This window comes from Pezoporus occidentalis, unplaced genomic scaffold (genome assembly GCF_034315485.1).
Source record: "Pezoporus occidentalis ecotype Australia unplaced genomic scaffold, CSIRO_AGI_Poc_V1 ctg59, whole genome shotgun sequence".
NCBI lineage: Eukaryota > Metazoa > Chordata > Aves > Psittaciformes > Psittacidae > Pezoporus > Pezoporus occidentalis.
Window position 1 is genome coordinate 2,345,258 of NW_026915932.1, and position 142,825 is coordinate 2,488,082.

Below are 142,825 nucleotides of genomic sequence, written 5' to 3' on the forward strand. Positions count from 1 at the left end.
GGTTGGGCAAACCTCAGATGATATAAGATTGCAGAGAAGAGAAATGAATCACACGAAACAATTAAATGAGATATATGGAGTCTGCCCTGGAGTCTGTATGGGAGTGAAAAGAAAATGAGAAAGCCAACCATATGCTGGGCTGCATCAGAAGTGTGACCAGCAGGTCAGCGGAGGGGATTCTATCCCTCTACACTGCTCTCGCGAGACCTCACCTGCAGTACTGCATCCAGCTCTGGAGCCCCCAACACAAGAGGGACATGGATCTGCTTGAGCAAGTCCAGAGGAGACCATGAAAATGATCAGAGGGCTGGAAGACAGAGTCTGCTGTAAGACAGAGTCTGCTGTGAAGACAGACTGAGAGAGTTGTGGTTGTTCAGCCTGGAGAAGAGAGGGCTACAGGGAGACCTTAAAACAGTCTTGCAATACCTAAAGGGGTCCTACAAGAAATATGGAGAGGGACTTTTTACGAGAGTATGTAGGGACAGGAAAAGGAGGAATGGCTTTAAACTGAAAGAGAATAGATTTAGATTAGATATTAGGAAGAAGTTCTTTACTGTGAGGGTGGCAAGGCACTGGAACAGGTTAGCCAGAGAAGCTGTGGCTGCACCATCCCTGGAAATGTTCAAGGCCACGTTGGGCTTAGAGCAACCTGGTCCAGTGGAAGGTGTCCGTGGGCAGGGGGTTGGAACTAGCTCTTTAAGGTCCTTTCCAACCCAAACCATTCTATGATATGATTCTATGAGTGAAGAAGATCCATCCTTGCAGATCCTCACAGAGGCTACAGAGCTGGTCCAGGCTGGGCTCTGGATAGGTGATGAGATGACCCTGCCATCGCGAGAGTGTCTGAGTAAGCATCTCCTGCAGTCAGACCAAGCAACAGCATGGGGACATGGAACTTGGCTTTGGTTTTCAAGGGCTCTGGAAAGAAAAGCTTTGATGCAATCCTGGATAATTTGGATTATTTGAGAGGGAAAAAATGTAACAAATTTGCAATGAGCCTACATTAAGCAAATGATGATTCTGCAATCCTTGCACAAAATATATTCCTGAGGGTAGAACTGGGCTGTTCTAAAAAACCCAAATGCACCAATAAAACTAAGGTCCTTAATGTTTCAAGAGCAGGAATCAGTAATCACCATCTGTGGCAAATTTCACAGCCCAAGGAGCTTGAGGGGTATCTTCCAAGTGAAAACGTCGCTCTTCTTTGGGAAAGTCCATGGCTGTGTTTAAGAGAGATGCATGCATATCCATACTTGCATATGTGTACAAGACATACATATACATACTCAAGAGAAAAAATAAATGCTGACTCTAAGATGGGACAAACTGAAACCGGGGGCAGCCCAGGAAACACCTTACATCGGAGAGGGAGCTGATGGGAGAAAAGACCGAACAGCCCTTCCACCCAGTGGAGTGGTGACGAACGGCAGCCCTGGGAGGGGAAGAGGCTCCCCGCTGCAGCCTCCTTGCCTGCCTGTTCTTTCTTTGAGAGTTTTCCAAGGGTTCCTGGTGAGGTCCAGGGCAGTTTATCTTTACGTTAAGAAGCCAGTGGCGTTTATCTCAAGGCAGATTACATCCAGCTTTTTACCAGGGTAGCAAACCGACAAAACCAGGTGGAACGGCTGAATTTCTCGGGGCGGTGGGGACCGCCGCGCTCCTCACACTCTCCCGCGGGGCTGGGGGCTGCCGCGGCCCGGCCGGCAGGGGGCGCTCCCGGGCGGGGCACCGCACCTGCTGGACGGGGCGGGGCGGGGCGCGGCGCGGCGCACCTGCGGCGGCCCCGCGGGGCGCAGCGCGGTCCGGGTCGTGGCTGCGGCAGGATGGCCCGCCTGCTGCGCGCTTTGCGCAGCTCACAGCCCGTGGCGCGCTTCCAGCGCTGCTGCGGGCTCTTCTCCGCCGCCGAGGAGGGCGGCAGCGGCGGCGACCCCGCGGAGGGGGCACGGGAACGCGGCGTCTGTAACGGCGCGGGCGCGCCGAGCCGCCGGGCAGCCGCTGGCCGCGGCCCTCCCAGCGGGGTGCGGAGCGGCCCGCAGGTGAGTGCCGCGGGGAGCGGCCGGGCTCGGCCGTGACTCAGCAGAGCCGCCTCCAGCGGATGTGCGCGCCGGGTCTCCCAGGGGGGGTCCCAAGCATACCGGCGTCTGCCCGGGCGGGAGCCGGGACGGAGGGGCCGGGTTGCGAGTGACAGCGCTCTGCGGTGCCGCACGCCGGCTTCATCTCGACCCCGCTGAGGAGGCAATTCCGAGGTTGTCGGTTTGCTCCCCCGGCACGAGATAACCGGTGCGAGTGGGTCTGCCTGCGGAGGTAGCCGGGGCAGCTCAGCAGCAGCGCAGCCTCACCCCGGGTGCAAGTTTTCCCGCGGGCACGGCTGCGGAGCCGGTTCCGTTCACCGCGGATCTCCCAGCAGTGGGGTGCACCTGCTGTGTGCTTCCCCGGGCCACGGCTCTGCCCCGCACTGCAAGGGGCTCGGCGCAGGAGAGGAGCGCAGCAGGCATCCGTGCCCGCGCCTGCGGTGGGTCATGTCTGCGCCTTCACTGCAACTGAGTCCCGCTGGAGACGGGCTGAGCTCCCCCCGCTTCCCTGTGTCCGGGCAGGGCACGGCGCTCCCCACGGTGTGTAGTGCGGTTGTGTAACGGAAGGGAGCAGGGAAGAGCGTGACGCAACCGATGCGTGCAGGTTGGATGACCTGCTTTTTCTCTTACTGTAATGACATGAATTCGTTAGCAGGTCACATTGTGCTGTCTTTTGGAAAAGAAGTGCGATAGTGGTCGTCCAAACAACCCGCAAAATAAACACGGGCCAGGCTCAGACACTGCAACTCTACCAGTACAACCCTTTGTACTGTTTTACCCTTCTGTGTTCTACATCTCTGGACTCCCGTTTCAAGCATCTAAAATTCTTCATCAGCCACTTGACTCTTTCTCAATTAGAAGATAAGGGAAATTGGGGTAGTCCTTCAGTGTGGTTACTTATGAGCTACAGTAAACTCTAGTTTTGGTAAACTGTGCAGGTAATTCGCTTAAAAGACTTATTTTTATGATTTGCTTTTGGACAGTGATGCAGTTAATGTAACAGGGTTGATACTAAAATACTGTCCAAGCTAATGCTCCATGAACAGAGCTGTTCACCTTGAGCAATTGTTTTGTGATTCACAAAATAAGGCATGACTACCTTCATGTGAAGGGTGAGTATGTCCTGGGTGAGGCTCCCTGAGACCTGGAGGTAAAAGCAGAAGAGTTTGTTTTCACATGATAGGGATGCTCACTTCTGAAACATGTGAAAGTTAGGTTTAAACCCAAAGAAGATGGAGATGGGAGTAACAGCTTGAATGGTGTTTCAATGGTGTGCTGGAATTGTAAAGGCAAACTCTCTCTGCTCCTGTTAAAAATCCGTTTTTACAAAGAGGCTTTTCTGTAACCTGCAGGAGGTGCAAAAAGTGCATAAGGATCATCCTTATGCCAAAAACCACACTTGCTCCTCTGTTGTTGAATGAACCAGGTTGCCCTGATGTATCTGCAGAGAAGTGGGGTTAGGAGTCTGATATGAATAGCAGAGTCCTCAGCCATAAACTTTCTATGTACAGTGGAATATCCTTTTGCTCTTAGCTACAGGTGTTTGCAGAAAGGGGCCTAAGCATTGCCCCTGCATCTCAGTCCTGGTGACCTTGGGCAGCTCTGTGCTCAGCTTAAACATCCCCTCCTGAAGCTTGGGAGTTTCAAGGCCTGTGTTATCAGGACAGAATCTTTCTATGAGGTAGTAACTTTAACAATACTTTGTCTTTATTGCCACAATGCAGTAGTCTTCAAGGGTTTTGGGTTCTCCTATGTAAGTTCTTGGACAATCAGTAGGTTATACCTGTGAAAACAGTATATTGCATGCTTGAGTGAAGAAGCTGTGAATGTCTGGCCAGATGCTGGGGCTGCCACAGCTCCATCTCTCCAGGGTATTATCCCTTTTCTTCTGTACCAGCTCTTGGGCCCCTGCATCTGACATTGCTAGATTGTGTGCCAAGGTGAAGGGTCTCTGAGGAAAGGGCTGTGAGGGCTGGCAGCTGATGGTGGTTTGGGAGGGGATGAACACACCTAGTAGGATGGATGCCATACTGCACGGAGAGGGGGGAGATCCTTGATGAGACAAGACAGCTCTTTCTCTGAGAGAAGGAACACTTTTAATTACCTGCATATATTTGTTTTGCGGTTGTCAGCAGTACTGCTTGTGATGCATCAGTGTTGTTTTTCACATATAACCTGCAGATTATATGTGTTTAAACAAAAATAAACATCAAGACCTCATTTTTACAGTGATCAGCAATGCAATGAGTGGCTGTATTCCTGAATCTTTGTAATTCAGTCCTGTCTTCCCAACAGGAACTGCCCCAACATGACAAGGCAAGGAGCGAAATGCTTAGATGTGACAGCAAGGGCTGCATGTGTTTCTTAAGTATTGAATCAATTGCCTAGCCTATGTTCTTGCTGTTTATTTGGTTATTACATCAGTTAGGAACACTTTATAATACCTCAAGTGAAAACTTGGGTATCTGAGGATTTTACAGAATGATGCTAGTTCAATATGCTGACTGGGTTTATGCCCTGGCTTGGACTGAGTATTGAACCCATGAGCCTTTAGAGAAGGAACTGCTGGATTTTACTACCACAGAAGGCAAGACAGTAACTTTTTGCAATTATCCTGTCTCTAGCTGATACTTGTTTTCTGTACTCCTTTCTGGTATTGGTTTGATTTGCAGGGAATTTATTTCTGAAACTGATTGAAAGATGTCTTTTCCTGAAGCTCTGTATGAAGTCCTCAAGTTGCACACCTAGATACTGCCTGACTTTCTGAAGACTTTTCTGGTGATCTGGTGAGTGGCCAGATAAGCATTACATATATTTAAAAAGTGGAGCTCTGCTTATCTCTAACCTCCCAATGGACTTTTGCTCCTGAAATCGATAGCCTGAATTAAAAAGAGCAAAGATAAAAGAAAATAATCTCTTATTCAGAGTTCTGCATAGGGATTTGTTTTTCTCCACTTCCTTTTCCCAGATGCTTTATCATCTCTGGAGATCTCTCTTACTACCTTTGAGGGTGTACAGTTCATATTTACTTTGTAGTTATACCTTAACTGTCAGAACTGCTCCGAACTGGTGCAATATTTACAAACATTTAGTAATTGTATAGTTCTTGCTCATGCCTTAGGTGGGGAAGCTAATAACCGGGATAACAGCAAGGTGATGGTAACAAAAATGAATGAAAAAGGTAAAAACTGCACATCCATCTCAGATGTTGCAATCCCCCAGAATATAGTTGATTACTGGCAAGACATAGAAGACAGCACTACTTTTGCTGTGATGGGATGTCTGGAAATCTGAAGTAGACTTGCTTTGGAGCTTGAGTCAAGGTCTCTTTTCTGTGGCTCTTTCTTGCAACAGATTCTTTCATCAGCCCCACAGTCTTGCTTTTCCTTTTTCAGTCATACTGCTGGCTTACTCAGTTTCATGGTGTTTCCCTTTCCATGCAGCACTAAGTTGGTAGTAGCTGACATAGGTTCAGCAGGCAAGGCAAACTCTTGTGAGGAAAGCCCTTGGGCACCATTAGGATAGCTGGCAGCAAGGCATTTCTGCTTCAAGTGCTACTGCTTTGTCCTCCTAGAGAATATACTTGAACTTTTGGAAGTTCCTTGGTTTGGGCTGCAGCTGGAGAGATGTGAAATCTAGTTTCTTATTTTGATGGGCTGAGCACAAGGCTCGCATCCCTCAGCATCACTTCTGCTGCTGTGGTACTTAGTGTTCATTTCTCCTGTACCAAGTGTGGCTGCTGAGGGAGCTTGCTTGCCTTGCACATGCCTGAGTTTTGGTTTAAGGTTCCCATAGAAAGTAACTGGTAAAGGATATATGAATGAGACTTCTGTCAGATGGATTTGGCCAGCCATATGAGCGATAGTCCTTTGGTTTTCCAAAGGAAAGCATAGTTGCATCCAATATTCAAGCAGTGTGTGGCAACCCTATGTAGATCTGTTAGCAGTGGATTTGCTGCTCCTCAACAAGAAGACCAGTGTCCTCTCAGGACAACAGGCAGCAGCAAAGCTAGGTATGTGCTGCTTGTTAGCAGTGACTAGTCATCTTCTAGATCTTGCTGCAGAAACACCTGATGCTAACAGAGGTTTGTGAAACTTCTCTCACTGATTGTAAGGGGTGTCCTGCTTGGCTGTGTGGTGGGTGGTGGTGTGGGGAGCATGTGAGGGGCTGTGCTGGGAGCCCAAGTTGGGATGTGCTGATGACGATGTGCTTTGTGACTCAGCACTTCCTGGCTCATCTTTTGGATCTGCTGGACCTCAGAATGAGGGGCCATCAGAATCCTAGGATTAATTCCACTGCTTGGAGGGGAGCCACTTACTGTTTTATAATTCTGCTGAATGTCTTATGCCATTAGTTCAGATATCAACCAGAAGAATAAAAGCTTGTCTGTGGTCATTTTTCTCCTTACTGTCTCTGGAGAACCGGAGTAGGTTTAATGGGTGAGAGCCAGAGAACATCTGTTCTTCCTGGAAAATTTCCTTAAACAGCCAGTTCTTTTATTTTACTTTGTGTGTATGCTCTGCAGGGAGTATTTATGGGTCATCTGGGCAATGTAAGGTGACTATTGACTGCTATGGCAAGTGAATCTACTGTCTAGAATGTACAGGTAGCGTTGTCTAAACCATGAGATTTTAATTTAAAATGGCTAGTCAAGTTCCTGCTTTATAGGGCTTCAGATCAGCTCAGTAGAGTTATCACTTGTAACTTATTTTTTTTCCAAGGTAAACTGCTGTTGGTCTAGATTTAGAGGTGTGTGAATAATATATAGTTACATTGCCGATTTATTACTATTTTATAGTATTGCTGTATTTGTGAATATTTATTACTAGGTGTAAAAATAGAAAATATGTTTAGTTCTTCCTTTTGGAGACAATTGGTTGTTGCAAGCTACTGCTAATAGAGTTCCCTGAGCCTGCTGGATCTGGTATGCACACAGCTGAGTGGTCATTCTGTCACATCAGACCAGGTCAGTGTTATTCCCTTTGCAGCCAGACTGACTTCACGTAATTATAGCTGCTTACTTATGCTAACCAGTTTAATCAGGTGTATTGCCTTCAGTGTTCCCCATTGCCATTTCTCTTTGCAAAGGGAGAGTGTTGAGGTAGTTCATTTTGCAGGAGAAGATGGTGTCAGACACCTCAGCCATGCCACAAGAGCAAAGACCAAATGTTTGCATGGGAAAGGGCTCAGAGGTGTTAGTAGCGAGAAACCTGTCCCTTGACCAGTATAAGGCCCATAGATGTTAGGGGACAGAATAAGCAAAAGGCTGTAGCAGGGGTTTAGGGAGGAGAAGGGGGTATGTATGGCAGGGTGGCATGCACTAATTGCAACTACTAGTGAGGCAGTAGGTGAATTGAGAGCATCTTGTCTATGGCTCTTGTCCCCAGGGGCAGGCTGACTGCTGAGGCGTTCTCCAGCATGCCTCTCTACAGTCATGGCTGCAATTTAAACATCGGGTCCTTTCTTGTTTGCAGTGGTCTTTGCATGACTGTCTGGACTTGCATATTTACAATAATACTTATGCAGCACTACCTTGGAAACCTGCTGTTTGATTTGAATCCTGGAACTCTCTGCTAAGGAAACAGTCACTTTCCCCCTGTGCTAGTGCCTGATTAGAACAGATTAATAATTAAGTTGTCTGAAAATGGTGTGGTGTTACTCTGCCCACTTATCTTCCAGAAGCCTTGCTGTTCTGTACCTCTCAGAATAGACCTCCACTGTGGAACTCATCTTTGTGCAAAAGCAAACTGACTGAATTCATGATGCTGCTACTGGATAGAAATATGTGACTAATCTGTGGTGCAGATTTTCAGGCTATAGTTAATTTCTAAAACCAAGTCTTAAGATGAGAGCAAGCTTTTTGCTCTGAAAAGAAACAAAACAGTGAAGTTCTGGTTCTCCATAGTCATTTGGCCATTCCCACATGCTTCTGTTGAGAAGCTCCCAACAGCTGGGAGCTACTCCAGCTTGGTGCACTGGAGAAAAAATGAGTTGAGGGCTTCCCACTCCTCCTCCTCTGGACCTCTGGAGAGCAGCCTGGGTATCTATCAGCCATGCAGGTCCTAGTAATGCTCTGACTCATGTGTTTTGGCAGGAAGTCAAGATTAAGAGGTGGTGGTGCTTGCAGGGAGCTGCTGTGTGGGCAGGGTGGCTGCCTAATGCTGTGCAGTTTGAAAACTGTTATTGTGTGACGCATCCTTCTTCTATCAAAAAACACTTTCAGTAACACTCAACCTTTGGGGACATGTTGAGTTTCAGATAAATTTGATCTCTATTTCTAAGCTGGAGTTCCTGTCCCTCTGAATGGGCTGTAATTTATGTTTTCTGGTTCTTAACTCACATATTTTCTTCCCTCTGTCCACAGACATTGCAGCTACCTAACTCTTAACATGACTTCCTCGGACACTTTCAGGTGTAGGCTCCATGGTGCACCTTGCAAAATTGCAATCTAATTATCTCAAATTAAAATGCAATTAAACCTGTTCTTCCTGTGTAAAACTGGAAGAGCCCTTCCCTCTCCTCCCTCTCTCTTGCCCTGTTGTTTCCTTATTGTAATAATTGGCCGGTCCTTCCTGGAATGTAGGAGGATGCTGAAGCACACAGGAAGCTCACCCGTCGCTTCTGTCAGGGGACCTGAAACAGCAGTATCCAACCTACCTATCCTCTGGCTGGCAAAACAGGGCTGAGAGGATGAAGGAGGTGAACTGCCTTCACAGTGCTCATCAAGAAGGAGATGCACGCAGCCCTACTTATCATAGAATCGTAGAACAGTTAGGGTTGGAAAGGACCTCAAGATTATCTAGTTCCAACCCCCCTGCCATAGACAGCGACACCTCACACTAAACCATGTCACCCAAGGCTCTGTCCAACCTGGCCTTGAATACTGCCAGGGACGAAGCATTCACAACTTCCTTGGGCAGCCCATTCCAGTGCCTCTCCACCAAGAACTTCCTCCTTATATCCAATCTAAACTTCTCTTGTTTAAGATTTAGCCCGTTACCCCTTGTCCTTTCACAACAGTCCCTAATGAAGAGTCCCTCCCCAGCATCTCTATAGGCCCCCTTCAGATACTGGAAGGCTGCTATGAGGTCTCCACGCAGCCTTCTCTTCTCCAGGCTGAACAGCCCCAACTTTCTCAGCCTGTCTTCATACAGGAGGTGCTCCAGTCCCCTGATCATTCTCGTGGCCCTTCTCTGGACTTGTTCCAACAGTTCCATGTCCTTTTTATGTTGAGGACACCAGAACTGCACACAATACTCCAGGTGAGGTCTCACAAGAGCAGAGTAGAGGGGCAGGATCACCTCCTTCAACCTGCTGGTCACGCTCCTTTTGATGCAGCCCAGGATACGGTTGCTTTCTGGGCTGTGAGTGCACACTGAAGCCAGCTCATGTTCATTTTCTCATCAACCAGCACCCCCAAGTCCTTCTCTGCAGGGCTGCTCTGAATCTCTTCTCTGCCCAACCTGTAGCTGTGCCTGGGATTGCTCCGACCCAGGTGCAGGACCTTGCACTTGGCATGGTTAAACTTCATTGAGGCTGGCGTCAGCCCACCTCACAAGCGTGTCAAGGTCCCTCTGGATGGCATTCCTTCCCCCCAGGGTATCAACCGAACCACACAGCTTGGTGTCATTGGCAAACTTGCTGAGGGCGCACTCAATCCCACTGTCCATGTCAGTGATGAAGATGTTGAACAAGACCGGTCCCAACACCGATCCCTGAGGGACACCACTCGTTACTGGTCTCCAGCTGGTCATTGAGCCATTGACCACAACTCTTTGTGTGTGGCCATGCAGCCAGTTCTTTATCCACCGAGTGGTCCATCCATCAAATTGATGTCTCTCCAATTTAGAGACAAGGACGTCGTGTGGGACAGTGTCGAACGCTTTGCACAAGTCCAGGTAGATGACATCAACTGGTCTACCCCTGTCCATCAGTTCTGTAGCCCCATCATAGAAGGCCACCACATTGGTCAGGCAGGATTTCCCCTTAGTGAAGCCATGCTGGCTGTCACCAAGCACCTTGTTGTTTTTCATGTGCTTTAGCATGCCTTCCAGGAGAATCTGCTCCAAGATTTTGCCAGATTAGCAAGATTTTGCTACAAGATTTTGCAGGTTTTGTGTGGCTTTCCTGGTGGGAAAATGCTGTTGACACACATCAGTGGTTTAAAAACAAAAGTGTAAGAAATGGATGTGTGAGGAGTTACTTGGGCAATTGGAATGGCCATGAGAGGGGCAACTTTCCATAAAGAGCATGCAAGAAAATAAAGATGAGGACATTACCTTCTGTCAGGGATGTGTGTATAGATTTTTTGCTTGCAAGTCTGAAGACCATGGTGGCAGGTAAATCTCTTTGTTCCTCCAAATTATATTGGAGAAAAAGGGCTGAAAGATAATTCTGATACCATGAGACCACTTTGTGGAGATGATCAGACAGTCTTGCCTCTTTACTGGCAACTTGCAAAAGCTCCAAAGTGTGTGAGCTGATAGGTTGGGGGGTTGGAATAGAAGACCTGTAAAGGTCCTTTCCAACTGTTGTGGTTTAAACCCAGTCAGGTAACTCGTTCACTCACTCCCCCCCTTTCTTGCCCTCCCCCTGCTCCTGGAGGGACGGAGAGGAGAATCAAAAAGAATGCAACTCCCATGGGTTGAGATAAGAACAGTTTAGTAACTAAGGTATAACACAAATCACTACTGCTACCACCAATGATAATAATGATAAAGGAAATAACAAGGGAAGAGAATACAACACCTCAGCACCAGCCGACTGATAACTCGCCCCCCCCCAGCCCGACCAAGCACTGACCCATACCTCCTCCAACCCTGCCGTCTCCCAGCCCTTCTGGCTAACTCCCAGTTGCATCCTGGGCATGATGTGCTGTGGTATGGAATACCTCTTTGGTCAGTTTGGGTCAGGTGTCCTGTCTCTGCTTCCTCCCGCCTTCCCCTCCTCCCTGGCAGAGCATGAGGCTCACAAAGTCCTTGGCCAAACCAAAACATCCTTGTTATCAGCTCTGTTCCCGAGCTGAAAGTCAAAACACTGCACTACACCAGCTACCAAGGAGGAGAAAAATGACTGCTACTGCTGAACCCAGGACACCCACCCAGACTATTCTGATTGTCTGAATCATGGATAGATTCCAGGCATCTGCTAAGAAAGGAGTATACGAAATTGAGTGATGTGCAAGCTTGAGTGCCATGAAGAACACCTTCTGATGGGAAGCAATGAGTACAGAGGTTCTTCAGAATAGGTTTCATAGCCATGTGGAAGTAACAAGCTGTAAATGCAGGTGAGATGAATTTAGGAGGAGCTGCAGGTAGCCTGGAGGATGAGAACAGAAATCAAAGAGTCTTGTCAAGCTGAAGGTGTGGTTGAAAATTGACTTCTACAGAGTAGGTACAGATACCTATTGGACAAGCAGGTGTAATAAATACTGAACTGCAGAATGAGAAACAATAGACTTGGTAGTGCTACCATGGAGGTTAGAAGAGATTGCAGGTTGTGCATGGTTCACCGGTGGCATAGTATTCTAAAACCAGCCTGCAAAACAAATGAAATTGTGCAGGACTATTCCTTCAGCATTACTGTGTTGTGTCTGATCTTTGGGCACTGTTATTCAAGACAGGCATGTTGAGTGCTGTGTCTGGAAAATGCTAAATATTTCTGTAACAAATAGCAGGTGATTAAGCACGGGAAGAGAGGACAGTTATGTCCTTTCGGAATGCTTGTAACAAGCTTCTCCTGTGTCAGCCTTCAGAGGAAGGAAACAATTTGTCCCTCTGGAGTAGGTAAGAAAATAGTCATAAATTCCACTAAGAAAGTTCCAGGCTAGGTGGCAGGAAAGCAAAGCACTTGGAGATAGCCAGGAGCAAGCAGCGGAGCCTCCACCATTGATGTTGGCAATGACAAGTTAGACAAACTTCTGTCAGAGTGATGGGACTGTAAAGTGTCTGCCCTTGGTGGACAAGCTGGACTAGGGGACTAGGCTTTGGTTAGGCTGTCTTTCAGGAAAAACTAAGCTGTCCTTCCAACTGACTGCAGGCATAGTTCTTAAGAAGCAATCGCAGTCACTTTAGCAACCATTTGCTATGTCTCTGAGATACATGTATGGCCTTTTCTTTTTTCAATTAAGATGACTTTATTTAGAAAGATGACATAATCAATTTTTTCTTCATTGATTCTTCTTATTAATTGCCTGAACAAGTGTTCTGTCTACTCTAGTCTTATTTTACCCCACTTTTATCCCATTTTATATTTAAACAACTTGACAGGTTCTGTTACATCTACCTGTGTTCTTCAACAGAAGGAAGGAGGGCTAATTATGTTACTTTCAGAGCAATATACAGAAACGCAACCTATAATTTAGCCTACTTCCCAAGTGCTAATCAGAGTGGAAGTGAAAATAATCTGAACATTAAAAAATGAAATCTTAAGGAACAAACTGAGGTGTCTTACCTGCATCCTGGACTTGTCTTAGCTGTGGCTTGCCAGGTGTGTGATGGTTGTGCAGGTGTGTGTATCTGCCTTGGCTGACCATCTTTTACAGCCTGAAGGGGAAAGTTTGAATAAAGACATGATGAATGGTGTGAGAGAGGTTAACTGGGTGAGTATTGCACCCAGTTTGGCACTGCTGGTGGGAGTTCTGGGCACACTTTTGTTTTCTACTTGAATGGTCTCAGGCTTTGGTACTGCAAAGGTTGGACCCCTTTCAGCCACCAGCCATCCGTGGTGCCTCTGGCTGTGTGGCACTGCTTTGCTGGAGTACCTTGCTGAAAGCTTTACATGATGGCCTTTTTTGGTGCTTTGGATGAACTGAGAAACTGCTGAAATGCTACTAGAAGTCTGCCTGGTTTCTAGACTCCCCACTTATTCTTTGCCTGAGACAATTGAAAATACTATGGTTGTCTGGTTTGAAGCTCACATATTGTTACTTTTCATGCAGTGATTGTCTTGCTGCTTCATCAAGTGATGATTCAAGGCCATGTCCCTACTCGTTATGCCATTAGTGCAAGCCACTGTAAATACTTGTACAACAGCTGTGAGTTGCTGATTTGTATGTGAGTCAACAAGCACTTTCTGCTAATAGCAGAGCTGGCCAGAACTTTATGGTGTTTCAGGAGAGCTTTCTTGTGATGTGTTTGTCTCCATCCCCATGTTTCTCAGGTTTCAGTTAGCTCAAGGTGTCTGCAACAACAAAGACATTATGTAAACATGGACAACCCTTGTTAAGTGGCTGCATCACACTCTGGGGAGAGTGAAAAAGAATAAATTGATATTAAAAGTGCTTGAACAGAGTGGAAAAGCTGCACACATATATGAGCTTGGTTCTCCATGATTTCTCCATGCCTTGGGGTTCCTTGTGTGCCTTTTGTGGGCTCCATGTGCTGCTGCCCTCCTCTCTGCTGTCTTAGGTATCTCTGGAATTTCTCCTATGTGTGTGTATCCCTCCTTTTCCTCCTCCTCCTCCCTCACCTCATCACCAGCCCTGTACCCTCCACCCCTCCCTGTGAGCAGTTCATGACCACACCAGTATCCGTCACTGGGGCACCCTCTTCTTTCCTCTTGGAGTGATGAGTTTCCAGTGTTGCTTCTTTCTGGAAAGGTGAACTCATAGGGGCTGGAGATGTTCCTGGCTGCTCTCAGCTGCCTGTTGGATCTTCAGAAACCTCTGTAATTGTCTGACATTCCACTGTGCAGATGGATGGAAGAGCTGAAGCCTTTGATATTGTGGTTTTTGCTTTTTTTTTTTTTTTTTGTTTTCCAAAATCTGATTACCTATCTCTAATTTTTTGTTGTGACCTGATGGGTTCTTTTGTTGACTGGATACAGTTAATAAGCATAGAAGGTGGCATAAAACTGGTTGCTTATTCAGAATACTGCAGTACAGAAGGCTTTTTTCCCCCACTGGTAATACTACACACAGCACTGCCCTGCAGGAGTCAGTTGTCTGATTTATATTGTCTCTGTGCACAGCAGCATCTAGACGTGAATTTTTGGCTTTTTTCCGTGTGCCTGGTCCTTGGTGGCTTCTCTAAATGTTGTGCCTTTTTTTTAGTGTTAAAATTCTTTACAGGAGTATTGCAGTGCATTAACCAGCAGCTTTGGGAGGGAAATGCCTGATCTTCTGCAAGGCAATTCTGTTGGTAGGGAAGCAAGGGACTTAAAGAACTTTAATTAAACATTCACGTCTTCCGTAAGATCTGAAGTAATTGAGAGCTGAGAACAAAAAGTTGGTTAATGTTATCTCTGGGTCAGGCGCTGAGCCTTAGAAGTCTGATGCTGCAAAGCTTGCCTCAAGAGACGAGGCAGGGAAAGCCGGTCCCTGTTTAGCTCTCTGACAAGAGAGATCCTACAGGAATTGGAAGGAGTGGTATCTTTACACAGCTTCTCGCCCACCCCTGTCTTTTAGGGGGTATACCTCTGCCTAAAGATGCATTTTTAAATCCATTATATTAGTGGTTCAGCTGCTGTTCCTTTACTTCAGCTACAGAATATTCCTCATGTAGGTACTTTCTAAGATTATGGATTGCTGCTGTGCTGTGTCATCGTGTGTTAGTGTGTCCCAAGAGTCACCATGGTGGTGGTTTGATCTGCTCTGCTTGCCCTGTCATTACTGCTCCATAGGGAGGTTTTGGGGATGCTCTTGCAGCACCTGCTGTGTGTGATCCATGCAGGACCAGTGTGCAGAGACTGTGAAATTAGGATGACCTGCACTGGCCATTTTCTGTGCCAGTACTTCAGGGGAGGAGTTAATTTATGGAGACTCACACATTCATATGAATCTCTTGTAACTGGAGTAGCTAAGGTTTTTCAAAAGAACTATTTTACAGTTGATGAGGAGGGCTGTTTTTGTGAAATTACCTCTCTTCTGTGTCTGCGAATGACGTGGGTCATTGCACCTTGCTTCTGAAATGTTCTGCAAATTCTCATTTTCTCTACAGCCCTAATTACTGACCATTAAAACCTCTCTGATCCAGACTGAGTAGTAATGGAGATGGATGGAGGGGCTAACTCTCACTGGAAGTGCTTCAGAGACTGTGGAAGGCATCAGGTTGCTTCAGTACATTAAGACTAACCAAGAATGAAGATCAGAGTTGTTTAAAAGAAAAGATTGAATAAACTTCTGAGTGTTAGAAAGAGCTAGACATAAACATAAGCAGAGGGGGCTTTCTGTGTTACAATGCTTTAGTATTGCAGTGATTGAAAACATTGGATTTTTATTACTGGACACTACCTAAAATCAAGTGGACAGATTCTGTGACACCTTGAGTGCCTAGCATGTGGCTGTCATCATCGTGTGTCACAGGTATGATCACTGCGTCCCCTGCCTCACATGCTGGGCTGTCCACAACTGCTGGTGTAGTGCTAAAAAAAAGTTTTGAAACCAAAACAATCAACTAAAAAAAACCCCAAAACCGAACAAGTGAGGGGTGATTTCTGACACAAAGACAAAGAAAGGTTTTGAGAATGGTGTGGAAGGACTTGGCTCTGCCTTCCGCTGGCAGAATATTTGTGAACTCCAGGGTTTTTTAAAATCCTGAAAAATTATTTTTTTCCCCCACTGAAGAGATTACTGGAATTAGAAAGTTTTATCCCTCATCCCATGAGGTTCTAAGTATAAAAGCGTTACCTTAGGGATACGTGTGACCATCTGTGATCAAAAGCACCAGAGCACATAATTCCTAATACATTGGAGACTGATGCTTAATTGAGGAATTAGCGATGCTAGAAGAGGGCTTTCTCTGGGGCCATGTTAAGTGTGACCAAATACAGTTTCAGGATCTCAGACAGAAGCATCAGAGTTGCTAATTGCACTTAGGCTGATTGCTCTGTCATTCAGCCAGCCATAGCAAACTTCTGCATTATTTTAGAGGGATGCCAGTAACTCACTGGTGACCTCTATTATTAATACATGGGGGAACACTCCTATGACTCATCTTTTCTGTTTGTTGATGCAAAAGTCAATTTAAGTTGTGGTGTTTTTCCTACAACAGGTGAATGGATGCAGCTTCTTTCCATCTTGCTTTTGTTGTCTTCATGCAGTTTGCCTCATCTCCATATTGAAAGCGGATTAAGAGACTGGAACTTCTAATGGCTTTTACAATGAGTCATAATTGCATGTCTAGACTCCTTAGACAGTTTTTACATTTTCTCACTAGCATGTAGGATGAGTTTCTCTCTGGTATACTAGTCAATCCAAGCATAATATTTTTTCTCTCTAGAAGAGTTTTAGAAGCTTGTGGTAAAGCTACATCTTAACTTAATGTGTCTGTACTGAAACCTTCATGATCCTTTCTCAGGTCCCATCTTTAGAAAGCTCTTTCATCGCATATTTACATAGCCAACTTCAATATTTATTTTTTTACTTTATTTTGGGGGGGGGATGGAGAGAGACTAGATTATCTCCCTTGCCTCTGCCCCCCAAATAAAAAGTCTTATTCATATGTATATCAATATCTCCTTTTTCTTCTGAAGTGTACAGATATTTATATAAAATGTGATTGACTTGCATGTTGCTCTTGCTAACAGGCAGAAGGCTTCTTAGTGGTGTACTAGTGGCTACAAACCCTTCCACAAGTAACCAGCATCATGGACTTACTAATATAAACTGCTGTGTGGCTTCCCATCTCTGGTGGGCTGGCTACAGCTTTTTAGAAAAGAGAAAATGAGTGTGTTAGGTGGGGTACATCTAGTGAAATCATCTAGCTGCCAGATACAGAGAAAAGTGAAATCTCTAGCTTGATAAAGTCCTGAACAGTGCCCCCTGATGCCACTTGCAATATATCTGCTGGTAATGTGTAGAGGCACAACCTGGTGGTGGTTACTTCAAGTGCAGATTTGGTGGTGATGGGGGCAGCATTTCTCTCTGCCCACTCACAGCCTTGTTTACCCCCAGATCTGCTCATGAGCTGCAATTGCTCAGCCACCTCCCATGTAGCTTGCAGCTAAGGTATCTCTCTGCAGGGTGACCCTGTGAGCATCCCGCTGTGGGGAAGCATGAGGTCAGGACCGTGTTGAAGAGGCCTGTGTTGACAGCAGTGCAGGGGATGCTGTTGCAACAGCACCTGACAGTGGATTTTGGGGACTATCAGGGTAAATTTGCCTGCTATAATGAGGCAAATTTTAAATGAAATGGTTCAGTAACTGCAGTTTATTATTTTTCATCTCAGAACTAATTTCCAGTGAATGCAATGGTAGCTCCCTTTAACTGCAGTTGTAGAAAAATCAAAATTGGTGCATTGTTGCCCTTTAGTGAAATATACTTGATTTCCCTGGAGGAAAAACTGATCCAGTCTCTTGAAAAATCTTTGTCAGTGTGACTGCTCCCCTTATTAGTTTGAGTAAATTTCTGATCTGCAGCAAATGTAGTTGAGCTATCATTATAGCTTTCACCTTAGTAAAAAAGTTAAACTTCATTTCTTGATACTTGTTCCAACAAATTGTTTGGTTTAAGGGCTGGGTACTGTAACAGTTAAAAAGTCTGAAATATTTGCTATGATTTGCTAATTCACAAAGACTTTCTAAAATCTTCTCATTTCCAGGCTTGCGGACAGAAGTATGTTGTGAAGAACTACTTCTACTACTACCTGTTCAAGTTTTCAGCTGCTTTGGGTGAAGAGATTTTTTATATCACTTTCCTTCCATTTACTTACTGGAACATAGATCACTCTGTGTCTAGAAGGATGATAATTATTTGGTCGGTAAGTATTTATATGGCTTATTTAAATGTACAGTTGTTAGTTCTGTTAACAGTAGCCAGTGACTGTGTAAGAATAACAGCTCTTTAAACAACAAAAAACACAGCCCAACACTATTTATATGTGTAACTTGCATGTCCAGGAAGTGGAGGCATTGCAACACAGAGAGGAGGTGAGAGGCATTAGCTAGTAGAGGGTGTCTGTTTATCTCTGTTACATCTCAAACTGACTTATTTTTTCAGCCCAGCAACCGATTGAGATGCTTTTGCTAGGGCTTGCACAGAACACTTGAGAAAACACCTCCTTCCCAATGTGTCATGGTGTTTTAAAAAACATGTTTCATCACTTCAGGGAATCTTTCTTTTACACCAGTTCCTTCTGCATAACCTTTTCATATAGTTCTGGCTTTATTGAAATTAGTATACAACTAATAGGAAGGCTGCAGTGGAATAAGGGGATGCATAGGCTGCAGTCACTAGAGGGGAAGAAAAGTATCAGATTCTCTGTTGAAGGCTAAGACTTAAAAGCATTGATTTTAGTTACTGTGAGAACATTCTCAAATTAACTGGCTTCAGCAGTGCTTCAGCCTTCAGAGATGTGGTTTGGGGTATCAGGAATAATGTATTTCCATTCTGCCACTGAAAACTGGTAGATAATCAGGCATTTCAGCCTGGGAATGGGTGTTGTTTTGCCACTGCCATTGCTCATCTTGGTATTGATCAGATCTTTGCTGCCCAAGTAAGGCAGTTTTGGAACAAAGACGGATGTATGGAGCATTTCTGGCAGATGGCAGACCCTGGAGGTTTAGCTGTCAATCTGCATTGATTTAAGAAATTGAAGCTTGGTAAAAACTTGGATGTGAGACATAGCTTTGTTTCTTTACAGTGAAGCTTCTCCTTGACTTAGTCAATTCTGGTTAATAATATACTGTCTTTTGTCCAAATAATATGATGAGAAATAATAAAAGCAATTTGGTTTGGGTCATACATTTCAAATGCACCGGGTCTTGGACAGGAGGCGTCAGTTGTTCTGTGCCAGTAACCCTAGTCAATACATTTTATAAAGAGAACATGAAAAATAACTTGCAGTTGAAATTCTGAAGTGGGTGGACACTGTATAATTAGAGCTGGGTTTTGGCCAGGAATACACCTACTGCTTCTGGAAATGTGCCACAGAAGATGATAATTGGTAGTCACTGCCTTCTGGATTTGCATATTGCTCAGATCCTGACTCTTTAGAGCTCCTTGCCATGCCTTTCTTCAGACTTGTCTTGCCTTTGCCTTGCAAGGAGTCCATCCGAGTACTGGTTAGATCTAGTCTGATTTAATTAGAGTATTCAACCATGTGATATGACGATTATTAATTTTCCAGTTACTGAGGGAGTTGTGGAGTTGCATTTTATACTGAAAAGGAGGGAAAGGAGACGCTGGTTTGAATACACAGACTTGTCACAATCTGTAGTTTTAAAAATGTTTTAATCATACGTAATTGCAAAATGGCTAAAAATGTCTATGCAGGCTATGTGTTAATGTTATGGCAAGCTCAGCTGGGTGGCTTATTTGCTGGCAAGAAGGCTGTGAACAGGAATCAGCCTTCATGGTGCTGTGAGTGGTGTCGGTCTGTCTTAGACACCTTGGTCATGTATGCAACAGCAGAATCGGCTTAGCTGCATGGGAAATGCCAGCAATTCAATGTGCAAGGTTGTGCTTTTATCTAACTGGAAGGTATTTGGCAGTAGGACTGTAAAGATGCCTGTCTGGTGACATGGCGGTGAGCAGAGGTGCAGATCTGCAGGCGGTCTGCCATTCGGAGAAGAAATGCTGCTGCTTCTGAATGGAAGATGCTGTGGGGCTGTGTTAGCTAAAAGTAAAAATCCAGGTAGCCTGATAGTCTCCAAGAAAAAGCTGCCAGTAGAAGGCTGGAAAGAGCATGAAGGAGCAAGTGCAGTACCTAGGACTGGTCTGCAGAAGGCCCTTACCCAGCTGGGGAAAGGAGTTGGTATCAAGTGGAGGACCTTAAGGAGAAGGTAGTAGTACTTCCCTTTTAGCACTGTTTGGGCTGAGGAGAGGTTGTTAGTGAAGCTTTTCAGGGAGAGAGATGGTGGCCCAGCAATGGCCTTTTTGTGAGCCTGGCGCAAAGCACATGGGTACATCAGGAACATGTGCTGGTAAAACGCAGTTGGCAGGGATGGTTGTGACAAAGGGGGTTAGACCATGGGAGAAATGGGATTAGCCTTGAGCAGTGGAGAAACAGAAGCGGTACTGAGTGTGGTACTTCGTGCCACTGGGGATTTAAACCTGTGAGTTTCTGCTGCAAGTTGGGAATGAAAGAGTCAGTGTTCCAGGATGAATCAGGAGAGTTTCTTCCCTTAAAAATTAAAGCAGTATTAATGCTGTTTACATCCTGCCATCTTATCTGTAATAGTTTATGCAGAGCCAGTCACCCACATTTGAGAAAGATAAATTTGAACTGGAGCAGGGCCAGGAATGATTAGGGAACAGGTTATTTTCTGAGCAGAGACTGAAAGCTTAAGTAAGTCCCTGGCAAAATGAAGTTGGAGAGAGAATGGGGCTGGCTGTAAACACCACGAGAAGGAAGGAGCTTCTTAAAATAAAAACACAGTCACAAGAAGAAACATGCAAGGCAGTCATAAATAAGCTAAGTTAAACCCAAAGGTTGTGAAATAGCTCCATCATGGTGAAAGGCAGCAAGAAAGATTATGAAGAGAGTTTATTTCAGTGGCAGCAACAGGAGGGTGGACTTGGTGTCCTGGGATGTCTTGTCCAGTCCCAGGTTTCCAAAATCAGCTGCTCATGCATTTCTGTTTAGCTGCCTGGCTCTGGCAAATGCTGGCTGCAGTCACATCCAGGTGCTTTGGAAGTTTAAAGCACCATGCTGTGATTCCACAGCACCTTTCCTCTGAGGATTCACAGTTTATATGTAGGCTTTACCTTTCCCTTTGTGGGTAGATGAGGGAAATAACTGCCTGAAACCTCTGAGCAAGATGCTGGGTCAGTGCTGAAGGTACCCTGCTGTCTTTGCTTCCCTTCTCCAGCAATTTGAGGTAAGCACTTGTGAATCTGTTCTGGTGAGGCTTTGATGCCTCTGACTCTTGTTGCTTCAACCAGGAAGTGCAGAGATGGAAATCATTTCACATGAACCAGCCCCCCGATATACTTTAAATGTGCTTCACATCTCTGCTTGAGAGGTGAAAGCTCAGTTTGTTTTTGATTCCTTAGGGTTGAAAGCTTTATTTTGGTGTGTAATTTCAGAGGTAGTGCAGAGACCTGGAAAAAAACAGTTACAGTTTCTGCTTGCTTTTCAGCATGCTTGGAAATGTTTTTTCTGGTTGTATTTTTCAGGGTATGTGGATGTAAAATGTATCCACACCTCTTTTGACTATAAAACTTTAATTTACACAACATAAGTAAGAGCTGGCCAGCACGGACTTTGTCAAGGCAGGTGTGGAAGCTGTCAGTGTTTGACTACAGTAAGCTGCTGACTGGGCTGAAGGAGGCGTCTCTGAAGGGAAACAGAGATTTGGTTGCTGGTGGTGCCAGGCAGGTACCCACTGGGCTGTGTGTGCCCCTGTGGGCACCTCAAGTGGCTCTGGATGCAGACATCTTCAAGTCCTGGGTCTAAATCCACAGTTATGATTCCCCTTCCTGCCTTTCAGAGGAATGGTTTTCCAAATGCTGTTGGCATTTAATTATTTGGGAATGATGAGCTCTGAACTCTTGCTTTCAGAATAACTGGGAGTTTACCAGCACAAATATATCTGTAATCATGATGCCACTGACAGTAGTGTGTGGTGATTGGATCCCTGGGTGCTGCTTTGAAAAGCACAAATCTACAGCAAACTTTCGGTTTAGTGATTCTTCAGAGTTTGTTAATTCTCATCTTTGTGTTAGTTTTTTGTGCTTTTGCAACATTTTACCAATGTGTTTTTGTGCTTTTCTTGGCAACGTTTCACCAAAACAGGCTTGGAACAGCTGATAAACACAGTCACTCAAAAGCCCAGCTCTTTAAAGTGCCATATATTGCACTGTGTAAGAACAGGTAAGACTATATTCAGGCATGTAAGTAAGTATAAAATTGTCAGAATAGAAGAATAATTGGTCCATAAGAGAAAATGCTGATAAAGTGTTGATTGAAAGAGGATCTTGTATGTGCTGGTGGCTGTATTCTGCCCTTGAAGAAAAAGTGCCAGTGGGGCTTTCATAACTGAGTGGGGTTATTATTTGTAAACCTTTGTGTTTCACTAGAACCACCAGGTGCAACAGTTTCCCGTTTTTAGGTGTTAAATGCGTAGGCTGGATGTGAGTCTGAGCAACCTGATCTAGCTGAAGATGTCCCTGCTCATTGCAGAGGGCTTGGACTAGATGAGCTTTGAAGGTCTCTCCCAACCCAAACTATTCTATGATAAATGAGACCAATGTGATGCTAGTTTTTCCTGCTACCAGGAGACTGGGCCCAACTTTCTCTTATTTAAAGACACATTTAAATACAGTTTTTGTTTGAAGTCTTCCTTTAAAGACAGAGTGAATATCCTAGGACATTGGTTGGCTGTATTTCTAGATGTTCTTTTGATCTTGTTATAGTTTTGTGTTTCTGAAGTCTGACTTGAGAGAACCGAAGTCCTCTGTGCTGGTTTTGGTTGAGATAGACTTTACTTTCTCCATAGTAGTTAGTATAGGAGTATGGTCTGGATCTGTGCTGGAAACTGTGTTGATAATACAGGGATGTTTTAGTTATTGCTGAGCAGCACTTACACGAAGCAAAGGCCTTTTCTGCTGCTCAAACCACCCCTCCAGTAAGAAGGCTGGGGGTGCACAAGGAGTTGAGAGGGGACACAACCAGGACAGCTGACCCCAGCTGACCAAAGGGATATTCCATACCATATGATGTCTTAGTGTATAAAGCTGGAGGAAGAAGAAGGAAGGGGGATGCTGGGAGTGATGGTGTTTGTCCTCCCAAGTCACTATTATGTGTGATGGAGCCCTGTTTTCCTGGAGATGGCTGAACAGCTTGCACAAGATTGATGTATTTTCTGGAAAACAACAACTGCACTGCAGATGGCAGATCCCTGAGCCCTCCTAGCCAGCCACCCTCTCCCATAAGGCCTGTGCGCCTCAAGGAGGTGCCCAGCCTCATGGCTGCCATTGGCATCTCTCCATGCAGGAAGGCAATGGGGAGCAGCTGGGGCTCTGCTGCTCTGCAGGGCTTGACTCTACTGCTGCTGGAGTGAAAGGCCTGCAGTGCTGCTCAGTGGCTTTCATGGTGTTTTTTCCTGAGACCAAACCTTAGTTCTTGGCATTGACTTGGGAGTGAGGTGTATCTCCATGAGAACATTCTCTTCCTTGTCCTGGTACTTTTTGTGAATCAGCTGATGCTCGAGGGACACAGTCACAGCTACTATCTGTTGCAGTGTGTATCTACTCATTTAAGACTTAGCTGGGGAATGCTGAGAATAGAAACTCTGAACAGTGCTGGCTGGATGCTTGGCTTAATTTCTGTATGGTGAATTAGTCACACCTGCCTTGGTAACCACGAATAGTCTTTGCTTCTTCTGGCCTAATTTCCTGCAAATGCCAGTTTATTAATAGTGTGTCTTTACTTTTTTCCCCTCTTGCCAGTGTTCCCGATATTCTCTGTCACTCCTGTCAGCACACAGTGGTTATGATAAAAACAAAAGCGGCATCATTTTCAAACTGTAAATTTCCTCTCTGGGAAGATGACAAATGCAATTGCAGGTCAGGATTTCTAGAGACAGGTTATAGAATTTCTATTTGGGAGCCAAACCAACAGAGTCAAAGTCAGGCTGCCACACCGTGTCTCAGGGAAGATGTCACCAATGCTGTTTGACCCCGTGTCTTCTCTAAAATTTCATCTTGTCCTTTTAATGGATCAATAGCACAAACGGGAGAGCTGTGAAATCAGAAGTTGAAAATAAATACATTCTGGTTCACCTTTGTTAACCAAAATATTACAAAGTACAAAAAGAATTGCTTCTCCTGACCTTTGCATGCCTGTGGGATGGTCCAGTGTGTCCCTCCCTGTGTGGAGACTGTAGCAGAGAAGGACTTACGTGCGATGTGCCACACAGCACATTTGCAGCACTGGTCCTGTTTCCTAAATCCTGCCAGATGTGGGGTCCAGGCAGCTGTCATGGAAATGTTCCATGGGGAAAATTGTGCTTTGATGCACGGGTCCTGTGCCTCTGCATATGAAACTGGCTTGGCTGTGTTTATCTGTCCGCCTTCGTACATGCCCACACCATGGTGGTACATCTGCATGCAGTGCTCTCGCTTCCTGCTGCAGAAGTGCTGCCCACAGTGACTGCAAGAGTGGTGAGGGGAAGCCACTGAAAAATGCTAGGCAACACCTGCAGGTGAGCAAACCCAGTTCTTAGGTTGTTGAAGCAATACCAGAGTTATACAAGTGTCAAGGAGCCAGGTCACTTGATGGGACTCTGATGCTCACAGGGAGGGGAAGAGCCGCTCACCCCACAACACTTCCATGGATGGGGCAGCCACACCTTGTCCAGGCAACCTGTTGGATGGGGCTTGGAGAAGCCTGGTCTAGTGGAAGGTGTCCCTGCCCATGGCAGGGGGTTTGGAAGAGCTTTAAGGTCCCTTCCAACCCAAACCATCCTATATGATTTCCCACATCTCCAGCTGGTGCTGCCATGTCACTGTCAAGTGACACTACAAATACTATGGAGCTGACATAACTTCCTGAGGGTACCCCTCGGGCAGCAGTATGTGAGCAACTTTTCCCTGTGTGTGCATGCACACATGTCAGTACAGAAGGGAAAGCAGTATTCCCCTGCGTTATGCATGTGCATGGTTGTTGCCAGTGACCCCTACACCACACTCTGCTCCAATACCGTGATCCACCTTACCTTTGCTATCATTTATTTAGTAAGGGCTCACACTGTGGCATTTATCCCAACTGTAGCTTGTAGGACTTGCTAATACAGAGGTAGAGCAGAGCCCTTTAACCTCCCCTAGGAGGAGAAAGAGTGGTGGGGGTCTTGGGACAGAGGCTCCCTGTATGGTCCTCTGTGATGCCAAAGAGCATCGCTTTGCTTCTACCCAGGTTTGGACCCCACTTGTGGGTGCCCAGTCATCTGAGATGGCTGCAGTGCTGGGCTGTGGCGCTTTTCCCTTTCCCATCCTTGAACCCCAGCTCCCCTCCCTCCCTGCCAGCCCAAGCAGCACCCCTTGTTCCCTGGCACATCTTCATAATTCAGGTGTGAAATGGTAAAGTCTCATTTTGGAAAGTTTGAACAGTCTGAGCTACAGGGTAGTTAGAGCTGCTGCTGTCAGCTTCCAGGGGAAAGGGAAATACCCATGCCCATCCCATCCACTTTTGTGGAATCTGAACTAAATTCCCATGCATTTCTGTGTAGTTATCTTTTCCAGCTAATTGTGTTCTGCGCAGTCCATCACAGCTTCAACTTTGTTGCTTCAGTAATGGAAACAGGTTCAGAGAAATTTCCCCATGCAGAGACAGGTACTTATTAATGTGCAAGTTGAAATTACTTACGCTGAAGATGCTTGCAAACCGTTTTCTACCAAACTGCAGAAAAGTTGGTTGATCTGCAGAGAGGAAGAGTTTCATTTGGAGTGGAGCACAGCCTTTGCTAGAAATAAATACAGGAGAAAACACTGAGAGCTGTAATACAGCACTCTAGGTAGGCAAAAGAAGTTTGCAACGTAGGGAAGAAACAATGAATTGATTTGCTCAAAGTTTCTCTTCTTTGCTGTGCCTTCCAGACAGCAAGTATTGTCTGCTCACTCAGTGTTCGAGGGCCTGTTCCTTCTTCTCTCCAATGTTCAACTTTGGGCTTGGAAGACCCCCTGGGAGGAAATGTACATGGGCTTCTAAAGACTTTTGAAATGGGTTTAATTCAGATCTTAAGTAAGCCTGGTTTGAACCTAACTCCTCTTTCCATAAATCCTCTAGTCCTAGTGAAGAAAGGGGAGCTGGGTGAAGCCTTGTACTGCAAGCTTGAAGGATCACCCTGCTTTAGACTTCAAAGCACATAAAACTTGCTGCCAATCAGCTGCTACAAGGTGACATGATCCTGGGTCAGGCCTTACCCTCCCACCCCTGATTGTCCAAATCCATTGGGAATGCACTGTTCGGCTCATCTAGGGTAAGTTGGAAATAGCAGCAAAACTACCCAGTCCTCTGGACCTAAGCAATGCCAAGTTACCTGCTGGTCTGGACTTGGGGTAATTTCTGCCTGTGCTAAATTAAATCCATGGCCATCAAGGATTTTTGGCAGTGCACAAACAGATAATTCAAGTCAAGCATCTGTGTTGATCTTTAGTCTGTCATCCATGCTCAACTCTCCATCACCTTTCTCCCCTGCCAGTGCTTCAATGGTTACAGTTCACAATGTTTATTACAGGGTTTTTCTCATCTACTTGGTTGAAAAAAGCTGGTAACAGGCTAAAACTTTGAGGCAGCTTGCTTTCTTTCCCGTGCTGGTTAGAGGGTAAATCCAAAATGACAGAGAAATAAGGTCAGGAAATAATGAAATGTGGCTTAAGAGAGAATATGCCACTTAACCAAGGCAGTTACCTACATCTTCATAAGATGAAAAGATGAAAGCCACAGTAGAGTGCAATTCAGATCTATCCTACAATGAAATATAATGGTATAAGTGTGTTTCTGCAGAACACTTGTCATGTAATGAGTGTATCATTGGTGGCCTCCTGCTTCTTTTAGTTTTGTTGTTGTTGTTTCCACTGTTTGTGGCTGAGCTCTGGATGTTTGGGCCTGGTACACTCACAGGGTTATTGCCTTCAGTTGCCAGCTGTTTGATGGTACCCAGCAGGACTGGCTGATGCTCTGGGCTGGGCACAGGTGTGTAGATTACAGCTGGTGCTCTGCCTGGCCTGCTCCATGCCATGGGGCCATCCCTCTGGCCACCACTGGCAGATGTGCCGGGGGCTTTGCACTGTTTGCTTTGTTGTCCTGTGAGCCACAGGACATGGGCAGCCCTGTGCTCCTCCAGCCACCTGTGAGCAGCACCTTTGCTGGGTGGCTTTTAGCAATGGTGCACTTGCCATCCTTTGCCTTCTCGGGCAGCCTGCCAGTTCAGCTGATGGGGGATGTTCTACCACACCCACAACTGCTGCTCCTGCCAAATAACCCAGGACATTGTGTGTAAAAACATGTGCACAGCACCCAGAGGAGCTAAAGGCAAAGGTCTGGTGCTTCAGAGATCAGTGCTTAGTCTGAACGTGTTCTGGACTCCTCTTCATATTTTACGGAGCTTATCTCGCCTCCCATAACACTATGTGTCTATACAATATGTGGTTTGTGTGTTTGTTTTTTAATAGAAGGGTCAGAATTTAATCTGGAATGCCGTAAGAAAGGTGTTGTGGGGATAGCTGGTACTCTTGCTTATCCATACCTCCTCCAGCATCCAGCCTGTTTTTCAGCATTAGAGAAGTCCCAGCATAGCCTTCATTTCAAAGATGACTCATTTCCGTTTCTGTAACACTCTTACGTATTAGTGCTAATAATACTACTACAGGTGGAAGTAATTGTTACAAAGGACTGCTGATAAACTTGCTCATCCTACTTTGCCTCTCAGATGGAATCACAAATGGTAGCCTCCATGTTTTATGTTCTGTTGGAGAGAGTAATTTTGTTTTCAACCCTGGAATTTATGTAACGTCCAAAGATGTGCTTGCATCCATTTGGAAACCAGTGGCATTAACCACATAAGCCCCCAAAGGTGTTTCTTTTAAGATGCTTGTGCTTGAGCCCTTGTTGACTGTGAGCAGTCTGGGGCAGGGTATTTGCTGACTGCCCTGTGCCCCATGTATCAAGGTGAGGTAGGACCTGCTAGGTGTGTCACTGGTGCTGCTGATAATAAGGTGGTAATGTGATTCACGTGATGAGGGATAAAGGATGCAAAGGCACCAGCAGTCGCTTCTCCAGGCTCTGCTGCTGGCTGTAAGCCTAGCACTTCCTGTGGCATGTGCTTTGCTGCAGAGAGGGGGGTGCAGGAACGTGATGTTTTGGCTTTTTGCTGATCCTGATTTGTGAATCCTGACGTCTTTATTTTAATTTGAAGCCATTTTTTTTAAATGGCTGGTGGGAGAGCCAGGGATGCCATGTGGCTGGTGACAAATGTGGCAACGGATGATCATGTTGCTGTTTTGGCATATGGCTAACACCAGCATAGGAAGGATGTTATTTTAAGACCCCCTCCTTTGCTAGCAGAAGCGTGAGAAGCAGAACAGCGAGCCGTCTCACACAGCAGCAGCTGAGCTCTCATGGCAGACATTATGGCAGACATCTAACCTGATTTTTGTATTAAAAAAAGAAAGTTTACTTTGTTTTGTAGAGCCTGTTTTGCATATGTCTGGCTGCACCATCCAAAGGGAGGGAGGGACAAATACATCCTCCGGAAACAGCCTGCGTGACTTTTGTTCACGTCTTTCTCACTGAGAAATGCTGAGACTCCATTGCCTTTGGGAAGAAGGTGCTGAGGAGCAGAGGATTTCAACCTGGGTACTTCTGAATAGGCTGCATCTCTCGGGCATGCTGCCCAGTTTTGCATCTTGCCTTTGCTTCCCATTGTTACTGCTTGCAGTGACCTGAAAATGCAGCATTTCCCCCCAAAATCACTACGTTGCAGTGCTTGTTGAGTTATTAACTAGTTAGCTATTAATTGGTAGCTAATTAAGTCCTTGCTTAAACCTCTGGTGTCCCAAGCAGTGCACAAAAGCTCTTTGTTGTTGGAGAGTTAGTCAGGAGAACTGGTACTTTCATGTTGCCCGTCCAGTTTTCTCTCTGCTGCCTCCCCGAGGACGCGAAGGCTGTTATTTAATACCCACAGTGGTGGCGCATCCCGGCTGGATTCCCGCAGCATCTGGTGCGGTGGGTGGAGTGGGAGCTGCCGGGACCAGGAGAGCTGGTGCTGCCCTCGAAGACCTGCTGCGTGGAGCTGGGCAAGGCAGTGATTTGAACGTGGTGGCGGAAAAACTTCTCTTATTTGCAAGAGAGGGGTTGTAAGGGAGGGGGGGGTTGTGACCCAGCTGTCCATCTCATGCCCGTACTGCTGCATCTGGTCAGTGAACCCTCCTTTGGTCCCACTTCTGATCAGGCTACAGCGTGGTGCAGTTGTACTGCTTCCTTCACTGACTGGCATAATGGAAACCCCTTTAATAATTCAGAGGATGAATTCTGCACTTGGGGTGGTGGATTTTGCAGGAAAAAGTGCATAAATAGAGGTGGGCTGAGTGGGCATTGCCCATGCTGACTGACAGCCATGTGGCCTTTCCTCTCCCCAGATAGTGATGTACATAGGCCAAGTCTCCAAGGACATCCTGAAGTGGCCTCGGCCCCTCTCACCACCTGTTGTCAAGCTGGAAATGAGGACGGACGCGGAGTATGGGATGCCTTCCACCCATGCCATGGCAGCCACCGCCATCTCCTTCTCCTTTCTTATTGCAACCATGAACCAGTACAAGGTAAGGGGTACAAAAGAAAAAAAGAGAGGAAAAAAGAGTTAGAAAAGCATGTGTCTGCTTCCAGCAAGCTACAGAAAGCCAGCCAAACCAAAGCTGTTGCTGCTTCCAGAGGAGCTATGTATTTATTCTCACAGACATGTTTTTCGCTGTGGTTATCCATAGCTGGCTGATAATAGACACAAGAAGAGATTCAGCGGAAATCTCCTTTCTTTAGCATGAATCCCGTCACCGCTGTGGGTGGGCTGCGCTGCACTGCCCTGCCCTGCCCTGCCCTGCTGAGGTTTGGGAGTTCACTGCATTTTGTACACAAGATGACCATGAAGGGAGCCATGGTTCTGCTGTGAAAGATGCCCAGTGTCAACATTTTGTGCTCACCGTGTGCCCACCAAGCCAATGCTGTACGTTGGGAAATGCTGGCTCCTAGGGAAATCAAAGTAGCTTTAGGTAGCCTGGATCTTATATGGTGCAGAAAAAGTATCCTTGAAAATTCTCTGGCTCTAACTTGTTTTAGACTAATAGCATATGACATCATTGAAAGCTTGTTTGTCAAAGAATTAACAGCAGTTTCACTGCGCTGGCAGTACACTGCTTGAGGAGAGATCTCAATTATTTTCCCCAGACCTTCAGCCTTTAATCCTTCTAAAAGATTTATTTCCCTTTTCTCCCCAATGATTATTTTTGTTTTATTTTGTGAATCCAAACATGTATTTCCTGTACTCTAGCAATAATAACTTCCAGGCTGCATCATATTTAAGCATGTTTCTCAGTCCTCTGAGGGGTATTTCAAAGATAGACCAGTGGAACTAAGAGGGCTCACAATATGGCCAGGGGTCTTGCTGTCACAGTGTCCCTGGGTTTCATTCCTTCAGTGCCAGCGTGTACGCAGGGACAAAAGTTGGCCACCATTTTAGTGCAAGGTGCTGTGTCCTGGGACTGTAGCTCGTAGGAATGGAGATTTCTGAATTGCACCAATATCTCTGAATCAATTTAACTTGGAGACTCCTCTGGTCCCAGCCATGAAGCAGTGGGCTTTGCTTCTGCCCACAGTGCAAGCATGAGTGAGCAGGTCAGTGGTGCCTAAAGCTGCACTTCCAGCCCTCTGTTCCCTGGTAATTGTATGGTAACTGGTCAGAGTAGCTTGACAGTGGGATGAGGATAGGCAGGAGGAGCCATAAGATGGGATATTTGTCAGCCCTGGAAAGCCAGATGCATCCCATGTGTAGAGCTGCCTGAAAGACCTGGTCAGCAGCCCTTCCTCCTCCTCCTCTATTGATAAGTTCTAGTGGGACACGCAGCTCTTCACAGGCTGTCTTGTACTTCTTGGAACCTGCCGTGAAACAACAAAGCTGCTGTAAAATAATTAAATGATTTGATTGCCTCTGTTAAGAAAGAAAAATCTAGGAGTCCATTATGCGGCTAGCCTCTGAAGCTGCCCAGGTCATCAATTGCCATGTGGAGCAGCTCCCATGTGGCCTGCTGAGGGGGAAATAAAGTGGGTGTAAACCCTCCAAAGGCTTAGAGAATTGAGCAAAAAATAGTGTTTTATGAACCAGGAGTGACATCTTCAGCCAGGTCTGAGCTCTCTGTCCCAAAGGCTGGAGTACCCCAGGGAGGAAAGGGTCAAAGTGAGTTGTTATGCTTAGAATTTCCACAGACACATTTTTTCACTGACCTGTGGCCACCCGTGTCAGTCATCAGCCTCTCAGCTGGCTGTACAGGCCCGATGTCAAATCGCGTGAATTGATTTCATTTATTTGTATTTTGGGTTGGTTTATTTTTTTTTTTTTTCATAAAACTCTCCTTTATAGACTGAAAGGAGCCCACCAGGGATACTCAGTTGCAGAATTTGAATGAGTGGATTAAGGGCTAATATGTTAAGCTTATTCTTTACCAAATGTGTTTTGGTTTGAGGTTTTTTTTTCCTTTTTTTTTTTTTTTTTCCCCATTTGAATGTTGATTTATTTCAACACTTCTTCCCATGGTCATAGGTAATTCAGAGAGGGAGTTAAGCAAAGCTAGCTGTATAAGATGAAATAACCTTAAGTATCACAAGGAAGAGCAGTTCTGACTGCACTAATAGCTGAATTAGTTTCAGCCCAGTCATTGATTTTTTTTCCCCTCCAAGCCCGCTGCTTGAGGGCTATTGATCACACACCTTCTTGTCAGTCCCTGAAGCTATAATGTTCCCTTTGGGTGATTCAAGGTTGCAGTTCAACCTCAGGCATTGCTTGTACAACATGCTGCACCTTTTTTGCTTAAGGCTTTTAGCACTAACATGGATTTTGCAGGTAGCTATTGTGGGGAAAAAACCTCTGCAAATTTCCCAGGCTTTCCCACACTAACACCTTCACAAAAGCAGGTACCACAGAAAGTGAAATGGCCTTCCAGCAGGATTGCATGTTGGCCAATAGGAGGTCTCCTCTAGGGTCATGTTAATCTCATTGGGGAAGTAGATCCCAGGAGATGCTTCCCAATTGAAATCCTTATGTTAGTCTGGCTGTTTGGATGTTTTATTTCAGGTATATACTGATGTTAAAGTGAATAACGGTGTAATCGGGTGTATTTATTTTTCCTTTTTTACAGTATCCATTCGAACTAGGTCTGGTAGCAGCGTTTGTGTTCTCGACGCTGGTGTGTCTCAGCAGGCTCTACACAGGGATGCACACAGTCCTGGTAAGGATGCCCTGCGCTGCCCTGTGCCGGTCGTGCCTCCAGCTCTGCTTACCTTTAGTGATTCCCATCTCCCACTCTTCAATTGATGTTCATCCTGCCTAGTCCATGTCACTGACGAATACAGGAGTCATGCCACTAAAGTTCAGGCTGCCTGTTCAAAAGCAGCTGTGAGGAAACCCTCAGGCTATTGCTATTTGTGTCTCCAGGGGTACTATTTATCCCATGAGGGAAGCAGCGGTGTGTGTGGGTTGAGGAGCCGGGTGAGTTTGATGTGGCATCTGAATTGTACTTTTCTATTTTGAAATTGTAATTGTATGGAATGCACTTGGGCAACTGGTGCTGCTCTTGAGCTAAGCCTTTTGTGCAGTAGTATCACTTCTTGTCAGCAAGAAGTATTCCAGGATGGTTTAGCCTGGGAGTGTCAGGGAAGGAATAGCATGTTGGTGAGTCACGCTGGTGACCAGTGGGGAGCAGAGGAGAGGCTAACACATGACAAGTAAGTTGCCCTCGGGGGACTGCGGGACAGCATGTCTCCTGTTAACATATAAGGCTATGGCACATAATATTATGTCAAGCTTCTCATTTTTAGTGGGAAGGAAATTCATTCTTAAAGGACTGAGATGCACAAATACTTCATCCAAAGAAAAAAAATCATAAAATATCTATGACTTTATATGACAGCCTTGATGGGCACAGTTGTTTAGAGATGTCAGTCCTACTTTAAGAACAGATTTCAGTGCAATTTTGATTATGCAGTAGCTGCTTTGTTTCTCATAAGAGGAAACATTATTGATCTGTTATATGCAGTGGTCAGAGGGGTTGTCCAGCTTTCTAAGTATAGATAAAAAATCCCAGCTACTTCCCTGCAGGAATTTGATACGCATTGTTGGTTGTTTGCATATGCATAAATAATTGCATTTCTTTACCAAGTATGTTTGTAATAAGGAGACTCAATGACTGTAAGAATGGGAGCCCTTGTGAGATTAAGGTTATCTATAAAATAGAGCTTGACCTTCTCTTCCAGGCCCAGTGGATCAAAACTATATATAAAATCAAAGCTGGAGACACCCTTTCTTAGCTAGTGACCTTAAGTCAATCAGTTAAAAATTCTTGGCATACTTCCCTTGCTGGTCCATCATAATGAGGCTTCTCTAAATTTAGATGGATTTTAGGGTAAAGAAGAAAAAGTTCTTTGTGCCTTTGACATGATAAAAAAGGGCTTTAAAAGAAAAAGCAGCTCCTTACTTGAAGTGTGAGCGCTGCTGCCTTTCAAAAGGGTGAATGTACTTTGCTTTGCATGCCATGGTGGGGACAGAGCTGGGGAAATGCCTGGTGATGACAGCTGCCCAAATACAATCCCCCTCTCTGTGGCCACATTCCACCTGCAATGACAGGTTCCTTTGGGAAAGAAGTGCAGTTCAGAGATGTTTTCCACACTTGGAGGGATGGCTCCCACCCTGTGCTGCCCAACGTGCAATGGAGCCAATGCGCAGGAGCTGCTCAGCCAAGCCAGCAGCTGAAACAACCTCTGTCTAATGGACTCTTAACTGAGTTAATAATAGAAAATGAATGCTGACAGGATATAATTATGTATTAAGTGATCATAATATTTTAGGAGAACAAATGAACGGGTAACATATTCACTGACTTAGTGTAACTGAATTTTTCCTGTTTGAGGAACCAGAGGAGTGGCAAGGAGGTTGCATCATGCTTTGCTGTAGCTGAAGGTCCACTGTGCAGGCTCATCTTCTGCAGTCTTGGCTCTACAAATCGGTCTGTGTTTCAGCATTGCTGGTGTTGTTTCTGGATCAAGAGCAGCCTCAAAAAAACCAGTCATGTCAGTAAAAGAGATGTTACCACTAAAGACCTTCTGGAGAGGCATTAAGCTGGTATGCGGGCTATCTGCACCATTATAACCATATTGAAAGGAATACTATGTGTAGGGAAAAGGGAATAAACACCCGTTTTGTGGGCTGTTACCAGGAGAGCATCACCCAGCTAGAGGGTGGGGTAGAAGCGATGCAGATAATTACAACAACCCACCTGCACCATCTCAATGTGGGAATATCCCACGTGCGTGGAGAAGCAGAGGAAAGGCAGGGTCCTTCTTTTTAGGTCTTAAATGAGGGAGTTGGAGAAGCTGACAGAAGAGGAATCTGGAATTACCTGGGAAGGGAAAAGTAAGAATTTGGATGCATTTTGAAACAACAAATCTGTAACTTTTTAGAGGTTATTTTTAAGGAACAAAAAGCAATTTGAGACAATTGGACTGTTTTGATGGTGTTTTTTTTTTCTCCCAGAGAATCATATTTTAGAAAATACCCATTTATTGTCCATCTTAAAACTTTGGCCCAATTTATGGTTTGTGCCTCAGGGAGGTGAACAAGTTTTTCTGTCTCACCACTGCTGGAGCATGTTTGAGTCATCTTGTATTTGAAATGATAGGTGATGATGCTCATGTTAGTGCACAGTGTTTCAAGCTCATAGAATAGTTTGGGTTGGAAAGGACCTTTTAAAGATCATCTAGTTCCACCCCCCCTGCCAGGGCTGATTTGAGCAAGATCACTGCAAATCCTATCAGGCAGAACTTTGAGGGCAGCCCCCAAAGGAGGGGGAGGAAGGGAGGCTTTTAGCCACCATTTAACCCTTCAGGGTCAGAAGTAGATGTTTCTTAATGCACCAAGGATTTGGGTTTAGTGTTTGCTGTAGCGGCAGAGCTAGGTCTCCTCCTGGCTGCCATGCATGCTGCCCTGTCTCCAGCCAGCAGCAGGGGCTTGGGGAGGCAGCCGCTCACTCCAGAGCCACAGCTGATGTTGTGACAACCTGAGTGGTACTGCAGCTTCCCCTCTCGCAGCCCTGAGTTAAAAGCAATAATGTCCTGTACTGGCCAGTGTGGGCAGGTTATGGGGAGAAGTGAAAAGGTCACTTTTTATGACCAAAAAGAAACCTGGAAGTTGTTTCTCTAAACAAAGTAAATTGTTTCTTTTTCCCCCGAGGTGCACTGACTCAGTGTTGGTGCACGTATTGGTGATCACACCCCTGGGAGAGGGTTCGCTGCAGCCCCCACGCTTAGCTCCTTTGTTGTATCTGTTTTATTCTTTTTTTTTTAACACTACCATTAATCCTGAAATTAACTTAAATATTTTAAAGCTGACAAACAAACAATGAACTGGCATCACTTTACACTCTGTGACAGTACAGTCCTTGTGAGATGAAACAGTAACCTCTAGGAGCGGAAAACGTGAGATTTTTGTTTGGGAGAGTGAGTAGCATCTCGCACTAAATGAAAGCATGAAGAGGGTTCAGGCCATGAGTGACCATATACATGACAATAGAAAAAGTGTTACTTTTTCTTTGACTGGCAAAATCGTGGAAGATGCTTGGGTACCACCATGTTCGGTGTGGTGGTTGGATATTTTGGGAGCATTTTGCAAGTGTTTGCAATTCCAACCTTAGTTGCAATGGGAAGAGCATAGAAGGGTCTTGCCTTCAGAAAGCTTTTGCAGTCCTAAACCAAACTGTGCTGGGGCCTTGTGAAACAAAAACCCCGCCCGGTGCAGGAAGGGCAGCAGTGGTGCTGGTACCCATGGATCACGCTGCTACCATGCTCCCTCAGTGATGGGCAGTTTTGCTTCCCAGGCATCACATGCAACTGGATGTTTACCTCATTTTTATTATTTATATATTTTTTAATGTACCTGTAGCACAGGAAAATATCTTGAATGACTTGCAGTGTGAGAAACCCAATAGTGGCCTGTTCTTTAGGCAGCAAACCAAAACGACAGGTCTAGTTAAAATCGATAGGAGTGAGGGCGGCCCTTATGTCAAACCCAGGCAGATGCTTGTCACTGCAGAGGAGGCAGGAGGTGCTTTATGGGAGCAGGGCAGAGATGCATGGCAGAGGGGGAGCTTTCTGGGAGGGATGGAGCCTGTGGACGACTTGTCTGTGCTTTTGAAGCTGGACCATCCCAGCAGGGAAACTGGAGGGTTTAAGCTTTGCTGGTAGTGCAGCACCTTGAGCAAAATTTGTGCCTGCCCTCATTTAAAAATGCCTTTATAATTGTGGGTTTGGAAAGAGGCTAATGTGTTTACACAGGCAGACAGGCAAGAAAGGGCTTCCTGGGAGTGCTGACAGCAGCTGGGAAAAGCTAAGGTCCTGCTCCTGGGTGTACAGTAGGGAGAGTCCAGAAAAGCATTTTTTCTCACAGAAATCAGATCCATCCCTCCTCTTCCCACCTTCTCCATAGTTTAATGGGTAAGGGGGGGTTAATCATTAATTCTGCACTGCTAATTCTGCACTGTTGACCTCGCATGCTTCTTCTGGGTGTTCAGAAAATCAAACTTCTGCCCATGTGTATCAGAACTAAAGAGAGTCACTACTGGTGTCTCTGTCTGGGTATATCTCGCACTCTCCAGAAGCTTCTAGTAAGGAATCTCCAAAATGAGAACCCCGTATATTAGTGGATGAGAGAGCAGGGAACAGAATAAACCACCAGTCTCGCAACTTTTTTGATCGGTAAAAAATTTTGAGCATGCACCCTTAATATATGTCTATTTATTTATGAATTACATACCTGTACTGATACATACAAAATATAAATTAAAAAGGATGAAATAAGCACTACTTTTGAAATATTTTTCATTTTTTGTTACTCAGTAGTGGTGCAAAAGGTATTTTCTTCCCACAGCATGACGAGTTTCCTTATGCACGCAGTTTCGAGACTGCTGGTTAGGAGCAGAACTGGTTATCTGAGTCCTTCTTGAAAACTAGAGGAGCTGTGTTACCGTATGGTGACACACTGTATGGACTGGGCTGACCAGGAGGGTAATGAAATTCAGGCAACTTTAATCAGGTCTGTAAATAGAGGCTGTCTGTGTCCTGGCTGGGAACTGTTGGAGTCAGCTGCCTAAATCTCAGCAAAGCCTTTGTTAGGGGAATATTAATGTTTGGTTAAATGTCTTCAATTGGAACTGAAAAGCACGTGAACAGCTTTTCAGTTTCACTCCTTGATTGCACATAGAGGGGGCATTGAGATGTCAGGACTTTCTCTTCTAATATGAGGTGGACAAATAGTGGGGTGGGAAATGGAAGTACAGGGTGGTGATGGGATTTCTGAGCATCAGTGCTGGGACCAACCCCTGGCTGTTTTGTGTTGATGCAGTTACTTGGTGTTGGGCCAAATACATGCCTTCTGGTGTATTAAAAGATGGTATTAAAAGATGGATTATCATGAAATATTGACACCTAACGGTATTTTATATATCAGGCATCTGTGAACAACTTTGTGAATTTACGTGGCTATCCCCATATCATAGATGAGGGAATACATGTAAGTGGAAATCTCTATTAAGAATATGCAAAATGGCTCTGGAAGTTGCTTAAAACCCAATGTACTGTGACTCTATTGCCTGGAAGTTATAAAGAGCTAAATTTCAGCCATACTGGTGTATTGCATTTAACAAAAAGTCATTAAATATTTCTGTTGTGGAAAAGTCCCCTCATTCCTGCCTAACTGTAAGTGAAGTTCTTATAAATAATTCATTTTAGCCTGTGACCAAGCATGGTAGGAGTCAGCTGTTATGACTCAGTGAAAAAGATAGAATCTTGAGAAGAGTATGTTTCTGTCCATGACTTTGCAGTGCATTTCATGGTCAGAGTACAAACTGCTGCCTCCTGAGTGATGCAAGGAGAGCAGCAGAGGGAAATTTATAATATTGCTTTTTGTCTGGCTGCTCTCATACAGAGGGATTTTGTTAGGGGTTACCTGCTTGTCTCCTTTCCCAGCCATGCAGTTGAAAACAGTGAAGTTCTCAAAACACCTTATTTGCCTCTGTTAATAAATCAGGTTTTAACTATGCACTTGCCTCAGGCACTTTACTGTAAACTAGGTTTCAGAGGCTTGGGCAACCAATTTCTTCCTGATGAATTCCTACCCGGTGGTGCTTACCTCTCGCCATGGCTGGCAGAAATCATGGCACATTGCACAGCTCTGCACTTTTCTCCCCTGCAGCCTGTGTTCCCAGACTGAATGCTTGTCTCTGACAAAAGACAGCATCTTCCTATTTATGCAAAGCAAGCGATAATCTTACCGTTATGATGAAATTACCTGTAGAATTATGGGAGGGGTTTGTATGAAGGCAGCTTACCTGAGATGGAGCTGTGCATGTGCCTTTTCCATTGAGGCAGAGTTGGAGAGTGCCCTTAAAGCATGAAGGCAGATGAGGGGGATAATCTCACTTATTTAGAGGAAAAGTATGGGTCAACAGATACATTCATGTGGGCAGGGCTAAGGCTGGGTTTATGGATTGTTGCATTTTGCTTAGTATAGGCTTCAGGTTGTCACTGTGTGTGGACAGTGCCATTGCTGTGAATTCAGTGCATTCCTCCACTGCTACCCACCCATGAATGAGGATAGTGGTCTTTTATGATGACCCGAGAATATCTGTTTTACCTCCCAGGTCTCACAAAGCTTTTAAATGTGATCTCTTTGCAGGACGTGATTGGTGGAGCACTGATTTCGGCTGTGCTGCTTGTGCTTTTGTATCCTGCGTGGGACATGATAGATCACTTGCTATTAACTAGTCCCTTCTGTCCACTGCTTTGCGTAGTTGTGCCTTTTGTCTTATGTTACAACTACCCCAAACTAGACTATTACAGCCCTACCAGGGGAGACACCACTACTATTTTAGGAGCCGGAGCTGGAGCAACAGTGGGATTTTGGTTAAACAACCAGTATGCTGCACCAGCCTACACCACCAGGAATTTTCAGCTTGGATTTCCTCTGATCACCGGTAAAATAGTGATGGTCATGCTAGCCAGGTTCTTCGTAGGGATCTTTGTTGTTCTATTGACACGACAGCTCATGAAGAGCGTGGTTCTTGGCATGCTGGGTTATCGATACAAGTTTCCCATTGGCGACCTGGAAGCACGGAGGCGACTGGAAGTCGAAGTCCCCTATAAATTTATAACGTACTCCTCAGTTGGCTTCAGTGCGACTGTGATTGTGCCACTGCTGCACAAGCAGTTAGGATTGATGTGAGTGCAGCACCTTCCTTACCAAGTAATGTATGGCACCACCATTTCAGAGATGCGATGAGTCTGTTGAGGCTGGTAACTTGACCAAAAAGTGTTTTATTCCTTTCTGCACTGGTGTGGTGGTTGACCCTGGCCCACCAGAGCTGCAATATCACCCCCCTCCTCAGCTCAACAGGGGAGAGAAAACATAATGAAAGGCTTGTGGGCCAAAATAAGGACAGGGAGAGATCACTCAGCAGTTACCATCATGGGCAAAACAGACTCAACTTGAGAAAAAAAATTAATTTATTACCAATCAAATCAGAGTAGGATAAGGAAAAATAAAACCAAGTCTTAAAAACGCCTTTCTCCAACCCCTCCCTTCTTCCTGGCTTGGCTTTACTCCCAGATTATCTACCTCCTCCCTCCTAGCAGTGCAGGAGGACAGGGAATGGGGTTGTGTTCAGTTCATCACATGTTGTTTTTGCTGCTCCCTCCTCCTCAGGGGAGGACTCCTCACACTCTTACCCTGCTCTAGCCTGCGGTCCCACCCATGGGAAACAGTTCTCTACCCTTTTCTCCAATGAAAGTCCTCCCACAAACTGCAGCTCTTCACCAACTGCTCCATTGTAGGTCCCTTCCATGGGGTGCAGTCCTTCAGGAATAAACTGCTCCAGCGTGGGTCCCTGATTGGTCTCAAGTCCTGCAGCCAACCTGCTCCAGCATGGGCTCCTCTCTGCATGGGGTCACAGACTCCTTTGAATACCCACATGCTCTGATGTGGGGTCCTCTGTGGGCTGTAGGGGAAGCTCTGCTCCAGTGCACGGGGCACCTCCTTTCTCTTCTTCCTCACTGATCTTGGTGTCTGCAGAGCTGTTTCTCACACATTGTCTCACATCTCTCTTCTATATCTGCAATTGTTGCACAGGGTTTTTTTTCCCCTTCTTAAATACGTTATCCCAGAGGTGCTATCGGCATTGCTGATGGGCTTGGGCTTGGCCAGCAGCAGGTCCATATTGGAGCTGGATGGCATTGGCTTTATGGGACACAGGGGAAGCTTCTCACAGAAGTCACCCTTGTGGTCCCCACTGCTACCAAAACCTTGCCATGCGAACCCAAGGTCATGGGAACCACTGTACATAATTAACTTCAGGTTAGAAATAGCTGACCCCACTGTGTCCCATAGTTAGAGAACAGTGGCCTAGATGATGAAAGATGACAAGAATCTTTGGTTATAAAGCCAAAATCCCTGCTGAAATGCATCAGTGGCTGGTTTCCTGTAGGGTTGGGGGTACTGGCAGTATGGCTGTGCTTATGGGACACTGGCCCTGTGGGTCTGTGGGGTGTGGGGTTGCTCCTGCTGAAACAGGAGAGCAAGCCAAGGAAGAGCTCAAATTTGAGGCGGGGGGAGTGAGCAGCTGGTGGGGTGGGGGAAGAGGCAACCAGCCAAGAGCAAAGCACTGTCCTTGGGGCATGCGAAGCTCTGTCAGTGCCACGCTATCCCTTGGGGCCTAGGGATGAAGGAAGAATGGCTGAAGATGAGAAGGTGATGTGGAGATGGAGGCTTTTCAAGTGCTGACACTTTCTTGATGTTGGGCTTTGGAGCTTCCTGCTGGCCAGGATGGCAGGTTTTGTCAGCAAGCATCATTGGCACAGATTGGAGACATCCACATTTGGGTATGGCTGAGCATTTCACTAGAGAAATCTGGTGATTATTGTACTTGTCACAGTGTTGTCTGACACCACTGCCAGGCCTGGCTAGTTCCATGTGTATGGTTTTACTCACTACAATCCCGAATTGTGAAAAGGCCCCAGAAAGTAAAACAGAAGAAAGAAAACTCCAACACAAAACATTGTGATTTGTAACAGATTTATCTTGGATATTAATAAGAAAACCTCCACTAAAAGGTCCTTTCACTACATAGAACCAAGCAGAGTTGTTACGACAATGTTGAGGCTTGTGTTCAAACTGTTTAATTTAACTCCTCTGTCTAGGGGACGGGACAGAGTCCTTCCTATCATGCAGAGGGGTAGAAGCAATGTCCTTAAACTGTGTTGTGGAAGGAGCTGAGTGGTGACTGGTGACTACAACATGTGGTGATGATATGATGCCATCATTTTCTGGTGCTGCACAGCATTGTGGTTGGTCTTCCATGCATCTTGCAATACTGTGTATACTTGTAGAGTAGCAGTTGACTGTTTGTAGAATGGTTGCCACTATAACTCAGGCTGCTTATTTAATATATATATATATATATCAGCTCTTGGACCAATGAGCTGCTGAGAAATACAGCAGTGAATGTGGTCTGCTTGGCTACTAAGATGTAACATGCTCTGATCGTGGAGCTTCAAGCATGGCCCCAGTGCCTTTCCAGTAGAATGTACAGTGAAAACCAGCTTTTTAACCACATACACAAGCCAAGTGTCTTCCTGGCTGCAAGAAAAATTAACCTGAAGAATGTAAAGGAGGTGCTTTGCCATCAGTTGACCCTATAAAAGAATCAAGTTCCAAAACATAGCTGCGAGTTTCGTTGAGAAGCAGGAGGCATGCACATGAAAGAACTCTGTGAGTTTAAAACCAGGTCAGTGGTCTCCAGAAGAAACACAGGCGGCACCTTCAACCATTTTAGGTTTGCCCACGCTGCGAATAACCTGTTTTAAGTCAGGCTGTGTGGACTTTACATGTGCATGCAAACAGCTTCAATGAGTCTTTCAGCAGGGCATGTGCCTTTGCTGAGTGCTGGACTTGAGGTCCCATCCTCAGTCTCCCTCCCTCCCTCCCTCCCACACACCACAGAAGCACTGCTCACAGGCTTTAAGACACCTTCTGTCAGGAGTGCTTTACAGTGTGCAGCTGCATGGCAGAACAGAAGCACTGGGTAGGTGCCACATTGCAGTGGATGGGTCCAGAACTGGGAAAAACCTTGACAGCAAACTGAGTGTTTAACTGTGGGGTGGAATCAGTCCCAGGAAAGGCACGGATTGATGGGGACATTCATCCAGTTTTATGTGTAAAATTTCTGTTCTTAATCATATCTATTTTCTGCGATGATGATTTTATAAATTATATATAAATGCTTGGATTTATAAAATATGTGCATAGGTATTTTTATCTTTTATAGTATTCACCTGCATGTGATTCATGCAATACATGCAAACGGTATTTGGTTCAGATTTTAAAATACACTTATTTTGCAAAATCTGATGTTTCTCTTTTCATTTTGTACCTTCTATTGCTACTTGTAAATGATTCATGTAAAGGGAACGTCACAGTTTAAAAAGCTTCCCAAATGCAGTCACCCTCCCCTCTTCCAAAGCTGGCCCCTTGTCCCCTGCTCAGCCTAGCTGTGAACTTTGGCTCTTCAGGCTCAGGAGGAACATCCTGCTTTTTCTTAAATATAAAAAAACCCCTACTCATCTACTTACTACTGTTTGTTATATCCTTTGCAAATGGAAATGTGAGTTGCCATGTTGTTAGTGATGTGGGATGGGTGCTTGGGCACTGGGAATCTCCTTCACCTGCACTATCTCTAATAGACTAAAGAGTTAATTGGAAGCCAAATCTGATTTGAAATTGATTTATGCCATTATGGCATGATATCCCATAAACTGCAGAATATTTCATGTTCACTGGGGAGTCAAAAAGGTTAGGTTATCAAGTATGTGTATTTGAAACCAGGTGGGGCCATATATTCCCCTCAGCACATGTCCTGCCTGGAAGAGGCAGGCCCATGGGCCTCCAAGTGCCTACAGTTGACTGGGGTGAACCCTGATTGCTGCAGCATCACTGGGCTGCCAGGAGCAGGTGGGGCTTTCAGCTGGGTTTTGTACTGAGGCTGTGCTTGTGGGATGCTCACAGGACTGTAGCCCTTCCTGCAAGGTCTGGCCTTAAGAGGCAAGTCCTCTTACAAGGTAAGACATGTCACCCTTTCTGTATTTTATCAACCTGAAGCTCCAGGTCCTCGCTGCAAAATCGTGTGTCTTCACTGTCCCTACCTCTTCATACCTGCAATTTGGGTGCCTCTGCATCTCCAGTGATGGTAGAAAATGAGGGTTTGTGGCTGGTTTTCTTGTCATGGTCTGTACTTGGTAACACAAAGGCATCAGCTGAATCCTCTTGTGTAGGCATGCTTGGTTTCTAGAGTAAAATGCTGCCTTTGATGGGAATGGGAGATAACCTCTAGATATGGAGCATCAGCCTTGGAGCCTGGGCTGTTGATTTCTCATCAGTATTGTCCTGTATGTTCTGATCCAGCACTGCAGTTCTCTATCCCATGGCCTTCCTCAGCTGGAGTGTGGTGCCATGACATTATTTTTCTTGATTTCGTTTGCTGTGCTGTCGAGAGGGATGTAGCAGGCATCTCACCTTTAGCTTAGTGCGCTTTGTCCTGCCTTGAGGCTGCCTCCTTCATACATGCTTGCTCTGCAAACCACTTTCTGGGTACATGGTGCCCATCCAGGCTTTCTCCTGTCAGAGGTATCTCTGTGTGCTGGTCCCTCAGCGCAGAACGAGCTGCTCTGGCAGCAGCCAAATGTTATTGCAGCCCTTGGCAGGGATTAAAAACCAAACCAGCAGGCACTGAATTTGCCTGGTTCAATTTTCCAACAGTAACTTTGCATAACCCCTGCCTCTTAATCCATCCAAGCTTCTATGTGAAACTGCAAGTAAGCTTACACCTTGCTTTCCTGGATACGGGTGATCTAATTTAGCGGATGGAAGAAAATTATCTCTGTTTCAGTTTTAACCCTTCTAATACATGCTGCAAGTTAGGAAACGTGTGTACATCAATGAACAGGGTGGAAGCATGGCCCAGCAGCAGGTGGGATGTTGCACATTTGCTAAAACATGTGTAAAGCATGACCCTGTTTCCTGCTATAGAGGTGTCAGAGCGCATCACTTCCCCACTGTCTGTGCAGGACCGTGCTTGCTGTTGGACTGGCAGCGATGGCCATCAGTCTGCTGCCCTGCTTGTCTTCCCTCATGCCAGCTCAGTTTCAAGGTCACCGGGAGGTCAGAGGTGTCGCGTGTGCGTGAGGCCATGATCCCGGGGACAGCCTCCTGGCAGCAGCGCTGCTTTTGCTTCATCTGTTCCACGCTCACCTGCCAAACCAAGAATGATTTAAATTGCAAGCAAGCTAGCCTGGAGATGGAAACGGTCCCAGGATTTACCTTTACATAAATACTCTGGTACAGTAGCAACAGGGAGACCAGTGGCTGTGAGCTGGACATGGGCTGTTTGGAAAAGGACCTTTGCAGCACAGCAAGGACAAACCCAGAACTCAGTACTCATGTCCAGCTGAGTGGAGCTCAGCAGTTACCCTGACAGCACGTTAAAACAGGCTTTTACCTCTCTATCACCACCTCTTAAGCTTCTGCGCTTGTGTCCAGATCCCAAACAATGATCTATACCTGGAGCCAGCAGGAGCAGGCCAAAAGTAATTCATAATTGGGAATCAGTAGTGAAAAATCCAGCTTCCAACTCTACCTCAGAACAAAAATAAATCAAAGTTCAAAAATCACTCCAAAGTCATCACCATGACCAGACAATGCTTCCTTTGTCAGAGACCATAGCTACAGCAAAGAGCAAATGCAAAATTGAAGTGCTCACAGTGGCCCTCTGTAGCACAAAGCTGTGTGTTAACATACCTTGATGAGCTACGAGCAAGCTGCAAGCATCAGATAATTGGTTTTGGGCTACAAAAGACAGTGCCCTGCAATAAACATGCTAGATTTGTATGAAATGTCCCACTTACTAGGATTCATAGCTAATCCTGGGCACAGCACTACAGTAAAGCTTGAACTGGAGAGCTACAGCAGGGTCTGCAAGGCTGCTGGCACTGCATCTAGCTGTGAGGGGTTGATGGCTCTGAAGACTCTTTTCAGCCTTCCTCTTGATTCTTTTCCTCTACTTTTAGCAAGTAACTTCCCTGGGACACAGCTAATGTCCCACTTGTGGAGCATTTAGCTACCAGAACACAGGCAAATGGTATGAAAAAGGAGACGTGATAACTAAAAGCCTTGCAACACATGCCATGGCAGCTCAAGCCCTTAGTCCCAGCCTAATCTGGACTTCACACTCAAAAGACAGTAAATTCACAGGAGAATTGGGACACCCAGAGAGCCAGAAAATCTTGTGTAGAGAAATATATTTAGTGCACGTAAATATGCCTGTACTCTGCTGAAATGCAAATCTGCCATATTGTCTCCTAATCCCCATGCATGACACACTAATAAACGGGGGGGTTTAATACTTACCATCTGCGTTACAGATTGCTTCCCACACTGTGAGCTTGCTTGGTTACAGTTGTGTAGGCATCATGGAGAGATATATCCTGCAATCGACAAGCTGGCTAATCCCTCAGGGGACGTTAAAATGTGCGCTGCAGTTTTCTCACTCCGTGGGCACTGGAGTCAGTTGTGCAACTTACGGCCATAGCTATATTCTCATTTCATGTCTGTCATGCAGAGATAATTAAAATCTACACATCCACCTGAGGGGAATGGTAGGGTCTCCAGATGGGTAACTATAGTGCATTTTTCATACTGGATTAAGACTTGCGCCAAAAAGCCTTGCCTGTTGCCCTCCCACCTGTTAAGATTACCAACAGGGCCGTCACTGAAAAGCCACGGTGGGTCCAGTGACAGGGGATCTGTGCTGACTTGCAGCTCAAATGTATGAGCTTACCTCTCCTTTATCATTGCACGTCTCTTCTCAACGAGATAGTAACACCTTTCTCCAGCATCACCCAGATGTCCACTCTTGGACAGTTCTCTCCCGGGATCAGGGCTATCTGGCTCTTGCAATGGAAACAAGCCACAGCATACTGGCCTAATGCAAAATACATACTATCATTAGCCTGCAACATTAGCAATGGTTATAGTATTGCAAATGAGGGATAGCCAGCTTCATTAGCAAGCCAGGAAAGAGCCTGCTTCAGCATACTGAGCTGACCACCCACTCAGTGACCTTACACCAGAAAGGATGTATCTGGCATTGCTGTGCTGCATGGAGCTTCTCAATTTTCCAAATAGCAGAGGCACAATGAGCCAGGCTGTAGCATAACTGTTGCCAGAAAGCCACCTAGAAGGAAAAGGCTGACCTGTGAGAGGTTCGCATATATTACTAGGGGCAGAACTGCAAGAAAGTAACTGTCTGAAAGCTGCGTGCTGTGCAGCTGGAATCCAGAAAGCCGCTGGTGGGGTGGTGTGAGTGCTGTGGGACCATGCCAAATTCTGCAGACCAGTATGCCAGCCTCAGTCTGATAGAGGCTTTGATATTTTTCAGCTTCTCATGCAAAAGGCCACTGGCATATGCTCTTAAATGCATTTTCCCAGTTTGGTTTGGAGCTTCAAAAACCACCAGGCTTATATCAACCATGGAAAAATTTAATTCCACACCATCCCTTTTCTGAATTTAGAATGATAAAGGATCAACAGTTATGTCTGGACCAGGGCAGCAGATATTACACACATCTTGCTTGCAAAATAGCTCTGGTTTTCATGAAATAAGTTTGTTTTCCTCCTCCAGCCACTGATGACCACATGACAACCGTACAGAATAAAAGCTCAACTCCTTAGTTCTGCTCACATTCACTCAACATTTGCTCTAATCAATTATCTTATTTCATGCAATAAGAAAAGAATGAAATTCCTGTTATGCAGCCATAATCAGTTACAGTATAAAGCTGTGTCTGTGGAACATTTCTGATTTTGAAAACTAATCATGTGCTCTGCCATTACATTTCTCTTGTAATACACTGGGCTTTTACCCAACTTGTTTCTCCCTCCTCCCCCTCCTTGCCCTTTAAAAACAGTGAGGGCACGGTCTAGTCTGAGATGCCACATTCTTCCCCTGCAGAAGCCAGCCAAATTGCACTGTAAGGAACATATTTACCCAGGGAGCCAGACTCTGTTTTTCTAGTTTATTGGAACATAAAAGCACAAGCGGATGTCCCCCGCAGAGGAAGACAAAAGAGCAGAGGGTACTGCATGTGACAGTGGATGGCTGTAGGAGGATAAAAGTCCTGTCTTCACACGAAGGGCTCAATATTGATCTCTACGGCAGAGCAAGGCATGGTGAGCTCAAACTTGGTGATAACATCGGGGTGTAGGACTCCAAGTTTCCCAATGCTTTGACCTTTGGCAAAGACCTCAGCACAGCGACCAGGAAAGAAAGCAGAGCCTGTGAAGAAAGTGAGAGAAAAATCAATATTTCTCTGCTCCAAAGAAGACAATAGGCATTTAACACAGAGAACAAAGCTCTCAGTATTAAACTGTTCTCTGTGCTGAGATGCTAAGAAGGAGCAATCACTTTCTTGCATTAACAGTTGTCATGATTGATAGAGAATGAGGAAACACTTTGAATTAAAAATAAAATGTGCAGCCCAAAGCGTGGGCCTTTTTCACACTCCACTTGTTTTGACTAAGTTACTCTTGTAACAGAAATTAGCACGGATAAGTCGAGTCACAGGGCTACTGAAATGAAGAACTTTAGCAGGCTTCAGGGTATGTAACACCTGAATGTTTCCCACATTAGTCTGTTTAAAGAAATAAAGCTCACTGCCATCTAAAGGGTAAGTACGCAAGTCACGCTTGATTACATGTCACATAATTAGAAACAACCTACATTCCTCATCTGGAGAAGAGCTTTTAAGCAGTTTCATATATGCTGTAAAACTGTGGAACAATGAACAACTCAAAGGGAGTCAAAGATCGTCTTCCTTTTACCTCAAACCAAGCCCCAGGTTTTAAATGTTATTTGGGAGGGTTTTGTTTTGTTGGGTTTTCTTTAAATAAATATTGAATTTGCCATGAAGAACCTGGAAGAGCTATACAGACTTTTCCATGGAAAGTCTTTCCCAGCTGGGAACTTACCTGTGTGTGGTGGCTATCCCAGCAATACACTCATGCTGCCTCCACCATGCTTTTAATGCTACTGCCCTTGCAGACAGGGAACAGCTTTTTAACTTCTGGACAAGCTGGCAGGGACAACATCAGGGGCCAGTCAGCTTCCCTGCCCTCAACTCTTACTCTGCATCTTTATCTAAATAAGCCAATATCCAAAAAACCATCTTCTACAGGAAAAAATAGTTATTGGGTATGTGTGCAGTTGCATTGCTGTGGAGGAGAAACATCCCTGCTCTACTTGCGTCTGTGCCATAATGAAAACAACAGCTGAGGAGATGCTTGCAGTCCTGCTCACTGCCTGCTCACAACTGTCATGGTACTCAGCCCTCCAGCATCCACTGCATCCTGCAAAAGGACCGTAAGCATTTCCTAATGCAACTTACTCTATGGTTGTTCCAGATGCTATTTAAGGTTCAGGATCTGCCGGGACATTCTACTGCATTTACAAAGAGCTATTTAAAAAGGCAATAAAGGACAAAATTAACCTCAAACCTCAGGAAGATTTGCATAACACTGATCACTAGTGGTCAAGCCCAGAGATACATTCTTTGTTAGCTTCCCAGTGGAAATAATTCACTTAAGAAGTGTCTCCTATGAAGTCTGTAGTTGTAACTTGGAGCTAAAAAAATAAGAACAGCAATTAGGTCTTTTTCTTGTCCGATTTGCTGCAAGTGCAAATTAACTTAAATGTGTACTTCAATTTTGGCTGCCTTGTGAAACCTGACGGCAGTAGTAAATGATGATGGCAACATTACCTAAAGGCTGTTTTAAAAAATATCCAGAACCAGTATCTTTTAAACCATCCAGTTCCAGTCTCAACTACAAGCGCAAACCAGCTACTTACACTGGACGTACAAAAGTGACATTATCTAGCCCCTCGATGTTCCTGGCATGTGACTTTAGCCAAACAGACACTTGCCACTGCCAAGCCGCTCTATTCAAAACAAGTGTTAAAATAAAGCTTGACGAAACAAATTTAGACAGGAAACAAATGCCACACACAGAGATCACTCTTCAGATTGTGGGTGAAAACATAACCTAAAAATAAAGTACCCTTGTAGTTAGTGGTAAAGACTTTCCTATTTGTGAATAAAGCTGGTATTGTACCAAGGATGTGAGCAACACACAGTGACGTTCTTTTAGAAACTTGACTGTAAGCTTAAGCTGGCACAAGAGCAAAAACCAAGCAGAAGTACTGGCCTGGTACTCCGCTATGAGATTATAGGGAAAAAGAGCTCTGACAATATGGTTAGTTATAAAGCTGTGATTCTGACTTATCTTTCTTCTGAGCTGTCTTATATGTAGCCTTGGGAAAGTTACTTTATCTTCTTGCACATCTAGAACCAATTAGATCATGAGACTTAACTGTTTTTAAACTTCTTGTAGACATCCATGGACGGGGTCTAAAATAATACTGCACTATTAGGCAGTTTCCAAGATCTGTGCTGCTTCCCATTGTGTGAAACAACTTTATGTTTTGAGGCCCAAGAAATACTCTGCTACCCGAGCACCACTAGTTGTCGGTCTCCCAGTCAGAAGTTAGGTAGAAAATGGACAGGCAGCAGGGGACTTAAAAGCCTCACCTGACCCTCACATACACCACTACTGACCTTCCCTAGGAGGTTAACTTCAGTAGAAGTTCCCTTGCATTTAACTAAATAATACGCATTCATGAAAATTTTTGAAAACTGATGGAAATTTGTGACATTATATTGGAAACTATGAAATGGCTTAATGATTATGGCATAAAGTGAAGGGTTACATTACCTAGAATCTTAACACCCATAAAATGAATCCCTTCTTACTATGAGCCTACAGCCCAGCTTCATTAACACAAGTGAACTGAATCAGTGAATCACCACTGCCAAAAGGGAGGTGGTGGCTCTCCACCTGGAGAGGGGAGGAGAGTGGAAAGAAACCATACATTTAGTGTGCTCTGAATATACTGCCCCCAGCTACGCGTTAGGCATTGAGCCATATTTCTGTCTCATATGCAGCAACTGATGCTGGGCTGTGATGTTATTTTACTTTACACTTCCTTGCAGTGAAGAGGTTGATACATAATTAATATCAAGGGGGCACATTTACCTCCCCAAAGTGCAGAAAGTAGGACCTTCAAATCACCCCTCCGTTTCTACTTAATCTAACTCTGAAATGCTGGTTACTTCACAGTGTGGTCATTAGTGTGCCTGGTGCATTGCAGGCATGGCGCTTGCAGGGTATAAGTCTGTGACTGGAAGAGACCAGCCAATATGGAAATAAAAATGAAAGAACCTGCTAAAAACTTTAGGGTCCCTGTATGTCCAGTTAACATTTGGTTCTTGCACCAAAGAAACATGAGATAAGGTTTACAGACAGTTTATGAACTCTGGTTAATAATGAAACTATTATTATTATTACATGAATTACAGAATGCTTTAAAGCATATTCCTGCCTGCCAAAAGGGCCTCAAGACTACATCCAGCAGATAGGGATCTAAGGTTGTCTTTGTCTTAGTAACTTCTCTTTGACCATGCATGTAAGAGAAGGAGGTTGGCTCTCACCTGAGAATGGGTGTTGTTGACTCATGTACTCCTGGCCAGGGCACCGGAATTTGAATCAAATAAAATTTTCAGATCAAAAAATTCAGACATTGAAAGGGAAACATATAAAGGAAGAAAAAGTGCAGAAGAAATATGAAAAATCTGAGGGGAAAGTGGGAAAAAGAGAAACAAGCATTTGCAGCTGTGGGGAGTGTTCTGACTGAGGGACCAACCATGACTAGAAAGAGAAGTCTGAGCTAGAAGAAACTCCTTGTGCTGAGGACAACCTGCAGGCTGAGGAGGACCTGAGCAACCAACAGAGCAGGACAGAAAAAGAGGATTTGACAAAATAACCAGGAAACAAAGGTAAGGATTTTTTTTTTCCCCTTGATTTGTGTGTTTCTTGTATTACAAGTAAAAGAAATGGTGGTTTAGACTTCTAGCAAGGCTTGGGTTATGGACTGGACTGTCATGTCAACTCTTGAAGTAATGTATAAAACCTTAGAGTCAAGGTTGTTTGAAAGATATGTAGTTATGCTACTTGCACATATGGAAATAAGTGAAAAATGCACACACTATTTTATTGCTTGAATAAATCACACCATAAGTTGAGGCCCAGTGTTCTTAAGCTTCAATTAAGTCTTTATGCCAGGAGGAGTCCGAAGGGTGCTTTCCCAGAAAAGTTAGCAGCTGTGCCCAGCAGCTTTTGAGCAGGAGTTCAAAGCTGACAATAGAATTTGTTGTATCTGTGTATGTAATATCATCAAGAACAGTATGGTTGTGAACACCATTGTCTTCCTGAAGAAAGCAGTGGCCAAAGCAGTCCTGGAAGCACCATTATCAGCAGGTGTGCTAGGAAGGGGCTGTGTTTGCTGCTGGTGTAATTGTATTGAAAGGCTGCTCCTGCAGGTCTGGTTAGTTGCACCATCAAGTATGTCAAGAACCAAAATTCATTTAAATATTGTAACTTACTATATCATCCATTTTAAGGACAATGGATTTATCACTCTTGATATAGTTAATCCTTTCTGCTCTGCACAAAAACAGTACTTCATAAACTTCACCTTGAAGTGACCAGTGAGAATTCAAGGTCCTTCCTGATACAGACCTATGCAATGCCAGAGGAAGCAAGAAGGTCTAACAATGGAAATCCATCTCTTAATATGTCAACATTATAAATGGTAGTTATGAGAAAGGGTGGGGTGAAATATGCATTCCTAAAGAAGAGATGCCAAAGCCAGCCATGTCCTATGACATACTACAGGCAAGTGAAAGAAAAAAGCTACTTCTTGTGGCTGCAAGTAAGAATTTAATTTCCAGTGTTCAGTGATGTAGAAATAATACCTTTAATTAAAGCTTCTGTAGCATGTCCTCAAAATCTGTAATTGCCTCTCTGTATTCAGGCAACAGGGCCACTTTGATTGCTTTGGGGTAATTCTTTGGCCACTAATCCAATAGAGCATGTAGTCTTTAGCACATTTTCTGGCTAATTGACCCTCAAAGAGCTCTGAGTTCCTTGCACTCTTTGTTGTCAAACACCTTGCACAGTTTCTTCTCTCCACCTTACTCTCCCTCCTTTTCAAAAAGAAATAGATTAAAGTAGTATTATAAGCCTACAGTTGCACTAAGCCTTCAAACCCACTTGCTTATTCCTGTAATTTGAAGGAACATCGGAAGCTGAAGCTTAAGAAGGTAATAAGCCCTCCTCTATCGGGCCTCCAAAGTCTTTCATCTTAATTCTCCATCCCCTTAGTCACTCCAGCTGCCCTTTCACTACCTTATCCTGACTCACCTGGTGAAGTATTTACCTGTGCTACATTGGATCAAATTTAGTTTTCCAAGGCTAGATGTTGGTTTTCTCTTTAGGATCAGGTTCTTCACATTTTCAGCTAATTCTTTCTTTTGGCAGATAGGCTCAAATGCAAAGTCACAGGACACTACCAGATCAGTCAGTATTTTCAAAGGTAACTACCTTTTCCTGCCCATGTATGCAGTGAAGTCAGGCTCTCAGAAGCTCATACAAAGCAACAGCAACCTCAAAATCAGATCTTGTTATGAAGTGATTTACATTCACCTTATTTTTAAAATCACAGACATCTCAAATCTTGCATGATTTTTGAACATGCTGAGAGACCAACTGTTCTTTTAAGTTGCACGTCAGCAGCAGTTCTTCTCTATATACCCTCATGCACAGACAACAAGACTTTGGGATCAGCAGGATATTTATTAGCTTTAGCATCCTGGTTTGTAATCCTGATTAAAGCTGTGCCAGAACAACCTCCACTCTCTTGATCACACCTAACTGTAATGAAACATCGAGAAATTCAAATCAGTACAATCAAGTTGAAGGTAAGCATCTCAGTTACTCCTTTTTTTTTTTAATTTCCCAAAGAAAATAATGAACACTTGATAAGCTGACAGAGGAAGTATCTGTATGATGTGAATGAATATGTCCTCTATTTAAAGGACATCTTTCCATCCGTTTATTTTCCTATGTTTTTTTTTTTAAAAGCCTCCACACCTAAGTCACAGCAGAAGAGGGTAAAGGGACAACCAATTATTTACCTGGATTGGTACACTGGATATCCAAAAATAGAGTTGAATATTAGAGTCCTTGTACACACAATGAGGCTAGGGAACATGGAGAACCATCCACAAATTTGTAGTGGTCAGAAGGAATCATCTTCTTGTGTTACAAGTGAGTTGATGGTTCTTATTAATATGTATCTCAGGGAGGTTGTGAGAAAACCTAATTCTTCTATCTCATAAAAACTGTCATGCAACTCTACAATTGGACATTTTTCTATTCTGTAGTTGACAGTATTTAAAATTAGTAGGGATCAATGATACTGTTCTACAAATACACTGTGGAAATAATCCTAACACTGCTTGGGTCCAACAAGCAACTAACAACAGTTGTTTGTTGTGTGTTAAAGTGTCAGTGATGAATTGGGGACTGGTGTAGCTACAAACCTCTTTCCTTCATTTGCCTTGAGAAAAAGAGACCAACACAGGCTTTTAGACTAGATGTATTTTTCATTCTTGCTGTAGAATACCCCAGGAGCTTTAACAGAGGATGTCTGGTGTTGCTGGATGTCAGGTTCAAGGGTTTAATAGGTTTGGAGCTCCTCTTTATTTGCTCAGGGATTATACCACTGTCAGATACTTAAGATTACTTGGGTAAAATCACTGTGTTCCTGCTTTCCTAACAAAAGGTAATATTTGGGTGGCAGACTTTTTGGGTCACTGATCTTGGTAACAGGTTTTCATGTATTCAGTGCTGGAGTACCAGGGTGGCTGCTTAAACAATGCATACAGAAAAGCGTAAGTAGGAAACCTAGAAAGAAATCTATCAAATTCCATGTATTTTTAGAGAAAACAGTATTTGTTTATAAAACTCAATAAATTTTGATTTGTGTGGCAGTTGTGAGAAACAGCCATTCTACACTGGAGGTTAGTGCTGTAATGGTACCTCTACAGTACAGCTAATCTTTGCTTTTAGGCCAGTTTTATCTGATTTATTCAGAGTTAGCTGAAATGTTATACTTTATGCTCTCTAAAAGTCACAAATCTAAGTGGATATTGTGTCAAGGCTATCTATAAAACTACATAATTCCTAATCCCGAACAGAGTGCTCTTTTTTTTCTTTAAGATATCTTGCTATTTCACTTGAGTTAGAGAACATAGAGCGTTGAATATTAGAAAACTTAATTTCTTTCTGTTGCATGACTGTTTTTACCCCTCTTTAAATACCTAAAGAAATAATTCCTTCTTGCAAATATCAGAATCTGTCAGAAACTGGGAAACAGTAAACCCCATTCTTTATGATAAGGGGTATAAGATTATGTATGCACAGTATGGTAGCAGATTTTAGCTTTTAGAATCTGCTTTCATACAAGTACTAGAGAATATCAAGAACCAGCACTAAGTCACTCTAAAAGTCTACTTCAGTATGTCATGTTTCATTTCCACAGTTTGTACACTTCATGTCCTAGACCAAACTGTCCTCCCCTCCCAATGACTTGACATTACTTGCTGAGATAAATAACAGCCACCTGATGTTAATGCTCTCACAGCTACCACATTTCATGCCTTTCAGAAAATGACTTGACAAACTAGCATGGAATAACACATAATTAAACAATTAATCTCAGCAGTCACTGGAACTGTTAATCATTTTGTTTCAGCAACTAAGATTTCTGTTGCAAACCAGCACCTTGTGGCTGAAGCACAAAGATGCACCACTAGGAACAGAAATGCTTGAACTGGTTAAGTGTGAGCCAGCCCAGGGCCAAAAGTAGTGCTGAGTCTACAACAAATCTTGTTCTGTTTCTGGACCCAAACAAGGAAGGTCTTTACCCAGCACATATACATGAGTCTACACTACCTCAGCATTTCTTTGGTTATCTACTGTTTTCTAATACATACACCACAAGCAAAGGTAAAATCAATTCCTCCACCATGGTCAACAGAAACTAATCTTAGGATCTTGCATTCATGTTGATTCTAAAAGTTTGAGCAAAAATCTTGCAATTTTCTGTTTAAAATTTTATTGCATAAATGTTAGAAAAGACAAGTGAGATTAAATTTGAAGTGCTGCTCCTCTGTCTCCATATCACAGTTCAAAAATTGAACCAGATCAGAGAACTGCTTAACTATTTCTTTAAATTTGGCATGATTGCTAGCATTAGCATCACTATTGTAGTGACAACTGATACTCAGCCTATAGCCATAGCAGGCTGTGCAGGAGGTGAAAATGGAATTGAAGGATGAAGCTGTGGCACTGGTCAAGTGTAGCACTTTACACTAGAGAAGCTAATGCAACCAGGCCTGTGCCCTGACCATCAGCACTTAAGATGCCTGCCCCTGTTCACTGAGAAAGGAGATGTGCAACGATGCTATTTCTGCTACTCACTTGGATGAGCAAGTTTGTTTTTAGAGAAGGCTTTGCAACACTGAAAATACAGTAAGAAGTAATTTTCTATTTCAAAATATAAGGAAAAAGAAAAAAAATGGTAATTACCCAATTCTGTATTATATAATGTAAACTCTGCCAGACACTTAAAACTCTTGATGCAAACAAGATTTTTATCTGTTTATTTGTTATCTTTTTTTAGTCATACATCATAGCTACCTTTGGGGGCGGGAGGGGAAGAATTAAGCTCTGAAGAGGCCTCTCCATAAAGGAATAGCAGAAGAGCAAAGACTTAATGTCAAGGAGAAGAAATTAACATCTTGAGCTCAGGAAAACAAATGCCAGTGATTTAGATGGTTCTGGAAGTTGATGAAAACTGGTAGAAAATGAAAAGCCTAACTGTCAGGAGAAATGCTGCTATTTCTTGGAGCATCCTTAACTGTCAGAATAAAACACAATGGGAAGAGAAACACTGCAATCTTTATTAGTTAGTACGTGTAGAAAGATAGCTTGTGTCACTTTACAGGTTGACTTGACACTCCTCCCAGAATATTTCTGCAGTTCCCACAGATTTTTTTTCTCCCACTAATATACTGCAGGAAGCATACTTCTAAATGAGTCAATTCAAAGGAGTTTCTGTTCTGAAATTTTCCAAGTTTGAGGAAAAAAAAATTCTTTGTTCTCTTGTTCAACTTCTTTATTTCCTATGTGGGGAAAAAGTGTGTCAAATATGATTTGGTGATGAATGTGTAAAAGACAAAGAAGCCTAAGCCTGTCACACCTTTTATTATCCCATGCTATGCTAAATAAGTACACTTTTCCTTTAACTGATGTACCTTTTTTTATGGATAAGGCTTGTGCAAGCAGATTATACTTGAAGGGTATCAGGAAGGAACATCCAAAAACTTCCAGAAGAGGAGCTGAAATTAGCATAGAAATTGAAAAGCCCTCCTCGAACTTGCTTTTGATAGGGTTTTTTTCCATAATAAAAATCAACTGTATAACACAAAGCTAATGAAATTAGACTTATTTCCAGAACCATACTAAGGGTTTTGCAACAAACTTTGTGTTGTTTGGCCTAGCTGCATCACTTGCAACAGCAAAGACACCTCTGAGATGTCAAGTGCTATAGTGTCCTGTCAGTTTTATAAACCATGTTTACCTGGGGAAACTCCAAACACTGTAGACTCCCGCTTCAGATGCTTAAATAATATAAGCAACCTTCCTGGTTCAGATCTTTGCCAGGTACCTCCCTGGGTGTTAATCCAGTTACAACCAAATCTGAGGTATCAGCACTAGTGTGGAAAAGTACTTGTTAAGACAGAAATAAACTTGGCCTAAGTTTGTAGGGATTTAGTTCCTATAAATCTAAAATCCTGAATTTACTGGAAGGAAATAAAGTGCAGAGATAACAGACAACTAAAGTGACACTAAGCGAGCAGCCACAGCCATTTTATTAAATAGTCTGAGTTGTTAGAACCTTAGTTTTTCACATAACTAAGCTCCCTTGATGCTGCAGGGAAAACTGCTCAAGAGAAAAGAATGAGAAATTAATTAGAAATTAATTAGATCTTAAAGTAGTGGCCAACAGTGCAAAAGCCATGGGAACTAGTGACAAACATCAAATTTTGTATGATGCCCTATAATTAAGCAATTGTAATGATCAGCGCTGGAACTCTTGAAACCCCTTGTAGAGCTAGGGTAATACATTTAAAAGTACTAAAATCAGTCAGATTTAAAAAAAAAATTAAAAAATCAACAAACATGTCCTTACCTTTTAGTGTTAATGAATGAAGCTGACTCTGAGGGAGAGTTAAAAAATAAACAGAAAAAAGGACTGGAAGACTGGGAGATCTTCAAGAACAATTTGATAAACAAGTAGAACCAGCAGATTTATTTTTTTTTTTTTGAAAACAGATGTTGTCAAACAATTCTGATTATCTGACAAATTTGTAATTTGAGACTGCAAATACAGTTTCAAGGATGCAATAGCACCTGTAAAGTATCTATATTTGAACAACAATTAAATAGATTAAGTATTGACTGATATCTTCTACTATGGCACAAATGGTATTTGATGGCTTCGTAGTAACATTGGCACATTTCCTTTAGTTATCTAGTAAATAGACAGTTATTGACATTTAGGAACAGTGTAATGGCTGCCAAGCCAGGCAACAGAAAGGCCAGCATTGCCATTAAGAGCAATCAAGCTACAGTTCCTTAAAATAAAACGGGTATTAATAATGCCAAGTTCAACAGGGTATTCAACATCAGTCTCCCAGTTTAAACTGATCCCAGAGATAGTCAATGCTATACGTGTAGCTCTGAATTAGTGCCAGACTTTCTTCCTCTTGTCTTGCAAATTGAAGTTCACAGTTTAAATCTTCTTTTAAAATTGTCTGTTGTATAATTATTATTATGAAAACAAATGTTTATTGATGTTCTTAGTTATGGAGGTAACTATTACACCTCTGATTTCACAGCTAAACCTTACTAAATGAAAACCTATTACTGTGATTTACTGTGGAATTAAAATTTTCTACATTTTACCACACCTTTCATTTAATTAAACAAGGGCAGTAAAAAGAAGGGAGTGCAATTTCTCCTTTTTCAACAACTGTCAATTACTGAACAAAGCAAGACTTAATATGCATTTACTAAGGTGTTGCTAAAAACATACTCATTCCTGCTTGAAATTAAAATTACCTTCCAAGACAGTTATCAGAATGCCTCTAGTTTTCAATCCAAGGGAACTGAAATCAATGAAAGTAAACTCAAAAATACATGATTTTATTAAATTACCTGACAATATATGACCAAATTTGTTGGCTCTTCCTACCCATTTTTTTTATTGTTTAATAAGTTTGATTTTGTTTGCCTTGTAAATGTACACATCCATACAGATCTTTACGTTCCATTAATGGTACAGAGCTAGCTAAAATTTCAAGAGTTTTAAGCAAAAATTTTTGTTTTGGGGCACATATAAATTTGAGGATTGATGCAATAATTGTACTCTCTTCAACCTATGTTCGATTATGGATGCCTATGCTATAAAACAACCAAAAAAAACACCACCAAACCAAAATGCTTTTCTAAGTCAGTTACTGTAGGATTCACTAATGTATAAAAAAGTCCGTGCATTTTGAAACAATGGGTAGCATTTCACAGTTCTGTCTTTAAGAATCTGTCATTTTGTATATTTAGTGGTAATAAGAAACAAACAAAAGGTTCCATTGGTAACTTTAAGAAACTGAAAAGCACCGAGTGCCAAATGTACACTGAAATCTGTGAATTCAGTTAGAACCCTCTCTTCCTTGAGGCTGCTCTACACAGCTCTTCATTTATTAGCTAGCTCAGATTACACCAAAGTGTAGTGCAAAGGCCAGGGGAACATCACAATTTCACCCATATTTTCTAGCAGCTGTACTTTTTTTCACAGGTGTTGCTATAAAGGCAAAAAGATTCTGACCTTAAGGTCAAATCACAGGGCACTTAGGTGTTAGTGGAACAGAAGGAGCTTAAATAACCATGATTTGCACATATGGACCAAACAGGACTATAGTGCAGGCATTTCATTTTTCAAAGTGAATTTGGAAAAGAGGCAAATACATGCCCAATGCATCTCTATCAGTTCTTTGTTGCTTATTTAAAACAATTTTTTTTTTTTTGCCTATATTGTTTTCCAGTGATGACTGGAACTATGTTAATCAATTACACAAGGAAAAAAACCAGCTGGACTAAAACCCTACCTTTACACTGTGTCACTTACTAGTCAAAAGTTTTGCTTAAGATCACATACAGAAAAAATATCTAAGCTCTTTCTAAATCAGAGTCATAGGATAAACCACTTCTCAGTGTACAAATTTGTAATTTGGCACAGGCAATAAAAAAGCATGCTCCATAAAGATGCATCTAAAAATCCATGCCACGTGTCAAGTTCTGATTTAAAATCTCTGAAGTAACTTGCACTGTTCTGAATTATTTCAGTGTCCTGCAGTCATGTAAGATGTTACAGGGTATCTTTTTTGTTTTTCCCACTCAGCAACTGGCCTTGCTCTGATAGCTGCTGACATCTTCTCTCTCACAAATGCTCAACTGACAGACTGCAAATGAAGTTTTAAAAAACCCCAAACATTTCAAATCAACAAAAACCTAAAACCAAACAGAATCCCTCAAACTACTTCAATTTCCAACCATCTCTGCAGTGAAGGTCTTTTAAGTAAGTTGGTGCAGTTGACACTTCATTCACTGTGACATCAGAGTACCAGCCATCTGCATTGTTACCAAGGTTAAATTCTGATGTCAGTAGAACTGAAAATCTACATGCCACCCCAGGAGATTTTCCGTATCACTGGTGAAACAGAAAGTAGTAGGCACTTTTTTCTTTTTTTGGTCTATAGCCAAAAGCCACAAACTGCTTGTAATATATTGCATATGACAAGGCATAATCCATCCTTTACACTAAATGTATCGTAGAGTAATGTCATGGGAATGCAGGGACTTCGAATGGGCACTACAAATCCCTGCATTCCCAGGAATACTGAATAGCACTAACATCTAGAAATAGCTTCTCTGCTGTTAGGATTATTTTTTGAGGTCTTTTTTCCAGTTTCTCAAAGCCAGCCACACATCATTGAAATGCTACAGTACAGAATACAAACCACTTGCAAATATTTTCAGTACTAAAGCAAACTCTTCATATGTCTGGAACCAGAACACTATTAAAAAATGAGCTACAGGAGGGTTATGAAAAGGAATCTAACAGTTTGGTTTGACTTCAGTAACAGCTGAGTACAGAACTCCCAGAGGCACGTCTAACCCTCCCACAGCACTCCCTTTCCAAGTAAGAAGCTTTGGTATTATCTGTTCTGCGCTTGGCAGAATTAGAACAAGAAGTACAATTGTTTAAACACTCCTTTGGTCAATCTGGGAATCCTGTCAACAATATTCTAATAAACCCTTTGAAAGTCTGCCTAAGTAACACTGAGCAAAACTACTTTGTCAAAAAACAGGATGAAAAAAAGTATGTCAGCATTATGACACAAATGTGCATTAAAGTGCTAGGAGACCACTTAGTTGAAGTGTGATGTTTGGCGCCTTGGCAGTGCACTGCAAAACAGGGAAACATCTAACAATTTTTCATTAAAGTTCTATGAATAGGCAGGCTCAGTCAGGCTGTCAGGGACTTTCTGTCAGTGCCATTTTTTCTAGTAAGTGCAGAATGGAGGGACTTCTTCAAGCTGATTCGAGTCATGATGTGTAAGCAAAATCATAGCTGCTATCCCTGCTTTTCTTGCCTTTCTATATTGTATTGACTACACTGTTGTTAGAGAATATATAGAATAGATTAGTTGCTGATGCTTGCTCTCTTGCATCAACCTATGCACTCTCAATGAATGGGGTCAACCTGCTTGCTTTCTCTCTTACGTGCATATGCACGTACACAGAGGAGATTTTGCACTTAAGGATGTCATTTTTAATTCATATGTAACTGTATGGAGAAGGAAGTGGGCTGTTATACAACTATTTGTCTATGTAGCAGGTTCAGGCTCAAAGACAGCAGGTCTATCTATGAAAAAAAGATACATAAAGTATATATGTTCATATGAATATATAAATAAAAGTAAACATGAATAAAAGCTATAGATAAAGCTGTAAATTAAATGATCAGGTGTAAGAAGTAGTCTTTTCCAGGCACTGTTAACCAAAGAGAAAACAGTGAGTACCTGGCATATTCGTTAGTTCAACGACCTCCTACCTACCCTTGCAATCAGGTGATTAATTCATTATAAACAGACCATGAAGCTCATGGCATATGCTTTACTACGTTTCCTTTAACTGTCAACTCGCTATTTACATAAAACTACTCAGAATAGCTCACAGAAAGACAACAATACTATTTTACAATCAATGAATGCAGTTAATGCCTTTTCATTATCATTTCATCATACTGCAGTATGATACCATACATAATAATATTAATCCTTAGTTGCCTGATGCTGAGAACAACCAAAAGTTCACTTCAGATTGTAGAGGAACATTTGATCTCCAGAACAACCTCTGCTGTACACTGCAGCTCTGTCTTCCTTACCTTCAGCTGCCTTGATGGTGTAGCCATTCTCTTCATTTGGTGGAACTTCGAGGAGCTGCATGACCCTGTCCAGCAGACCGTGGATAATTTCAAAGCCCGGGCTCTTGTTGTAATAAACAGCACAGAAATGCCTGTAGTTTCTTGCACCTACATCTGAAGAAGAAGAAAAAATTATGTTGTCTGGGAATCTTTACCACACTTTCAATGATTCTTTTTTTTTTTTATGCATCAGTTTTCTTGTGCTGTAGTTTGAGGCACTGGTGGCTGAAAAGAGAAATGAATATGTAAAGTGACTTCTCTGACACACCTGTCATGATCTGAGGAAACAGTGGGATTTCTTTAACCTACTGGATTCTCGCAGTCAGAAATGCAAATAAAGACGCAAGGTTTCCTGTGCCTTGGACAGGAAACAGTGTGGTTACAAGCATCTTCTTCACAGTGGCAGGTACCAAGCATATAGTTAAGAGTTAAAGAAGTTAAGAACAGAATAGCCAAAATGCAAATACTCAATAAGCATCAAGGAACTTGCAATGCTGGTGGGAAAGCTAAATATTTATAGAACTGAGCTGCAGAATAAATATCAGTACAAAACAACTAGCCCACAACTTGAAATAAGTAATAATATTAGCATGGTGACTGATGAAAAGATCTGAATTCTTACAGGTTTCCAAATCATAACTGATGTTTTTTGTGATTGTCTTGGACATTCCCATAACCAAGTGACTATGAAAAATGTACTACATTGCACAAACTTAAGACACAAGTGACTCCAGCTTTGGAAAGTTCCTTAAGTCAAAACCCTAAAAAAACCACAGTGTAAGCTTTCTTAGGTAATTGATTTCACCAAAATAGGTTTTTCTTTTCTAAACTTCAAAAATTAGTATGTAGTAGTATGCTGTTACACTAGTACCTTTAAGCTACATGATCTCTCTAACAATACACACTCTCTAGCACTACCGTGCCCCACTTTGAAGCTTTAGTCATTGTGGGCTTCAACATTTTCACTTTTTGAGAGGAAAAGATCTCTGAATAGAGTAACAAATCTATTGTCACAGCTCCCAGTTAGTAGCAGTGTAATTCAAAATAACGGTTAATTTAGTGAAGTCGTTTATTGCCTTCAGCTCTTTACCTTCTCAAGGTTAAAGTACGTGTTCAGCAAGGTTGGTGTATACAAGAGCAAAGTTGCTGAAACTAGGGAAGGACTCTTTATGCGGCTGTCTTCTTCTAGACATTCACATGCTTTGAAAGCCCTGTAAGTGTATATACATTGCACTTCAGTTTGCAGCAGAGCTGCACTTCTGAAGGAAATCTCCTGATCTCTCCCACTTACCGTGCTTCTGTTCACACTGTAAAGCAACCCTGCAGCTCATAAACCAGAGTTTTTTCAACTGCAGTTCAGCCAGGACAGACGTACCAGAAGGGCACCTGAATAACTTCAACCACTCAAGAGTCATTCAGCACACATGATCAGGCTGGAGCTAGGACAGCCTGCATGCATATAGCATGTCATCAGCTAATCTCCCTTCTGTACTCCACTGCTTTGTAATACTGACATAGAGTGCAACAAGTTACAGCCAGATTTTCATGCATAGATTTCTCCTTTAGAGTCCTCTGGCTTCTGTAGTCTCCTAGTTGCTCATGTCTAGATGGATGTTCTTTCTCTTCCACTTAACAGTGATTAGATACAGGGAGAAAATGTTTTTACTGACAGTGATTTCATTCCTTTAAAAAAACCACAACAAACAAAACCCACAAAAATCCTTCTGATCTATAAATATCTGTAATGTTTGCGGGTAAAGAGGGAATAAGAACTTCTTCAGTAGTGAAGGAATGAAGAATGAATGAGTAGGGCAGCACCATGTGACATGGTTGCAGGCCTAGGGCTTTCATATTTCTTCAAATTACCCAAAAGAAAGCCACATAAAAACTGGTATACGCCAGGGTGAATTATGTTTTTTACAGAGTCTACTCTGCATGTCTGGAACTCTGGTCATGAAACAGCTGAACTTAGTGTTTCCAGGAAAAAAAGCACTGTACAGCATACCACTCATAGAAAGAGTGTGGTTAAAGATCCCTATGCAGATAGTGACTTCTGAATTGTACTTCCGCATAGCTCTGGACATATCAGAACTGAGCACTTCAGACCTCAAGAGACAGCTCTTTTCTATGGGCATCACTTATTTGCTGCTGCGTTCAACACAAGAAATAAGGGACATCAAAATCAACAGGAACCAAGCTCAAAACAAAAGGAAAAGTGGGTTCTTCAGGCTGTACAGAGTTAAGCAGTGAAACTTCTTCCCCACAGGATTTTGTGGCTATTAGAAACTGACACAGCTCTGAGGAGACATAAGAAGTTCACAGGATTTAAATCTATTACTTCTTACTCCAGAAAAAGAACCATGTTTGAGTTGAGAAGCCCCTGAGTTACCTGTGGTCAGAGAAGAGATGAACACTGGAAGTACTGTGTATGTGCAGCTGCTCTCATGTCTTTCTCTTGACAACCACTTTTCACTAGTGTTAGACAGGTTATTGGGCCAAACAAGCCTTTGGTCTTTGTGTCTGCTTAAATACATGTAGAAATCTTAGCACTCAATTGAACTGTTAATATCTACCACATGAGAAATTAGAGATAATATTTAAATTAAATTTACATCTTGTTTATTTACCCTAACTAACCATTTAGTAACAACAAATCTGTCAAAAACTAAATAGGAAAACATTTATCAAGTGACTAGAAATATATGGATTAAAAAGGACTGCAAAACCAGGAGCAAGAGCCTACACAAAAGATGAAAGCACAGCCTTTTTGAGCCAGAAGTAATTCAAAACTTCTAGTGCAGCAACTTGGCAATACAGCTGCAAGTTCTCTCATCAGTCACTGAAAGCTGAATTTACTGTTGCAGTAAGTCTGCATTTTGTCACTCAGGAGCTTTATTCTGTCATTATAACAATCATAGAATCACAGAATAGTTTGGGTTGGAAAGGACCTTAAGATCATCTAGTTCCAACCGCCCCTGCCATGGACACAAATTGCAGCGTCAAATAATGCTGAAGAATCCAATCCTGAAGTTAAAGTGGCAACACAGAGAAGCAGAGAAAATATCACTGACTGCAACACCTGATTTCTCGTCTGAGCACGCAGTCCCATCATATGCATCTCTATTTCCCAGCCCTACTAAGGTACCAGTCAGTAATACAGTCATGAGTGGTGGATAACTTATTTTCACGTTGTACTGAGCAGCAGAAAGGAAGAATATTTTTTTTCTTCCTGAAGACAGCATAGAGCTGCCTTTGGGAAGAGAAACTGGGCTGGACATTCAGTAGAATGTTTGGTTTTTTGGTTTTCTTTTTTTTAGCAGTACTTGTGACAACTATCTAAATTTAAATTTCATTATTATTCAGTTGGTCAGTGGTGTCTTCAGATCCCTATTCTTAACTGAAGCATCAGAAATAAATATGCACAACATGTTGTCAACTATAAAAATCATTAGTAAAGGGAAAGATGCATTTTTGAGCATTCAAAGAAGCTGTGTTATAAAGCTTACTCCTCTACAGAGTTATATTACAAGACAAGAAGCTCATGCACTACAGGCAATAGAAAAAATGAAAGTATTAGGAACTGTAGGCAAAAGCTGGCAGATGTTAGAAATGCTTCAGTTCTTTATAACTCACTTAAGAGATCTCTTGTGTCATGCCATGCAGCATTTCTATTTTTTAAATGAGCCTGCTGAGTATGTCAACCTGAATTATATATACATATATATTTCTGAGACTTCAAAGCACTTCCTGGGGATGCTGCTGAAAAACAATCCAAAAGATGGGCAGCTGGTCAGGAATATGTGAGCCAAAAGAGTACAGAAGAAGACAGAGTCATGTTGTATGCTGCCCACTTCCAAATTAGAGATGCTTTGGAAAAAATGACTTGGTGATCTGAAAGGGGGCACCTGCTCATTTAAACTTGTCTCTTAGTCTCACAAAAATCTTCAACTATTATCTGCATATAACGCTTCCAGACAGTTTGGAAAAATGCTTCAAAATATGGCAGCAGCTGTACTCAGAAATGATGCAAGTTGTGCTAAATGTGCGCTACCATAAGATTGCCAGATTCTCCAAGATCACTGGTCAGAGGTGACTTTCTAATGGATTGATTTCTTTTGTTGTTGTAAGGGAGAGAAAGGGTATTCTCACTTAGGACTGGTGGTATAAAGTGATGACTTACATGCTGAACTAGCCTAACTATCCTAGAAATGACTATCTAGTGTTACCAGTCAACCACACAAATGCTGTGTAACATAGTCAAAATTGGCACATTTCCTCCTGCCTTGAGAAGACATGCTTCTGCTCAGATTTGGTTCCATTTAGTTATATTAAATCTGATGCACATTTTGCTAATTTAGTATGTCAAACCTTTCTGCCAGATATGTCTGAAGGGAAGTATGTTCAGTTCACCTTGGTTATACTCTGGGTAAGAAGGTATTTTATCAAAAACAGTGTGTTTAAAAGAGCTAGGTTCATTCACACATGAATGACTACAGGATACCATTTCAAATACAGTTAAAGTCAGTACTCTTTTGACCTATACTTTTGAAATTTTTAATTGGAAATTCTGCATGCCAAAATCATGAAATAATAAAATTAAATTAGTCAGTCTGATGACATAAGCCTTCTGCAGGAAATCTCATTCCATATGTGAGAGGACAGAACCACAATTTTCAGGGTTTGCAGAGTTACCAGTCGTTCTCCCCTCCCCTTTCAAACTGTTTATTAGACAAGCATCATTTTCAAAGTAAATTTGGGAAAGACAGCAGTTATTCTAAACACAGCATTAAAAACAATTTCAGATACTGTTCACAGTCTGCAAGTGCTCAACGCATGAGAGCTGCCCAAGAGCATAGGGTACAAAGCTGCTACCTCAGAAGTCTTCATCTTTCATCTGTTGCAATGATTCCCATCAAAATGAAGTACACTACAAAATCAGTCTTTATAAAACTGTTAAGCTGCCACCTACGTAAATGAAAGCTTCCAAAAACTACAATTAACACATATGAAATACAAGTAACAATTTAACTTTCAAATTTTATAAAGCCAGAACAAATACACTTTTGGTTCTGAAGAATGCTGATGTTACTCTGTACCAGTTTGTTATGCACTACAGCAAACTGCATGTCCAACAAGGAGTAAGCTGCACCACCAAACTGTCTGTATTTAATAAAAAAAAAACAATCTGCATGGTTTGCTAAAATTGCTTATTTTGCTTGGCAAGCCTCTTTTTTTCTTTAAATAAAAAAGAGCAATCTACAAATTAAATTCATCACCAAAGCAATTTACTTGCTGTTTTGTTTATGCCTTATGTAAACCTTTGTTTTGCAGATCCCAGATACCTTAAATACAACCACTAAACTCTGAAACCAGATAATGAAACATCAGAACCATTCCTGCTGCTGAATTTAAAGTAATATCAGCTTTTTTCACTGAGGCAAAACTTCATTCAGAGTTGTAACTCAGTGTACAAGCACTTCTTCCCAAAGGCTGGAGCTTGTGCACTCCTTTTCCCTTAACAAACCATATAGAAAGAAATTAATCAGTAAATTTTAGTTAACTTTTTTCACATTTAAAAATCCATTTTTCAGTTCATTTTACTTCAATACATTTTCCAGAATAAAATAAGTTAATTTGAAATTTTGATCCTGTACAGTGGAAGCAGTGCAAAGAGGCCCCAAAAGACAAGAAGGATTTCACTGAAGCTTTTGAAAAGTGAACTAGCTGCTTTGTTTCACATAAAACAATTAAGGTTAGGGAACAATTGAAAGGCAGCCATGCCTTCTTAGCATAGTTGGATGAAGTGGAAAGATAAGGAAAACTTTTTGCAAATGAGAGGGGAAATTTCAAACTGTTGAGCTTTTTATTTACGCATTTTTATACACAGACACGCTCTATTCTTTACCCTGTATCTGTGCTATGTTGTCAGTTTTCCAGAATTTTGGAGAAGAAATTCAAGCACTGCTGTTTAAAGATGGTGGAGAAGGGATTCATATGGAGACACAACGACCCCAAAGTCTTTCTCTGAATTACAGCTCTCCAGAACCTGCTGTTCCCAGACTTGAGACCTACTGGTTTTCAATTGGTATAGCATTGCACACCTTTGAGACTGCAGCAGTTTAATCAAGTTCCAGTACTGTAATAGCAGCATGGCTTTGATATTTACTACTTTCCAAGGTTTGTGCTGCTTGAAAAGGCTACCAGCAGGTAGCCTCTTTCATGAGTTATATCCCTGATAAAAATACAAAGGAGCACTAGATTAAGAGCAAGTAAAAAAGGGTGCATCAATATAAGCAATTTAGAGCAAGTTATTTTTGGTGCAAAATTGTCTTGCGTTTATCCTTACAGTATTCTTGAGATATTTTTAAAGGATACTCAGATGCCTAAAAATATTTGCAACTTAACCTACTTGCACATTTGAGAGAGCATCTAAAATGAAGCTGTATCTCTAGCAACTCTAAACTCTAGCCTGTTACCACAATCTCTTAGCTCTTGCACTATGCACATAAATTAAACCCGAACAATGTAGTATGTAATGCCTATTACATTTTTAAAGAAATACAGATTTACTTACTATTACCATCTGTTATTGTAAACATATTTCCATTAACAAACATTTTGAGGAAACTTCTCTTACCTGTATTAGGATCTTTCACTACAACGTCAGAAATCTCAAAGAGCTTGAGAGGCAACGGCATCTTTCGGTTAGCAGCAATAGTTTTCAGCAGCCCAGGAAGAAGGGTTGTACGTGCCACCTGCAGGACAAATATGGGTGCTGCAAGTGAAATGGCTTCCAAAATAGTTCAGGTTAGCTTCTTCTTTTGCTCATTTGTAGTAAGAGTTTAAAAGTAGTCAGGCGCAAATACTGCATTTCTCTCCTATGTTTAAGCATCTTTGATTTAGAATTATTAAACTTGAAAATGTACATAGGCTGCATGTTTAGACTGCATTTTCTGACACGGCATATATGTGAGCATAGGTATTTCATAGATGCTTCAGCTGCAGTGCATAGTAGAAAAAAAATACTGAAAGAAATGCAAAAAATTCCCATAAATTTAATCTAATTTATGCAAAAGAGAAACACCATATGTTATTTTTGAAATATTTAGCGCTATCTAAACTATTGCTACTGCAGGATAACAATGAAATAGGCAAAACCTAAGTAACAGGTTACTTCAGTAATGAGGGAAGATCATGAGGGGAGAGCAGGAAGGGCGGTGAGGGGAGATTGTGAGGGGAGAGCAGTGATGGTCATGAGGGGTGAATTGAGATCGTGAGGGGAGAGCAGTGGTGGCCATGAGGGGCGAGGGGAGATCATGAAGGGCTAGAAGGGACAGCCATGAGGGATGAAGGGACATCGTGAGTGGAGAGCAGGGGCAGCCATGGAGGGCAAGGGGAGATCTTGAGGGCAGAGCAGGGGCATCCAAAAGGGGTGAAGGAAAATCTTGAGGGGAGAGCAGGGGCAGTGATGAGGGAAGATCGTGAAGTGAGAGCAGGCGCAGACATGAAGGGCGAAGGGAGATCATGAAGGGATAGCAGGGGCGGCCACAGGGAATGAAGGGACATCGTGAACAGAGAGCAGGGGTGGCCATGAGGGGTGAGGGGAGATCATGAGGGAAGAGCAGGGGCAGCCATGAGGGGTAAGGAGAGATTGTGAAGGGATAGCATGGGTGGCCATGAGGGATGAAGGGACATCGTGAGTGGAGAGCAGGGGCAGCCATGAGGGAAGCTCATGAGGGGAAAGCAGAGGCAGCCATGAGGGGCAAGGGGAGAGCAGGAGCGGCCATGAGGGAAGCTCATGAGGGAAAAGCAGCGGCAGCCATGAGGGCTGAGGGGAGATAGTGAAGAGAGAGCAGGGCGACCATGAGCAATCAAGGAAGCTCGTAAGGGGAAAGCAGAGGCAGCCACGAGTGGTGAGGAGAGAGCAAGTGCAGCCATGAAGGGTGAGGGGAGAGCAGGGGTGGCTATGAGGGATGGATGAAGGGCCATCATGAGTGGAGAGCAGGAGTGGCCATGATAGGCGAAGGGAGAGCTTGGGTGGCCATGAGTGGAGATTGTGAAGGGAGAGCAAGGGCAGCCACAAAGGGCAAGGGGACAGCAGGGGCAGCCATGAAAGGCGAGGGAAGCTCATGAGTGGAGAGCAGGGGCAGCCATGAGGGGAGCTCATGAGGGGAAAGGAGAGGTGGCCATGAGTGGTGAAGGGAGAGCAGGGGCGGCCACAAGAGGCAAGGGGAGATTGTGAAGGAAGAGCAGGGGCAGCCATGAAAGATGAGAGGAGATCTTGAGGGGAGAGCAGAGATGGCCATGAGGGGTGAGGGGAGAGTAGTGGTGGCCATGAGGGTGCGAGGGGAGAGCAGGAGTGGCCAGGAGGGGTGAGGAAAGATTGTGAGGTGAGAGCAAGGGCAACCATGAGGGGTGAGGGAAGATCATGAGGTGAGAGCAAGGGCAACCATGAGGGGTGAGGGGATTTCTTGAGGGGAGAGCAGGGGCAGCCATGAAGGAAGCTCATGAGGGGGGAGCAGGGGCGGCCATGAGGGAAGCTCATGATGGGAAAGCAGAGGTGGCCATTGAGGGGCAAGGGGAGAGCAGGGGCAGCCATGAAGGGTGAAGGGAGAGCAGGGGTGGCCATGAGGGATGAAGGGACATTGTGAGTGGAGAGCAGGGGTGGCCATGAGGGGCAAGGGGAGAGCAGGGGCAGCCATGAGAGGCGAGGGGAGATAGTGAAGAGAGAGCAGGGTGGCCATGAGGGGCAAGGGGAGAGCAGGGGCAGCCATGAGAGGCGAGGGGAGATCGTGAAGAGAGAGCAGGGAGGCCATGAGGGATGAGGTAAGCTCAAGGGGAGAGCAGGGGCAGCCACGAGGGGTGAGGGGAGCGCAGGTGCAGCCATGAAGGGTGAGGGGAGAGCAGGGGTGGCCATGAGGGATGAAGGGACATCATGAGTGGAGAGCAGGGGCAGCCATGATAGGCGAAGGGAGAGCTGGGGTGGCCACGAGTGGCGAGTGGAGATCGTGAGGGGAGAGTGGGGGCAGCCATGAAGGGCAAGGGGACAGCAAGGGCAGCCAAGAGAGGCAAGGGGAGATCATGAAGGGAGAGCAGGGGCAGCCAGGAGGGAAGCTCATGAGGGGAAAGGAGAGGTGGCCATGAGTGGCGAAGGGAGAGCAGGGGCTGCCACAAGAGGTGAGGGGAGATTGTGAGGGGAGAGAAGGGTCGGCCATGAGGGGTGAGGGGAGATCGTGAAGAGAGAGCAGGGGTGGCCATGAGGGGCAAGGGGAGAGCAGGGGTGGCCCTGAGGGGTGAGGGGAGAGTAGGGGTGGCCATGAGGGTACAAGGGGAGAGCAGGGACAGCCATGAAGGGTGAGGGGAGATCGTGAGGTGAGAGCAGGGGCGGCCATGAGGGCTGAGGGAAGATCGTGAGGTGAGAGCAAGGGCAGCCATGGGGGGTGAGGGGAGTTCTTGAGGGGAGAGCAGGGGCAGTCATGAGGGAAGATTGTGAGTGGAGAGCAGGGGCGGCCATGAGGGGCAAGGGGAGATCGTGAGGGGAGAGCAGTGGTGGCTATGAGGGATGATCGTGAGGAGAGCAGGGACTGACATGAGGGGCAACGGGAGATCATGAGGGGAGAGCAGGGGCACCCATGAGGGGTGAGGGGAGATCATGATGGGAGAGCAGGGGCGGCCACGAGGGGCAAGGGGAGATCATGAAGGGAGAGCAGGGGTGCCCACGAGGGGTGAGGGAAGAGCAGGGGCAGCCATGAGGGAGGAGGCAAGATCATGAAGGGAGAGCAGGGGTGGACATGACTGGTGAGGGGAGATCGAGAGGGGAGAGCAGTGGTGGCCATGGGGGAAGATCATGAGAGGAGAGGTGGGGCAGTCATGAAGGGAGAAGGGAGATGGTGAGTGGACAGGAGGGGTGGCCATTAGGGAGGAGGGGAGATCATGAGGGGAGAGCAGGGGCAGCCATGAAGGGTGAGGGAAGACTGTGAGGAGAGCAGGGGCAGCCATTAGTTGCAAGGGGAGATCGTGAGTGGAGAGCAGGGGTGGCCATGATGGGCAAGGGGAGAGCAGGGGTGGCCGTGAGGGGAGACCGTGAGGGGAGAGCAGGAGTGGCCACGAGCTGTGACAGGTGGCCATGAGGGGAGATATTGAGGGGAGATAGGGTGTGGCCGTGAGGGGTAGGGGCGGCAGCTATATAGTGTGGGGCACAATGAGGAGATATATGAGGGGTGGCTGTGACTGGAGATCATGATGGGCAGCCATTAGGCGAGAACAGTTTGCCCTTAGTGACACGGTTTAGTGGTGGGCTTAGCAGTCCTGGGCTAACATGGGTAACGATTGGGCTCAATGATCTTAAAGATCTTTTCCAGCCTAGTCGATTCTAAGATTCTATGAAGTATGCACTTACAAAACAGAATCAGGCATATTCAGATTGCAGTTGTGGACAACCAGAAATACATAGAAAATGCATGCAAACAACCAAGCAAGAGGCAATCATATTACTGTTCTTAACAGATCCATTCCCATGTGTTTCCTGTGTTCTCCATTCAAATACTTCTTTGTAAGGGCATCTTTCATGCCCGCCCTGTCCTCCAAACTGGAAGAGTCTGATTCAGTAAATTTAATGGAAAATGGATGGGAGTGACTGCTGCTTGACTGCAGGTAAAAAGTTACAATATGCTCAGTCACATCTTATCATTGCTAGTGCAGCATTTCTGTTGATTTATCCTACTTCTCCTAACAAATGAAGTGTTCCAGCTGCAAACTCAGCTGGAAGAGTATCCCTGGCATCAGTCTTCCCTTGTGGTGCTGGCAGAAACAGGGGTGGGGGAAAAGCCATCCCGAGAATCTCTTTACAGTTAACATCTAAAGTTGAAAATTTATAATGCATCAGAGAGTTATCTTTCCCAACTTTCAGGGGGGCCAACAGATTTTAAAGACTGAGGCTATTTTTGACACAAATAATATTTAGCCAATTATATGACTGCTTAGCAGCACAGCCACTGCAAAGGCCTGGTCTTTGAAGAACAGGAATCTGAAACTGTAGCTGGCTAAAAGGGCTGCTACTTCTCTTTTTATAATACTCAGTAATTTGTTTGTGGTACATTCTATATTACTGAGTTGAAATCACCATGCCAAACTATGTATGTGAACGGGTGATAACAGTCTAAACAGGTTACAACAGTGTCTTGCATGACTGCTGATTTGTGAACAAAAAAATACATGAAGGCACCCCAAAATTCTGTTCTTGAATCTCAAAGCAGCAGGAGACTGCTTTTAGTATTAGAGGCAAGATCTAGAAAGGTAACTTAGATACTTGGAGAAATTAGACTTACTGAAGATCTTGAGGGGGAAAAAAACCAAACAAATAACAAAATATTAACACTCACAGACTGCTGAAACTTTTCTAAACCTTTCTAAAGAGTTTACCTTTGTATTTCTTAGGTTAGACACAAAAGACTCAAATTTATCTTTCCCGTAAACTAAAGAAAGCAACTTTAAAAAAAAAAACACTTTCTAAAACCAGTACAAAAATTATGGGTACGCTTTTAGGTATTTTCAGAATTGTTGACAATACTGTACTTGAGCTCTCACACTGCTCTAGCAAAGATCAAATTACCTAGAAATGGGTATTAATTCTGTACTGTCCTTTAAGTATTTAAAAAGAAAAAAAGGAATAACAATTGTTAACAGTTAAAAAACCCAACATTTCATATTCACAGCTCATGAATTTTAGAGATTGCCAGACCTAATAATTCCATTTATATTGAATGGCTTTTCCAAATGCAGTAGTTGATCAATTATCTGGGATTTTCTGTAGTAAGATGGCTCAATTTTGCCACATGCTGTCATACAGAGCACGGGAGTTTACTGCTAATAGTATTTCACATCAAATAAGGTATTTCTCAGTGAAGGAGTAACAGAAGATGACTGCTAGCAAGTTTAGCACAAAAGTATGCACATCCTCTTTAATGCATGGAAAATAGCACTATGGTTTATAAATTTTATTTCCTATTAGTTTCTTTTTCTCCTCTTTAGATACAGACAACGTTGCTCCCAAAACCTGAATTATCTCACCTGAAATTCTGCAGTTTTGGGGTTTGCTATGCGCACAGCTTTTGTTGCAGAGATATCCATGCCAAGTTTATCTGCAACGTCCTCTTGGGAACACTGAGAGGAAAAGACAAAATACACCAAAGTCAAGTAAGTTAAAATAGACAGTAAGCCAGTGATGAAATCTGATATTAAGAATGAACAATGCAGTTGTAGCACTTGCTCTGAGGCCCCATGATGTATGCTCTCTTGTGCAACACGAAGTTTTTCATAACAAAAATTAAGCCCCAGTCTTAAGACTAAGTAAGCAAACTGGTTTATCTACAAAATGTTAAATACTAACCAAAATTAAGCTAGTTTAATGAAAAAAAGGCAAGTGTTTACTTTGGTTTCTATCACGGATAGTTGTAATCTGGTTTATAAAAAGAGGCTCAGATTCTGCCTCCTGACTTCCAATGACTGAAGTATTTTATTTTGAAAATAGTATCTGTAAAGGGACTGTTACCCCAGCTTTCTCACAAAGAAAATCCCTTGTGGGCTACTTACAGAAAATAAAGTACTGTCTATGAAAAATAGTTCGTATGGTCAAGCCTTCAATTTTAATAGCTGCATAGGATTCTCATAGTTAGAATCATAGAATCGTAGAATAGCTAGGGTTGGAAAGGACCTTAAGATTATCTAGTTCCAACACCCCTGCCATGGGCAGAGACACTTTCCACTAAACCATGTCACCCAACAAGTGACATCATTCATGTTGGTTTCATAGTTCATTGTTGGTTTCAATTTTTTGAACTGGAATATTTTTAAAGCCCTTATTCTCTGGGTGTATTTTTAAGCTGGTCAGTAAAGCAATACGCATGCACTTTATCAGGCTCAGACTATGTCTGTGCATGTAAACAACAGATGCTACTGATAAGATCCACATCACAGATTTTCAGAATTTATAGCTTTATTAATGTATTAAAGAAACCATTAGCAGACTAGGCATGTAATTGAGGATTTGCTGGTATACTGCAGTCTCCCAGAAGTGTTCCCTTTGCACTGGCAGCGCTTCGAAAAGCATGCTGATAGACCAAATGTGAGGAAAATGAGCAGATGATTTAAAAAAAGTGGATTACTAGATTAAAAAAAAATAAATCAAATGAATGCTGACCTTAGGAGGAGAAAACTGTGTTAAACAGTTTTCAGATGTGTATCTAAACTACAGTATGTTACTGCGATTTAAACTAAATGCATTTTGGCTAAATTGGAGCTCCTCAAAAAAAGCCATGTTGCTGACTAGAAGTATAATTTTGGGCTCAAACCAAGAAACAGACTGTCTATACAAATACACAAGCAGTGTTTGTCACATAATGGTGGGCTACAGAATGTAGCAGCATAAATGATATTTGTCATAGTCAGGGGCCTCACACTGGTTTTTAATAGAGTGTTGGTGACACAGCAGACTGTGGGTTTCATTTCCACAGCAGAAATACAAACATGTAATGTGATAACATGATATACTGCATGATCTTACAGAATTTTGCTGTTGCAGTTCATAAAGGTCTTTGGTTGTAGTGATACAGGTGTGATATATTCAACATTTTAAAGTGTACCACCTATTCAGTGCTGAAAAAAAAAATTATATTTACTAATGAATAAGGAAAATATAGAAAAGTTTGACCATGTTGTACGTATTATTTCCCCAACATCCCCCTGGTACTACTGCAGGTAGTCTGAACAACTTTGTCAAATATTAGCACTGCAGGAAGAAATACTAGTCATTTTTCTGGTTACTTAAATGAGTTAATAACAAAATATTAAAATTTAAATATATTTATCAGATGTTAGAATTAGTTCAAATTTTTCTTTTGAAGCTCAATGAAATCTGGAGGTTTTAACATTTCATTTGGTCCATTTGTATTACCAATTCTGGTTGCAATCCCTGAACTTTTTAAATGCATGTAAGTGTTTTGGGACTCTGCATCACTGGATATTAGAAACTTTTAGTAAGTTATCAAAAAATAATCTGTGATCAGACAACTATCTCTTAAAAGGTTGTGTACTTTCAGGAACATGTATTTCTGGCCTCTAATAATTAAGTTCAGGAAAAGGCTGGGAAATTTCAGAGAGGTTTTAATAGAATATATGATGGTAGCTCCCCATTTGCTAAAATGCACACAAATTGCACTTTAAGGCAAAGGCTTTGAGTGGATTTTGAACAGAAAGGATTCTCTAAAACTTGTAGCGTATTTTCAGTAGCTGACTTTATCAGTCTCAGTGTGTGGACAGTTAATACCATGTACATTTGGAGGGCATGGGTGCATGTACTCGTTTTTATTTTTTTATTATTATTTTTGAATAGTAGATCAGATTCTCTGATCCAGTTTAAAGCTATTGCAAAGAGGTATGGACAAGTGGCCATAACAAAGATGGTGTTTCCTACTGACCAATCTTACTGCAAAATTTCAGTATGAGAAATCATGCCAGCTGTTGGTACTGCAGTGGCACATGCTGCTGCAGAGTAAATTACCTAATTCTTGGTAAAAGACCACTGCCATGGTTGTAACAAACAATATGAATAGTACCAGTGCAAACAACAATTTATATTTTTATTTGTTCCTCCATGAAAAAAAACCAACCAAAAAACCAACCAAAAAAAAAAACCAACCAAAAACCCCAAAACCAAAAAACTTTGGTGAAATTTATAGAGGTATTTGTGTCCCCTTAGTGTGCAATATAACTTTTTTACAAGTATTTTTAAAATAAACTCTTTGAGTAACTATGTATCAGCTTATCATCTAATGCAAGGAATCATGAGCAAATGACAATACTAAAAAGAGACGAGAAACAGGGTAATCTCTAAACTGTTGTAATATCCATCAGAAAGTATTAAATTTTTATGTTTGTTTTCCAGATTATCAAACTATAATGCATTTCACATCTGGTGATCAAAGTCTCAAGAGAGATTTGCTGTCTTATAACTTCATCCTATCAAGTTAAACTAAAACCAGTACTTCAGCAGCTAATTTTGCCTCTATGTTTAGAAGCACATGCCACATTAACAGTGGCATTCCATTTCTCTGACTTACAAACTCACAAAATAGTATACTGTAAATCCAAAGGACTAGCAAACAATTGCCTGCCAAAATGGTAACAAATACTGATATATCTACACAACAACATATTCTCAGACCCTCTGACCATTCTCTGCAAGTTTTGGTTGAATCACTCTTCCAACATGCAAGTAAGAAAAATATGAAATCAATATAATATACCAGGGCAAAAGTGAGCGCTTCAGTGAATCCAGCAGCTGCCAAGTCCAGTCTCAGAAGTTCAGTGAGCTTATTGAGGGGGAGCTAAAACGAAACAAAAAAGTTTTCAACTTCCACCTAAAAACATTTTCTATTCTTTCCCGAGGTGATTTTGCCTGTTACACTATGGTGAGTTCACCAGGGAGGTACTATGCTTGTGTGCTTGAAATTTATGAAAGCGTCAGCCAGCTGCCTTTAGGCTTGACTGAGGAAATGAATCTCCCAATTAGAGATTTAATACGGGCTCCCTATTTAAACCCTGTCTTTTTTCAAGTACCAGCAACCACTGGTCTTGGGCTTATTCAAATCAGTGAGGCATCTGTTTTGTATCCTACCCATGGTAAATACTTCTCAAGGCAAAGCATGTCAAAATATTTAATTCCTAGGTTCTGTTTTCCCCAAAGCCCTTCTGGCATGCACTAGTCATTTACTGACAACAGAGCGTTTATTTGAAGGGGCAATCTTACTTGATTAGCTATGGTGTACGTTTTCGGAATAGCCATCTGAATGTTGTTATAACCATAAGCTATTGCTGCATCTTCTACGATATCACATGCATGGATAATGTCCGCTCTGGTAGGAGGGATTTCAATCTCTATATTGTTCCCATTCCCTATGACGTGTGACTTCAAACACATCCTAGTCAGCAGCTTTGCAAGGCTTGATGGAGTTTCACTGAAACAAAACAAGAGAGTAGTAATTTTTGGATCTTGCACTGCATTGATGTTTCTGCTGCACTGTCTGAAAAACTCCAAGTGCTGTGTGGACTGTACACACACTTGGCATTTGATCAGAACCAGCTCAGATTCTGACTCTTGAAACAATCATTTTCTTTACTTCGTAACAGTTCTGTAAGGCCATAAAGAATCACTCACTTTCCTTGAAAAAAGGGGGAACAAATCTTACAGAGTTGATCTAATTACCCAGAATAACCCTTGAATTTTTCATAAAAAATAATCACACAATGTAAATAACTTTAAAACAAAGCAGTGTTTTCTAGTACCTTTTCCATGATTAATGAAAACTGTTTTCATTTGCAATAACACACCTGATTCCTATTTTCTTGTTAATGAGCTCAGGTTTCACCTTCTCTTTTCGGTAAGCCAGTTCCTAAAAAGAAAGACAAAGCTTTCCAGCATACACAATGTCTGTCATTCCTACCTAAGAGGATTCAATTTTGACATTTTAGTAATCTAGGTTCTTCTAATTATGCTAATAAAATGACATCCACAGCAGACAAGTGTGGAATACAAGGCTAAACAGAACATTTTAAGGTAACAGGATTCTTGAAAATATTATAGTATACAATGCAAAAGCTGTTCTCGGTTAAGCTAAGAAATTGAATGTGGCATGAAATCCCTGTTATTGAAATATTCTAATAATTTCTGATATAAGCAAGTAACAGTTGCTGAAAGTTTCTAGTGACCAGTGGATCCTGAGTCAAAGCCCTAAAGCAGAGGTGAATGGTCATGGTCTACTACAGATCAAATGACTTATAGGAGGAAAAGGAAAGAAAACTTTCTGTTTCCATACTGGGCACAGAAATATCTATTAGTATTTTACACAGAAAGTTTGCAATATATTTAAGGAAGTTATTTTGTATATATTTACTTAGGTGTTTCTAAATGTCTAGATACACAAATGCTGAAAAACTTTAGCAACTAAAACTTCGGGGATTTTTTTTCTTTTAGCTAAAGCAGCTACTTTGTTCATGGCAGAATTCTATGTCTTGCTTCTATTGATTAAAGCTGACATTGCTAAAAGAAAAGCTGAAATATCACTAGAAGAACTCTCAGTAAAAATAAGTTTCTTTCCCTTTAAAGCAGAACTCTGTCATCAGCTACTTTCAGGAAACAGGATGAATTGTTTTCTTTGTTCTTGTTAAGAGAACAAAAAAGTAAGACTCCACTAAAGCGAAGCGGCCTGCCTGGGACTGCATGCAAGCAAACCTGCACTTGAAGTCAACATCCTCCCTTATAGACCTTTCACTTTATAGACTCCAAATATATAATGACTGAAAACTCCAGTATTACAAGGTTATTTTAAATGAAGGGCATTAAAGCTTTCAGATCTGATAAGTCAGTTATGGTGAGGCTGATTTCAGTTGTCCACTGGCTTAAGGCTAAAGGACCTCTTACTGCATTAATTTTTCCTGATTTGGAACACAGAGGTTTTAAAGGCTTTAGACACAGATTATGACCTTTGATTGCAATCTTTATTTGTTCCTGAAAAAGTTCCTATAACATGAACTCTACACCACAACAGTGGTTGCCACTTGTAACTTTAAACCCTACGCTTCTTTTTGGAGTATCAGATTATGTCAGTGATACTGTATTTTTAGCGTTATCATAAACTAGTGGAGCTTCAGAATGAGTTTTCTAGATAATGGAAAGCTGCAGTTGGAGTTATTTTTCATGGGGCTAGAGAAGGCTCTGACTTACTAACATAAAGATAGTGCCAAGCTGAGCTTCCACACTATACATCAGAACCAGTATATACTTCCTCTGCAGAAAAAGAAGACAATGCCACTCTTACCAGACTTTGTATAAGTAAAAAAAGAAAGGATACTGAGATACATATCCCTATGCTTACCGGACAGATGCAGGTCTTCCCATTAGGATAAATGACTTCTACTGCTTCAACACTATGAGAGACAGAGAAACAGAAGTAAAAATGTTTTTAACACATGGCCTAAATGTAATGTCTCTCTGACTGGAGATTCATACTCACCTGAATGGCTTCTCACAATATTCACTAAACATCGTGACTATAATATCAAGAACAATTTTTGCCTACAAAATAATCACATAGAAATCTGTCATCTACTTGTGTTAGAATAGACAAAATATCTTAATAAAAAACATGGGGGGGGGGGAAGTCTTGTCTTATACTCTCTCATTTCATTCTATTTAACAACTAAAAACCAAAATCCTAGCAGTCTAGAATACTAGATAATGTTTTTCTTTTGCTGCAGAGACAGTTACGCAAAAACTTTGTATCTTTGGTTTTCAAGGTGCTGCAGCATTTATGTGTCTTTCCTAAACTCTGCTCTGAATATACATAGGGTCTTTCATAGCAGATGGAACTACGTCTTCCCAACCTTCAGTCTAATTAGACATTTCACTGATGCTCAAGCAAGAATGTAGAGGCTGAAGGACTCTGTGTTGTTTAATACACTATCAAATAACCTGCACTATCTTTTGTCTCACAGTTAATATTTTAAGATTTTTAGTGTAACAGAACATAATAATGCAGTTCAAACCAACTTCTCAATCTACAAAGGTTGTTTTTTTGATGCCTCGCAGTATAATTTCCTTCATGTAAGCAGAACAGCACCATTTTTACTATCAAGGCAAGCAGTAGCAAGAAGCAATTCTTTATTAGTTTGCTTAGAAGTCACTCTCCAACATGCTAATTTATTTATGTCATTAACATACGGTGTTGTAGGGTAAGTTAAAAGTGGTTTTGCTCTTAAGTGTCAAGATACATGTTTTAGGGAAACTACCAATGAATGCACAACCTGTATTCAAGAACAGGCAATTATAACTGCTTAGGCTTTCATGCTTCAGATCTGAGTTACAGAATTTGCATATAGAAAGACTTCCATTTGACAATTATTTGCACAGCATCCCTGCTTGAAAAAGATAACTATGAAGAGAAAGTGATGTCTTCCTTCCCACAGCCCAAATTTTCAGGAGACAAAGTGATTCTTTACAAAGAGTATTCTGGCAAAACAGGTAGTCTTAAGTGAATTTTACTCTTTTTGAAGCCTTTCAGATTTAGAAAAAGTGCTCAACAGCAAAAAAAGCCCTGAATTTACTTGAGTTACTCTCTCATACAGACTGAAAAGTTAATGTTTTCAGTAAAAAGAAAATGCAATGAAAATAAAACACTGTCTACAGAGCAAGCCTCAAACTGTGTTGAGGGAACTCCACACAGGTCTACAACTTATCCTGCCTGCCCTTTTGAAATGGGAGGCTGGCTCTATAAACACCTGGCTATCATAGCTCCTTGTATTGGAGCCCTACCATCCAGAGGGAAAACAATATTAAAGCATATCAAAAGCAAGAAAGATTAATTTACCTTTGTGATATCTGTGCCTGTACATTCAATAAACACATTTTTTGTGTTTACGGTTATTTTTGTATGATCTCCTAAAACATGTAAAGAAGACAAAATGTTAAAAAATGTTACTGCTTTTCTTGCAACAACACTGATACTGACTCTTTTTGTGATTCAGAAAGATGACTGTCATCTTCTGCAGCTTAAAAAGGCACTGTCTACTGCACCAACATTCACAATTCTTACCAGAATAGCAGCTCTTATTTTTAAATTTATGAAACAGAAAGAGGAAAGAGACAGACCAGACTCATATCTGGTTATGCTTTACACTGAAAAACACACAAATCTACAGGTATCCCAGTATCCTGTCGAAAAAGAAAACCACCAGACTAGTGGCCATCTGCTGGTTGCAAGCTGGTTCTGCACTTCCAGCGCATCTTTAAGTAACACGTTTGCATTCGATGTGTGATGTGCACACAAAAGCAGCCCTGGACAGGAATTAAATGCTTTCTAAAAAGTGACTTAGACTGATGAATACCCATAGATACATCTCTGAATAACCTACATCTCTTGACATTGCCTCCTGATACATTACGGGTTTGTCTACATTAGTGATTCAGGTCCTAGTATGGGTTCCTATTAGGCATGAATTCGTTTTGTGTCTGTACTGGAAGTCATTAGGATTAATGGGAGTCATGAGTCACTGAAGCACATCACTGATGCAGTCAAAACTGTTTCTTGTCTGGAAGAAGCAAGATAGAACATACAACTTAGGGGCATCACCTAAAGTATCTCTCTTGCAAACTCGATGCAAAGTCCCACAAGTAGTTGGCTCCCTACAAAAGTGGGGTCCAGTTAGTAAGCCACAACCAATCTAGAGCACCTGTAGAGCACCTGTAGGGAAATCTGTCTCATATTGCCTGTTGGGTACCGATGTGCAGTGCATACCTTGAATGGATTTCACTGCTGGTGAGCATACAGCTTGGACATACAGATTCCTAGAACTGTGCGGGATCATGACAAATCTAACCTTGTCCTTCTCACCTTTCATTGAACCCCACAGGAGGCAAAGGGAAGCATGCTGTTGGATATACATGGACACTCCTGTTTCCTTTGTTTGACCCTGAGAAAGTCATTCAGCTTCTGTTTTCATTTCCTACCTGAAAACTAGGTCACAGTTAGACTGAAAGTTAAGTGCACTGGAGATCTTAAGACTGAGACATCTTGTATGCCTCTCCCTTTGATGCTGCGCTGTACCTCTCCGCTGATGAAATATATTCAGCATTTCTGGACTTACTTCAAAACAAATATAACCTTTCACTTAAGTGCTTGTAGATAATCCAAAAAGCCAGCAGAGATGTTTACATTTCCTTAACTGTTTAAAAAGTACCTTTAAACTGGAAGCCTCTCTCAAATGCTTAGAGCCTTAAACTTAGAGACAGGTATTAAATTTAGCTCAACCTTTTAAATTGATAAAATGTAAGTATGCAATCCTAAACATGGAACACTCCAAAACTGGAATGAGCCTAAAAAACAAGGATGAGACACAGTGGTTGATACAATTTTCCATTCAGAATAGCTATTCTTACCACTCCCTGACACAGAGTTTGAGCTGCCTTTTAAGAAGACTTCAGTTAGCTATTTAAGATATGGGTAAGACTGATTAGCAAAAATACATCCAAAAGGGATTATCACTGCAGAGTTTATGTGTCAGTGTACAGGAAAGTTACTGATTGTTGATTTAAATATACAAGGATACTGAAATATCTTTGTTAAAGGAGTAATTCTAGCCATATCATTAAGCGGCTTTAGTAACCATGGTTCTCAAAAATCATCCAGTTTCTTCTGCATTCAGAAGAAAACTATGTTTAGAAACAGTAAAGAAGTATAGACCAATTTATTCTTTTTAAGCCATTAAAGTCTTCTGGAATCACTTCTGTGATAGCAGAAGAAGCTAAGAAGTGGTTCACACTGCTGTTACATAAGCTGGGCTTAAGACTTGGGTGAAAAGTTCTCTACTGTAACCATATAACATGGAGTACAGACTATTACGGTTACCAGTTTACAAAATAATTTCTTACACGCTTCTTTTAGCTAAATGTCTGATGAACAATGTTTATACATGCAAAGAAAATGCTTTCCTAACAAAGGCTCCTGTCACAAGGAAACTTCTTGAGTTCTAGAAGGGTATGAAGAGCTAAACACAGGGGTTTGCAGAGGGACTCTTGATGAGGATGAGAAAAAAGGAATACCAGCAGCCTAGGGAGGGAGCAAAAAAATTGGCTGCATTTAAACTGAAATAAGACTCTGTGAAATTATAAGTGACACAATTTTAAGAGGCCAGAATAACCCTTATTACACATCAATATTTCTGTAAGACACTCTAACTCACACATTACCAGCAGCTATAGTATAAACTAGTCTTAAGTAATCTTACCGTTGATGATTGGTGGCATGGACAGAACAACACCGCTGCTGTCATAAATGACAGGATAAAGTGGCTTGTTTTCAATTAGGTGTAAATAGTGCCGAAGGTGGCTGTCACTCTGGAGAAACAAAGCACAACCTAAGTTTCATGTTAGCTCACTTGTGCTACAGTCCTTTGCTGAGAGATTAACAGGAATTTTGAAAGAGTAAAGGATTGGCCTCAGAGCTAGGTACCTGACTAGCAAAAGCTGTTTGCTCTCAGAAGCAAGAAAACCTTGAAAAGAGAGAACTGGATTTTTTGTTTTCTTCAGAAGTGTTAAAAATTATTCTTGAAGGATTCTCTCAAAGATGCATAGGCTGTGCTGTCCAAACCACAGCAGACTTTTAATTGCAAATCCATGGGCACACATCCTTACTTCAGAGCAACTTTCTTTAGAAATGACAAAAATTAGCATTACAATACTTTTAATTATGAGCTGCTGAATACTGACACATTTATGCTTAAATTTGATTAAAAATTCACATCTGTTCCAATGACATAGGTATATACTGTTCCAAAAGCATCGTTTACTTTACGTCTTTCTGATACTCCTTGTTTCCTAGCACTCTTACTCATCTTCAGTCAGACATCTTTTGAGAATTTATCTCTAGGACCAGTATATGTGCTCCAGAACAGCTGTATATTGTAATGATGGTGATAACAGTATTGTTTTCAATGCTGACATTTAGTGACACATGTAAACATTGTAAAATTAGACCTGATAGAACCTTTTCCTAGCATTTACCAGGTCTCCTCAGATGCTGGGCCAAGAGCAGTGCCAGCAGACTTAACTTGAGCCTTTTACACAGCTACCCTTGCCTAACATATAGTTGTGTAAATAATTCAACATCTTCCCCAAGTAAACTGTCCAAATTAACATAACATTAAAAAACCCTGGTATTTTTTACCCCAAACTTTTGTCACTTTGTAGACTGAGTATCTTACCAGGGTAGACAGATAAATATACAACTCTTTTACAGTATTAAGAGCATCATGAAGAATAAATAGTCTTTGTGATGATAAATCAGTGGGTTAATGTAACTATTCTAATATTTGTGCTTAGCCAGAAAACACCGTAGTGTATCTTCCACGAACAGTAAAGTATTACATGCATTTCTCATGAATAAGCAAAATGTTGAATGTCCACTGGCTGAAGCTACATAAAGTAACTGTTTTATTTGTAAGAACAACTCTTAACAACAAGGAAATGAGATACGTTAAGCCTTGGAAATGTATCTTCCTGCATTTAGTGCAACAAGTCTAAAAAATTCCACTTACCCGATAGAGATCCATAATCTGTGAAGCTGTGTACTCCTGAGATTGATTCAAGGGCTTGAATTTAATTTCAGAAGGTGCTTTAGCTGTGTAAGTAAATGGACCAGAGACAGTGTCCAAGTCATGGGTACCTATTGCTACTAATGCTCTTCTCCTACAAAGACGGAAGACAAAATAATGATTTTGTTAGTAATATCAGGGGTTCCTTTGAGACAGTATCTCATGAGTCTATATACTCCAATGCACTCATAGGATTTACTGAAAAAGTAAAAGGGCAATTGTGAAAAGCCTTGAAAATTATTTTCAGGAATAACATTTTAATGAATGGCAACAACACAACAGTCAAAGACAAATCCAATGGGACTGTGGCAAACACTTTTTTCAGCTGTTGTAGGAACTGTAACAGCTATTTATGTTGACAAATATTGAGAGCAGGTGGAAATAGGCAGGGAAATTAGGAAGGATTAAGAGAGCTGTTATAAAATATTTTCCTTAGCACAAATAAAAACATAAACATAATCCTCTCTGCAATAGCCATGTGCAGTCTTAACATATGATAAAATCATACACATGGACACTATACACTAATTTTAAGCACTAACCTGCAAATATTTTGGTGTAGTTTTTCTTGGAGGTCAATGAAACTATCATAACGTTCCTTGGTAAAAGTTATGTCACGAAGGACTGCAGCTACAGCATGAGGACGGACTTGGCCAGTCTGCAGTTTACAACAGCAACACATTATAAAGTTCAAGCGCACAGAATATACAAAACTAGAACTGATTAAATGTGCACTTTTCATTTGAAATCTTCTTTTGTAAAGTAGTACTCAAAAAGAAAATTAATGGAAAGACATTAGAATCCCAAAGGGAAAAACAAACCAACCAACCCACTCCAGGTCTTGAGGGAAGCTTCCAGTATACTATGTAATGGTCCAGAAGGTCGATGCACTGTGAGCATATGAAACTTTGATTTGATCTGCTACTAGGTTCACTCAAAATAATTTGTCTATTGTTCCATCCCCTCAGCTTCCTGAAATATAAATCCAAATAAGTAGATACATTTCTTTAACTCTCTGCAAATACAATTTCCAGCCTCACTGCCCTCATTAAATTGGTACTAGTACCTATCTTGCTGGTTCAGAAACTCTCAATAAATTTACAAAGGTGCAGTAAACACTTTTACCTTTTCAGTGATAATCAGCTTCTGACCTTCACCTTCAGCTGGTATTATCTTTTCATATCTAGGGAGACTTATCCTAGAATAAAACCAGAAATAAGTCTGTAACTGAAAGAATGAATATTCCCCAAATGCAGGAAAATTCACAGTAATCTAGCAACAACTTTATGTTAAAACTTTCCTAGTAACATTTCTTAGTATGTGAATTAGCTAACTGTTTAAAACTTATTTTCTATGGGATGGTAAGCAGATTACTGAACTTGAGGGACTCAAGAAGATAAAGTCATAGCAGGAAAGTGAAATAAATGATTTGTTTTGGTATTTATTACAGAGGATCACAAGGAAGTTCCTTTGCAGCTCTTTACAGAGGGTGAGTCTCAAATGGAACAGCAGTAGAAAAATTTTTAGAACAGATCCAAACCTCAGTAACATTCTAGTCTACTTTTTCAAAAATATACAACAGAGTTTCTCCAAAGAAAAAACTGACAAATCTGATCTACATGAGATCGTACTCAAAATCCAACCAAGTGGCAAGTTTGCTTATTGACCAGAAATGGAATCATATTTAAACAAATACCAAAACACAGAAAAATCTCAGAACTCTGCATTACCTTTCTTTAAAGACCTGCAGTCCTCGGACCAATCCTTCGAGGCAAAGAAGATCATAACGGTTGGCAGGAACATCAATTTTATAGAGAACAGCATCAGATGCACCCTTTGCCCTGTCTTCACCTTTTTCTTTACTTATAATGTCTTTCTCAGATGTCTGAAATTAAGCAGAGATGTCTTTTTAACCTGAAATATCTTAACCTTGACAGGAGTGTTATAGTGAAATAATATAATAGGAAATTGTAGAAATTGAAAGTTTAACAGTGTCATTTGGATTTATAAAGCGAATGGACACACCGAATACCAGAAATGATGTAAAATCTAAAAATTTCTCAGATTCAGAGACTGTAATGCAGTACACTAAAAGACAAATTTACTATTAGAATTTGTATTTTAACAAAAGGGATTATAGAAGCACCTGTCTCCAGGCTAGCAGACCCCAGTAGAGAACTGAGACATTTTTAGCAACAGATCAGCAAATGACTTGTCATATCAAGTCTATTCTGAAATAAAGCATAACACATGATGTTCAGATGTCTTTTGATAAACATCATTAAGAGATCAATGAATTAAAATTAAAAAGAAAAATCAAAACAGGTTTACTTGAACAAGATTTACATGGACACAGTTCACAGGGCTAGCAAACTTTCACAAGTACAGAATCCAAATCAAAACTTTAAATATAATCTAGTTATAACTTAGGTAACAATGTCCAGGACAAATATGCTTTTGTGGATATTGTACAGAAGAGTGCATACAAAACAAAGCCTAACAGATCTTGTAAAATATGTTCAATACATTGTGGCCACAATTATGCTGCTAAATAAAATGGGGCCAGAGACTGAAGACCAAGAGGCACTGACTCCTGACCTCCATGAAGTACAGCAATATGCCTGCAATCTTTTTGTACATGCTAGAAGGCTTCAACCAACACTGTGCCAGGGAATATGTTGGAAATAATGCAGTAAAAACTCTTAGCAAATATACAAGCTGTCAGTACACTACATCTACTGAAAAAAAGTAATAAATAAAAATGTTACTCACAATTTCATCAAGCTCCAAACCAAACTCAAAGCAAAGCTCATTAAATTCTTCATCAGCTACAAAGAAGGTGAATTGGGGTTAATAAGCAGACTTCAGACATGTATTTTTTTCTTTGTTTTTAATGTTTTTAAACAATAGAAGCTATTTTGGAAGAAAAATAGTTGTTTTAATTTGAAGATTTTTGCTTACATTTGCATCTGAGTAGCAGCTTCTTTAGTACATACTGCATTTATTAACAAATTATTCTTATAGTCACAGCAAGGGCTTCTGAACCTCAGAGGCTAGCTTCACTACTAGCTCCACAGCCAAGTTTGTCAGAGCAACTCTGGCCTGCACAGATAATGAAAACAAGTGGGAGGAGCAGGCCAGCTTCTGCCAGCAACTACTTTTTTAATTGATCAGCTTGTCATACAGAGGTTGCATCAAATGCATCACAGCATGTAACATAACCCTAATCTGAAAGGGGAGGTTTGCACCTATATGTTTTAAGAGCCTACCAACTCCATAATGGGCCAGACAAACTGCTGCATGTCCCTAAACAGTCTTTCAGCCAAATAGTTAAGTCATGTTTCTAAAGAGCTAGGAAAGGACTGAATGAAAGCATGGTATTAACTGTTTGCTTTGCCTGCTCCCACCTCTTCCCTCTGCTTTTTTGGTTTAACTAGCTCCTAAAAGAGACGGTGAAACTTAAACCAGAAGCCGCGATTCGGAAACACGCATTTCTGATCTCCTAAGCGCTTTGGACTCATTCATGCGTCCAGACAGCGTTCATGTGGGAAAAAGACTGAAGGGCCCAGGGAGAACACGTGGCTCTGCCTGGCCGTGGCCTAGGGAACAGCAGACGGCTAAGGAGGACACCGGTACGGACCCCACCGTGTGTCTTAAGTCCAGGCTTCCGCTGGGGGTTAGTTCAGCCGCGTGGACACCGGGTAAGCACCGAACAAAGCGGTGCTGTCAGGGGGAGGCTGCAATGCCCCATCATCGCCGCCCGTCAAGGGAATGCCCGGCCCGGGCAGCCGGCGAAAGGCTGATCAGCGGACCGCAGCCTAGCGGCCGCGGTGACCGAAAATAACAGCCCGACAGGCCCATGGCCGCCTCCTAAAGCGCAAGTGGAGGATCCCCGGGGTGAGGCGGCCCGCACCACTCACTGTAAGTCCTGCCCAGCGCCTGAAACAGCAGGTCCCGCTTCACGCTGACAGTCGGCATGGTGGCACGCCGCTCGCCGGCACCGCGCCTGCGCCAAGGCACGCCAGGCCCCCGCCACACGGCGCCTCCGCCGCGCTGCCTGAAGGTCGCCCGCCGTTCCTCCAGCCAACGCCCGCCGGACCCATCGCTTCCTAGCTTGACGGTGCACAGGCAGCCTGGCCGGGCTCCCGTGGAACCGGTGCGCCCGTCTCCGTCAATTCAGGAGGAGGCGGACATCGCGCCGAGCACCGGCAGCATGGCGGGCAGCTACTGAGGTGACATTACAGCGTTGCTAGGGAACCTCCTCCCCCTGTTAGAGGCGTCCGCTGGCGTGGGTGTCCAGGGGCCAGCAGCGTGAGGGGCCGCCCGCGCTGGACGGGAGCCGACGGGGAGATGCACACAACCGGGACGGCGCCTTGGTGCGTTTTGGGGTGGGTTCTCATCATAGTGAAGCTTTTTGTCACCTCGGTTACAGGCCGGGAGGCGGCTGTGCGTGTGCAGGGTCAGTTAGAAGCCGCAGGGTTAATCCCCAGCGCCAAGAGAGGTAAACTCTTGGTCAGCCTCCGTAAGGTCTTTAATTTAAGAGCCTTAAGCGCGAACGTATGCTGCGGGGGGACGCAAGGCAGGAAGCGGCGCTGGCCGCCCTGAGAAGAGCAACTACCGCAGCTTGTCACCGGCGTCCGCACTAATAGAGCCGCGGAGCCTTCGCCCCTGTTGCCTGGTGCCGTGTATTTGAATCGGGGACAGGTGCCGCGGCTCGTTGCTCAGAGCTGCCGCTGTAGAAGCTGTGTCGGACGGCTTTGGGCGGGCTGCGCTGGGGCGGACGCCTTCTCGTCCCCGCCTGCTGGGGCCGGGCCCGGGCCCGGACCCGGACCCTGCTGCAGCGGCCGTGGGCAGCGCCGGCGGTAGGAGGGGGGGCGCGTTCTGCCCTACAAACAGAGGCCGCAGCTGCCGGTGGCGGAGCGGCGCGGCTGCGGGCTGGAGCCGGAGTCGGCAGTTCCCTGCTTCTCCGCGCTGCTCTCCCGCAGTCAGCATGAAGGTCGAGTTTGCCCCCATCAACGTCCCCCTAAAGAGGAGGATCCAGACAGTCGCCGTGCTGCAGTGGATCTTCTCCTTCCTTCTGCTGGGTAATAGTCTTCCTCCTTCTTGCCCTAGAGAGAAAAGGGAAAGAATCGCCTTTTTCCTTAACCAGCGTCACCTGTGGGCATCAGTTTGTGTCACCCTGTGGTCCTACGCGAGAGCCATCCCTGGGCAGGCAGGAGCATCACACTTCGGGACCTGGGTTTCCTCCCCTTGAAAGCTCTGGATGGCTTTTTCTCTCTTTTGGGGGTCTGTTTCTTTCTATGGGTTTTCTTTAAAATATGATCTTAAAAACCTATTGACCACGTCTTCTCAGTGCGATTCCCACTAAGGTTTTTGACAACTAATGACTTTTTATTGAATGTGAGCATAGAGGTTGGTACGTGACTAATGCTGTTTCCATTACTGATTTTGTAAAATAACTTTACATACTGTAGTTCAATAAAATTCTCATTTAACTAGGTGATGAAAACTCATAAGGATCAATAGTGAACTGGCTTAAATGCAGCCATTTCCCTAGATTTATGAAAAATATCCTTGCTTGCTTTAAGAAACTGTTCATTACAATTTTACTTGGTAGACTTTTTCCATGGATTATTTCTCTCTAGGGAATTTTCTGAATATCTTAATAGACTTATATCACTAAGCACCCATTCTCAGCAGCAAATCTTATTTGCATTGGTGGTTAGTTACATTTGACTTGATAAAATGAGTCGCATGATAAGGTAAACTAAGCCTTAACTCTCTGGGACCATATCCATGGACTGTGTTAATTGGCAAATAGTTATTGAACAGTCTCCGTGCACAAAACTGTTCTGAGGTATAGAGTAACTGGCTACCTGTGCATTACTGGAAATGCTGGAACACTTTACGATCATCTGTGCTTTAGGACTTAAAATTAATATCTTCCTTGTGTATCTTGAAAATAGAGTCTTGTTCACATAATGCTCTGATATCTTTCAGAATACTTTTTTTTTTTTTAGGTTGTTAGCACCACATAAAAGATTTGGGTACGTGGGGGAAGTATGGAGAGTACGAAGCACCTTCACAGATTTATCCTTAGCACTTAGCTGTTTTGTTACCTCTAAATTATATGTGCTTGGACTCTAAACAGTTTGTGGCAACACTGTAAATAGCTGGTGCATGTAATTTTCTGTTATTGAATTATATCCTGGCATATACCATTATTCCAGTCTAATGATAATGCAGTGGCAGTTCACTGGCAGTGGAAGGAAATAATTTTTTATCCTGGCCTGGTTGCTAACAACACTGCTGCAGAAAATCATGCCCTTCTGCTCTTGCTAGAAGGAATTGGGCTGCAGTAAGTCCACTCTTGCTGTGGTTAAGAGGAAGAAGGCAGCTGTCTTCTGCAGTTGGTGCTGCCTTGGTATAAATGTCAAGGAAAATCAATATGGAAGTGTCTTATGGCTGGTTACATTCACTATAGTTTAGTGCACATGATCATGAAAAAATCTTTTGCAAGAATGCTTGAACTTTGGTGGACAAGTTGATTCTAATCATAATCATCTGCTTGTGCTTTTATGGGGATGTTTATTTTCAGAGCTATCCAAGGTGACCTTGGTATTTTGTAGGTGTATCCTTTCAGTCATAGGACAGTCAGGGTGATCTGGCCAGAAAGTTTCACATAGCTCCAGGAAAATTCAGATGCTGAATCCTAAATGACTTGAAGTAGAAAATGGGTTGTTTTCTGATGTCTGGATTGCTAGCGAGTCTTTGTTTTTCAGCCTTTTTGTGCTCTGCTAATAGACAAAATACAGAAACATTGTTTATTTGTAAGCTCTTGAAGTCAAAAGCGACACTTTCAAATCATGCAGGGGAGTGCCTCAGTACAAGTGAAATACTGTGTGAATTCATCACAGGATAGGTTGGAGGGGTAGGTATTATTTGGGGGTTGATACATGGCTGAAACTCATTTATGCAAAGCAAGATCTTATGTAAATTCAGTCTTATGTAAAAATATCTGCATGTGAAAACATCCACAGATAACACCATATGATAAGTAATGATTCATATTACAGATGCAAGGATTCTGTTTAGAGCAGTGGAAAAAAATAGGGTACTGGCTTAGTTCTTAAAGTTTTACATCTAAGTATGTGATGAGGTACCATAACTTAATAAAATGGACAGATAGGACTAACAGATAAAATAAGATAACTCTAAAAATTTGTGCCCTGAAAGACAAGAGCTGGATTGGTTAACGATGCCCTTTAAGTCTGGGAAGTGACATGTGAAAACATGATTTGGCACATAAACTCAGCTGTAAGGGGAATGTGAGTCTGTTGGAGCTTAGAATTGATAATGTGACTTGAATAGACTGAAAATCAAGTGCTGATTTCATCTTCCTGGCTAAGACCTTGAAGAGTGGCTGAGTTTGATGTAAAAAGCACATTGTGTTGGTGTTTGTCCCTTGCTCTCAAGGCTTGTTTGTTGTAATGCTGCTTGGCTTTCTGAGATCACAGAATTGAAGACTGACAATGCCCTCTTGCTTTTTTGACTAAAGTCTACTCACAGGTTGGCCTGAAATGCATCTATGCAGTGGTTGTTGAAGGCTGTGAGTATCATCATCACTTGTAGAAAGAGCAAACTGGTCAAAAATACTGAAAAAATAGCTGCAGCAGCACAGCACAAGCAAGAAAGTTCTGCTTCTTCCTGCAGCATACTGTTGTAGGCTGGGTCTGCACCACAGATATATTGCTTCTGCTGTAGAGCACAAGCAGAAAAGACATGTCTCTGTCTCCAAAAAGATGTACAGATGTGCACAGAATTTCATTACATACAAAAGAACCTCTTTAAAATTCTGTGTGTAAGCTCCTGTGCTTCCCTGCTCTGTACTGCAAGCTGCCAAAATTTGCCCCCGAGCAGAAAAGACAAGTTTTCACTGTAGCAGTGTTATCCACTTCTATTATGTAGGGGCATGACACCAGAAGCACAAATAAGTTCTGAAATACTGTGATCTGTCTCCAAGAGCTTCTGGAGTAGATGAGGGAAAATTCCCACCCAGCAGTTTCCCACCGTGTGCCAGCTGAAACTGCCATCTGGTTTTCTATCTTATGTGCTCCAAGTGCAGCAGGCTGAAATAGTTCCATGAAAAAGAAGAGTGTTTTAAGTAGGGTACCTTCTTTTAAAAGATGACTGGTATCAGCTTGGAGTCTAGAAAATTAAAGCTATGAAAAATGGGAAATGCTAAAGTGATGCTGTTTCTTGCTATGTTAAGCAGAAATACAGAACATCTTCAGGCTGAAGCATAATTTCAAGTCATTAGTGTTTCACTGTTGAAATGGGAAATATATGAAGCTTTGCAGTTTCAGAGTATCTGCTTTAGAAAACAAGCTGAAACAGACAATTTTGATAGATGTAGTTTTATGCCTGTAATTGCTGCTGTTAGAGATTCCCCATCTTGGCCAGGGGCTGGCAGTCCTAGGGCAGGTTTGTCCCTGTTCCAAGCTGGTGCAACACTCATGTCATGTGTGCTTGTGAAGCTGTGTGCTAACACCTGCTTGTGATCAATCTGTGCTGTTTTACAGCCCAACCCCAGGCAGAAAGTAACCTGAAGAAATGAAATCTCCGAGTGCTTCTGAACCGACTAGGGGTGAGAGCACAGAGGTTGCATCACTCCCATGTTTTTACTGTAGGTTTCATGATACATATACATAAAATAAGTTGTCCACATCAGTGAATGAAGTGGATGTACCTGGTGTTTAGCATGAAATCTTTGCTTTTAAGCTTGGAAATATTTTCCTTAAGAACTTTGACTGAGTTAATTTTGCTGTAGTTAATAGTAGGTTTGATACCTTCCTGTTACAAACCAGCATAGGTTTTCTGTTTCTCTTGCAGTAACTGAGCAGCAATTTCCCCTTGGTGTATAGGTGTGCTGCAGGGGTGAGCTGTGCATCTCAGTACTACACATCTGTGAGCGAGGTTCATTTGTGTCAGTAGGTGACAGTACCTAGGCAGGAGGCATGAGATTTGGTTTAAGTGCGGCTTTGCAGGTGCTTTAGTCTTTTGTTTGTCTTCCTCTCTAATATATACAAATCAAGCCACAGCATTTTAGAGAAAACAAAGCTAGAAGGTGAATCTGTGAGCTTCTCACCTGCTAACTTCTGTGCATGTCATGTGAAAAGAGACAGTGGAATTTGAGTGTGTACAAAATTAAATCCGGGACTACGTTAACTTGGGTAGAATGGAAGTGTCTTGGTCCAGACAATGAGAGATGGAAATGAGAGTGAGTTTAACAATCTGAGAAGGACACCAGGATTTAGTTTTGGGACAAAGTGTTAAGGGAGAATGGTGCATCTTCCTGTGGCTTACTTTTTAGGTCCAGCAGTGACACGCTGGTCTTCTCCTTACTAGACACCTAGGAAGTGACTGTTGTGCATACACCTCTGTGTTTATTTGCAAAATACCTAATGAGACAAAAGCAGTACATAATAAAAGGTGTACTTGAATATGCATGAAGCCACAAAATAATATGCTAAAGACAGTGGTGTATATTAAAGTACATCCTGTTCTCTAGTGATTAAACTTATATGTATGTAGTGTGTAGGATGAAGCACTTTGTTAATTGATCTTGACTGCGGATGGGGACAGTTTTGAGTTGTGGATCTGGCTTCCCCAATAGAATAGAAATGATGAAACATTTGCCATAGAATGAGACATTGCTGCTGGAATAATAAATGACTTGTGTGTTGAGAAAGCAGTTGTCAGTGTAATGAGATAACAAAACATCATTGCATGTTTGGGGAAAGGGTTATCTTGTGCTGGTTTAGTTCATCAGCTGTGGCTGGCTAATTTAAATTGTCTCATTCCTCCTTTTTTTAAAAAAAACCCTTCTTGATACCCAAGGAAACTCAGTGAAGCTGTATAAGCCTTTCCTAGCAAGCTGGCTGGTATTGCTACTTGTTTTGCTAGTCTGTATTTGTCTATCCTTGAAGCTTCTTGCTGGCCTATGGGTACGGACTGATGTGTGATCACAGAGAATAATAGGGTACTTAGTGATGCTTGACTGACTAGTAACTCTAGGAATGCTACCTCTGTTGCCTGCATCTTATGGAGGGAATTTAACCATGTCTCTATATTTATTTTTTGTATCTCTTGAGAATAAGAGAAAAATAGCTGTGCTGTATCAGGACAGAGGCCCTGGCTTGTCAACCTGTATGTGAACATAACTGATAGTGAATGCCTAAGGAGAAATAAACAGGAAGTGCATAGACTAAATTTGACATGCTGTCCTGGGATTTGGTAATCACTAACTTGGGGATTTACTCTTCCCAGACCACACTATCTACAAGTCAATAGTGCCTAATGCTCTTGCCAATGGAAGGTCTTGCTTGGGAATTGGAACCAAATTCCAGAATAAACAAGCCTCCAAACCAAGGGTTTGTATTTGTTATCACAGTAATGTTGAAATGCATCTTCCTTGGTAGAAATGTTCAAATATCCTTGTTCAAATATCACTTTTGACCAATAAATTGACAAAGGCCTTTTGCTACAGGAGACTGATACTTGTTCAGCAGATGCTGACCTCCTTACGACCCTGATCAGTCCTGGAGATAGCTACCAAATTCCTGTGGACTTTAACAATTTTCCAGTTAGTTTAAGTAAATTCTCAGCTTGCTTTTTGTGGAGAGTGCATATCTGCCATGGGTAAAATGTGATAGCAAGTTCCAGTGGTCCTGGTGGAAATCTGTATATTGACAGAATTGCATAGACTAGTTGGCTCTAAACAGGATAGTGCTAACATTGACTCTTTTCTTTTTAAAGAGGCTTTGTGTGTAAAAGCTGGAGAGCACTACTCTGCAGAGGCATGAACTTGCTTACTGTTGTTTTGGCAGGTTGCCTCCTCTCAGGTGTTGCCTGTTGCCTCAGGTCTTCCTTTGGTGGGACTGTTAGAGTCCATTTGCCATATGTGTTATTTCATTAATATTTCTATCCCTTTCTTTACTATTTACAAATATTTCCAAAAATTAAGGCTGATTTTTTTTTTTTTTCTTTCTTTCTTTCCATGATTAAAGACTCCACTGAGCAGGGAAAATATTTTAATAGCAAAATCAACTTATCAGTGGTACCTTAATGGATAATAGAGAGGAGCAGATGTTCAGTTGGGATGAAAACATCACTGTGTTCTCCTAGTGTGTTCCCTCCAATGTTCTCTTCCTCAGGCACCCAGCTCAGAGGCATTGCTCTGAAGACTAATGGCAATGAAAGGGCAGTTCTGTTGTAGATACATCAGTGTGGTTGTTGCAGAATATGTCAGGTTTCATTCCTGTCCCTACCCCCATGGCTGTGGGTGTAAGAAATCAGCTTTTCACCTTGCTTTGTGTATTGGTATGGGTATGTTCTCATGAAGCCCAGAGAAGTACAGCATTAAAAATCACATCTCCACCTGTGTATTTCCTATAATGCCAGTGGGATAAGGATGTCCTGTTTATCATGTCCTCTATGGCATGAGGTTCACATTGCAGAACTTTGAAATTCTCTAGCTCATTTGAGACATAGAGCACAGTGTGTTTAGAGAAAGCATTGTGGAGGGCATGTAGTAAACAGCAGGAGCTGGCTTGTTCAGACCTGTCATGAGCTGTTGAGCAGTCCAGAGGCTTTGGTGTGAGGTGCTTTGCATGGCTTTATGGGGTACTATGGCCTGTAGTGCTGGTTGGATTGAGACAAGCACCCTGCCCACTTGGATACACCTGCACTGACTGGACATGGTTTGCGACTGCCCTGAGAGTAATGGGAGGCTTTTCTTCCAGTGAACAGTCTTAGCTTTGGTGAGCTTTACAATAAATATTATCAAACATTTATGACTCCTTACTAATTGCAGATACATTTGCTAGGATTGCCTGTATTTCCTCACTCAGTGTGGTGGTTTTCTGTTTCCTGTCTCTGTGGTATTTAACTATTTTGTGAATTTGGTGCCCACAGCTGTGAACTCGGGGCCTATTTAATGAGTGAAACATCAGATGTTCAAACATCATTGGGCAGGATGGCTGCCAGTGCTTCTAGCTAACACTGTATATAATATTTTTCATTGACTTCTTGCAACAGATGAGTATCTGCATATTGTAGATGGGAAAATGGAGGAAAAGGGACTTGCCAATGTTGGCTGGCAAACTGGATGTTCAGAGTCCCATGGCAGTGATTTGTCTTTTAATTGTCATTTCCTTCCTCCCTCACCCCCATCCCCTTCCAATACACCATAGAAATATTTTCAGAGCTCAAGAAAACTCAAGTTCAAGCAAAGAAGTTATGCTTACAGTGTACACTACATCCAAGGAGGCAATGATGAAATGATGAATTCCAAGTTGGTTGCCTTTTGCCTGGAATTTGCTTATGAATTTAGGAAAAGTAGCTGCCATTTATTTATTCACTGTGTTCTTTGAAGGAGAAAACACTGGTTTTGTGTTTAATAGGCTCATTGGTTTTGAGTCACCAGTGTTGAACTCACCTTTCAGGCTCTTAATGCATTGAAATAATGAGGTATGGTGAAAGGAATTTGCTTTGCATGTCTCATTGCGAATGCAGTAATAAATCAGCTTTGTCCTACAAGATGCTGAACTCCCCTTAGGAAGTGCTGACAGCACACTTATTTCCCCATACCTTACATGCATGCAGGAACGTGTTCTAGCTAAAGCAAAGCAGCGAACTTGTTGATCTTGTGTATGTTTGTCTGCATAGTATTAAGTACTGCTATCTGGCATTTCTCACTGGTTTAATTAGCTCTCACAGCAAGGATGCTTTGATCCAAACCATTTTTCAGCTATTTGGCTAGGAAGCAGATAGTAAAAAGCCATTTGATTCTGAGCACACCCCCCCCCCCCAAAAAAAAAAAAAAAAGGAAGGGTAGGGAATATAAGTGTTTACCTTTTTTTTTTTTTTTTTTTTGCATAACAACTTGAAATTAATTTATGGCAATTAAAAAAAATTCTCATACTTATTCAAACTTGGACCATGAACCTTGATAGCCTGTCCAGATCAGCAGTTCCTAGAAATTGCTGTAGTTTCAGCATCTCTTCTTCAAAGAACAGGTAACGACTTTCCCTCAAAATATTTGTGCCCTGCTTTGAAGTGTTGCTGGTATGGAATTCCCAGTGGCTTTTCCCTCTGGAGCAATGAAATTGAGTGTCGTCTTTCACCTATGCAACTTGTCTTCATTAACAATGTTCCCTAGAACTTATTGCAGCTTTGGGAGATTTCCACATTGCCTTTGGAGGTCTGTGAGCCTCAGCTGTGGTGCTCTTACTGATGTGCTTCTCTGGAAGACCAGGTTGCCTATTTAAGCAGGAAGCAATGAGATTCTGTACTGATGGTACTGAAGAATGGAGTATCCCTCAGAACAGTAGATTTTATTTCCATTCTGGTTTTGATTATGGCTGTTGCATTCTCCTTCCTTGGAGCAAATGCAATTCCTGATTTTTTCCTGCTCATTTCAAGCTGGAAATAGGAATGTTTACTCCTTTGTTTCCTGCTCACTCTAACCAGAAGCTTTGCTTGCTCTGTCTACTCCTGGTTTCTGCAGTAGTTCTCACTTCACCCTATGACAATATATCCGTCTCTGCTCTGAAGGCACAGTCAAACTAGGCACAAGAGCAAGTTGGCTGGAGTTCAGAAAAAGTTAAGCATTCAGGGTGGAGGAAACAAGAGTGCCTACAGGCCAAGTTAAGCTCTGAATTTTAGCAGCTTGACACCTGCTTGGTACAGGAAATCTGTGAGTTTTCCCCAAGTAATCTCTGTTGAATGAAGCTGATCTTCATGAGGATGAGTGGGTTTTACTGTTTGTTTGTCTGCTTATTTTAAAGTTTTCAGTTTGGGTAATATTTACAGTGTGTTAACCAAATTATTGCCTGAAGTACTGCTGTTGATTTTCTACTGTACTCTTTACTTATGTATTTAGCTCAGTATGTTTCACTGGTGCAACTCTTTTTAGGACATAACAGGATATTGCCCTCAAGAAAGAAGCGAGTCAGTTGTGGGACACACAAAGTGCTATTTCTGCTTTGTAAAATACCACAGAAAAATGCCTGTTTCTGAAAACTCTGCCCATTGAGACTTCCAGTCAGGACTGGGTCCTGTTTTGCTTGCCATTGTATAAATACATGGTGCTAAAGCCATGGCTCCCTTGCAGAACTGGAATTTGGCATCTGCTGAATTACTCTGGTCTGTGAGCCTGATGTGTTTTGTTCACAAGACAAGAGCAGGCTGCTGCAGGGTGTACTGCAGAGTGGAGAACAGCAGGTACTGCTTTATTGTGCTTCAGCCAACTCCATTCATAGCTGCATGAGTTGCTGCAAAAGCGCAGAATTCTGCAAGTCCTACAAAGATAAAGTTTCCATAGGGAGTTTCCATGAGTTTTGGGTTTGAGCTCCAGCTTCTTCTGGCTCTTTGAATTGTACGTTTCCTATGTATTGTTTTTGTAGTAGGATGTTACAGTTAACCTGAGTCTGAAAGTATCAGGACTTATAAAACTGCCGGTGTGTTCCACAGCAGTGGTGAGCTTCCACTTACATGGTGTGTTTAGAGGCTGAAGTGGAATCTCCAATGTTTCTGTCTTGTCTAGTGCATTTCCTTGGCCAGTCACAGCACAATTTTCACAGGGAGTAGAACTGTCATCCCTATTTTACAGATGGAGAAGTTAAGAAACACAAAAGGAAAATGATTGCACAACACCACTCTTTAGAAAAGAGAGCTTGCTGTGGCCCCCTTTCTCCTCTTTCCTTCCCCAGCTCTCCTCCTTTCTCCTTCCCTCCTTGCTGGCTGGAGCATTGCATCTTTGCTGGCTTTCTACTTTTATTCTGCCTTAGTTAAAACAGATGCTCTCTACCAAACATTAGTGTTCACTCTTACCATGGGGAGAAGATAAGCATTGGCCTTCAGCTCATGCTATTGTTAAAGTAAGCCATCATCTTGGGCTTATATGTCCAGTTGTGCAGTAGAGTAAGCAATACACACTTGTAAGTGTTTCACCCTCAGTGCAACAAGATTCACACAGTGTGGAATAAGCTAACTTAAATTTGTATGCATCTCGAGTAGCATTCATAATAAAAATATCAGGGCTGGGAATTCAAGGGCTTAAAAGGAGACAGGTATGATTAATGCTTGTTGTGGTTTCCTTTTATTTTTGTCTCTTTAGCAGAGTTTTGCTGTGGATTCTTTGTGATCCTGATCCTGGGCAACTTCTGGTTCCTTGCTGTTCTGTACCTGCTGTGGCTGTACCTTGACTGGGAAACGCCATGCACAGGGGGCCGACGGTCACAGTGGGTGAGAAGTTGGACTGTTTGGAAGTACTTTAGGGAATACTTTCCCATTCAAGTGAGTAAAAGGTTCCTCACAGAACTGTATGCATTGTAACAGAAACAGCTTGAACAGCTGTGAGTGTGGGTAAACATTTAAGACTCATCTTTGGTAATATTCTAATACTTATGCCAGGGTGAACTTAACTTGTGTTTAAAACATGGGAAGTCTGAGATTTGGTGACAAGAAGAGGCAAGGGCTGATTTTCTACTTTGCGATAGTAGTACCTCAGCACAGTAAATGCTAAACATGATATCTTGAGACACATCTATTTAAACTTATATCCCCCTGTAATACAGGACAGTGCTCAGAGGGAAATGAATTGTCATCGGTTCTGTGTCCTGTCAATGTACAATCTCTATATTTGTTGTTTTTGAGAATCCTTCTGAGGTAAGTATTATGTCCTCCACTGTCTCTGTTTTGCAGCTTATAAAAACTTCAGATCTGAATCCAAATCACAACTACTTATTTGGCTTTCACCCTCATGGAGTCCTGGTAGCTGGAGCATTTGGTAATTTTTGCACCAGTTCAAGTTTCAGCAGTTTATTTCCTGGCATTACTCCATATCTTCATATCATGCCCATCTGGTTTGGCTGTCCCTTCTTCAGAGAATACATAATGAGTGCTGGTAGGTAATAGCAGAATGTTTCGGTTGTTGTTCTGTATTATAGCTTCTGCTTCAAAGGTAGGGTCTATGACTGTACCTATAAATGGTAAGTAATTTAACTTCAGAAGGATCAGCACTGGTGCTAAATTAAGTATCTGCATTATGATAAACTTGCTGCAAAACAATTAAAGGCTTTATGAATAGTTTAACAAAATTATATCACTGAGCTTTTTTTTTTCTTTTTTCTGAAAAAAACCCAAACCCAACCCCTGCTGTTTTTTCCTTCAATAGCAGTACTACATACTAGGAGAAAACGTCATATTGATTTACAACATTACTTAATCATTGCACTGACACTTGTAAAACAAATTGAGAAGTCTCTTACCTGGAGGGAGGTCTTAAATCCTACTCATTACAAGTATTAATTACCTACTTCTGACTGAGATCCCATATTGCATGTTTGTATAATTTTAATGGAGATGTAAACTCTAAAGACAGGAACCTTATGTCTTCTCTGTTTTGAGTAGTATTTGTCATAAACCGGTGATATTCATGACTGGTACTGCAGTAATGAAAGATAAAAATAACAATAACATTTGGGGAACAGAAGAATGTATAATGAAATTAAGACTAGTGTTACCCCCTAGTGACCTTTAACCCAGGTGTTATTTTACTTAAGTTCATTAAACTAGAGCATTTTAGTAAATATGGTCTAGTGCACAAGACTAGGTCTGGGAAACAGAGATCTAGCTCTTATTCCTGACTGCAACACAGATAAGCTATTCAGTGATTTAATTTGTAGAAACGTGCCTAGGATGATGTTCAGAGTAATACCAGAACTGCATATCTATGTATACTTCAAAATACCAGAGAATGCCATTCCATGCAAATGTGTTTCTGAGGGGATTCTTTCAGGCTTGCAAAATTAAGGGATTGCCTGACCTGGAAGTCTGCTTTACACTTTGGCATCCTACCCATAGGAACACATATTTATCTGCTAGATGAGAAATAACATGAGTAAGAAGCATGCTAAAAAGTAGTCAGTATTGTAGCTTGTTTTTCACAGGTATGTAGCTGATAAACCAGAGGGGACCTTTGGTATAGCACAGGTTATCTGTCAAAACATAAAACACTTGCAAAATCTTCTGTGTAGTAAAAGCCATGCTCCTAGCACGTTGGTTTTTTTTTCTCCCAGTTCTTTGCTCCCTGTCTCCAAAGGCTGACAGGCTGCAGTTGTTCTCATCAGGAAAGCCTGTTGCAGCACTACTGAACTCCAGTGGGGTGGGGGAATAGTGCCCAGCATGTGGGCTGACATCTCTGCTTCAGCAAGGGAGGTAAATTTGTCCTGGGGAAGGACAGTGGCTCTTTCTTTCTCTTCCAGAGAAAATGCATGCCGATGGATGAATGAGTACGACTCTCATTATTTGTGACTGTCAGGTCAACTGCATGTTTCAGTCACAGTGGTGACTGAAGACATATATGGCAAGTGGAAGTAGCTTTTTACTGAGGTCTGAACTTGCTCCAGTAGCAAGCTATTCCTCTTGATGGCCAGCTGTCAAAACTAAATCACAGTCAGCTTCCCTTTCTTGTGAGATTTTCATAATACACACTACTGTCCTTCACAGGAGAAAAAGCAAGCATGTAACAGGATATGAAGTCTTTGCTTAACATCCAGAAGAACATGCTTTGATACTAGCACTAAAAACCAGCAACAATGCAAACTAGACTTGATCTCTGAATTGTCATTTCAAGTATAGTAATTCAACACAATGTAATTAAACATGGCTTCTGGGTAAATGGTGCTACTCTGAATATTTGAAGTAAAACTTAGGGCACAGAGGAACTCTGGAGGGTTTAAACACATTTCTGTTAGAAGGAGGATCTTTCAAAACACTAAGTTCAGAGCAAGGTCTAAGTCAACAGGTCTGTACAGAAATGTGCCTCTGATTAGAAAAGTGCCAGGATCAGCAGGAGTACCAGGAAAGCTTCATTTATTCTGCTGTTTTAGCCTAAATAGATTAATGAGTGCAGGTACTGGTTGCTAGAGAGTGGTACAGTCAGTGGGAATAGTATAAGTGAACATTTTCTGCTGCTTCTGATACTATTGTGCCATTGCCTTAGATGGAGCTGCTGCTTTATTGCTTTGGAAAGAAAGAAGGGGATCAGCCTGGCACTGTAGAGCCATGTTTGAGTCAACAAGTCCTCTATTAATTCTGTTAAACCCTCCGTGCTTGTGTTTATATGCACCTGCTGTATGGCTTTAGCTGCTGCCTCTTGATAGTATCTGCTGCCATTCAACTCTTCTGTTCTTGGGACAGAACCTCTCTGAGGGGCAGCTAAGCTGGTAGAAGAGCACACATTTCCCTGAAGATCTTAAAACTCCTGTGATAGGCAAACAACATTTAGCTCATCAGTGTGAAATCAAAGGACTTGGGTAAGACCAAATATGTTGCAGATTAAGGGGGTTGAACGCAAATCTTTGAAACCTGTCCTGTGTTGTAATAATTTTGAAATATCATTTAGATAGTTAAAAATATTTCTTAAATTCCACTGTACTTGTACATGAAGATCCAGTGGTCACTCTTATAATGTTTGCTCCTGAAGGCATGGTTTCTGCATCCAAGGAGAGTGTCTCATATGTGCTCAGTAACAAAGAAGGCGGACATGCATCCATCATTGTGATTGGAGGAGCAGAGGAATCTCTGAATGCACATCCTGGAAGTTTAACATTGAGCATCCTCAAGAGGAAGGGCTTTATTAAAATGGCCTTGAAACATGGGTAAGTTTCCCATCTGGGCTGGTATAGCAAGCATGCTTTGAATAAAGATTGATTCTTAAATATACTTCATAGAACAGAACAGAATCATAGAATAACTTAGGCTGGAAAAGACCTTTAAGATCATCAAGTCCAACCCTCAACCCAGCACTGCCAAGTCGGCCACTAAACCACATCTCTTAAGTGCCACATCTAAATATCTCCAGGGATGGCAACACAACCACATTCCTGAGCAGCCTGTTCCAATGCTTGACAACCCTTTCAGTGAAGAAATTTTTCTTGGTATCCAATCTAAACCTCCTCTGGAGCTACTTGAGGCCATTTCTTCTTGTCCTATTGCTTGTTACTTGGGATAAGAGCCTGACCCCCACCTCACTACAACCTCCTTTCAAGTGGTTGTAGAGTGATAAGGTCTCCACTCAGCCTCCTTTTTCCAGGCTAAACAACTTTCACCAGCTTCATTGCCCTTCTCTGCACCCGCTCCAGCACCTCAATGTCTCTCTTGCAGTGAGGGGCCCAGAACTGAACACAGGATTAGAGGTGCAACCTCACCAGTGCCAAGTACAAGGGGATGATTACTGCCCTAGTCCTGATGCCCACACTGTTACTGATACAGGCCAAGATGCTCATGGCCTTCTTGGCTGCCTGTGCACAGCCTGGCTCATGTTCAGCCAGCATCTCATTTACTGTGAAAGAAAAAACATGGTTGACTCTATAAATAGAGATGCAAGGAAAATGAATGCTCAGTTTAAAATGACTTACTTATGTACATTCTCAAACTCATATAATTAGATTTTTAAAAAGATACTTGTCTAAGAACTTGCAGATGTCTGACATAGGAGCCAGTCTGTCCACCTAGATCCAGGCTGGGAGTGTTGCAAACTCCCTTTGACTTACCATAATTTGTAAGCAGTAGGTGTTACTAGCATATCTTGTTTTGTTTCAGCATATCTTGTTTTGTTTCAGTTGCTTTTTGCACTAGCAAAGAGTAAGAATTATGAAACTGTATTAGTAAACCTTGGCTGTTACTGCTGAGTGGAGCAGTCAGTCTGTTATCTGTTTTGTAAATTAAGAATTTATTATATTAAAATTGTTATATTAACATAGAATTTTATTATAATTTTGAGCAAATAAAAATATAGAAAGTTAAGTCCTCTTTTATTAAATCACTGAAAACTGTAATCTAGGAAGATTTGTTTTCACCTTTAGTTTAAAGATTTCTTTTGAAGGTAGTTATTTGCAGAAGTAAGTTTCTGTGAATTTTTGGTGAAAATCTCAATTTACACTTTACACAGTATAAGCTATTGTGTTTGTTCTGGACTGGTCTAGATGTCTTGTATACTAGAAACATTGGAACCAATGGCTTGTTCTTGCTAAGATCTCTGAACAGCTCCCAGGATTGTATATTGGCATGTGAAGCAATGAGGGGAAAAAAATAGTTTTGAGAAATATGTAACAGATTTTTTTAGGCTATTAACTAGAAAAAAGATGGGCGCTGTGAAGAGGAGCACTCTGTCCTCACACAGAATGCTAAGGTCTGTTTTTTCCTAGAAACTGCTCTGTCCAAGATTCCAAGCAGGTTTCTTACACATATCACTAGAAGTCTCATAAAGGATCTGTTCTCTGATAGAAAGTAACATTTTAGTCCAATTTGTAGCCAGAAACAACACTTGTGTCTTTAAATTAGGGCTTCAGTGCCTGAGTCTTTCCTCGATTTCTGCTCAACTGTTCATTAATCTAGTGGGATCCTAAAAACTACCAGTAGCTTTCATTTTTTAACCTTAAAGTTTAGAAGAATATTTAGGTGCCTTTTTCTATATAGTGTGCCCATAAGTATCTGATCTGTCAGATTACAAAGGTTGGTGTTTATCTCTCATCTAAACTGATTGGAATTGAGAAACTAGATACACCTGTACCTGTCATGGCCTTGATTTCAAAAGCATCCCCTACACACAAGAAGATCAGGAGACCTATAAAACACAGGAATGGCCCACTTTTTTTCTGTATGAATTCTTTTTGTTTCGAATAATTGTTCTCTTCTTTCTTAAAGAGGCTTAGTTGTGTAGAGCCTTCCACCAGGGTGATAATGCCTGTCTCTGCCTGACTTCAAACATACACCTCACACATGGTCACCTTAACCACCAGGCTACAAGTCGTTCTGGATCTGAACACTGGCAAGAAAAACTGCTCCTACATGAAGTGTAGAAATCCTAACTTTGTTTCTATACAGTGGGGCTAAGGGACAGTATGACTAACAGATTTGCAGCATTGTTGGCAGTCCTGAGCTCTTGCCAAAGACTCTGCATCCAGTAATTGCTTCTGACTTTAACATTTTGTTTCTAACAATTAAGAAAATGTGAAAAAACCTTCCAACTCACACAGAAATGGAAGGGTAAGGGAGGTTTTCAGGATACAGATGAGAAGAACCACCTGCCATCAGTGCCTGCATGTTTCTGGTGCTTGTGATCTGCAGCATCAAATACCAAGATAGGAAGGGGCAGTGGAGAGACCTGTGCTCTGGCTCCTGTGCTGCCAGTACAGAGAAGCTGTGGTTCCTCAGCTAGGAACTCATCAAGTGTGGTCTGAATATGTTAGCAGAAGTCCTCTGCACTTGTTGAAAAGACACTTTGATCCGAGGTAATATAGGTATCTGATATGTAGAAATCCTAAAGACATGAAGCAAATGATGAATCAGCTAACTTGCTTTTAGTTTCACAATCGTAAGTTACTTATTTCTCCGTCTCAACCTCCTACATAGCATCTTGCAAAAGCCTTCACCAGATTAAAACAAATCCCACAGTCTCAGGGTGCTATTGCACCACAAGATATTCCTGTTTGTCTTTAGTGTTGTAGTAAAAAGTGGAGTATTTACACAGCCATAGTAGGTACCAGGCTTTCCGATATTTCCTTCATAGGTGGCTGGGTGGTATGTGCCCTATTTGAGAAAGAACCTTTGAGCAGACACTAGTCAGAATAGTGAGTGGAAATGATAGTCTTTGGGAGTCCTCAGGCTTGAGAAGCTGTAGAAGTGGTGGGTTTTTTTTTCCTGTTACAGGTGAGGTTTGATTGTCTACAGTACTTTCCAGCCAGCTCTGACCTCAGTGCATCCTCCTCAGGTGTTCAGAGTGCTGCAGTAATTCATCCTGACAGTATTATAGCAATGCTGATAGTTTACAGTAAGGTTTTCTCAAAGCTAGTGTGGGCTGAATGGAGCTCAGATACAGAAGCTAAGACTTAATTAAAGCAAATAAACAACCTCTGTATATTTCAGAGATTGCTTAGGAATACCCTGCTCTATTTTCTTTAAACTCTGTAGAATAATATTTGATGAAACTAAGCATTAATCAAAAAGCCTACTGCTGTCATGTTTTTAAATGTAGCAGTAGTTTTTCCTAATGGAGAAAACTGCACTGATTCCATCGGCCTAAGTAATTTTTTCCAGGAGCTAGTCGGTGCCTTTCCTCCCAAGCCAGTTCATGAGCTGAATGAGAATTCATTAGGCTATGCAGGAGCTAAAGTGAGTTATAATTTCTGTGGGCAGGATCTGACCTCTGTTAATAATGGATTAAGGCTGGTGTTTTCGAAGAAGCCTGGCGGAAGCAGGATTTCACTAGGAATTGGACAGCACAGGAATTTGGCATTGCACCCGTGCCTGTGAGGATGTCTGGGTTTTATCATGGTTTTTGTGCTGAAATCAAGTGCATTCATTGCTCCAGTCAAAAGGCAGAGGAAAGCCAAGATCTGGTTTTGATGCCACCCAGCTGGGAGCATTATAAGGTTAGCAGTGAGGCTAAGTGGAACAAGGGTGGACTTGCTGAAATAGTGGTGGATAAGATCATACTTATGATATATACAATTATTAATTTTCATGATTATGAGCAGTCATAACAAGTTGTGATGGGTACCAACCAGATAAATACTGCCCACAAGCTAGTTGTATGCCAATCACTTCTTATTTCTTTAAACCCCAAAACAGCCAAGGCAGCCAAAAAGCAAGTGCATATCGGAGTCCTGAGTTGAATGCTTGATGAAGTCTGGAGCTGCCAAAGCTTTCTGTGCTGGTTATTGTGAAACCATTTCCATGCTGCTGATGTGAAGCATAGTGCAAGTGCAGGCTGAAGTTGGGTTCTCAGTGTGTTCTTTGTCTTATAGGGCTCATCTGGTCCCGGTATTTTCCTTTGGTGAAAATGAACTATTCAAGCAAGTTGCAAACCCCAAAGGGTCATGGCTGAGAAATGTACAGGAGAAGTTGCAAAAGATAATGGGCTTTGCTTTACCCCTATTTCATGCTAGGGGAATATTTCAGTACAGTTTTGGCTTAATACCTTACAGACAACCTATTAATACTGTTGGTAAGTTTCCTGTGCCTTTTCTAATGCTTCTCCAAATGTTTAGAAATGCATAAGTGTGCTACTAATATCTGTGTAAACTTATAAATCTAAGGGAATCAACTGGTTGTTGTGCATCTTAAGTATGTGAGTTTTAAAATATTTTTTTCTTTTTAATTCCTATTCTTCACCAATTAAAAGGGGGATTTTTTTCTCCCTTTCCCCTTTAAGTCCCAGGCTAAATCTTATTAATCATTCAGTTATTCACAGGCTTGTACCCTCAGCAGTCCTCAGAGAAACCCAAGGGTTGTCCAGTCTGTACCAGAGGGCTGCCACAGCTCTGAAGAATCTGTCACTGCAGATTCTAGATGTTGCAGTTGTTTTCATAAGATGCCCAGCACCTTCATTTCTTAGCCCTGCAGAGAAGCAGCAGTTGGGTATCTCAGCTGATGCAAGGCTACTGGAAGGAGCTGGTACAACCCTGACCTGCTGCTCACTGGGACAAGGGAACAGAAAGAGGAGGGAAGGGAGAGGGCACCTTGCGGCAGCTCTGTCACAGCCCTTCAGCAGGCTGCTGCTTACTTGGCATTGCAGCTCCCTAGGGTGTTTCCTTCCCTTTTGGTTTATCCTAGTGGAAGGATCCATTCCTATTTAATTGAGAGCATGCATGCCATGTCAACACACAGTTCGGAAGAGGTTTGTATGTTCTACAACATTTCCTTGAGCTGATGGCATCAAGGCTGTTCTGTAGCTTAAAATGTCTCTTGAGGCCAATCTTCATCATTGTAATATTTATGCCAAGGGCTCCACCTCCAGTGAGGAGGTAGCCTGTGGCTAGAGCACTGGAGTGCTACAAATCGGCAAGACCACAGTCTTGCAGCAGAACTTGTTGTATGATCTCATGAAATGTTTTACATTTGGTGTTTCTGTTCCCTCATGTTTGAAAGCTATCACTGTGTCCCTGCATTCCTTGAGGTGGGGTGGAGGGTCTTGATGTGGATCAACATGGCTTTGAAAGTGTTAACTCAGCTCCTGAAAGCTGCAGGGTCACGTTGAGCTCTACTCAAGCCAGTTAGCCATGCTGATCACATGGCCAGGTATTAGTGAGCTTCCTCCTGGTTCAGAAGCCCTGAATTGCATCTCCTAAAGCAAGGAAATGCAATTCAGCAAAAGCAAGGTTTGTGAAGTCTGAATGTTTTGGGCTTGATGAGTGAAGTATTCTTGTTTTTCCAGAAATTATTACTGCTTTTCAGAAACAGAATCAACTCTAAAATAGCAAATTAAGGAGGTTGCTTAAAGCTGCACAGAAAATTTGAGATGAGTGTTGTTTTCAATTCCACAAGAAATCTCCACTCTCAGGAAAAGAGACTTGCAGAAGGGCTTTGGGGGGGTTTGGTGTTTCCAGTCATCCTTCTGTATTGAATGCCTCATTGTATTGAACGCACATTGATATCACACCCCCTAAGGTATTGCTCAATCCAGGGCTGGGTTCCCACCCCTCGCCACGTAAAGTCTGAATCTCAGCACCGTGTAGGGCCCGAGAACTGTTGGCAGCGGAAGCTGCAGCAGGAAAGTGCAGAATCAGCCCTTTGTGGTTCTGGCTAGACTTCCCTTTAGTCAACACCATCCAGTCTGAAATGGCAACATCTGTTGAAAGGGATTTTCAGATGCCTTTGTAAAAGCTCCTGCAGGGAGGGTGCTTTTGACTCTCTGCTTTTCTACAGACTTCCTCTGTAATCTCAGTTGGGTCTGTTAAACTCTCTGTGTCTCCAGTGCAAGAACAGCTGTCAAAATCTGTAGTGACTGAACAACATAAGGAAGACTGAGATCATGGGAAGCTTCTCTCAGGATATCACAGGCTTTTTAGCTAGAACTTTTTCTGAAGGAGGAGGCTGCCCTTTGGACTTCTATGGCATTACCTCGTATGCTGCCTCTTGCTCTCACACCAACAGAGGAAGTAGCAGGCTTTGTGCAGTGCCTGGAGAATGTTTTGGTTGGAATTGTATTTGTGGGCAATGGATGGTTCAGAGGCATCTTACAGGGTCTGGGGATTTTCACGTGCTCCTGCTCCCAAGGCTGAGGTAACCAACAACACTTCTGGCACTGGTGCAGCAATACCCATTTTGAATAAATTGGAAGATAATCTGTATTTCCTTCAGTCCTGTTGATGTGGCTGTGTGGTTGAGGGTACCACTGTCCTCTTGGGTATGTCCTTCACATTGGATACCTTTCTGTTCTGATCTGAACAGTAAGATGGTGACAAGGTACATTTTTTAAGTACTATTCTAAACTTGTGGAGTACTACCCTGATTGAAAGACAGCAAGCAAATAGCTCATGGGATTGCATGTTGAAGTGTAAACTGCTCCTTCAAGTTAGCTATTAACCCTCTTCTTGTTTATTTTTCTGCTGCCAACCTGAAATGATGGGGTTTTAAAATGAATTTTATCTGAACTTGAACAAAAGGAAGTGGAGAACCAGACCCAGGACTCAGGTTTGTGAAAGGCAGGATCAGGCCCTGGGGTAAGAGAATTGTGCTGTGATTCTGCCACCTCACTGGGAGCTGTGGTGGAGCTTTTATAGGAGGAAAAGCAGTTCTGCTTGAAAAGAGACGTCACTGGAGCTAATGCTGCTGTTGTGTTTGATTTACAGTGGGAAGTCCCATCCCTGTAAAACAGAACTTGAACCCTACCACTGAAGAGATTGAACAGCTACATGCATTGTATCTACAGAAACTAAGAAAGTTGTTTGAAGAACACAAAGGAACCTATGGGATCCCTGAGCATAAATCTCTCATCTTCGAGTAGTTCGTTACAATTTGTGATTCCAAATCCCATGGAAAAAACAGTGTATGCTGAAAGATGTCTTTCTTGCAATCTGTATTTTGCAATCTGTAATTATTCTTGTGTAAGGAATAATTTTAAGAAGGGATTATTAGATGATTTATTGATTTTTATCTTAATCTTTGGGGGGGGGGGAGGAAAAATCCTTAGGGTGTGAGCCTTGAATCCAGTACTGTTTTGAGTTGTCCTTTTAGGCTCATCTGTACCAGAAATGCTAGCGAGAGTCTCAACACAGATGTTCTTGCCACCATGGTACCTAACCATTGCTTGAGCAGAGGAAATTGCCCCAGTGTGGCAGAAGTATAAACCCGACAGGTCTTTGATTAGACATTGAGAGACTTTACCAGCATGTATCAAACATAACATCAGGTTGTTCTCGGAACATCAGAAAATGCTGCTGCTCTTCCATAGAAATGAAGATGTATGTTTTCAGCAGATGGCTATTACAAGCCATTTACATGTGAATTCAATAATAAATAGGAGCTTTTGGCCCTAAGTGGGGTATAGACAAAAGTGGTTTGTCCAGGTTATGGAGCAGAGCAAACCTATTTGGAGAACAGTGTGTTGAGTTTTCTGTATGCATGTATATGCTGGGTGGTGGGAAGCCCTGAATGATGTGACTTTTTTGGACAAGCTGTGCTTTTGATTGTCAGTTTGGAAGATGAAGCAGCATTGTTTGGTAGTTCCAGCCTCAGAGGAGATGACAGGCACAGGACAGAAGTGTACCAAGGAGCCTAGTGGGGGAATCATATAAACTTCAGATCTTGTGCACATTAGAAAGGATCATATCCCAAGCCCTGCCACAGAAGGAAGTGGAGCCCAGCTTGTTCAGTCTAGTTCTGCAGCTTCACCACGGAAGGGGTGTACTTGATATATGCCTCTTTCTTCCCCACTGATAGATGTAGAAAGCTGTGCTGCACCGTGACCGTGCATGTCTAACCTGACCTAAAGATAAGGATTGTTTCAGCTCTTGGAAGGGCATGTGTCTAGGGCGGTCAAATACAGTAGGTTTGTTACCTGGGAAGAGGTGTCTAGGGTCCTGAGGACTGTAGTACGTGATGAGCCCTCAGCCAGCTGTGTGAAATGTTCTTTGGATTTGTTTTTGTGCTGCCTGCCCCAGGAGTAGTAGTGCTGATTATTTATGAAAGAAGAATTTGGAGTCTGTGTCACTGTTCTAGATCATCTGCTCTAATGAGATATTTCCTCTCATTCTCAGTCTGCTCTTTTCCCACTACCTTGATGATACAGAGGCTCAGGATGTAAATTTTAATGCATTAGTGGAGGGTTCAGTATGGGAAGTAACAATGGATTGTTGTTGATCAGATTAGCCAAAACTTCTAGGGAACTATGTGAATTCTGATTTTGGGGCAGTATCTGGTCCAGAGGTTATCCTACAAACAGGCTTACCTCTGAATTCAGTGAGCAAATTATCTTTGGGTTCTGAGTACCTTCTGTAACTGGCATAGGTGGAACAAGTAGGGATTGTGTTACTGTGACTACTGATACTTTCATTCCTTTGTAACATAGGAAGATGGAGAGAAAAAAAGAAACCAAAATCTTTAAGCTACTTAAATGCATCTTGTTGCTTGGTAGCTGCTTCATATTGCTTATGGTGGCCCTTCCAAACTATGTTTTATTAACAAATTTTCTAGTGTACCTAGGACTGTTGTAGCATAGAGTATCAGTCTCTTAACCTGATGGGCAAGGTGTCATCAAAAATACTTGGCTCTGTGTTAGCATGTGGATTTGTGAAACAGCCCTGCAATACTGAGCCTAAAGGCCAGACCCCTGGAAGCCATAGACCCATTGTGGCTAGTGCAGGCGTCAGTCCTGCCACTGCTGCAGCCATGAGGAGGCTTCCCGTGTTTGTTAGAGTAAGCATCAGCACAGTCTTCAGCAGCAGCTCATGCTTGAGAAAGCATGCTTGACCAAGCAGCTAGTAGGAATGGTGATACCCTCTCCCCCACTGTGATGAAAAGAATCAGGTAGTGCTCAGATTTCTGGGGGTATGTCCACACTCACTGGGGCCCACTTTGTCCTGTGTTTCTCTTTGTGCCTTCTGGTGACACAGACAATCCCAGGGAAGCCAGTCATCTACAAGCAAGCTAGGTGCTCTGTCTCTGTACCATGCACACACTGCCTCCCCAATGTGCTCAAGGTGACACTGCCTGTTCCCTTGAGGGTGAACATTTCTCTGCCAAATTTTGTTTACAGAGTCAATTCTCAGTAATTTTACTTTTGAACTACAAAGCATATTTTCCACTTTGTAACTTTTTATGGTACCTGTAAAATATGAATGTCTGTTGTTTCAGTGATGGCTGTGGCAAGGAGGTGTGAGATAATAAAAGTTTGTATCGAAATGTGCTTGTGTTGACTGCAATGCAAATACGTATCACTGCTGTTGGGTAAGGGCTTCATCCCTTCGACCTTAGGAGCCTGACTAAGCACAAGAGGTCATGTTAGTCCAGCTATAAGGCTGCAGTCATAGCATGCTGAGGAGCTGGATGGGGGGAAGATGGATTGATTCCTTAGGCATCACCTGCAGCCAGGCTCCTGCTGGAAGTCCCAAAAGGTCTGAGGAAGAAGTGGCCTGTGTCAGGAAAGGCAGAGCTGTGGGACACAGAGGGGACCTGGAGCATGGGAGGGTGGGCACTCCTCTGAGGAGCTGGTGAAGTAACAGCTTGTGGAGTTGAATTCAGCTTGAGGGTAAGTTTGAATATTGAGTGAAACTTACATCAAGTCTTAGTATCTGTACCCTGGAAAGAGGAACAAACCCTGCGGAGGCTCTGGTTAACTCCAGGAGCTGGGAAACTGAAGAGCTGCTTGGAGTAGAAAAGTGCCTTCGTTTGCAGGGAAGAGGAGAAAGAGCCACCTTAAAATAGTGATATGTGTTTGGGTTTTTCAAAAGTGACAATGACAGTTGTCGATGTTTATAGTAACAGCGGCAGTGACAAGTGAATTCCCAAGCCTGGGAAAGGCTAAATGTGGCCTGTTACTGCTTTAATACCTTCTTTACAGAACAATTCCACCTTGCATCTCCATATACTCTAAAGGGGAAAGTGAATAAAAAGGGCCTTGGATTGCTTTGAAGTAGTCTCATTACACCCATTATACACACACATACATAATGAGTGCCTCCATGCACTCGTGTAAATGGGAGGGGTGTCATGGTCTACCAATGGATTATCATCACATCCTGATTTTGCTGAAATGCTGAAAAGCACCAAGTTACACCTGAAAAACAAGAAAAGGATAAAAATGAGGAATGGAGAGCAACTGAATCTTCATGCTTCTCAAACTGCTGGGGCAACGCTAGTCCTTATCAGGGGTGGCTGCTTGTGGCAGGTAAGGGGTGGTGTGTCCATACCCAAGAGGTTGACTCTGAAGGGAATCGGGTGGCCTGGTGGGTGTAGGCAGTTTTTCAGCTGAAGTTTCTTAAGGTTGGTATTAATTTTGTGTCAGATGAAGTGCTGGAGCAGTGCCTGCATTGCATATCTCAACAGTCCCTGATCTCTTTAACAGAGCTGTAGAAATTGTTAGCAGAATAGAGCTGTAGATAGGGAAGAGGAAAAAAAAGGGGAAGTTTTTTTACTTCATTTAGTCATGTGCTGGAGACTTACATCCATCTATAACAAGTAACTAAGAGAAGGTGAGGAACTGTATCTTTTATGGTTGCCTCTGTACCCTAACAGTAAGCTTCACAAACAACACAAGCTTGGGAAGAGGCTTTTGTAGTGCAAAGAGGAAGAGGTTCCCTTGCAGTGTGCTGGGATCAAGGAATACTGTTGCCTTTGTATGTTCAGTTTGGCAGGCATCTAACCTGGTCTCCTTTCAGTCTTGAGCAGTAGTAAGAATCACAACTGGTGGCCAAATGACACCACCTGTTCGTGCTATTTATCTTCAGTTAAATTTCCTACTGACATGAATGGAGCCCTGCTGCTTTTTGAATGGCTATGATGAAATTTGATAAATGGGCCAAGAAAGAGCCCAGCACGTTGGCCGTGAGCTCTTCTTAGCTAACGTGAACTAACAGTGACTCCTTTTTCCTTCTGCAGTCAGCAAAGCAGTATTTAAATATAGAGAATAGGTCTGTTGACTGGAAAACTGGCATTCTCTCTATTTGTTGGAGCAGAGACTGTCCTGTAGAGACATGAATTATAGTGTTCTCCTGGGAAAATTACTTAGGACTAATTCTTAGACATAATATGGCCATATAAGTGCTTTAGAATGCATTGAAGTGAAAGTCTACATTAAACCAGAACCTAGGGGTTTTATTTGTTGCTAACATTTGTGCTGTTTCTTTAAATTTGTTACTGTATGTATGCAGTAAAAACTATTTTTTTTCTATTTAAACAAGCATATTTTCATTATTTTCCCCCAAATTACCCCTGCCCAGCAGAGGCCTATTTAAACGCAGAGTGCAGCTAAACCAGGGCAGCCTGCATGCTCTGTGCCACTGCAGAGGTGGCCTAGGCTGAACCCTGCCTGTTTGCTCGTAGGCGCCTCACGCCCTGCGCAGAGCATGGCTCACCACTGGTAGTTACTTACGTGGGAGCTGGCTCAGCTCCGGAAAAACGCGTTTCGGGTGAGGATGTTACTCTCTGCCCTGCGGCTGCTCCCGGAGGGAGGCAGGGGGCTGGTGCCTGCGGCTGGAAAGGCGCAGGGACCCGCCGTGCAGAGCTCCGCCGGCGCCGCCAGGTGGCGCCACCGGACAGCGTCCTGTCCCGCTGCGGTGCGATGGGATGCGGGCCGCCCTGTGTCAGCGCCGAGCGAGGCCGCTCGGAGCGATGAGGGCAGCGCCGGCCCCGGCCACCGGCGGCAGCTTGCAGCGAGGAGCCGGGGTCATGGCTCTCCTGGCACGGTGCGCCGCAGGAAAGGTTAACGTGCTGCCAGCAGCTTGCGCCAGAGGCACGGGTTCCACGTGAGGTGCTCAGCATCTTTCCGCTGTTGACTGCAGGTGCAGAGCCCTTTTCGGGAGCCCAGCAGCTCGAGTATAAAGTGAGCCCTCAGAATCTGTGCAAGTGAAGACCTGGTGGTCAGGAACATCTCTGTGACTCCACACAGGGGGGTGCTGGCAGGCAGATGTTAAGGGAGCCGGATTTAGCTTGAGGTAGACGGTTGCATGTTTGTGCATCCTCAGGCATTGGGGCTAACAGCTGAAGCACGCAGAGTGCAAGGTTAAACATCTCTAGATGCTTGCTCCATCTCATGTCTCTCTTGCTTGCAAAATCTTATGGTTTAGAATGCAAAAGATTTCTAATGTAAAAAGATTTCTAATGTAAAAAAGTATTGATGTGACATGTATTTTATTACCCTTTTTTAAAACAATGAGTCAATTTTCCTTCTTATATAAGCCATGTGGAATAAGAAAGGCTTTGAAAACAGTGGAAGTTTAGTATTCCATGCCTTGACTCTCAGCCAGTGGCAGGCAGCGTTATCACATATTCTGTCTTTATTACCTCCATCAAACAAAGTTTCGTCAGCTGTGAACCAGAGAAAGAAAAGTCTTTAATTGGACCATAAAATCTTTAGAGGTGGAAAATATTTGCTTTACTGTTATATAATGCATGGGTGGAGGAAATGGGTGTTATTGCTGCAGCTTGGTTACAAGTGGTGGTGTATGAAATGCTGTAGACATGGCTACCCCTTATAAACCAAGATAACCAGTGTTATTTATGGCTCCAGAACAGGAAAACCATTGTTGGAAATCCTGAAATGTTGCATACTGTTGATTTCTGGAATGAGCCATTTGAACACATTGTCTTGACACTCTTTTGGGGAATGAGCAGGCCCTATGTAAACACATTGCTGCCAGTGGGCATTTTACCTGAGTAATGATTGTACGTTAGTCCAATTAGACTGGACTCAGGCTGTGAGAAGTGGAGCTCCCAGGAAGCCTTCCACCTTCTCACCTTCTCCTGCCTGTAGGGATGGCTGGCTGTTCAAACTGCATGGCTTGCTTTGGCTTGTCAGTTCTCACTTTGATGGAAACATGTATTAGGTTTTTAGTTTGGTATGAAAACAGTGGCTTGTGGCTTGACTTCGCTGTGGCTCATGTCTTGATGTAAGGATGTCTTTTGTGGGACTGCTCTTAGTAACTTGTGAGTTTGTCATCAGAAGTGGGGCGTGGGGTCAAAGCTGACGATTTTCTCTTGGAAGGAAAGGTGTGAGACCTTTTTTAAACTGGCCTGTGTGTTCCTGTCTAGTTTTTGTGTCTGGCTCCTGAATCTGACACTAACGGGGGAACGGTGTGAGAGATTTCTGTTCCCAGAGCTGGTCAGCATCCCCTCACTGTAAGTGACTGCTGCTCTTGAAGAGAGAGGTTTCCCTGCTGACGGGCTAGCCTGTTACATCAACTGCTCCCTGACAGCACTAATCTGCATTACATGGGATTAAAGAGTAATTAACTTGCATAAGCGCTTTAGCAACTTTTGCCCTTTGAATTGCAGTGTGTCCTGTATATAGAGGTGCACAGCCTCTGTAAGGTGGGGACGGTACAATGGTAAGATGGGGAGAAGAAAACAAAGCTGATGTTTCAGCCACAGGCAGTGAGGAGGAGAGAGAAAGCACACACAGACAAGCTGAAATAGACACTGTCATTTTTTTTTGAGGAGTCAAGATATGCTGAATATCTTACAGGTATTACACTATAGGGACTGGTATCAGCAGCTCTCTGTGGATCCAAACAACCATAGAAGAATGGCTCCATTTCCTGTCCTATGTTAAGTATTATTCCCAGGTGAGAATTTACCTAAGAATTTACTATGTCAGTTTTATAGTGTTTCCTCATCAAAAGTCATACCTTTAAGTGATTCTTACTGCTATGCTTGGGAGATTCAGTTCAAATGTGCATCCTTAAGCTGAACTAAAATGTAGCTATGTCAATAGTTTTCCCCAGCTTCTATCCTCAGGTTCTGTATTCTGCTCAGTGACCAAGCAACTGTAGTTTTTAGGGCATCCATCCTGAAAAACACTACAGAAATATGTCCAAAGCAACGTGTCTTTTCACTAGTGTATGGCAACCTTTAAATATATCTGATGCAGCTAATTCAGATCTGCTTTGAACCAGACAAACAGCAGGGAAGGCTGAAATGCATTTGCCTGTAGCATCTTCTCTTTCTTTGAAAACATACAGTGCTAGGGGAAAGGTCTTGAAGTCAAAACCTTTCTTGACTCCCCCAGTAGACAGCATGTTTTCCTGGGCCTTATGTGTGAAACTGGTTTCAGTTTCACACAAGGCAAAAGTGAGGAGTCATCAGCAGGGCAGCTGAAATCTGCATGGCTCAAGGAAAAAGGGCTGATCCAGTCTGCCTCGTGGTCCACGTGGGTTGCTTGTTTGTTTGATTTTCAGGCTCAGGGTCCTCTTGCAAGGCTCACAGGAATGTGTTCTCAAGACCTTTCTGCCTTTCAGGAAGTGTCATCTTCAGAGACTGGACATTTCAGAGTAAAGCCCCTGAAGTTTTCTCATTGATAATCCCATGCCACTGCAGATGTCTTAGGAACCACTGAGAAAATGCATACCCCTGAAGCAAACAGAAACCTTAGATATTATGGACTTCAGTGCTATGCCACAAACCCTATGGGAATGAAGCACTTCAGAGAGTCTTGATTCAATCTTAACTTGTAGCAACCTTGGGAGAAGTTGCTTGTGCCGATGGATAATGAACTCCAGATGATTCTACTTATAGGTACTGATAGCACAACAACTTCCCTCGTGTTTAAAACCAAATTCAAATGGGAAAACCAATCTTATGCTGGCTTCTCAGTCCTTTTAACCAGGTAAAAATGAGTCTGATTCAGCAGCCTGAATGAGGTCCAGAGTTCAGGCTGGTGGGGCAGCAAACAGGGAATGAGTTCACAAAGGGCCGACCTTTTTGTAATAAACAAATAGGAGTTCATTAATTGATTGCCTTGGGATTCAGGCTGGGCCCTCATCCTCTGCACCTCTTTGTCCACAGCATCATTACTGCTTCCCAGGTGTCTACTGCTGCAGTAAAAACTGACTGCCAAAAGCATAGCTAGATACCAAAGCCTGCGGATGCTCACTGGAGGGTATGGCTGTGTCACAGGCTGCTGTGGCACCTGGGAGCCCCACTTCTAACAACCAATCTGTACAAACACTGGTGTAAAAAGTAGAAGAGAATAAGTTATTCTAGTGGCATGATCCCAGAGAATGCTAAATTTCCTTGTCTCTCAAAATGCAGTGCTGTAAACCTGATGCTCACTGCAAGGTGGGTGGCTCTACCAAGGGTATCTTGAGAAGCTCATCGCCCTCTGAAGAAAACCACTGCAGGGTGTGAAAAGCTCTTATTCTTATTTCAGTCTGGGCATGATGAGATGCATACAACTGAGGTAAAACTAGTAAGTGATATTGCCATCAGCCTGGGTCTTCTTTTTTAAGCACTGAAGTTTACCTTCACAGAATAGACAGTTCCTGGATTCCTGCTTTAGACAATACTTCTTGTTTTAAAAGCTGCCATATATTCTATTTTTCCTATAGAAGATGGGAAAATGGAACAGACACATTATTTGTAATGAAACCGTTAGTAAAAAACAAAGCATGTAAGAAAATGATCCCCACTTGAAAGAACAAAACCGAAAGTATGAATGTAACAACATAAAATGACTTTGAAGTTCAACTAATTGTTTTATGAACTGGAATCCTAAACCCCATGTCTTGTTTCTACAAGAATCTCCTCACCTGATTTTGTATGATGATAGCCTGGCACTCTAAACCTTGGAAAAAGGTTACTGGTTTGGATACTTGCATGGAAATCCCCAGTTTAAAAATGTTTGGTACACTATTTGTCTACAGTTCTTCACAGCAGCAGCTGGATATTGCTGTTGACATGCTTACTATTTTTATGCCATTACTACCGATTTTGGTAACATATGGGATGAATCCTTTCCAGTATTGGAAAGGTATTCTTCTAATATTACTTGCTTATATTGCTATGTTTGCTGTGTAGGATTTCACAGAGAAGATGGTAAGAGCTATTAAAAATAGAGAAGAGCATGAAATTGGCTGTTTCCATGTAAAATCCCTAATCACATGCCATTTCACTTTTTGCACAGTTGCATCAAAAAAGCCCCGATTCTGCTTTCTTCATTGAAAGGGCCCTTGGGACACCTTGTGATATATAAATGCAACTTCTTTGCCTAAGGAAGAGTGGTATTTGTAAAAGGGCGTAATTTCAGCGGTGTGCTGAGGTTTAAGATGTTCCACAAAGGTGAGGCTCTTGGGTACGATGTTTTCCACTTTGTTCACAACTCCCGTTCAGCTTGGTGCCACTCTCTGCCTCATGGTGGTCAAGAAGCAGTCAGGCACTGCCTCCCCAGCTTGGCCTATCTACTAAAGCATCTAGATTGCACTTGCCATGGTGGTGTCACCTGCTGCTTACAGTCAATGTGGAGTGAAAACGGGGCTGAACCAGGCATTGACATCAATGGGCAATGGTTGCAACGGGTTATGAAGACTGATTTGCTTTACTTAAATCTGTGAGAAGGCAAACCCAGCTGTTATTGGGGAGTGCAGGTGGACAGATGAGTTTTTAATCACTTTCATTAAAAAAATATACGAGAATTAATTGGAGTGTGATGTATAACTGTCGCCAGTCACGGGCCATGTGAGTCCTTCTCTGTTTTAAGCTGTAGCCTTGATTCTACGTGAGAAGTGCACCCTTGGCCACTGTCCACAGTTGTAACCCAGGTGCCAGAACTTATTAAAAACCCTGCAGCCACTCCTCTGTACAGTTTAATCTTTCCTCTGATCACAAACCACACAGAGGTGCATTTTTAATGCGCCAGGACTGGAGGCTGATGTAAGCCAATGCTACTGTGGTTTCTCATTATTACTCGGGATAACTTTCAATTACATTTTCAACGGAAAAATAGCTTTCCATTGTGTGTTCACTAGCAGTGCATTTGAATTTATCTGATATTGAAACAAAAGGTATGGTTAAAAAGCAGGCTGAGCTTAGGTAAAAAATGGTTTCTTTCTCTACAGCACAGTTAGCTAGATCTCCTATTTTAATAATTTATAAACCCTTGAAATAAAAGGAATTAGAACATAATATCCAGGACTTGTTAATGTTTGAAAAGGGCTTTGCAGACACAACGGATGGGAGCAGCTACAATGGATGTGAGATGTAAAAAGCTAATTGATGAGTAAATAAGCAGTTCCACATTCATTTCTGTGCATATATGTAATAAAATGTTAGAACTTTCTTTAGCTAATTTCCACTCCTAATAGCTCTTAGAAATTTTGAATGAGGGTTTTTCTTTTAATGAACTTTCTTAGTTCTCTCATAAAGCATTTGAAGTGTAATTCACTGTTGTATAAAGCAGTCTGAAGGTTGTCATCACTCTACTACACCTCAGGCCAAATTAAGACTGATGAGAAAATGTTTTTATGTTTTTATGTTTTAGATGTGCATTAGCTCCATCAGCACTCTTCCATCAGTCCTAAGCTTGTTCCACCTTTCCATATGAACTGCATACCTGGATTCTCAAAAGTATTATGCTTGCTACAGTAATATTGTTGAAATTAACTGAATCTTTCAGAACATATATATATATACACACAAAATTTACCTGGATTTCTGTTCTGGTTGGATTCTTCAAAAGTTTTCTGATTCATCATCCATTTCAAACAAATCTTTGCAACTAAAGAAACAGGCACAAAGAGCTAGAGAGGAGTCTGGATGGGAGTTTTCTGGATTTAAGTTTGGAGAGTGCAAATCTGGAACCTGATTCCCTATGTAGAAACCTGTGTGTAGCTGAATGCTATGATTTCAGCTGCTTTCAGATCATTCCCCTCCAATACAAGCACGTGAATGAGGACTGAACAAATGAACTCAGCAAGGCTAAATTGCAGCCTTAATTACATGGGATGTGAGGTAATGACGGTCTCAGTCCGTGATGGCAGGCTGCAGGTATTCTCGCTGCTCACGGGTTGCTCACACCTCTCCCCAGGGAGGAAGCTCCATTTGGTCTATTTCATAAACTGAATCATTTCAGAAATCTGGTCGAGAGGATGGACATACCCAGAGTGAGCTGAGGGGTTAACCAGGGCTGAGGGCACAGCAGCTGGGAAGGGGGCTCCAGCTGAGCACCCCTTGCCAAAGGAGAAGCTTGGTGCAGCCACAGCCTTAGATGTGGGCCAGCAGAGCTGCAAGGAAGCTGAAGAGCAACATCGTGGATGTCAATAAGACATGAGCGTTACCCCTGGATCTGCACTCGCCGGAGCTCCAGAGGTATTTGGGTATAGAGTGAAGTCTTCCTGCAACTGATGTCAATAGAAATGTTCTCACTTGCGGGGGAAGGGGATTTACCCATGTTTTTTTAAATTTGGAGGTGAGAAAGAGAAGGCCTGGCTTCACTTTGGAGCCAGCAGTGGCTGTCTGGTGGTATCTCCAACGTTAATGTCTTCTGGTTGGTGCTTAGCTGTTCATCCCAGCAAGAGGTTTCCTCAGCTGGGCTAGCAAAAATAAAGTTGTTGGGATCTGGTTGGTGACAAATACAGTATGTCTTTTTGTTTTGGTATGTAAATCTTTTTATTTAGTGTGAAATAATACTGTATAGGTGACAGTGATGGATTAAAAAAAATCCATAAAAGAGCTTCATACAAGAAAAAGACAAGCACACACATATGTTAAGAGCAGGTTTGTTTTGTTTTCCTTATTGCAAGCCTCTTCATGTTTCTAAGGTCTTGTCTGCAATGTTTTTTTAGCCTCTGCTTGGATTACAGCAGTGTACCTGATGCAAACTGCTGGTGCAGATAGGCTGCTACTAAATACATGATGGCTGGAGCAGCAAATGCCCACTGAAAATGCAGGGTATGGACAGTAAGGAAGAAAATGAGCATGGAAGGGACACGGTCGTAGTTTTTGTTTGTGTGTTTATTTTTGCTCAAGGGTTGAGCCAGAGAGAAGGCGAATAACTACCAACAGAAAGAGAGGAGGTGCCAGGCAGGTGGTATAAGAAATGGTGCGGAGTCACCTACTCTGCTGCTGGCAAGGATGCCAGCAATTAGCATGCCGAGTAGTGTCTGCAATAAGGCTGCTGTGCCTCCATGGATGGTATCCAGCTATGCAAACAGGCTCATGGGGCACGTCATCCTCCCAGGTATTTACCCACATACCTAAGGTCAAGCTGTGAATTCCTCAGTTCAGCAGAAGCAAACACCCACCAAAGCCAACAGGAGTCTGGCTCAAGCAAGAAGCATGTAATTCTGCATTTTAGTTACCAAGTATTGCATCTAAGTGATGCTGATGCAGGGGAGAAAGGCTGATCTTAAGTTGATAATTCCTTGTTTAGATGTGACTTAAAATAACTGGCTTTGAGGACCAGCAGTGCCTCCACTGATCTCAGTGAGAATCGTTCTCCCATCAACATGGCTGCAGGTCCCCAAATTACCACTGAGAATGACATCAAAGGCTCACTAGCCTGTCTTTTCCACTATCCGTTGAAGGACTGAATGAATACCAGCAGCAAGAGCTGCTCTGAGCCACCAAGATCTGGAGAACTGGGCTTGGTTTTATGTCCTCTCCCTATCTCATTTCAGTGCAAATGCCCAATGGGTAGCCAAGCTTAGGGGCAGGGAGTGCAGATAAACCTGCCATGAACAGGAGCTATTCCTACAGTTAGTGCTACCGCATGGGGCACAGATTCATGAACTTCCAAATACCTGTCTTTCTGTAGCTAAGCACTTGTTTGTCAGCTCAGGACATCCATAACTAGCTCTTACTGTCACAGTTTGAAATTTTAGCTCATAATGGAAAAATAAAAGCACATGGGGGAGGTGTCAGTAAAAGCTAGTGATGAATCCTGGCACCATCAGCATTGTGGATGGTGTGAACACATCTCCATGCGCCCAAGAGCTAGTAATCTGTACCCTTGTTACTCACCATCATGTGTCTAAACATAACTATGTTTTTAGTTACATGGAAGCAGAAGCACGCATGCTGTTCTTCAAGTATGAAACGGCCTTTTCCTTGTGGCTGGAGTCTCCCATGCTAATTTGCCAGCCTCTCAACTTTGATCCTAGTCTAGTGCATCTGCTGTAAGATCAAGGGCTGCATTCCATGTACCACAACAAGTGATAAAGACAAAGGGCAAAGGTGATGGAGAGCAGGGGTTACAGCAGCTGAGTTGCAGCATGTGAATTATGTCCTGGCAACAGCCTGCTCCAGATAAAGTTGTACATGAGGGCTGCACTTCTTGCAGGAAGGGGAAAAGTCAGAATTTTGAGGGGACCCAAAAGTTTAGCTCAAGAGGAGGATTACAGGTGTGTTGGCCTCCCCTTCCCCAGCACCAGCAATATTGTGCCCTTTGAAAAGAGATGTCATTGAAACATAACATCTTCTTGAAATGTCAGTGGCAGTTCTCTTGCCTGTGTTTCCAGCTGGGCACAGCTGGGCTGCTCCACAGCTTCAAACGTGACTTCTTTAGGATGTGTGTTAGCCAGTTCCCATGATATCAGAGCATATATATTTCCTGAATTGAGGACTGGGTTGTGAAGGCAGTAAGGTTGTGAAGGCTCAAAGACAGCATCCTTTGCATTCTGGATTCAGAACCTGTCAGGCTTTGTTCATAAAAGAACCGACGTCTTTATTTGCTGGGTTGTCCTTATTGTTTGTTTTTTTTTTTGATGAAGACTAATTCTTCTTTAGTACTTGACTCTTGCAAATTAAATGTAGGAAAATGAGAGGTTCCCCAAGGTTGACTGCAAGGACTAGAAGTGCTTTGAGAGAGATGCTTTCCAGCAGATAGTGAGATCATTTAATGCCTTAGAATTAAGAGCACGGCTATTTAGTATTCCTCCAGGCAAAAGATATTACTAAATATAATATCAAACTATTAAATAAGGGCGACGGGGTGTAATCTGTTCCACAGGGCATGGCTCTCTGTATATTTGCACAATAGTACTAATGAATTTCTAAAATGAAACTGCAAGCTGGATTGTTTTCTCACTTAAAAAAATAACTGCTCTTTTCATAACATAATGACTGTGATGTTGATCATTACTTTCTGTGCTGTTTATTGAGGAGCAGATGGATGGAGTAAGGCAGAAGTATAAGGGATTTCTTCAATTGGTGTTGAAAACTGCTAAAGATAGAAATAAAGATGGATCAGTTTAGTATTGTTTTTCCAGGAGTTTTGTTCTTTGAGATAACAGAGGAAAATTAATATTGCTATAAAATCTGGTATCTCTTGCACAAGAAAAATAATGAGGTAATAAGGAGAGTTTAAAGCTTCTAAAATGTAGTTTCTTAATAAACATTAGTTCTCAACAGAACTAATACAAACTTTTAGTTCTCAGTAGTTTGTATCATGCTTTCTTCGCCCCTGTAGGAGCAAGCAAATGACACCTAATGGCAGTTCTAGCTGATCATAGCCTAAAGGCATCCAGATTTCACACATTGATTAGATATTCCACTATATACTTTCAGTAACTACTTCATTATTCATTAGTATATTTACATCACTGTAATTACAGTATCACCAGAGTAGTCTAGTTATCTATTACCGACAACAAATCCTGAGAAAATACTGCTCTACTTTTCTCTAATACCATGCACTGAACCAGCCCTCTAGATTTCAGACATTTCTAACATCAGCATGCTACAAAACTATTGCTCTTATTACTTTAACATAAGAGTTGAAATAGAAATTGAAGTGTATTATGATTCAATATTTATTAGGTTCAAGTTTTTACATTCATGTATATTTTCAAGACATTAACAAGATTTTCGTTTAGGCCTCTAGAAAACATCCTGCATTTCTACTTGTTTACATAAGAAGCAATTATTGACAAACCCTCCCATGGCAAACAGCAATAATTTGTTACAAGCAAAAATAATGCTGTTGCTGTGTTAACATCCTATTCTGGAAGAAAATGGAGCTGACTCAGCACATGCAATTGGGCTCTCAGAACTGAGAGCAAAACAGGTTATGTGAGAACATGACCTTGGTGAGCTGTGCTAATGACTGTGATTTAAAATGCCAGGCTTTTGTCTCAACTAGAGAAACAAATGAGACAAAATGCCTTTAAAAACAACCCAAACAACACTAAGCAAAGTGCAGACACAATTTACTACTAGCGAGTAACTGGGTGATGACTAGCTAAAGTATGTTCAGTTTTTCCCAAACTGGCTAAGTATGAAAGCTTAATGTATTAAAAACATGGTTTCTTGTTTAGACAGGGTCCCTGTGAATGCCTGTACTATGGTGCTGTTGGCTGGCAGCTGGCTGCACAGAATGCAATGGTCCTTGTCTGCACTGAGTACTGAGCATATTGGCATAGTAATTTAACTGGCTAGCAAAGACCAGCTCCAAAGATGTTTTGCGAGTCTATAGTTTCAGAGGATAAATTCATGATCTTCTTGCCAAAGGTAATGGATATTTGGTTAACATAACGGGGTTAGAATTTCTTGGTGTGGGTTGTCTCTAGAAAAGTCCAGCATACAATATTCAGGAGGAAATACTGCTCACATTTAAGCTGGACCACGCTTTCAGGACTTTAGACTTCTTTGAATTATTGTGTTATGCAAATGTAATAGAGTTTTGGTCTCCCAAGGGAAAGATTTAGGGGAACAATCCCTTAAAACACATTTACTGCACATACAAAGTACTTCTTGTTTCTAACTTTTATGCACATTTGCATATATTCTACTTTCATTTCCTAGAAGTGCTCATGTCTTTGAAATATCAGAAGAGTGAAGAGGTACAGAATGCAGCATTTGAAGAACGCACATATGATCCATTAACCAATGAAGCAAACATTTTGCAGTGATGCAGATCATGACATGCAGATGTCCTCTTTGTGTGCTGTAAGCAAGTGTTGGTTGTAGTTTTCCTCACACATAACTGTCTTCCTTAATCTTAATCTCCTTCTAATCCTTAGACCTTTCCTGTGTCAGATGAGGATGAATGCTCTATGTGCTCCCAGATATCACTGCCCTGTTTTCTCTAAACCCAGACAACCCTATATCTGAACTCAAGGTGTTGTACTCATCACAAAGTGTTCAGTTAGTTATGCTTTCACAGATTTACTTCATAATAATGTACTTCATAATAATGTGGGAGGATTTATAAAATCATACCTCAGTTACTGCACCTTTAGCTATGAATTCTCGAATGAGACCTTTATCTTAAATCCTCCTACCTTTATTATCTGCTTGTTTTATTTTAATTCCCTGTATATTTTCTGATTTTACTTGTTACTGTGAGTGCTCAGTTGTATATGCTTTCTACTAAACTTTCACAGTATAGAATGGAATGTTAGTATATATAAGTATATTGACATTTGATGTAGCATTTCTTCTTCTTTGGTTTTATAAAGAATGATCGCTTTCTCTAGTATTGTAGTGGGAGAGTCTTAAAAAGTATTGAAGTTTGCAATTACTATTATTAAATTACTGAATTCTGCAAATACCTTATATAGCATATAATTAATTTATTAAGCATATAAAACCTAGCTGCTAGAAAAAAAAATCTATTTTCATGCTGTTTTCAGGTACCAGATTTTTAATCGCTAAGTAACTGTCACCCAGCAAAGTACGTCCATCAGTCACTCAGAATTAAATAAAGCTCCTCTTAGCATTACTGAGGAGTAACTTGAAGAGCAAAGGTTCCCTTCAGCAGTAGGTTGCATGGATTGTCTGATGCAATCAGTAAGGAAAACCTAAATGTGTAATTGAGCAGATCTGACATTCTGCTCAGCATTGCCCAAAAGAACCCATGGATATATAAGCCCCTGAATAACCCCTGGTTTCACGCATATACAATTGTCATAAATGAGGCTTTAAGGAAACAGGTAACTTTTTCCCCCTCCCATCTGCTACCAGCACGTCTCAGGTCTATTATTCCTCTGCTGCATCACTGCAGCGTCTCCAAAGTGCTCTGCAGAAGGGTGGTGGACAAACTGCGCTAAATATAACAAACCATTGCCTTGTAGGCATCAAGCAGCAGACAGACTGCCAGGGATCAGCGCAGCCTGCAAAACTGGACACCTCTGCGATGTCCCTAACTTTTTGAAGGATTCCCCAGTTGAGCTTAGTGAAATCAGTAGGACGGCTTCCTTTCCAAATCTCTGGCAGGGAGAAAGGAGTAGTTCCCTTCCATACAAAGCAAGCACACTGAAAGCCATTCTTTTGAAGTTTCACATTATTGAAGCATTGTTGTACTGCATTACAAAGGAAATCCAGGTGTGTGCAATGAATTTAAGTTATACGGACCAAATTTCATGGGTATTAAAATGATCATTTTCCTATGCCAAAATGAAATCGGATGCAGGTGTTAGGATTCAAACAACCCCAGATTCAAAATCAATTTAATGCAGTTTGAATAGTCAGTCTCTGAGTATATTGATCAACAGCACCTTGGTGTCTGTATGTCACAAAACACTGGATTTTACACCCCAGACCTGGGGCTTACTGCAATAGATTTATTTTTCAAAATGTATACTATAGTTTTTGCTCTTACACATCCTGACTGCCTGTTCCTATACAGAATTCACCTTTGTTTTTCTAGGAATAACTTGTCTATAGTTAAAGGTTCATCTTCTGATGAACCTGCAGTGTATACACCCATAGCTCAAAGGATTTCACAGCTTTCTTCATAGTTCAGGCAGGACTCTAAATGCTTTCATTCCTACCATTATAATTTTGTATTAATGTCCAGTACAACCAAGTTCAGTATGAATTAATTCAGTGCTGTTACATCTAGTCACATCTTTGTGTCTGAAATATGGTCTGCTCTGAAGCATCTTTGTTATTTATCTCCACCTAACATCCCAGATGAAGCAAATGCATTCATTCAAACTCTTTCTGCTTCCCAGCTTGGAAATTTTCTGGCTGGTTAGGATTCTCAGATTGAAATATTGGAGACAGTGTTGTACAAATACAATGGGGTAGTAGTGATTTGTTTAATGAAATTGTTGAACAGACTTAGACCCTCTCAAAACAACAAAGCACACTGCAAATATAAGGTAGTAGTTCTCTCATGAATGCAGTTTGCACAGGAGACAGGATAAATGAAGGATGTTTTTCTAGAGCGTGTTTTTGGTGCATTCAGACACCTAATGAAGTCATGGTGTTTCCCAAACTGCCAAACACTTGGTAGTTTACCTCAGTTTTCTCAAATAACCCCAAACATCTGACTTGCACAAGAGTCCGAATTTGGGCTTGTTTTGGAAACCCTTGGCCATGTTTGTTTCCTGTTTGAAGCCAGTAAAATGGTTTTGGTTTATGAAAACATTGCACAGTAGTTGCCTAAACAAAACCCATTAAATAAAAGCAAACTATCAGAAGCCTTTACAGTCTTCACCTGCTACAGCAGGAAAGCAGGAAAGGATAGTCTTAGCCACTCACTGTTGCATTATAGGGTTTATAACTACCAGCTCTATCTGTCACAGTACTTCCTTACAGTGTTTGTTTATTCAGGATTGCAAGAAAAGCAAGCCTGTCCTGAGAAGTGGCCTTTTTCCTTCTCAAATACCAGGCAGACACATAGCTATCCAGACAAACCTGGCGGGTCTTACTATGGTGGTCTACAAAAGCAAAAGGGCTGTGCAACTAGTGCTGCTTTAATGAAGAAGCAATCTGAAATCTGTGCTGTGTCTAGGAGAGCCAAGGCTGGTGTTGTTAACTGGGTTGGTAATTGGGCTGCAGCATGCCCAAGGCCTCAGACATGGACTTGGACTTGGACCTGGGCTTGGATACTTTTATGGTCTATTTGGTGACTGCAGTTACAGAGACATGATGGGATAGCTCACATAACTGGACTGCTGTCATGGATGGCTGTGTACCTTTTAGGAAAGACAGGTCAGCAAGGCAAGATGGTGGAGTTGCTCTTTATGCAAGAGATCAACTGGAATGTTCTGATCTCTGCCTAGGGATGGATGAAGAATGAGTTGAGAACTTATGGGTGAGAATTAGGGGACAGGCTAACATGGGTGATGCTGTTGTCAGTGTTTACTACAGGAAGATCACGAAGAGGAAGTCAATTATGGCCTTCTACAGACATCTGTAAGAAACCCCATGATTACAGGGCCTGGTTCTCATGAGGGACTTCAATCACTTTGATATCTGCTGGAAAAACAACACAGGTAAGCACACACAGTCCAGGAGCTTCCTGCAAAGCACTGATGGTAACTTCTTGACACAGGCGGTGGAAGTGCCAACCAGGAGAGGTGCGCTGCTGGATCTTGTATTAACAGAGAAGGACTGGTTAGGAATGTGAAGGGTGGGGGCAGCCTTGGTTTTAGTTACCATCAAATGGTGGGGTTCCAGATCCTTCATGGAGGAAACAGGGCAATAAGTAGGACTAAAACCCTGGATTTCAGGAGAGCGAGCTTTGGCCTCTTCAAGGACAATTAGGAGAAAATCCCATAGGTTAGGGGTCTAGAATGTAGTAGGGTCCAAGAGAGCTAGTTAATATTCAATCATCACTTCCTCCAAGCTCAAGATTGGGGCTTGACCTGCTGGAAAGCACCTCTGTGGAGAGGAACCTGGGAGTCCTGGTGGACAACAAGCTGTCCATGAGCCAGCAGTGTGCTGTTGTGGCCAAGAAGGCCAACGGTATCCTGGGGTGCATCAGGAGGACTGTGGCCAGCAGGCAGAGAGAGGTGATCCTCCACCTCTACTCTGCCTTTGTGAGGCCACATCTGGAGTACTGGGCTGCCCAGTTCAAGAAAGACAAGGCGCTACTGGAGAGGGTCCAGTGATGGGCTTCAAAGATGTTTAGAGGACTGGAGTATCTCTCTTATGAGGAAAGCTGGGAGAGCTGGGCCTGTTTAGCCTGGAGAAGAGACAACTGAGAGGGGATCTTATCAATGTACACAAATATCTTAAGGGTGGGTGTCAAGAGGATGGGGACAGACTTTTCAGTGTTTCCCAGTTCCCAGTGACATGATAAGGGGCAATGGGCACAAACTGAAATACCAGAAGTTCCATCTGAATATGAGAAAGAACTTCAGTTTGAGGGTGACACGGGAACAGGCTCCCCAGAGAGGTGCTGGCACCTTCTTCTCTGGAGGTACTCAAAACCTGGCTGGACATAACTCTGCAACCTGTTTTAGGTGAACCTGCTTTGTTGGTGGGGTGGACTAGATGATATCCAGAGGTCCCTTCCAGACCCAACCATTCTGTGATTCTGTGATTCAGTTGTGCTGTAAGGTAGTGGCTGCTCAGGACATCACTATTTTTGGAGTGCAGAGGGATCACCTCTTTTCCACAGACTCATCACTGTTCATTGTTTGATGTTTTTGATTCCTCTTGGCTACCTCTGATGCTGTCAGCTTCACTGTACCATTTCACTGGCCTAGAAAATGACAGGCAGCTTTTGAGCAAGAAAGTTCAAGAGCAGAAACAAGTTCTATTTTTAATCCTTTCTCTGATTTTTCCATGGGTTACACGATTCCTCACAGTGTGGATGTACCAGAGTGCAGCAGTTTTGCAGTGTGCCTTGCAGCTTGTTTTGCAGATCCTAATCCATTCACATGCTTTCCCCTAGTTGGAAATTTCAGTTTTGTGAGGTATCATACTATTAATATCTGAATGGCACTCTGATTTATTGCAGAAGGTTAGCAACATATCTGTGGTATGGTAAAATATAAGAGAGGAATTTAAAGTACTCCTCAAGCATTAACAAAGCTGAACTGTGTAAAGTGGTGATAAATTTTGCACTATATTCTTGATTACCTTATTATTGATGTCATCAATCTTTCTCTGTGAAATGTGGCTCTGGGCATGCCCATATTACCAAATGTTCTACTAAATAATTAATTAATCATTTGGGTCACGTTGCCAGTTTGTTGTTTTCCAATTTAACCTTATTCATTTGTTCCTTTATTTGGAAAGAAAAAGCTTCACAGATAAATATGAATCAAATGCACTGATATGTACAAGGAGACTATTTAGCATTGAAACCTCATGCTGCTTGCTCTAGAAATGGTTTTTCATCTTTTAAAACAACACCCCAAAATTAACAGTTCTGACAATGATCAGTTCAGGGACACAAGCTGTTTCTGCTGCCAGAGCTCGCATCCCAGCTGGCTCTCCCTGCCCCTTTGGTGTATAGTTCAGACCTCTCTATGTTTTAAGAGGGCATTCAAAATGCCACACTACCAGGATATCTTTAGAAACATAACATTACCAGTTTGTTTAATTAAAAATGTACAGGGATATGAGTCCCTTTGCTGAGCTGGTTGTTTGTAGCTAATGCACAGTAAGCTCTAAGCAAGCAGTTTTAAAATGTTACTTTCTTTTTAGTTAAAATTCATTTAATTTAGAATAATATTCAGTTATTTAATGAGTCATGAAGAAAGTTTGCGAATTTATTTTTCATGAGTTTGAAGACATACAACAAAATATATTCTATCCAGACCACAAGATTTGTCCTTCCCAAGCCCTTCTTTAATCATCTCTGCTATTTCACATAAGAAGTCAATTTGGTTTTAGTTTAACCATATGTACCTTCCTGAAGTACTTAATTTTGTTTGTGTCCCTCCAGGGGTTTTTAGCTAAAAGCTCTCACATCTGTTATATCTGTGACACTGGGCTTTTTGCCTCCCCCCAGCTTCTCCCCAAATATTGGTAGGCAGCAGCCTGCTCATCAAAGATTAATGCCAGCTTTCCACACACATTTACCCATTCATAGACTCTCTTCTTTCAGTGCAGCTTGTAGTTTTGTTTTTATTAATCCTCCCTGGATATTTGTTAGAATTGGCCAAGTATAACATTGGCTTACTGCTCTCTTTCCTGATGAGTCAGTTGACTGTACTTTCAAATCAGTATTTTCATAGGATCACTTGCAATCTTCCCTGCTATTTACTACTTGCTATTCATTCTTCATTGTTGATCAAAACATATGGCAGTGTTTTTTTACCCTTGAGTGGATGGATGCCTGAGACATTTTTAAAAGGGAAAGTGAGAACAGCTAATGAGCTTTTCCTTCTGGAAATAAAAAACCAAAACAACCCAAACCCCAGCATTTGTGAATACATGATTGTGCTTAGTAGGAGCCGTGAATGTTTTCACAGATACTCCTTCCCTGCCTGAATGCTCTAGGGTGCTACAACAACTTGTTCCCGCCTTTAATTGTGCTATTGTGCCTTTTTATTTAAAATATAAATCAGCTACTATTTTAACTTGTCACTTCCTATCATTGTGCTTAGCTTGTACAAGAAAGGTCACTGTCTCCCACAGCCACTAATGTATGTGTGTACGTGTCTTGTGCAGTTTGAATTTCCAATTATAAACGTAGGTTATCAATCACTTTATAGGTGACTATTGTGCCTACTATAAATCCTCAAATTCTTTGCTTTCCTTATGGGATGCCCAGCATAGACTCATACAAGAGAAGTGTTAGAGTGTAAATGTCACATTACACCAGTATCTTCTAAAGTAAGTATTTCAGCAAAAAGGTGTTTTTAAATCCCTGATACCATGAAACCAACACCCCCAAGTCCAACTCCGCAGGGCTGCTTTGAATCTCTTCTCTGCCCAACCTGCAGCTGTGCCCCTGTACTTTGAGCACAGGTTGAATGGAGCCCTGGATGACATGGTTTAGTGTGAGGTGTCCCTGCCCATGGCAGGGGCACTGGAACTAGATGATCTTAAGGTCCTTTCCAACCCTAACTATTCTATGATTCTATTCTATGATTCTAAGTATTTTTATCCTTTGAGCAGCTTACTCCTATCTAAATTATCTTCAGATGTGGAATGCAGTGGACAGCTCTCTGGGACATAAGAAATACAAATGAATATCTGACCTGCACACATGAAGATCTTGGTGGGCTTGGGCAGTTGGTATTTGCAGGGAAATGAAGTACTTGAACTGCTTTGGTGTCTATAACAAGCTTTCACATTCCTTAGTTACAGGCAAGGAGTACTAGTTTGGATGACGTGGCTGCTATTTCACTCCATACAAAGTCTGTAACAACTGGGAGACATCAGCACCAAAGGCCTTACAAGTTTTCAACAACCATCTAGCTGGGGTGGTATGTCATCATTCACCCTGAAGACTATTCAGGATACAGCCAATAGCCATGGGTATTTGGAATCAACATAGCTAGTTACACAGTTAACTTTTGGACTGCAAATAACTTAAAGGTTCAGGCAAACTCAAAACATGCACCCTGTAATAAAGGTAAGGCTGAAATACAAAGTTCACAACAAATCCATATTTGGAGTTAAATTTTCTTTGGAATCTCCCGCTCATAAAGCTAGACAGAATTCAGATCTAGCAGTTTAATAAGGGTCACATTTAATTTCAAGTTGTGGATTCCAGGCATTTCTCAAAGTGAGGCTTTTGCCAAAGTGTTTTACTGCTCAGTTGCTGGTGATTAACCCAGGAGCAAACAAGAATAGGCAGTTCAACATGATATCTGATGCTGAGCAGATGAGCCCTGTGCTGTCGTGTGCTTTATCGCCCATCTTCCTTTACGTAAAGTCACTTTTGTAGTTTTATCCTGAACCTTGCTTGGCTTGAATGAAATGTGAAAGATTTTCTTGGAGCTCCTCACAAATCTAGGACTCCTTGCTTTGCACTCATATTCACAGTGTATCTGTTAAATTTACTTTGCCTCTGCAGATGTAAGCAAGCCCTTTGACAGAAAGCCGCCCGAGTTCCCTCCTGTAGCAGAAATGCCTACATTTTCCAGCTTTTAAAAACAAGCTTCTTCTCCTTAGAAGTCTGCTTATCCTCGTTAACTTGTTCCAGTGAGTGTGAAACTTTTTTCAATATAACATCTCCATACTCCTACCCCTATTTCAGGCAACACCCCTTTTGCTTGGGTAGCTCGTGACCTTTTAGCTCAGACAACTCCTGTGGGTAATGTTTTCCTGCTTTCATGTCTGTGGCCATGTCTTCTGCTCCAGTTCTCCACATTTGGAAGCAATTTTAGCAGTAACCGAGATGGCTGACTTAGTTGGTCTTTGAAGTATGTGCCCTGTTAATTTGCTTTAGCAAAAGTGAGTATATTCTCTGCAGATTGAGTATCACTCTGCAGATGATCATAGATGAAAATAGTGTGTCTTCCCCTCAAACATGGTATCTGTAAGGGGAAAGGAGACAGGACTATCTGTGGGATGTATGCCAAGTGTGGTGGTCAGCTCCATAAATGGTACAAAGTAGCTCGCAGCCTGATGATGTGTAGGCAAGGTTGTGTTCAGACTACTGTCCTTAGTGTTGCAATCCTACTCTCCCCTTCCTTGTGCTGTGCTGCTCCAATCGCTGGGCTGTTCAGCCCCAAGGGCTGTGTGACAGAAGCACTTATGTGCATGAACAGAGGAAAACAAACCTCACCCTTGTGGCAATGGCGGCTGTCACCACTGTGGTCGCAACCACACAACCCGCTGTAATTACATCTTTCGGGCTTGGAAACTTTCTTCCTATTTGTTGTTTTTATATTGCTTATCTTTGGCAGGTGCTTATTTATTTTGCCTTTCAGTATTGTATTACACTGGTAAATTAAACCATTTAATTCTGAAGCGACATTTGCAGGATCTGGTTGAGTCAATACTGATAAAAGGGGTCCTCAGTAATTGTTAAATAGGGATCTATCCTCGAGCAGTACTGACCAAAATGTGCTCCAAGTGACGCCAGCTTTGATGACAGTCGATGTGAAATGACTGTCAGCACTGAACATGTGTAGCTTTCGGGCAGAGCGCCACGTCACAAACCTTGGCAGCAATTGCCACTAATGACACCTTCATTTAAAACCTCAAACCGTGTATAATTTTAACGTCAATCTCAAACCCTGGAGTTCTTGCAGCAGCTCTGGGTTTTAGTGCACTAACCCCAGCAGGCAGGTGGGGATGCAGGGGCACTTAGGAGCGGGGGCTGACTCTGGTGCCTTCCCTCATGGCAGCCAGTGTCCTCTGGGCTCCCTGGGGCCCCCAGGCAAGTCGGCTGGCTCCTCAGGGGGAGCTCAGCAAGTCCTGTGCTCAACCGAAGTCACTTTGACCAGGATACTTGTCAAAAAAATACCTATTAGGATGCATCAGGGCTCCAGCCGGAATCGGGTAACTGTATTCCTGCAGCCAGGGCAAAATCAACAGTCAGGATTGAGTCCGTTTGCCCTGTGGAAAGAGATTTGGGGGTCTGGATTGATGGCAAGTGGAATATGAATGAAGTGTGCCCTGGCAGCTGGAACAGCCAACCATGTCCTGGAGTGCATCAAACACAGCATTGCTAGCTGGTCAAGGGAGGTCATTGCCTCACCCTACACTGCACTGGGTGCAGTTTTGGGCACCTCGATACAAGAAGGACATCAAACTATTAGAGTGTGTCTAGAAAACAGCAAGAGATCTGCCTTGAGATCTACCTCGAGATCTACCTCAAGGGTAGCAGCAGAGAGGAAGGTACTGATCTCTCTCTCATAACCGGTGATAGGATGCAAGGAAATGGATATAAGCTTTATCAGGGGAAGTTCAGGCTAGACATTAGGAAAATGTTCTTCACCTGTGTGAAGGGTGGTGCACTGCTGAATCGGGCTCCTCATGGAGCCTGTGGTCCTTGGCCATCATGGCACTAAGCCTGTCAAGAGTTCAGCAAGCATCTGGACGATGTTCTTAGTCACATAGTTTAGTGTTAGATAGCTCTGTGAAGAGCAGGGTGTTGGACTCGATGATTCTTACGGGTCTTTTCCAGCTTGAGGTGTTGTGTGATTCTATGATTCTTACACTGTTGACACATGCATCACTGCGGGGCCTCCTCACAAAGTAATGAAATTAACAGCGTACTACAGGTTATTAACAGGCGTTTTAATAGAGACAAGACACCGAGGTGCAGGTGGAGGAGGCGGGGTAATGTCTTACTGCGGTGCCCCCAAGACTCGCCGCACGCCGCCCCCGACGGCGGCAGCTACCCCTTAACTCAGAGCGGCTGGCGCGCATGTGCTGCGTGGCACGGCACAGGGGGCGGGGCCTGCTGCGCCACGCCCCTCCCCTCAGTTCGTCCCGCTCCTTGGCCCCGCCCACTGCCGTGAGTGACCTGTAGTAACCCCGGTGAGCGCTAGCGCTGCTCTGCTGCTCCTCGTGAGCCCAGCCGCGCGCGCCACCCCGCTCCGGCCAATGAGGAGGCGCCGTGCCGCATACGGAACGAGGGTGCGCGGCGGCGGCGGGCTGCCCGGCCGCGGCTCGGTACAGACCGTGGGGTGGCGCGGTGGGGCGGGCGCGCTCGGTCCGCAGCGTGGCGGCCTCGGGTGCGGGCACCGGTGAGTGCGGGGCTTTCGGGCACTGGGAGCGCGCTCTAAACCCCACTGTGGCGGCACCGCGCCGGGCCTCTAGGGCCGCGGTGGTACTGGAGCGGCCCGGTGTGAGGGTCGCAGTGGCAGCTGCCCTCGGACTGGCGTGCGGTGAGGGGCGGCGTGCCTGCGCGTCGCCTGGTCCCCGTGGGGTGCGTGTCCGGGCGGCCTCCCGCCTCAGCTAGGCTATTGCCGCGTTCGCAGGAGCTAATGAGCGGAGTAATCGGCGGCACCAGGCGTTTTGTTCTCCTGCGCTCCTTTGTGTTTCGGCTTTTGCGTCCGAGGGGGTGGAGAAAGCTCGGCGTGAGTCACGGAGCCGGCCGGGGCTGGGGGAGCGGGCTGGCGGCCCGGCAGGTATCCGGGGTTGAGGGGGCACTGAACACGCCGTGTGCCGCCGCCGCATTAGAGTGTCCCAGATCTTGGGGGTTGGTTCCGAAAGTGCGTTTGCATGTAGTCTGCGGTCTCGCCGCGTAGCTTGTGGTGTGTGAGTGCGTGTAACGTGAAACCGGCGGAGCTGAAGGAGGTGCTATCGGGGTTCCCTGTCGTGTGTTACTTTTTTCATTACGATTTCCAGGGGTTTTAGTGCTGGATTTAGTGTCGAGGTACGTTCCCTTAGTGGGCGCGCTCGGGAAGGAGAGTGGAGGGACATTCTTCAGCCGAAGTGCATGGAAAAGCAGCAAGAATTAAAAGATTGTTTCAGATAGTTCTGTAAACAGCATGAGTCTCAGTTCGTGGGACCCATGCAAAATGTTTGGGAGATAAACAGTAATCTTCAGAAAAAATAAAACGGCCTTTTGAATAAAAATACGGGTAAGGTAATTTATAAGCACTACTACGATACTTTTATTAACTTGTTGAAGAAATAACCCCCACAAAACAGGTAATAATTATGCACAAGTAATATATAAATTTAAAAAATGAGAACTGCTTCATTTTGTTTAGAAGTACCAAATTCTAGAACATGGCTTTTAAGGGTAAGGGCACTCACCTTACTCAAAATATCTTAGGCTACTCTAGAAGTCTTAAGGAATATTTGAGTTGACATGAAGGTTTTTTTTATTGTATTGTTGAAGTATCATGTAAAGAGAAAGCACAATATGAAACAAAAAGAGACTTAATGGAATTTTAGGTTTGTTATGTACTGCTGTAGAAATAGTCTTTCTCCAGAGTGGATTTAGCATCTCATTGTGCAAAAATTCACTGTGGCATATGACTTTATCCTTTTCTTTTTTTTTTTCCCCCTCTTCCCTCTGGGGGTAAAAAGTAAAAGTCAGAAATGGCTGATATGTTATCAGGTCTTAATTATGTCCTAAGAGGAAGATAAGCATCTGGGTGCCTTCATAAGACTTTATACTTTTAACTCTGCACCATTTGAAGAGCAAGCACATCTCATAGTGCTTGCCTATCCTGTGTGCCTTGAAAGTTAAGGAAAGACATAGTTAATGCTGGTGATTCCTTTTTGTCCTGTGCATTGATGCTTCAGGAATGGTTGAAGCTAAACATTGTGACTGTTCTTTGTAGTTGTTCAGCATATTTGTTATTGTTAGTGCCTAGAAACAGGAGGTAGGTCCAGATTTCATGCTTTGTATGTTCAGATTTTGATGGTTGGCTGACAAACCTGGCTGAATCTGATGGATCTGTTGATCTATGCGGTCAAAACTTCTGACAACACACTCGGCATGTGGTATGAATCCAGTCCCTTTTGGCTCCTCAGGAAAGCTTCTTACTAATGGAAACAGAATTCCTTAGAAACAAACCTACAGAATTTATTCTAAAATAGCCTGTTTGATTCTCAGCAAATTGTTACTTGAGTCTGAAAGATGTGCTATTTCCAAGTGTTCCATTCCAGTCAACACAATTGTGAAGGTAATAAACCTCAGCCTCAGAGTTACCCTGTATAATTTCACAGTTGTGTATCTATTGGTGCACTGTGATACTTCGAGAGGATCTAGTGTACAGCTGTGGACAAGGGTAGGGTGTCCATACCTGTGCATCTGGAGTGCTCTGGGACTGTTAATATCCTGAAGAGGTGTCAGGGCTGTGGTGTGTTGAATCTGGTTCCTCTTTTCAGAAATGCTGATGGGTAGTTCCCATCTTCCCTGTTCCCTGTCTTGCTTAAAGGATCCTGATTATGTAAGACCACTCAGTAGAGCATGTTGGGATGAGTATGCTGATATATGTGACTTTTTTCAGTTTGTGGCATGGTTATAAAACCATAATGCCTGTGAGAAATAACTTCTGGTTCAGCCTGAAGCCTAAGAAAATTGGAATGGTATAATGGCATTTTCTTGAAAATCGATTAGTCTCTGAAGAACTAGAGGAAATTTCTTCATGCTTGACTTAAAGCATGGTGTGCTCTCCCTGAACTGGTGAGCATTTAAGCCATTGATGACCTGTGCCCACATTTAGTGCTGATGTAGGGCTGTTTTTCCTCTTTTGTGTGGATGGTTTGAGCCACAGTCGTACTAAAGACCAAATCTTTTTAGCAGTGAATTGTTAAGACATCTGGAACAAAGCATCATGTATGCTCAGGACAAAACATGAGAGAACTATGGAGAAATCATTCTTATTCAAGGAGATCCAGCTATGAAGTAAATTTCCAGTAGGCAGCAGGAAGAATTGAATCCTGAATTGTTTAGAGATCTACATCTTCCTTCCAAATATATGTTCCAGTGGAAGAATAACTAAGATCTGACCTGACAAATGACTTGCTGCTTGCTGCCATGGTGATAAAACCAAAGGAGTAATAAAGGCCGATGCTGCAATGTTACCAGACCTTAAAGACTAAGATCAGGTGGCCTGAATTCTGGTCAAGCCCCTTTTCTCAGTCAATGGAGAAATCTAGGTGGTTTTGGAGAGCAATTCAGAGAATTTATGTAAGACGCTGAATGGGGAGCTGCCTGAAAGCCAGCTAATAAGAAATAGGAGGCAGAAGGATTTATGTGGAATTTAGGCCATCTGAATATGGCCCTAAGATGCGATTTAGTAGTACTAAGTAAGGTGTATTAACACTAAGAAGACTTGGCTTCAATTTCTATCCATTTCATCTGCTGCTGACTACTGAGCAAATTTGTCGTTTGAACAGCTATTGAAGAGTGGGGGCTTCCTGGCTTTGTTTCTTGGCAGGAGTAACTCCTTGTCAGTAGCACAGCCTGGAGCCAGCCTGGCTGGGGGGCAGCCTTGCTGAGAAGGCCCTGGGGGTGGTGGTGGGCAGCAAGCTGAGCATGGGGCATCCATGTGCCCTGTATTAACAGGAGCGCAGACAGTAGGTCAGCTGATTATCCCCTTCTACTTGGCATTTGTTTAGACCACATCCAGGATACAGCATCCAGTTGTACTGCCCCCGAGGACAAGTGAAGGGTGAGATCAGTGGAGGGTTCCTAAGGTTGTCTTGAGTTGTGAGCTGTTTTCCATTCTGAGGGGAGATGGAGGAACCATGCCTGTTGTTGAGCCTGGAAAAGAGGAGGCATGGGGGGTCCTTCCAGCACCTATGGGGAGGTTTTCAAGAGAGTGAAGCCAGGCTCTTTGCAGTGGTGTGTGGTGGGAAGATAAGAGACAGCAGGTGAACTGGAGTCAGAAAGGTCTATGTCTAGAAGGTGTTTTTCAACATGGGGTCAGTCAAGCAATGGGACTTAACTGCCCAGAGAGGTGGTTCAGTCTCCTTCCATGGAAGGTTTCAGAATTCAACTGGATAAAGCCCTGAGAAAGTGATCTCATGGGTGACCCTGCTTTGAGCTGAAGGAGAAACCAGAGGCCCCCTGAGGTCCTTTCCCTCCTGAGTTATCCCATGGCTCTAATGAGTTTCTGCCCACAGAGTAGTTGCAGTGGAGGTTTTTGAGCTGGCTTATTTAGGACTGCATGTGGTCTGGCAATGCAGGCTTACTCACCGTACTTGGAATATAGCGAGCACTCAAGCCAATCTTAAGCAGCTCTCAAATGACAGGACTTTGTTTCTTTAATAAAGAGCAGTTAGTTGAACTACTCTTCATCCTGAGATCCTGATCTGAGTCAGGCCTTGCCATGTAGTAAGGCCTGAAGGGCTGTCAGAGGTTTAAGTACTCTGATTTGAGGTACAGGTTGGAATCTAAGGATTTTTGTTGAAGGAAGTCACCTGGACAAGGCCATGTCCTAATCTCACCTCCTGAATGGCTATTACTATATTCAGGACTATTAGAGAGGGGGGAGGGTAGACGAAAAGTGCATTTCTCTGAAGGAAGCTCAAATATTATGCTCTATTACCTTCTAAATCAACTGGAGAAAAATTGTTCAAAATGTTTTTAGAATCAGCCTGTTTCAGTGCTAACAACAGTCTTTACTGATTCTTGAGAAGAATCATGTGTCCTGTCATTCCTTAGGTGAGCCTGCAGCTCACAGTAAATCAAGGTGCTGACTTGGTGTCTGTAATACAGAGGAAGAGGAGGTGGCAGTTTGTCAACATGTGTGCATTGGGAAGTTGTATTTCTCTCAGTGTTCGTGAGTCTTGTTAATTACAAAGATGTGCTAGTTAATTACAGCACCTGAAATGGGACAGGCTGGCTTCTCAGTTTTTTTTTTCCTGAAAAGCAGGGAGAATAAGATTATTGAAAATTATTGACTTAAAGATTTTCACTGTTGATAGTGGAAAACAGCAATAAGGAACTGCCTTTTCCTATTGCAGTTAAAAATTGGAAACCTATTGCTTTGTGTTGGTTTTTTTTTTAGGTACTGTGTAAATATTGTCCTTACCCTGCTTGTATCTTAGATGAAACCAGTATGAAACCTGGAAGGGGAAAATCGATAATAAAGATTAAAAGTAACTTGCTGAAGTTTAAGCAGCAGAATAGCAGTAGTACTGTACTGCCAAATCCACTTCTCCATCTGTTTGCTGTGTTGCATTACTGTCCATGTAGAATATTTTGTCCTCCTGTGATAAACTCATAGGGGTACTGTGACCTGAAAACTACATAAAACCAGTTTTTCTGCCGGTATGGAATGAATCTCATTTTGTTCAGGCTGACTATGGAGATCTGCAAGCCACCTTGACAGTAACAGAAAGGTTTTGCATGGGTTCTTTGCTTCTCGAAGAATACTTCAGAGCAGTTACTGCAGTATCATACATGAATGTGCATGATGGTATCAGGTTTGTTGGACTGGACATACAGTATGATTTCTAACAACCAAAGCTTTAAGACTATATCAGAATATAGTCTGTGAATCAGTGGAGCCTGCTTTGTGCTTGCTTCACCAAACCATTATTAAAATCAAAATTTATGGGCTGATTTCGTAAAAACCTGTGAAGAATGTGGGGAGTGAAACATCTATGGTTAGATTGTAGAAGTTAGGTGTATGTGTAATATGCTTTTGGTAAAGACGTCTGTAGTCTGTGTATCTGTAGTATGTGTGTATGGAGAAAGGCAGGAGGTGGCAGCTTTGCAGGAGGTTTTAAGTGTAGGGAAATGCATCTACATTTTTTTTTTTAGCTGTAGATTTTTGTAAGGATTTATATGCATGGCAGATGCTGTAGGAGGGAGAGGTAAGGCAACAGGCATAGAAGGGTGACGGTGGTCCCATTAATGCCTGGGAGGGGAGCTTGATTGCCTATGTGGCAAAATGTGGGTTGAGTCTGTTCTGCAGCATTAAGTCCACAAACTACTGGAAAAGTTCTGTCACCAGGGCCTGTCAGTCATTTATAGCTGCAGTTTAGTTGTTCTGATGAAGTATTGCTGCACTATATTGTTGTAGGGAAGGTGTGAGTAGAGAAATGATTTTCCTAATGGACAGCTTTGAGGTGCCTAGGAAGTATTTTCCAGTTCTGCAGTGCTGGTAAGTGTGTAGATTTTATTTCCTGTGTCCCTGTTGTCCTGCCTCCCTGGGCAGCGGGGAAGATCCTCATGGAGATTTTTTATCTCATTCTCTTACAATCTCCACTAATCTGATGATATCTAATACTTGGAAGAATAAGGTACAAACCCACTTCCCAGTCAAGAGTAGCTAGTGTGTGTGTATCCTAGCCACAAAGTCAAGGCTATTAAGTGGGTGTAGGAAGGTGGTGTGAAGGTTTTTGA

General features: G+C 42.7%; 3 protein-coding genes across 8 annotated transcripts; 2 read left to right on the forward strand and 1 right to left on the reverse strand.

Annotated features, from left to right (window-relative positions):
- Nucleotides 1-1,785: 1,785 nt before the first annotated feature.
- On the forward strand, nucleotides 1,786-42,158 carry SGPP2 (sphingosine-1-phosphate phosphatase 2). Of its 3 annotated transcripts, XM_062638879.1 has the most exons (6): nucleotides 1,786-1,956; nucleotides 1,990-2,033; nucleotides 17,609-17,767; nucleotides 29,089-29,268; nucleotides 31,852-31,941; nucleotides 38,436-42,158. In XM_062638879.1, the coding sequence occupies exons 1-6, from the start codon at nucleotides 1,821-1,823 to the stop codon at nucleotides 38,979-38,981; spliced, it is 1,155 nt and encodes a 384-aa protein (XP_062494863.1). In that variant the 5' UTR covers nucleotides 1,786-1,820; the 3' UTR covers nucleotides 38,982-42,158. The 3 variants fall into 3 exon arrangements, with proteins under 3 accessions (XP_062494863.1, XP_062494862.1, XP_062494864.1); XM_062638878.1 differs by having other exon boundaries at nucleotides 1,786-2,033; XM_062638880.1 differs by lacking the exon at nucleotides 1,786-1,956 and having other exon boundaries at nucleotides 1,996-2,033; nucleotides 17,609-17,678.
- Nucleotides 42,159-46,865: 4,707 nt separating this feature from the next.
- Nucleotides 46,866-88,692, reverse strand: FARSB (phenylalanyl-tRNA synthetase subunit beta). The gene is made up of 17 exons (XM_062638874.1): nucleotides 88,554-88,692; nucleotides 87,406-87,461; nucleotides 86,364-86,518; nucleotides 85,759-85,831; nucleotides 85,176-85,291; nucleotides 84,577-84,727; nucleotides 83,269-83,377; nucleotides 80,853-80,923; nucleotides 79,500-79,561; nucleotides 79,362-79,413; nucleotides 77,818-77,879; nucleotides 77,237-77,444; nucleotides 76,734-76,814; nucleotides 73,501-73,593; nucleotides 68,069-68,186; nucleotides 61,393-61,545; nucleotides 46,866-47,139 (listed from the first exon to the last, which is right to left on the reverse strand). The coding sequence occupies exons 1-17, from the start codon at nucleotides 88,609-88,611 to the stop codon at nucleotides 46,988-46,990; spliced, it is 1,770 nt and encodes a 589-aa protein (XP_062494858.1). The 5' UTR covers nucleotides 88,612-88,692; the 3' UTR covers nucleotides 46,866-46,987.
- Nucleotides 88,693-88,902: 210 nt separating this feature from the next.
- On the forward strand, nucleotides 88,903-112,889 carry MOGAT1 (monoacylglycerol O-acyltransferase 1). Of its 4 annotated transcripts, none has more exons than XM_062638881.1 (7): nucleotides 88,903-89,021; nucleotides 89,750-89,919; nucleotides 99,815-99,993; nucleotides 100,402-100,603; nucleotides 103,187-103,361; nucleotides 107,511-107,710; nucleotides 110,337-112,889. In XM_062638881.1, exons 1-7 carry the CDS (start codon nucleotides 88,984-88,986, stop codon nucleotides 110,489-110,491), a joined length of 1,119 nt encoding a protein of 372 aa, XP_062494865.1. In that variant the 5' UTR covers nucleotides 88,903-88,983; the 3' UTR covers nucleotides 110,492-112,889. The 4 variants fall into 4 exon arrangements, with proteins under 4 accessions (XP_062494865.1, XP_062494867.1, XP_062494869.1 ...); XM_062638883.1 differs by having other exon boundaries at nucleotides 99,818-99,993; XM_062638885.1 differs by lacking the exons at nucleotides 88,903-89,021; nucleotides 89,750-89,919 and adding an exon at nucleotides 89,252-89,717 and having other exon boundaries at nucleotides 99,818-99,993.
- Nucleotides 112,890-142,825: the final 29,936 nt, after the last annotated feature.

Excerpts from the sequence above, each read along its gene's own strand:
- SGPP2 (XM_062638878.1), top strand. The coding sequence starts at position 1,821 with ATGGCCCGCCTGCTGCGCGCTTTGCGCAGCTCACAGCCCGTGGCGCGC. Across the intron at positions 2,034-17,608 it reads GGGTGCGGAGCGGCCCGCAG|GCTTGCGGACAGAAGTATGT; the intron begins GTGAGTGCCGCG and ends TCTCATTTCCAG. Across the intron at positions 29,269-31,851 it reads CAACCATGAACCAGTACAAG|TATCCATTCGAACTAGGTCT; the intron begins GTAAGGGGTACA and ends CCTTTTTTACAG.
- FARSB (XM_062638874.1), bottom strand. The coding sequence starts at position 88,611 with ATGCCGACTGTCAGCGTGAAGCGGGACCTGCTGTTTCAGGCGCTGGGC. Across the intron at positions 84,728-85,175 it reads CTACACCAAAATATTTGCAG|GAGAAGAGCATTAGTAGCAA; the intron begins GTTAGTGCTTAA and ends CCGTCTTTGTAG. Across the intron at positions 77,445-77,817 it reads AACAAGAAAATAGGAATCAG|TGAAACTCCATCAAGCCTTG; the intron begins GTGTGTTATTGC and ends GTTTTGTTTCAG.
- MOGAT1 (XM_062638881.1), top strand. The coding sequence starts at position 88,984 with ATGCACACAACCGGGACGGCGCCTTGGTGCGTTTTGGG. Across the intron at positions 99,994-100,401 it reads GGGAATACTTTCCCATTCAA|CTTATAAAAACTTCAGATCT; the intron begins GTGAGTAAAAGG and ends TCTGTTTTGCAG. Across the intron at positions 103,362-107,510 it reads AAAATGGCCTTGAAACATGG|GGCTCATCTGGTCCCGGTAT; the intron begins GTAAGTTTCCCA and ends TTTGTCTTATAG.